Source organism: Pistacia vera, unplaced genomic scaffold, assembly GCF_008641045.1.
Source record: "Pistacia vera cultivar Batoury unplaced genomic scaffold, PisVer_v2 Contig204, whole genome shotgun sequence".
NCBI classification, from domain to species: Eukaryota; Viridiplantae; Streptophyta; class Magnoliopsida; order Sapindales; family Anacardiaceae; genus Pistacia; species Pistacia vera.
Window position 1 is genome coordinate 1,438,297 of NW_022196007.1, and position 144,179 is coordinate 1,582,475.

Here is a 144,179-nt window from a genome sequence, read left to right on the forward strand (position 1 = left end):
CCCCGTATTGGAAGCATTCTCATTTCTCACCCAGCTGCATCAGTCAAATCAATTTCAGTTGAGCTCAGGGAAATGAATTAAATTAAAAGAATTATTTGTTTTTTTTATTTCTTTTCTTGTTTTGTTAAAATGAATTAAATTAAAAGAATTATTTGTTTTTGGGATTTGAAGCTTAGTTAATTGATTGTGAGGATTGTCGGAGAAGTTCGATTTGTGTGTTGGTTGTATGTTGATGGTGAGGGTGTGACTGTAAGAATTTAAAACTTGAGTCAACAGTGCAGGCGCCCACGAGTCCACCTGCATAATGCAGGATATGGTCTAATATTTTAGACCCATTTAGGGCCTGTACCCGTAGGACCTGCACCCACCTGTCCCATACCCGGCCCACATGCCCGTTTTGTCGGGTCTAGGCATGACCTTTGTTTATATGGTGAGTCTAAGTACTTGAATCCTAATAGAACTTTGAGTTCATAATGGTAGAGTTTGAGTAAATAGAAAAATCCTTATTTACTTGCATTTGTTGGAGTAAGAATCCTAGTTCATGTAAGATTCAAGATCTTAGATGAATTATGATGTAGATGAAACCCTTGTAAGGATTAGGATAAAGATGGAGGCAATAGATGAATTAGGATATTGATAGGACTCTGGGTCTTGTGGAGCAGTCATGGGTCGGTGGGCTTGAGTCCAAATGGGCTTGTAACAAGGCCAACATCGTAGAATGACCTTAACTATTGAATCGTCTATTTTTTAAGTAACCTAATTTATGAAGTAGGTCCAATCGGAGTTGGCTCATGGCATTGGGCCATTCGGCTTTTGTTTTGTGTTTGGGCATGACAATACCCGTTACGAATTTTAGCCCCTACAGGAACCAAGGTCGAAAAGATTGAGAAAAATCAATCATTCACTATCAGTATAATTTTTCGAAATGTAATGGAATTTCAAATTTATCTCGACTAGATGGATCTCAGCAACACCACTGTTTGTACCACTGCTTTTTCAATAGAATTTGATCAATCCTTTTTTTAGTCGCTGAGATTGAGAACAGGACCAAGATTTCTCTTTCACACGGAATTCCATGTGCTCCATGCTACTCAGGTCAGACCAATTTAGAAGTTCACAACTTCACATACAATTCTCAAGTGCATATTTATGGAATTGGATCAAATTAAATGTTCAATTTATTTTTGTTCACAAATCTAAATCAAGTAAGACTAGAAGAAGAGGGAAAGTCCATTAACTTCTTAACTTTTGATTGATGAATTCATTGAATAGATAGCAAAATCTACCTAACGACCAAGAGATATAATTGCCATTTTCATCTTTTTGTGTCTAGGGCTGCTCAAAATTACACGCTACCTAATCAATCCGAACTGAAAAATTCGGTATCTGGATATTCGATGTGGATCCAGGTAGAGGTGGGCAGGGACCGGTCCCTTGCGGGACCAGTCACTCATGGGCCTAGGACCGGTCCTAGGCCCATGAGAAAAACAAGGACCTGGACCAGGCCTTAGGCCTGGTCGGTATTGGTCCCATGGGGCTTGGATAATTTTTTTCCCCCCTCAATTTTTTTTTTATATTTTGGGGGCAAAACAAAATTTTATAGGGGGTTTAGTATTTTTTAGGGGTAAAATTTATAAATTTTATAAATTTTTTAGACTTGGAAGATTTTTTTTTTTTATAAATTTTGTAAAATTTTTTTTAGCCCTCATAATTTATATTTATTTTAAAATTAACAGGGGGTTTTACGTAATTTAACAGGGGACTATATTAAAAAAATACAAAAATTTTTGGTCCCAGGCCCGGGCCTTGGAGGAGGGCCCAGTGGAGAGCCTGGGCCCTCCTTCTTAGGCCTGGTCCCGTTTTGGATCGGGTTTTGGAGCTGGGCATTTGGGACCGGCTCTAGATCCAGGTAGTATTATAAGAAGAAGTGCTCTTTGAAACTTAGAAAGTATTTCTACAGGTTTAGATCTCTTGTCCTGAGAATTGAGAAATTGGGTATCATTTTTGGTGCAAATGCCACGATAAGATATCATTTTTGGTGCGGAACTACAAATGCCTGTATTATTGATTGCCACATTAAGATATCGTTTCTTATCTACTTAAATTAAAAATTGAGGAAGTCTGGAAGAAATTCTACAATGTAAAAGTTGAAGCTGCAAATTCAGTTCAAAATTCGGGTACTCGGTAACCGAATCAAAAATTTGGTTCATAACATGGTAATTCAAAAACCGATTCGGTTACCAGATACTGTTAGAGCATGACCCGAATATTCGATTCAGGTCAGCCAAATGCAAAACCGGTTTGGGTACCCTATTTTGAACACCACAGGTAGTACCAACCAAATGCCCACACCTTCCAAACTTTTACCTAATTTAATCAAATTAAATCAACCCCATTTACATATGAGTAATATTAACCTTACAACGAGGCATACAAAGAGAGGGTTGGATTCGTCTCTTTGTAAAGCTAGTATTACTCTTTACATATTCTATCATGAATATGTGAAGTATATATAGATATAGATATATTATATATATATATATATATCTATATATATATATATATATATATATACATACAAGAGAGGGTTGGATTCGTCTCTTTGTAAGCTAGTATTACTCTTTACATATTCTATCATGAATGATGTAATATATATATATATACAAGAGAGGGTTGGATTCGTCTCTTTGTAAAGCTAGTATTACTCTTTACTATTCTATCATGAGATGTGATATATATATATAATAATATATATATATATATTATATATATATATTCTACAATTAAACTAGTGGATTTGGCTATTAATATATAATGAATGATCCATCTAAATTCCTACACCAACACTCTGTTGTCTTGTTATTTTGTTCTTGATCCATAGAACGGTATATTCTCACTCGAGATTTAGCGAAATTTCAAATTGATACATTTGATTGTATTTATTCTAGATTTCCATCCTTATAGTAACGCTGTTTTATTTTTTTTTTATTTAATAGATTCTTAACTTTTTACTGTAACGTGACGCACGTTAGCACACTAAAATGTGTCTACACTTTCTTTGGTAGAAGATGGGTTCATTTTAGCAAAAAAGGGCTCACGTTAATAGCATCAAAGCGGGTGGTTTTTAACTTTTTTTGATAGATTACAAAGAAAATCACTTTCGAGATCACTATTAAACTCCTCACAACGTCCTTTACAAATTATACATTTACTTGTTGGCTTCACTTACTATTTTTTACCATCTTCAATAGTCATTAACAATATTAGTTTAGGATAAAAATCTAAAATAAATATATACAGATATATCAACTTGAGATTTTGCTGAACCTCGATAGAAATGCGTTACTCTTAGGGCATACGAGGTTTGCTCAAGCTTTCAAAAGGTTACAATTTTGATTATATTATTGACAAATCTGCAATTAAACTAGTGAGTTAGGCGATTTTTATTTTTGTTTTTGTTTTTTTGTTTTTTATAAAGAATAATAGATTAATTATATAATCAATGACCTATCTAAATTTCTACACCGACACCTGTTGCCTTGTCATTTTGTTCTTGATCTATAATCACCAGGCCTCGGGACATGTATACAGTTGGCAATTGTGGCCTTGAGAGTTGGGTACACCAAGAAAAAATTCATGATTATTATTAATTTTAATTAATTAATATGGTGGCTGCGTCAATCATGCAAAGCCGAATATGTGAAGAGCCTGTAGAGACAATTAATATTTTTGTTAGTGTGTTAGCTGAGCTGGCAGGATTCTTAGCCGCCTTGTTATTGTATAAAAAGTTAAAAAAAAATAATGTCACACTCATAATTTTTTTTTAATTATATAATAGTTTGTAATTAGTTATCAATTGAGTTCCATTGGAAAATGGTCAATTAATTAAGAATTATATGTGAGAGAGTTGTATGAGAAATTTTATAAGAAGGGGATATTGGATATAACATGTCATAAGAGCATCTACAAATAATTTTTTAATAATCTAAATTTTTATTATAAAAAAATTTATCCACAAAAATAAGAGTTTAATAGACTTTTTATCTTTAAAATATAAATTAGAGAATGAGTTTAACTCTTATATTTAGAGAATCAAATTTTACTCTTATTGTAATTTTAATTAATAAATTATAAGTTTTATGTATTTTATTTATTAATTATTTATTAAGTTTTTTTAAAAATAAAGAATATCTTCATTAAATTTAAAAAATTTAAATAAAAATTATATTTTATATTTTAAATTAATAAAAAATACTATTTATTTATCGAAAATGCTATCAAGAGCAGATGCTGCAACAAATTTTTCCTCTTGCTTTCTTCTTTACGAAACAGTATATCATTATTTAACAGTTCAATATTTCTTTGTAGGGTCAGCAGCCAGAAATGGAAGAAGCTAGTGGACAATCTTGATTAGAGTATGAAATTCAGCGTCAATATCAATCTCCTCTCTCTCTCACTCTACTTATCATTCTCTTCCTCATCACTTAATCAATCAAACTCGACTCAATAATATTCTGAGAACGAGGTTCAGACTCAGATCTGAGCAACCCTACCAGCCGCCATGGGGAGAAGGTTTGCAAAATCTTATCTTTCTTATAATTTAACCATGTCCATCTCATTTATTTGTTGTTAATATAATACAATGATTGTTAATGTTGCAGAAAGTCACGAGAATGGTGTTGAAGGTTGACCTTCAGTGTGAGAAGTGCTACAGGAAAGTGAAGAAAGTGCTGTGTAAATTCCCTCGTGAGTATCTTTAATTCTGTTCATTAATTCTCTTGTTAATGAATTTGAAGTATGCGTTTAACGTAGAAGGAATGTTGATTTTGTAAACGAGATCAGAAATACAAGACCAGGTATTTGACGAGAAGCAGAACACAGTGACGATCAAAGTGGTGTGTGTAGTCCTGAGAAGATGAAGCAAAAGATTCGCTGCAAAGGTGGTGAACCATTAAGAGTATTGAAATTGTACCTCCACCTCCACCTGCACCCAAGCTTGACTAACCTAAAAAAACCTGAGCGACCGCCACCACAGAAACAGGAACCAATCCAAGCAGAACCCGCACCACCCATAACCACGATCACCAGCAACCACCAGGACAAGCGAAAGCAGAGCCGCCAAAACAAGAGAAGCTATGGTTACTTTTGTTGACTCACAGCCAAAACCGGCACCGGGCTTCCCACCACCGGCTATCCGAACACCGGTTGGAATGTGCTGCAGGGAATGCTACAAGGGGCGTAGAGGGGGCCATCGTACCAGCTAGGTTACTATGGACCGCCGAGATGTAATTGCGGATATACGGGAAGCCGGAGTATGATAGCTGGGGTGGCGGTGACGATGTTACAAGTTAATAGACTGAGTACTTTTGCGAAGAGAATCCTAATGCAGCTTGCAGAATCATGTGAAAATAATGGCGGTGCACTGCATGCATAAGAAGTTAGCTGGTTTCAATAAAGTTAACGTTGTTTGGTGGCCTTTGGGTAGTTTTTGTTTTGGTTCTTGTTACGTTGTTCGGTGGTTTCAAATTTCAATAAAGTTTTTGTTTTGGTTTCGTTAAAGAAAGTTATCGGTTATCTAATTACGTAATACTTGATGAATGGTTACCTCCATTAATACTTTTCAGTAGTGCATGTCCTTTTCCTCCACTTTCTAAATATTTTTCCCCAGTAAACCACTTCTTCCCACCCAAGGTATGCGACACTTTCCCACTAACCGGCTAGATTCACTGGTAAATTTCGTTAACTGTTGTGTATATTTATTATAAAAACAAAGATACTGTTTATTATTTGACTTAATAATTTTTATTATTATTTTATATCCGGTCAACAAATTCAATTACTTATGAAATTACTGATATATCCTCAATTATATATAGGAATTTAAATTACCAATTAATTCCTCCAGTTTTTTTTATTAAAATAAAGTTTTAAATCAATGAAATTACTTTTAAAATTTGAAAGCTTTAAAATTATCATTTTGTCCCTGTATTTGCTGCATCCTAAACTAGCATCTGTATTTAAGAAATTTTGTCAATTTAAACCCAAGAAAAGTAAGTGTTAGCAACTGATTTGCTTAAATAAGAATCCAGGTTGCAAAATTACAGTGTATATATGTTTAAGAAATTTTGTTAATTCAAACCTAATAAAAATAGGGAATTCAATAAAAAAAAAAAAGCAAAAGCATTTCAGGTGATGTTCTTATAAGACAGTTTTTCATTCATTTCTTAAAATCCAAAAAGTTTTGCTTTCCCCATCCTACTTTCTAGTTCCTTGAAGCTTGCTTTTCCTTTGCTTTCTAGATCTTCAAAAACTTTTTCACAATCTTTTGTTCTTCCACTGAGGAAGCTCGAATTATCCTATCAAATGTTTCTGACAACAAAGAAAAATCAATTAAATTTGCTATTTATCACATCTAACCAATGGATAGAAAACAATAAAAGCTCAAACTTAAGTATTCACAGCAATAAACCTCTCCCTAACAACAGCTCCAAAACAAGTTTCACTTTTCACGGCAGTACCTCTCCCTAACAGCAGCTCCAGTACCTCTCCCTAGTTATTGAGCAAAGAGCAAGGAGTCTTCATGTCTCCAATGACTACCCCACAACTGAAACTTGTTCTTCGACTTAGCAGAATTGTATGCACATTGATAATAACAAATACAGAGTCATTAAAGCCTTGATTCCCGAAACTCGAAATAGGTGATATATGATATAAAAGCTGCAAGTGGGTAGGTGACATGCAAATCCTTTCTTTGCGTCCCACTGGTCACCTGCCCGTGGGATTTCCTAGACTAAAGCAGGGCTTTGACACATGAGCGATCTCCAGCCGCTTGCTGGCCTGTCACTCACCTGCTGCACTGACAGGAGCCATGCCACTTGTGCTAGGCGCGACGTGGCTACACCTGGACGGCACAGATCCCTTCTAAGCTTTGACCATCCTTTATTGAGGAGGCTCCACGTTAGCCCTACCTTTTCAGGCATAACAGAAATCCCCCAATTTTCAAGGTTTAAGGATCGAACCTTGAGAACTTCATAATTATGCCATGATTTGACATATCCCAAATGACATCTGGTTGAGCTGACTTGGCTACAAAGAGGTTGCAGAACATTTTTCTACGAGCGACCTGAGATTGTTTTCTTCAGCAAAGTCGACGACTTGGATTAGACCCTATTCAGTGCCGTATCGATGCACCTCTTATCTTAACCGAGGTCCGCGACCTAATTACACTTAGCATATTTCTACTGGAGGCAAGGAATCACATCGCTCTACAACCGACATGCGACGAAGAGTGTTCTATTCCAACGACCTCTTCAGATATTATTTGTTGCGCTTGACAGCTAATCCATTAATGAAATATCCTTTATTCTGACAAACGTGCCCTTTGCGCAATAAGTGCCAGCCATGCACATTAAATGCAAGCCATACTGAAATGACATTTGTTATCAGGGCCTTAAATGCAAATGAGAGTGCATTTAATGTGGAGGAGAGAATTGAGTCGTCATTCGATTATTTCAGTAGAGAGAAATGACGATTGAATTTCTCGAAGCGTGGCGGTTACTCCTTCTAGCCGATTGATGACATGTGGTCGCGATCAACGGCGAGAAACACATTTCGCCCAAACGTCGCTTGGCTTCGGGAAGACCAATCGCCATTTCCTCCACTATAAAACCCTAGGCTCGCCTTAAGCAATGTCACAACACTCATACTTTCAGAAAAAGGAAAAAGCTCTCCTGAGACCAGATTTTCAATCCTTCAAGTTGGTGCGCACTTTCCGTTCATAGTAAGAAGTTCACCCTCCATAGCCAAGAGGTAAGGAAGATCGTTCCGTTACATATCATTTTTTTATTTTATTTTTTTGCTTTGAATGTAGTTTATTTAGGCGATAATGGTGGGTGTTTATGGCTAGTCTTCTATAAGGAATAGGTTTTTAGGGTATGAACCATTGGGGGTGGTCCTCAAGGATTTTTTAGGGTTTTTGGAAGATATATTAGGCTTTTGTTCTTCCACGTCGTCATACAGAATTCTATACGGAGACTGAGTAATCTCTGCGTGTCTCCCTTTTTTAGACCATAGAAGAGATGGGCCTTACAGCAACCAGAACAAATGAGGGGACGAGCTCACAGGCGCAGGACGCCCCAGTGGGTTCTTTGCAGGAGATTCTATCAGTGGCCATCCCAGAGGAGATGCAGAGGGTGGTAGACTAGTACGCACTTAGCGTATACGTATTCTGGTACAGGTCATACACAACTCGAAATCCCTTAGAGGGAATGGCCACAGTCTTTGAGTCCATTTTCAAGTGTGGGGCATTAATTCCTTTCCACCCCTTTATCAGGTTGATCCTCGATTACTTCGAGGTCGCACCTCTACAATTGATGTCGAACGCATATATGATAGCCGTGGCTATGTATATCATGTGCGCTGAGAATGGCCTCGGCCAACTGACTGTGCTGGAGCTTGCTTGCTCGTATTACTTGAAGAAGAGCAAGGATAAAGATTCTTATTACCTCTCGAAGCGATCTTCGATCGAGGGAGGAATCTTTAATTACCCCAATACTATCGGGGCGTATGAGACTAAGTTTTTCTTTTTTCGTTACGACGACGTCTATCAATTCAAGGAACCAAGTAGGTCTTCCCTTCTTGTACTTAGTGAATTTTTTCTTTTCTTTTCTTTTTGGATTTGCTTTCTAATGATCTTTCTTGTCTCTACGCAAGAAACAAGTTGACCAGATTGACATATCTCACTGACTTTAATTGAATAGTATCATTCGGTAACTTGCCAGATTATTGTCGCGACGTGAAACTACTTGTAACAACTACAAATATGAGGAAGTACAGCTTCTTCAATTCGAAAGTGACATTGGAAACCTTAACTCGTAAGTGTCTGCAGTCTTAGAAAATTTTTGCTTTTGCATGTAGCGAACTTTTTTACTAACAGTACCTGCATGCAGCGAATATGCCACCCAAAGTGTCGAGGTCGTTGAGAGAGAGGGGGTGTGTTTTTCCCGGGGTAGGCGCCATGGAACTATCCAAGGCGGGCCCTAGCGACACCTCTATCGGAGGAGTGCAAGTGGGGGCACAGCCACCCACCGAACAATCAGCAGAACCTTTTTAGCCTACGACTGCTTGCCAAAAGCAGAAGACCATGGGCCAAAAGTCTAAGAAAAGAAAGGTTTGCAGCCTGAGGAGTCAGAGTTAGAGTCCGAGCCGGAGGGCTTGGGGGTGCAGCTTGGGAGGTCGTAGCCTTATCAGGCTTTTTGCTTAGGAGGGAGCTCGAGGCGCCCGACCGGGGTTACATTGGTCCCGAGCTATCCGCGCAGAGGATAAAAGGAGACTACGACTCTCGGGAAGAGAGAAGGCAAAGGGCCGGTTGGCAAGATGCCCTCTACTTCAAGAGCTGGCACACCGGTGTTGGACTCTATGGGTCAACTTTTAGAGCACCTGCAGCTGGTGGTGTTAACCCTTTTGGAGTGCTAACTTGCCAAAGTCTTTGAAGAGTTCGTGGCCTCCCACCCTGCGGACCTAATGATCAAGGCGATTCAAATGCAAAGCCAGGTAAGACAGTTTGTCCTTGTCGAGGGCTTTCCAATACTTCCTTTACTCTTTTCAAGGAGACAGAGTCTAACGCTTGTTTATTTCACTATGCAGTCTTTGCTCGCTATGCACCTGACCCAACAAAAGATCCAACTGGAAGCTACCGGGGGACTCTTCGAGCTGAAGGAAGAGAACACGTAGCTGAAGCATGACTTAGCAGCTGTGGAAAAAGAGCTGAGCCTGTTTACCGTTCAGACGAACCAGTATATGTCAAAGAGGAACCCTGCTCTTCGTATAGTGGACTTCCAGAAGGCTAAGCTGGAGAAGAGGGGAGATGAGCTTAAAGAGCTTCAGAAGGCAGTGGCCAGGCTCACTAAAGAGTGTGGCGAGAAAGAGCTAGAGCTTTGGGCTAACTTCGAACGGGCCTTGCGGGTAAAGGAAGAGAGAACTCGGTTGTGGGAGACGATCAAGAAGCAGAAGAAGGCACTTGAAGTAGATCTGTAAATGTTCTAGGGGCGGGTCGCTTCTTTAACTGAATAGATGAAGCGATAAGAGCGGGAAATTGAGAGGAAAGCCGCTAACTGGTTGATTTAGTCCATTTATGCCCTTCGGCCAAAGAACCCGACCATGGACCTCACCGATCTTTCGGATGATTACCATTGGATCCTTGCCTCCATGGCGAGAGCTGATGATGAGGAGGAAGGTCTAGAGCCTTATCCGGAAGAGGATCAGCCAGAGGAGTATGTCCTAGAGGACCTGACAGCTGACCAGGCGGTTGGTGACCAGCCTGGAGATACCGAGGTCACACCTTTAGGGCCTGGGAATGAAGGCCAGTGATTGTTTCTGCTTTTCTTTTTCATAAATTGTTTCTGCTTTTCTTTTTCATAACCTTGTTTGACTGTCCTTGCACATTCCTTTGTACTTAGAAATGTATGAATGAAATGATCATTTTTAAATTATTTGTAAGCACTTATAATTTTTTGTACTTCACAAACATTACATATGTGAACAGAAGGATAAAAACAATGTGAGGAACAAGATCATACAAGATAAATTTTGCTTAGGAGCGATCTCATTTACAAAGTTTATAAGGAAATTTTTACAAGGAAATTAAAAGAGCGAGTTTGGAATTACTGATAATAGGGGCAAAAATGCTCAACATTCCAAGCTCACGGTACTTCAGAACCATTAAGCCTTTTGAGGTGATAAGTCCCCGGTTGTATCACCTTAGCGATGTAGTGTGGGCCCTCCCAGTTCGGCCTTAATACGCCCCATCTCGATTCCCTTGTACCAAGAAGGACTTCTTTTAGGACCAGGTGGTCGACCTGAAAGTCCTTTCTCTTGACTTTGGAGTCAAAAAATCTTTTCGCGCATTGCTGGTAGGCTGCCACTCTTAATTGAGCCTTGCCGCTATTTTCTTCAACTAAGTCTAGACTTGCACGCAAAAGTGCTTCATTGTCTGTTTCATTGAATAAGTCTCTTCGAAGTAAACCAATCCCTACCTCCGCTAGGATCATTGCCCCACAGCCATATGCTAGCGAGAATGGTGTTTTTGAAGTAGAGGTTTTCAAAGTTATCCTGTATGCCCATAGGACTTCTGGGAGGTCGTCAACCCAATTACCCTTGGAAGTGCCAAGCTTAGGTTTCAAAGTATGCTTGATGGTCATGTTGATAGCTTCAACCTGGCCATTGGCTTGCGGTCTTGCGACTAAGGCGAACTTTTTATGGATCCTCAGCTCATCGTAAAACTGCTTGAATTCTTCGTTGTTGAATTGTTTCCCATTATTAGAGATGAGGGTATGAGGAATTCCATAGTGACACACTATATTTTTGAAAATGAAGTCTTTAAACTTCTTGGTAGTGATCGCGGCCAATGGTTCAGTTTCGACCTACTTGGTGAAATAATCCATAGTGACCATAGCATACTTGACCCCTCCCTTTCCGGCTGGCATGGGTCCAATAAAATTAATTCCCCACATGGAGAATGACCATGGGCTGGTCATAGTTATCAGCTGCTGGGAAGGAGCTCGCGGTATTTTTGCGAACCACTAGCAATTATCACACTTTTTTACAAAGTTGAAGATGTCTTCTTATAGCAAGGGCCAGTAGTACCTTGATGAACAACTTTGTTGGCAATGGATCACGCGGTAATGTGATTACCACAGATCCCTTCATGTATCTCTCTCATGATATAGTCTACTTCCTCGTCGGTTACACATCGGAGAAGGGGGGCACTAAATCCTCGCCTGTACAACTTATCTCATATGAGTGTGTAACGAGTAGCTCTGGTGCACAAGATTCTTGCCTCAGTCTTGTCATTGGGCAAGGTCCCATCTTGAAGATACTGAATAACTGGGGTCATCCAAGAAAATACTGAATAACTAGGGTCATCCAAGAAACTAACTCTGCCATAGCTACGGCCTGTTCGGGCAAGCTGATGCTTGGGATCTCTATGTACCGAACAGGAATGCTTTCTGGTGCATCTGAGTCCAGCGACGAGGTTGTTTTTGCCAAGGCATTTGCGATAGAATTAATGTCTCTAGGAATTTGTGTGATTGTGAAGTGCTTGAAAGACTCGAGTGCGGCCTTAGCTTTCTTCATGTACTGATCATGTTTTCTTCCTTGGCTTGATATTATTCCAAAATCTGATAACAACCAGCATAGAGTCACTGTGAATCCTGATCGCGATTGACCCTATTTCTTTTGCTAACCGCAAACCAACAAGCAATGCTTCGTACTTGGCCTCGTTATTCGTAGCTTTGAACCCGAACCAAAGAATACAGTGGATGCGAGTCCCTTCGGGACTAAAGAGGAGAAGGCCTGCCCCGACCCTTTTCCTGTTTGAGGAACCATCGACATAAAGGTTCAAGGTCGATAAATTCTGAATAGTTTCCTAGGTCACTTCGCTAGCCTACTGCTCGGATTCCTGAATTGGTTGGTTTGAAAACTCCAAAATGAAATTAGCAACAACTTGCCCTTTAATGGCTGCTTTTGGTCTGTACTGCAAATTGAACTGACTCAGTTCCATCGCCCACTTGAGCAATTTACCCGAGGCCTCCGATTTTTGAAGGACTTGCTTGAGCGGGTAGTTGGTTAATACATGGATTGTGTGGACATAAAAATAAGGTCGCAATTTTCTAGAGGCGATTAGCAGGGTATAAGCTAATCGCTCCATTTCTGGATACCACATTTCAACGTCCACTAGTTACCTGCTCGCATAATATACTAGCCATTGGACTCTGTTTTCTTCACGAATTAGAGTTATACTGACTGCATGCTGAGAGACAGATAGATATAGGAGAAGAATTTCTTGAGGGAGCAGTTTGGATAGGAGAGGTGGCTTTCCGAGGTATATTTTATGCTTTGGAAAGCTTGTTCGCAATCCGGAGTCCACTTGAACTTCTTATTGGTCCTGAGTATATTGAAAAATGGCAAGCAGTGATCTATTGCCCTTGAGAGCCACTATTCTCCCATTGAGACTTTGAACCTGTTTTGGGTTGGTCGGGCTTATCATATCAAGGAGAGCTTGAATCTTTTCAGGGTTTATTTCTATTCCCCTCTAGCTAACGATATACCCCAAGAATTTTCCTGAGGATACTCCGAACGAGCACTTTAGGGGATTGAACTTTATTCTGTACCTTTGGAGTATACTGAACATCTCAGCCAGATGTGTTATGTGATCTAAAGCGACATGCGATTTGACCAACAAGTCGTCAACATAGACTTCCATTGATTTTTTCGATTTTCTTAGAAAATATTCAGTTAACCAGCCGCTGGTAAGTCACCCCAACATTTTTCAGGCCGAAGGGCATAACCTTATAGCAATACAGCCCCCAATCTGTAACAAAGGAGGTATGCTCTTCGTTTGACACGTACATCAAAATCTGATTATATCCCAAGTAGGTGTCCATAAAACTCAGCAGCTCGTCCCTGAGGCAGCATCGATGAGTTGGTCGATTCTCGGCAAGGGAAAGTTGTCCTTCGGACATGTTTTGTTAAGGTTGGTGAAGTCAACGTAGGTCCGTCATTTGCCGTTAGGCTTTTTTACTAAGACCGGGTTGACAACCCAACTCGGGTAAAGTGCCTCTTGGATGGATCCGTTTAAGAGCAGATTATCTACCTCAACTTTCAAGGCGGCATATCGCTCGAGGTCCATTGCTCTTTTCTTTTGACGAACCAGCGTGACCGCACTATCAATATTCAGGGCATGACCTATAATATCCGGGTTGATCCCAACCATGTCAACATGAGTCCATGTGAATACATCAACATTTTTCCTGAGGAAGCTTGTTAGGTTGTTGGCGAGCTGAGGGCTGAGATTACTCTCGATCCTCAACACTCGGGTTGACTAGCTTTGATCGATCGATATCTCGGATAGGTCCTCGACTCGCCCACTGTGAAGGCATTCTTGGATGCGAGGATCCATGTTATCCTTAACCGGGCTGGGCTGGGCTGTGGCTCGATCGTGCTGATCGTCATTGCCTACTCGCGGATGCCAACCGATATTCCTTTTCCCTTGCACGTCATCTGCACTGTCCTTACATAGCAGTCGCGAGATACGCATTGAGATCCACTTACTTTCCCTGTCCCTGTCGGGGTGAGGAACTTCATCCTCAGATGGTATATTAAGGTGACTACCTTGAAGCTTCGTAGTAGAGGTCGTCCCAAGATGCCATTGAAAGCGGACGGACAGTCTACTACTAAAAACTCAATCATTTTGGTCAGCTCGTTGGTTTCTCCCAATGTGACCTCGAGCGAGATCGTCCCCTTGGGAATCAAATGATCCCCAGTGAAACCGTAAAAAGGGATAGAGGCAGGCTTCAAATTTGTCTCGTCCAATTTCATCTTCTCAAAGGCTCGCTGAAATAAGATATTCACGGCGCTTCCATTGTCCACCAACATCCTGTGGACCTCGTACCGACCTATTTCAGGCGCGATGATAAGAGCATCCTCATGGGGATGATGCAATCGCATCTCGTCTTTTTCGGAGAAGGTGATTTCCTCCTCTCTATGAATCTTAGCGGGTCGCAGCGCCATGCTCATTACACTTATGGGGTCATGACGGGCTTCCCGAGCATACCTTTCCTAGGCACCTCGAGAATTCCTGGCGAGGTGTGGTCCTTCAAAGATGATCCCCACATAGTAGAGGCCTTTGTGACCACGACGCTTGGTTCTTCTTGATTTTTCTCTCAAACGAGAGATGAGTCATCAACATATTCTTTGAAGTGCCCCTGCTTAATGAGTAGGGTTGTAAACGAGCTGAGCCAGCTTGATAAAAGCTCGTTTAGAGCTCGGCTCAATAAGGCTCGACTCGAATCGACTCGACTCGAACTCGGTTCGTTAACCGAGTCGAGTTCGAACACAGTGAAGCTCGGCTCGTGGGCTTGCGAGCCTGATCTGACTCGAGTAAGCACTGTACACTTACACAGGGTGCTTTGGTGATTTTTTAAACGTTAGGTATTAAACTGATATTTTCCAGTAAAAAAAGTTTAAAAAAATGACAGTTCCCCCCGCCCCAAAGTGCGAATTCTTAAACACGATACACCAAAATCTCAAATCAATTTCATCCCAATCCTACTTGCCCTAAATCCCAAATCGCAAACAAAGCAATCCTCGAAGGCGTCAGTAGTGCCACCGTTGACAGAGGTGGTGCCACTCCAAGAAAGCGGCGTGTTAGGGCTGGCACGTGTGGCGTCAACCTTTTTTCTTGGGAGCTACTTGGAGTGATGCTAACGCGCACTCCACTCGAGCTGAAGTGGCGGCACAGACTTCCTAGCCGTCGGCGGTGGTTCGGCTTGATGGAGACGAAGTAGCATCTCGACGACGAGGGAGTCGTCGGACATGGCGATGTTTACCCACTCTTCTTCAGTTATGGTGTGTTGTGATTGTGTTAAATCCGAGAAAAGTCGTGAATCACAGCGAAAAGTTGACAGCGATTGGGAGGTGTGTTGGTGCTGCCGACAACCCGTGGTGGAGAATGTGGAGATCAATAAAATTTTGGGGATTATGGCGACTGGGAGGTGTGGTTTACTGGTTTTAGGGATTAAAAAATTAGGGGGTGTTTTGTCATATTTTAAAATTTAGGGATCAGGCTCACGAGCCGACTCGAGCTTGAGTCTCAATTCTGAGGCTCGCGAGGCTCGAGCTCGAGCTCGAGCTCGATACTGTTGTAAACGAGTCGAGCTCGATAAGCCAAAAGCTCGGCTCGGCTCGGCTCGTTTACCGCCCTATTAATGAGGTCCTCAATTGCCTGCTTGAGGGCCCAACACTCATCGGTGTGGTGCTCATTATCCCGATGATAACGACAGTATTTTTTATTGTTTCTAGCTGAGGAGGGATTCTTCATAGGCTCGGGCTCTCCAAGCAAACTGGCCTCCTATGATTTATCCAGAATAGCCGATCCCGAGGCATTCAGAGGAGTATATTGATTCTTGTCGCGATCGCAATGAGGAACTATGGCATAAGATTTCTTGGGCTTGTACCGCTGCTTTTTTCCTTTTCGCTGATCGTCATTAGCTTATCTGCTATCAGCCCTCCTATTCTCCCTCCGGTTGGGAGCACTTCCCGAAGGATCGAGGTCGTGGCGATTGAGAGCGGCCACAAAATTTTCAATGCGAAGGTACTTTTCATTAAGGTTGTAGAAGCAAGTAAGGGAAACATCATCCTCAGATTACAGTTCCTTCCACAAGTCTGTCTGCGGGCAAACTCTTGCAATGATGAGAGTCTAAACGGACTCTTCGGGAGTATGAACCACTTTGTGGAGCTCTCTGTGGAACCTGTCTATATAAGATTGGAGGGATTCATCCCTCTCCTATCGTATATTGCTCAGGTAGCTTAGTGGCATTGAGAACTTCCTGTTCGCTTGGAAGTGTCTCAGGAATGTCGAGCTCATTTGAGGCCATGAGCTGACTGAACCTACTGGAAGTGACTTGAACTAACGCTTGGCATGGGCTGTTAGGGTTACTGCCAAGCAATGACATGTTGTCAAGTCAGAGACTTGGTGGAGTTCCATGAGGTCAGTGAACTCGTATAAATGATCCTATAGATCGGAATTCCCATCGAATGCTCGCATGTCGGGCATTCTGAATCTTGATGGGAGAGGGGCAGCTAACACCACTGGAGAAAAGGGAGACGTCTCTGTGACCTGCCCTTGCTCATTCTGCTGAGCCTTAAGCTGATCCAAAGCTCGTTGTAATTCCTCAATCTGAGGCAGCGGAGCTACCTGGAGATCGCTTTCTGAATGTGGGTTCGACCCTCACGATTGCAGTTAGGGAAATACCGCAAATCAGACTCTTCCTCACCTCGGCTGGAAGCTCTAGCCAATCTCGACACACACTGGCTAGAGCCATGTGATTGCATCGTGTGATTCGGGCGCAGTGGTACAAACCAACCAGCAGACAATGGGAATCCCATGCACGACGACGATCGAAGTCGCCATTCTGGCGATATTAGGAATCTCCCTGCCTTGCACTTTTATAGGAGTACCCGTGCGATGTGGCATGAGATGGCTCATGCTGCGACATATTGCCGAGTCACAATGCCACGGGTATTCTACCTGGGGCGCGATCGGTGTTCGCTAGTCCCTCGAAACCTTTGGGTCCGTTATGCGCCACTTGCTTTCCCTTTCTCTAACACGCTACAGTGTGCACGATATGGGCTTTCACCCTTTTCCGCACTTTCACACAACCTGCAGGCCTTTTTGGCGGTGGCACCGCCTCACTGGATTCGGGTGGCATGACCTAATCCAATCGGTCTAGCCTTTGACTGATCATTTGAAGAGTATTATTGAACCTTTTTAGGTAACTCATGACGGTTGGGTCGAGCCGTGGGCTTGAAGGAGTATCCCCCATGATATTCTACTGGACTAGTGGCATATTGGGAGAAGTCCACCTGTACCTAGGGGATTTCTTCATTGTCATAATTGGTTCGCTCAGATTCAAAACCGCGAGCCATTTGCTGTTGTGGGACCGATTAGTCAGAGATTTTTCTGATGAACAGTAGGTACTAAATCAGGTCCTCCTTCTAGCGTCAAACTGTTGATGTTGGATTTTGACACCAACTACTCGCACGTATAAAATATTAAATATACTTAAAAGTCTCACGTGATATGGGGGTATTAAGTTAAATAATAGGTGAGAAGCAATGTTTAAAGTGGTTCGGATGCTCAAAAGCGAATCCTACGTCCATTAATATTGAATTAATAAGAGAGTAAAGGTCAGGTCATGTTCAGCGAGCTGAGCTACAGTTTAAAGAGAATACAAAAGGAGAGTCAGGGAGTAAGCTATTTCAGAGTAAAACTAGCCAATCTCCCCCAAATGAGAGGGAAGTCCTCTATTTATAGTGGAAGAGTTCAAGGTAATGATTATAAAAGCTACAAGTGGGTAGGTGCCATGCAAATCCTTTCTTTGCGTCCCAGTGGTCACCTGCCCGAGGGATTTCCTCGACTAAAGCACAGCTTTGACATGTGGGCGATCTCCAACCGCTTGCTGGCCTAGTACTCACCTACTGCACTGACAGGAACCTTTCTGAGCTTTGACCATCCTTCAAGACTCCACGTCAGCTCTACCTTTTCAAGCATAACAAGGATGATTGAAAATTAAGACAAATCGTTGATTGATTGATAATGAACACACAATTTAGCATAATAATATTGGTAAAATTTATTATAACCCAAGTTGAAAGATTCTGTGCTCCATCTTTAACTTTTACTTCAGTTCTGAATTTTTAACTAGATAAAAGAGATTAATTAACTAGTGAATATAAACAAAATTCACTTTACAATTCCCTATGAAATACTGGAAAAGCCAATGCCAGAAAATGAAGCAAACCCAGATTCAAAACTGTCTTAATATAGACAACAAAAAGCTTAAAAATAAATCTAAAGAAGGAAAAGAAAACACTTTTCAAGAAAACTCAGTTCACAGATCTCAAATCAAAGAAACATAAAATCCCATTTGAATTCACATATTGAAAACAAGAAAAATAAAAAATAAATCACCTGGAAACCTCTTCCCACAATGGACCTTTAACACTGGCATCTCGAAAGGCGACGCCCATGTCTGACATTATTTTGAGAACTGCAACAGTCCCTTGTCTCGGCCACTCGTTTTCGCCGAAACTCTGGTCACTTTCATCAAAATTTTGTTGAAGGTCAAATTCAACTATTTTTGAATCCATTTGTTTCCTTACAAATTTAATATGTTAGCTTTTGAATGAGAAAAAATGGGCGACCTTTTAGTCAGTGTTGTAATTAGCAATGAGAGTCGGCGGGTGCATGTTTCTTTGCTTTTTTTTTTCTTTTTTGTTTTATTCTTTTGGACCTTTGGTATTCAGTTTTCAACTTGTTTAGGAGTTGATGGACGATTGGGAGTCAACAAGTAATTAATCTCTAATTTCTTCATGTTATCTGACGAGGGATTCTTCCAAAACCAAAACCCCTCTTCAAATCAACCACTCCAAATCTCTCTGTAACTAATTGGAATATTTAAATTTAAATTTCTCCCCAACTCATTTCCCTACAAAAACTTGAAACTGAAAATAAAAAGAAACCCAAAAACATGAAAACCTATAAACCCCACATCTTAGTAAATCCACAAAACTCATTGTTCACATTCGTATTCACACGAGGAATATGCAGAGCCAAAAAAAAAAAAAAAAAAAAGTAAACCCTAATCACAAATCAATTATACACGGATCATATAATTATTATTAAAGTGAAAACTCAACAACCCAGATGAATATTTAGAAAAATGGATCCATTTTATGCAATGTATCTGTTTATGAGGAACCGGTGGCTCCTTTAACTTGTCTCTCAGATTTGAGGTATGATATGATTTGATCAAGTAGATAAGAAAGGAGGAATAATCTAATCATAGTAGATAAGATGATGAGATTAGGATAATTAAGCTCGGTGTCGACCACCTGTTTTAGTGAACAGCTGCTGGTGGTTCACCGAGGTGAAGCTTTCGAGGGAGAAACGACAAATGCCTTTTCTTTCTCCTTTTTTTAAGAGTAATAATAAATCTACAACATTTGTTACAAACTTTTTCTCACAATCTCGTAGTTCGTAATTGGTCAACTCATAATAAGTCTCACTTGGATCCCATTTGATAAATTACGATTGACCAATTGTGAGCTGTCATGTCGAGGTTGTAAAAAGAAGTTTGTGAAAAGAGGTTCTGAGTGTAGTATTTGCTCTTTGTTAACCCTATGTCAAGGACACGTGGCAACCATTCAACCAAGATTTCGAATTTTGGGGCATGTTTGGTAGATTATTTGAAAAATGTTATTCTAAACAACTATTTTAAGTTGAGTTGAGTTGCATTAAATCGAATTAGATCACATTCTGAAAATGTATTTGGTAAAATATTTGAAAAATATATTCCAAGTTTGATAAAATGTTGGATAGTTGTTTGGTACATTTTTGAAAATATTTTGATTCTATTTTTAAGATTATGTTTTAACTCCCTATATTTGTTAATTTAGCTAAACACCCCTCACAATAAAAGTTTAAAAATTAACTAAAGCACCATAGCCACACAAGAGGACAGCCGACCGTGGGCCACCACCATCGAACGACAGCCGACAGTCGTCACAACGGTGCACGACCGGCTGGATCAACCGATCGTACGCCGATATGACTGTTTCTGGCAAAATCCACCGTGAATCTAGTAGAAAATGACCAGATAGATTTGGCCGTTAACAGTTGGATCTGGCAAGAATCTAGCCAATAACAACTAGATCTCTAGTCGTTTTTGACCAAATTGTTGTATAATCGACCAAATCTGATCGGTCGTGCATCGTTCTGGACACGACGAGCGGCGACAGGCAGTGATGGTCTTGGATGGATTAATATTCAGATTGGAAGAAGTGAAATTTAATTTGTTTTTAGTTGAATAAAGTTGGAAAAATGTTTTGAGTTGAATAGAATATGATAATCTGAAAACAAGTCCCACCCACTTTTCATTTTTAGAAAAAAAATCCTATTAGAGTTGAATTAATTATCTGAAGGAATTGACCCAATAAGTAAACAAACACATATTCATTTTTTAAATTCAAATAGGGTACCAGATAATGATCCAGAACAATGTAACAAACAAGAGCTTAAATTTTGATTTTTGTGGCTTCATGTAAATTGACCATTTTGCCCTTCTCAGAACCAAGATTGGAAGGTGTTGTCTATGCTGATTTAAATTTGAAATTGAATTAGGAAAGATTTTAGGGCTCAAATGACTTAGGGGTTGGAGAGATTTTTAGTTTTACAGATTTCAATTTTTGGGGAAAATGGATTATGGGTTTTGAAGCTATGTTAAAAGTGAGATTTTTGGGTTGATAATTTCTATTTATTTATTTTGTTTAATTTTCCTGCTTGCTGATGTAGCCTAGGAGTGTGGTGGCGGCTGAATTGTCAACTGCCACATCATCTGCCATGTTAATTTGTGAGAGATGGTTGTCAGCATAATATTATTAATAGAAATAAGATAATATTTTATTAGATAATTTTACAGTAAAGCTCTTAGTGAAACGACATTGTAGTGTTGAAAAATCATACTTTTGACTCTTAGCTCTTTGCTTGGCAATAATTGGGGCGGGTAAGCAAATGTTATATTAATCGGAAGATAAATTATCTTGAAGATTACTATGAATGTTCTATTAAATGTGTTTGGTTAGATTAGTATAAATTGGTGGATATGTTATATTGATATGTTTGGTTGGGAGAAATAAATTGGTGGGTATTTTATATGGATTATTGAATTGCCTTTCTTTTTTAATATTATAATAATAATAATATTATTATTATTATTTGGATTATTTTTTTAACCCCTTACATTTGAGATTTTGCTAAAACACCCTAGCCATAATAAAAGTTTAAATTTTAACAAAAACACCCCTACCCATCCAAGTCACAGCTAGTTGCGGCGACCGGTCAGATAAGTATCTGGCCGGATACAACCATATCCATTATAACCAATTTTGGCTAGATTCATCCGGGCCATTTTCGGCCAGTTCCATGTCAATGAATGATCATAATAGGTTTGGTCTTTTTCGGTCAAATCCACCTCCATCTGGCCATTTTCGAACACTAATCTAGTTGAAAACGGTCAGGTTGGCACGACCAACTAGATTCTGTCGGTCGTGCACCGTTCTATCGACGTCGATCGGCAATCGGCGGTGGTGGGCCAGTTGTGCATTGTTCTGTCGACATTGGTCGGCGACTAGCGATGGTGGCCTAATCCGGCCATCCGTTTTGGGTAATTTGGTTCAATTTTAAGGGTAATAATTTCCTAAAAATCTTGTGTATAAGGATAAAATAGTCCACGAATATTTTTGTAAATTGTGTTAAGAACAAGGGCATATTATCCAACAATTTTAATAATTAGGTTGTGTTTGGATCGGGGGCATATAAGATAATAGATGTAATCTTCGTTAATTTTGCAAGATTCTGGTGTTTGGATTGCAAGTAATAAAATATTACGGGAATCTTTTATTGCAAATAGTGATTACTGTTGGTAATATTGGGGGTAATTCGATAGTCTCCCCCCACCTCCCCTTTCCCCGGATTAAAACATTACCGGCCACATCTTTGGTCGTGAAATGACTATGGATTTGTGATCCATGGCCAAAAATGGCTTTGTCGATGCACAGTCGGCCATATACAACTAGTCATGTGCCACTTCGTCGACTGTCGGCAGCGGCCAGGGGTGGTGGTTGATTGCTGGCAATGGCTGGGGGTGGATGGGGTGATTTTACTACAAATTAAAGCTTTATATATATGACTCGGGTATTTTAGCAAAAATTCAAATGTAGGGGGTTAAAAGAAATGATTCAAAATAATAATAATAATAATAATAATAATAATAATAATAATAATAATAAATACCAATGTTCTGAAAATCGAACTAGACTATGACCTGTTCAAGGGTGCAGTTTTTGGTTTGACCGGTTGATCGGTCGATTGGACCGTATCCTATAAAATTTTTTTAGTCCCTAAATGTTTGAAATTTATCAAAAACACCCATATAATACTCCCTTAAGGTTTGAAATCTATCCAAAACACCTCTGTCGCGTGAAGAGACTGTGAGTGGTGGCGGCAGCAAAGATCGACAGCCAATCGGAGTTTGGAATCATGGGGCTTTTGATATATAGGTGCTGGCGAATATTATGGTGGTGTTAGAGAGTTCTATCGGACTATAGGTGGACAGTGAGCGATGAAAGGCTAGACGACGGCCACTGAAAATGGATGGGTTTTGTTGTGGAGATGTCTTCAAGTCTAATGATGGTGTTTTCTCCCTCGAACAATGCTGAAATCTGGAGGGATTGAGTTGCGATTGGACTGCGATTTGGCACTATTCCGACAGTCCAACTGTGGCTCAATCTAGTTTGATTGAAAATGCCAATTTTTAGAGGACACCAGACCGGAGATGCCACCGGCTCCAGGTCAAACCAGTCCAACTGGATGGTCCGGTCCAGTTTTCAGAACACTGATAAATACTATTATATTAATATTTAAAAAAGAAGGCAATTTAGTAATCTATAAAACATACCCACCCAATTATCCGCCCAATTAAACATATTATTCACTAATTTATTCGAACCAACCAAATACATTTTCTAAACATTCTAGTAATCTTCAAGGTGATCTATCTTTCCGTTAATATAATATCCCCCTATAATAAAACTTTATATGATCCAAATGCCTCCTTAGGGGTAAAATTGTAACAAAATTAAGATTAACATGTAATCTTAGAATACCTAAAAAAATTGTCGTATTTAGATTACCACTTATATAATCAATAGTAATTATTATTGGTTTTGAAAGATTATCAGAATTTTTTATTACTTGACAACTAAACATGATACTAAGTCATTTGTATGAATAATTATAAATATTCGTCTAAATTGGAAGCCCTTTGAAAGGTTGCCAAGTGTTGAGTGTCTAGATGACTACGAAATTAAAAATAGAAAAGAGAAGATAAGGCCCTCAGGACTCTTGTAATATCAATATTTATAGGATTATTATCCCTTACCTCCTTAGGGCCATTTGGATTAGGGGTAAATAAGATAATGGGAGTAAGCTTCGTTTATTTTGCAAGATTCCTATGTTTGGCTTGCAAGTAATAAAGTATTACGAGAATCTTTTATTGTAAATAGTGTTTATTGTTGGTAATGTGGGGGGTAATCTTATTACTTTGGTAGGGGTTGTTATTACAACATTACTGGGGTAATATGATTTTTCTACTCATTTTGCCCTTAATTAAAAACCATTTCGGACACAATTGCTCTCAAATGTCTACCAAATAACAATACCCAGCCCCCATACATTTAATAATAATAATAATAAATATGTTTAGTTGAGAGGATAAATGGGTGGGTATGTTATATAGATTACTAAATTAGCCTCCTTTTTAAATATTAATATAACAATATTTATTATTATTATTATTATTAATTTGAACCATTTCTTTTAACCCCCTACATTTGAAATTTTTCCAAAACACCCCAGCCATATAAATTTTTAATTTATAACAAAATCTCCCCCACCTACCCCAAGCCGCAGTCGATAGTCGACGGAATGGCCCACGACTGGCCGTTTATGGCTGACCGTGTGCCAAAAAAGTCAGAAATGGCCATAGATCACAAATCCATGGTCGAAAAACGGCCAGATCTATGGCCATTTCACAGCCAAAGATGTGGTCGTGGCCACAGATATGGCCGTGAAAAGACTAGATTCTTGGCCGTGAAACAAGCATAGAAACACTAGAGCTGGCCTTTTCCAGTAGATCCATGGTCGGAAAAGGCCGTATTGGTACACGACCGGCCATATCTCATCGGTTATGCACCATTACGACGATTGATGTCGGTTGTCAGTGGTGGTGAGTCACGGTCGGCGGTGGTCTTGGGTGGCTGAGGGTCTTTTGTTAACTTTTAAACTTTTTTGTGGCTGGGGTGTTTTAGCTAATCTTCAAGGTGATCTTTCTTTCCGTTAATATAATATACCCCTATAATAAAACATTATATGATCCAAACGCCTCCCTTGAGGTTTGAGATATAGTAGTGTCACCTTATGTTTATATATAACAAAGCAACAAATATTATTTTTAGGTTCTGCTTGGGAGTTTTATGGTAGCGGTTTTGAGGGTAAACCACCGTAGCGGTTTTGAGAGACTTTTAGTAACGGTTTTTAAAACCCCCAACCTGTGCTTGGGAGTTTATTTTCTAACGGTTCTGACAGTTTTTTTAAATGATAAATTTACATATATGCCCATAAAGTTAAAACACTCTCTCTTTTGCTGAATTAACTTTGATAAATACAGATAATGTCTACATTATTTGTTTTTATTTTCTTTCTCTCCAATCAAACAAGAGGCTCTCTTTGACAGTTATGATTGCTTCAACAAGTTCCGTTATTGGAGGTCATTAGTTTCAGTTTGCAGTTGTATTTGGTTTGATGGAATATATTTTTGTTTCTTTCTATTAAGATTTGTAATGAAGCTCTTAAGAATAGAAGTTTGTTGTGTTGATTTCCATTACCATCATAATAATGGAGGAGTTGACGTCAAATTCACCACGCATTTTACTTACAATTGCTCTGGTGCCTAGCCAACTCCATAAAATGACATAGGTGGTGTTTAAAGCCCTAACTTGACAAAATGAATGACTCTATAGGTTTGGGTTACGCACACCTCCATTAAAAATCTGACAAGTAATGGTTTTTAAACACCTTAAAACCAGTCTAATTAAAAACTCCCCAAAACCAGTGAAAAAAAAACTCCCAAGCAGACCCTTAGGGTGCGTTTGGTTGGGGATAATGAGAGATTACTAAGGTAATGTCATCTTATACTACTTGATTACCACATTTGGTTGTCAAGTAATATAAGATCTCAATAATCTTTTAAAATCAATAGTAATTATTATTGGTAATATAAGAATTAATCTAATTACCTCTATTTTCTTAGGTATTTTAAGATTACTTGGTAATCTTATTTTTTTTACAATTTTACCCCTTCACCCGAAGGGGGAGGGGGAGGGAGGGGCGTTGGATCATATAATATTTTATTACAAGGGGTATTTTAAGGTCCCACTAGTGGCTTGTGGTGGGTGGGGGTGTGTTTGTTAAGTTTTAAACTTTTTTAGTTGTTGGGCTGTTTTAGCTAAATTTGAAATGTAGGGGGTTAACAAAATTATTCAAAAAATAATAATAAAAATAAACTGTATTTATATTTAAAAGTCGGCAATTTAATAATTTATAAAATATACCTACCAATTTATTCCTCTCAACCAAATATATTAGTATAATATACCCACTAATTTATTCTTATCAACCGAATATATTTTTCTAAACATTCCTGTATTAATCTTAAAGGTAATCTATCTTTCTATTAATATAATATTTTCAATAATATAATATTTCCTGAATTAAACGCACCCTAATCATTAAATTTTATGTTTAGCTTAACTAAAAAAGTTAGGCTTCGTTTGGTTGCCAATTGGGAATACTACTTTTAGTATTCCCAAAAAAGTTAAATAGTAAAATACCCAAAAACTTACAATATTATTCAATATTATTCAACTTTTTTTAAACCCCCTAAATTTGTTAATTTAATTAATACCCCTAAATATTATTTAAAAAATTACAAAAACATCCCAATAATCCACATTTACCAGATTCTGGCCACCACTGCCGGAAAATAGCTAGAATCTGGTAGGATGACGCACTACTGGCTGAATCTGGCCGGTAGTGCACCGATCTAGTGTGGATCTGGCCGTAACCAGTCGGTAACAACGGCCAACAAACGGTGACTTCGGCCATCCTCCGACGGTGGTGGCCAGCTGTCTGTATTTAAGGGTGGGTTGAGGGTATTTTTGTTAACTTTTAATATTTTATTATATGGGGTATTTTATTAATTTATAAATCTTACATCGTAATATCTGTCTAATTAAACTTTTTTCAAAAACTTTTCTCAAAAACATAAAATTGTGAACCAAACGGGCCTTACTGTTTTCATTTCCTATTTTACAAAGGCCTATACAAATTTATTGGAGCGCTCCCTTGCATTTACGTAAGCCAAAAACAGTGTCCCTGTGCCCGTCTCTAAAAAATTGACATGAACCCTTATAACAGTCAATTGTTGACTACACAGACATCATGTTAACATAGACCCTTGGATCATGGTCAAATGTTGACTTAACCTCGATCTAATAGTCTAGATTTTTTTTAATGAAGCCATACAAGTGGGCATTGTATCTTTAGAATCTCATTCATAAAGTAGTTTTGTTGATTTGATATATGGGACCCATTTCCACCTTGCGTTGCGGAGGGTGGGTGAACTACTACAGCTTTTTCACATAATGTATGTTTAAAGAATTAATTAACGCAAAGGTGGGTGAACCACTACAGCTTTTTCACATAATATATGTTTAAAAAATTAATTAATTAATTATTAATTATGAATTATGTGGAGAGACATAATTAATAAGTCCAGCCGTTTACAACAAAGTTATACGGACCCCCCAAAAGTTTCACTAGTCAACGAAAGCGTCTAAATACTTGTGTTCACACTTTTGTCGGACCCACTGGTTTCTTAACACGACAATCAAACATTGTATAGTATACAATCTTATCAATTAAGATGGAGTGAACAAGAAAAAGCTTATGAGATATGGCAGAGTTTCCAGTGGAATTTGCTATAGAAACCTTGTCCTCCTTACTTGTCCAAGAAACCAAGTTGTTGGGAAGTGTAAAGAAAGAAGTTGAAAGCATTAAAAGGGAATTGGAGTTCATCAGATCTTTCCTCAGGGACGCAGATACAAGGGCATCAGCCGCAGAAGAAGGAGAAAGAGAAAGCAATGGAGGTGTTGTAAGTACTTGGGTAAAACATGTAAGGGAAGAAGCTTATCACATTGAAGACATCATAGATGAGTACATACTTAACAAGGCGAAGCATGGGGGCAAAGGTCTCACTGGTTTCCTTCATAAAATGTGTTGCTTCATGAATGAACTTACGGTGCGCCATGGAATTTCATCTGAGATTAAAGATATCAAATCATCAGTTGCTGAGATAAAGGAAAGAGTGGAACGCTATAACTTGAGGCCCATAGATCAGGGATATGTTATACCTCACGACTCTCGAGTTCAATTCTTTTTCATCCAAGACGCTGAACTTGTGGGCATCGAATCTGATAGAGACCAATTGATTGGTTTGTTAGTAAGTGGAACATCTGACCGTTTAGTGGTTGCAGTTGTGGGCGAAGGAGGACTTGGCAAGACCACTCTTGTCGGGAAAATTTATGAGAATGATAAGAGTGAAGAAGCATTTCGATTGCCAGGCTCGGATCACGGTTGGGAAAGAATGCACCAAAATGGATATACTAAGAAAAACTATACAAGCATTTGAGGGTGTGACAGGGTCTACTCATGGAGAGATGGACAAAATGGAAGAGAACGATCTGCTTGCCACACTGCAGGGAAAATTAAAAGACAAGTGTTACATGGTTGTGTTCGATGACGTGTGGAAACCTGATTTTTGGGGATATATAGAGTACGCTTTAATTGAGAACAACAAAAGCAGTAGAATTATGCTCACAACCAGAAACAAGGACGTTGTTGAGCGGATTCCTCATGTTAAAATCCACAGGCTACAACCCTTGCCTTCAGATAAGGCTTTTGAACTTTTTTGTAGAAAGGCTTTTGGTCCTCAGAGGTGTTGTCCCCCCGAGTTGGAGAAACTGTCTTTTGACATCCTTCGGAAATGTGGAGGTTTACCACTAGCAATTGTTACCGTAGGTGGTCTTCTCTCAAACAAGAACAAGGTTGCCTTTGAATGGAAAAAATTACTTGAAAACTTGGGGTCACAGTTGGGAAGCGATTCCCATCTCAAAAGAGTTTTATTAGAAGGTTATTATGGTCTACCTTACCATCTCAAACCTTGTCTCTTGTATTTCGGTTTTTTTCCAGAAAGCTACGAAATCAATTGTGCAAGACTGATTCGCCTATGGATTGCTGAGGGCTTTGTCCCTTATTCCCAATGTCCCACATCTGAACATTGTGCTGAAAAATTCTTGAATGATCTCATTAACAGAAGCTTGGTTCAAGTGGTAGAGACGGATTTCAGTGGAAGATCACCCAGATATTGTCGAGTCCATGATCTGATGCATGAGGTTATCCGTGGAAAGGCCAAATATTGGGGCTTCTCTCATTTTATGAACAGAGAACACTCAAATCTCCCTAGCAAAATTCGACGCATTTCAATACAAGGAAGTATCAATAGTGTTCTTGAGAGCATCAGAGACTCAAAGATACGTTCTGTTTCTCTTTTCAATGTTGATAATATGTCTAACTCCTTCATGACTACACTTATTGTGGATTTCAAACTTATAAAAGTACTTGATTTTGAAGATAGTCCTATAGAGTATCTTCCTAAAGAAGTGGGAAACCTCTTCCATTTGCACTACTTAAGTGTGAAAAATACAAGAGTAAGTGTACTTCCCAGGTCCATTGGTAAGCTTCTCAACTTGGAGACATTGAATTTGAAGCGATCTCTTGTGAGTATGCTCCCAGTTGAAATCAAGAATCTGAAAAAATTGCGCTATCTGGTGGCATACATTTCGGGCGAGTATTGTACTTATGGAAGAGTAGTGAAAATACCCGAGGGCGTTGGTTCTTTAATGGAGCTGCAGAAGCTATTTTTGGTGGAAGTTAACTTTAAGGAACTCAAAGAGCTTACGAAGCTAAGGAATCTGAGAAAGTTGGGAATTAGGGTCACAAATGGAAATGAAACGGATCCATATGCTTGCATTGGAAATTTGGAAAAACTTGTATGTCTGTCTATAGAGGTGACAAGTAGAGAAGAAATTCTTGATATAGAATCGATGACTTCTCCTCCGGTAGGTCTTGAACGCCTCTACTTAAAAGGAAATATGAAGAAACTGCCAGATTGGATTTTTAAACTTGAATATATTGTCAGAATTGGTTTGGAATTGTCAGGATTAACTGATGACCCCTTAAAAGTCCTTCAAACCCTGCCTAATTTATTGGAGCTTATGTTGTGGGACACATGCCATGATGAGCAATTACATTTCAAAGAAGATTGGTTTCCAAAGCTAAAAATTTTGGACCTCATTGACTTAAAAGGAGTGGAATCGATGATTATAGACAAAGGTGCAATGCCTAACCTTGAAGACTTACGTATTGGACCGTGCCCTCGGTTGAAAGAGATTCCAATTGGAATTGAACATCTAAGAAATCTAAGGATTCTTGTGTTTCGTCGTATGTTGAAAGAAATTTATTACATGATAAAAGACGGGAAATGGAAGGAAGTTACTCAACATATACCGGAAATCCGTGTCACTTTCATAATGAATGGAAAAATGTTTTATCACACTACTAAGCATCTCTCGTCTGTTTTGCCTGAGGATTTTGAGAATTATATGAAAGAAGTGAAATAACAAGTCATCTCATCTATTAATCGCAGGTATTTCATTTAAATTATATAAGACTTAGTGTGGTCTTGATTTTATATCTCCTGTCCAACTTTAAAAGTTTTTTTTTTAGCTATATTAGGTAACGATATTGGTATCAAAATAATTCAATTTTAACAGTCTATCTAAATCTACAATTATTTTTAGCGATATATGCGACATTTGGCGGGGATCGTACTGAGAAAGTTTGGGTGGTCGCACTTTCTTGATCAGATCTCGGCCAAATGCAATCATTTTTTTCAGTTTAAAATTATATAGATAGATAGATTGTTTAGAGACAATCATTTTATTATCAATGTTGTTACTGTGACTAGTTGATGAATTTCTAATGCATATTAATGCTTTAAAATCGAATATTAAGTGAGGTATGAGTCTTTTTGTTATCCTGTAAATAACTAAGGTTTGTGTTTCTTCTATTATCATGAACAGAAGAAGTGTCTTGGATTGTAAGAATATCGTGATTGAATCGTCCTCCACATGAATAAACCAGGTAATTCCAGGATTTTATGTACTTCTTTCTTGTGAAGGGTGTAGTATTGCTGGCAATATCTGGCAATGTGTGATTGTTGTGTTGTCTGGGTAATGGTAGTAGAGATGAAGTATTACTTTCAGCTGTTCATCAATTTTCTTGTGTAATATGTAAAATACATTTGATTTGGCATGTTTCTTCAACTTTTGATTGGCTGATGTTATTGTAATGGTTGTTTTGTTTGTTAATTTACGTAAACCATGTTGTTTTATTTCTTATCTTGGGATTTTTCTCTTTCAACGGAAGTTTATTGGTGGCTATTTCCATTTGAAGTTCAAGAAAGTATGACCCCTCTGCCAATAGTAAACAACTCTCCTGATTCACCATGTTTCCATTTATTGGGTCTGTTTTATTCTATGAATCTGCATGTACTTGATTTAATTGTTTTATATCATGAGCTATGCGTATTCCATTTTCTTTTTGTTGGCTTAAAGATATTTTCTTTCTAAATCGGATTGTACATTTTTAATATCAAGAATTTTCAACGAAATAGAAATTTAAGTACTTAGTTTGGCAGCTGAGAAATTGTGGGACAAGTTAAAGAAAGTATAACTGTTCTACTAGTTTTGGATTTTTTTTGCAAGTTTGTATTTTAAAATGACTTCGCCAATAAAAAACAAGAGTCCCCTGTTAACAAAATCCTCACAAATTTCTCCCATCCAGAACATCTTCTGGTTTGAGATGGCTTGCCAGACGTGTGCCTGGTGTTATTTTTCTCAAGAAGTAAATGCCAATTTTTTTTTTTTTTTTTAAAAAAAAAAAAGTTCTGAAGGTAATGTTATGAGACTTTTGAACCACAAAATTGTGCAACTTGTGTGAAGAAACTTGTCATATCTCTTGTGATTATGAGCTGTTAGCCTGTTACTTGCTCAATGATTAAAATAGCTCTTCTAATTTAACTTTTGTCTTAAAGAAATATTCTTCTGCAATAAAAGGTCTAACCACAATGACATTATAGAAGGTCTAACCACAATGACATTATAGAAGACTATATATCCCCTGCACTAAATCAAATATATTAATTCATTATTAATCAAAAAATAGGGTGCCTTGTTTTTCAAATTAATGGTCTCTAACTATTCTTCAGTCAGCATGTTTTCATAAAGATAAGATAAAGTCGCTTGCACTTAACGAATTTTATTTGTTAACAAAAGCGCTTAAAATAAAATTACCCCTAATTTGTATCTGCACATACCCACTGGTTTCCTGAAACAAAATTTTAATGTACACACAACAATGTATCCATGAGCAAACATCTTAACATGGAGTGATCAAGAAAAAGGTTATCAGATATGGCAGACTTTACAGTGAACTTTGCTTAGAAACCTTGGGTACTTTTCTTGTCCAAGAAACCAAGTTGTTGGGAAGTTCAAAGAAAGAAGTTGAAAGCACCAAAAGTGAATTGGAGAGCAGCAGCCGAAGAAGAAGGAGAAAGCAATGAAGGAGTCTTGACTTGGGTAAAGTAAAACAAGTGAGGGAAGAAGCTTATCCCATTGAATATGTCATTGGTGACATGTTGAAGGATGCAAAACTTCCTCATGGCAGTGGTCTCATTCGTTTCCTTCAGAAAAATGTGTTGTTTCGTCAATGAACTGAAACTATACCGTATTTTCCTTTGGGTGTAAGGACGTCCAGTATTAGAATAAATTATTTGAGTTTCCTGGAGATGCTGTAAAAGCTAGCCTTTGTCTGAGTGTTCATTGACCAACCTTTCAGACATTTAATGCTCAATGTTGGACTGGGTTCAATGAAATAAGATGAAAATTTTGGGATACTGTTTAATTGTGTTGCGATGGTGGAGTAATCCCTAAATAGATTCGACCCATTGAAATTAACAACTACCATTGGGCAAGTCCATATGGTATACAAAAGAGGGCCCGTATTGGAAGCATTCTACATCAGTCAAATTGATTCCAGTTTAGTTAAGGGAATACGTTACTTTATTTAATAGTCCAAACTTTCCCAACATAATACCATATCCATTATTATAGATTTATTTGTTTAAATATATATGTGTTTTCAAAGTTTGCATATACGATAGGATGTTGGCGTGTCACTTTTGAAAATTGACCTCCACAGATTTATTTCTATGGGCTAGTTGAATAATTTAAAAAAAAAAAAAAGTTTCTTACAACGATTATTCTCTTTTAAACCTTTGAATTATGGTTTAAAATTGATTGGTCGAAACCAATTAAGAGTTAAAAAGAAACGTAAATGATTGAATTATGGTTAAGAAAAGAACGTAAATAAACTCAACAATATTTATTATTAATATTTGATCTATATATAAAATAATATTAATAGCATCTTCTACATTTATAATAAGAAGGAAAGAGCAATAACTAAGTTAAGAAAAAATGACTGTAAGGGGGCGTTTGGTTAGAGGTTATGTGGGATTAATGGGGTTAAGTTATCTTATATTACTTGATTACTATGTTTGGTTTTCAAGTAATATAAGATACCAGTAATCTTCAAATACCAATAGTGGTTACTATTAGTAATATTAGAGATAATCTAATTATCTCAATTTTCTTAGGCATTCTAAGATTACTAAGGTTATCTTTTTTTGTTACAATTTTATCCCTTATTAATAAAAATTTTGGACAATAATGCCCCTATTTTAAAATAAATTTACATTAATATCCTATTTCAATTTTACCCTTGTTTAATTAAAATTTTGGATAATAATGCCCTTATATTTAAAACAATTTACAGACCACTACTGCCATCCAGCCACCATCACCGACAGTGGGCCAACCACCATGGATCGCTGCTGGAGAGTCGTCGGAGTCCCTAAAAAAGAACGAGATTCGGTGGGAGGCTCCGGAGGCTTCGATATGGCTGTTTCTGGCCATATCAGGCCTGATCTGGCCGGAAACGGGCAGATCTATTTTGGCCATTCCCAGCTGTTTCCAGCCAGAATAGATCTGGCCATTTTCGGCAAGATCTGATCTAATATGGCCGTTTACAGCCATTAATATGGCCAGAAACGGCCATATCGGAGCCTCTTGGTCACGGTGAGCTACTCATGGAGACTTTCGGCGGTGGTTTGCGGTGGCGGCAGGCGGCGGCCAGAGGTGGGGGTGATTTCATCGTAAATTAAAGTTTTATATAAGCAGGGGTGTTTTAGCTAAATCTGAAATATTGGGAGTTAAAAAATCATTCAAAAATTAATAATAAAAATAATATTATATTAATATTTAAAAAGGGAACAATTTAGTAATTTAAATAACATACCCACCAATTTATTCCCCATAACCAAACATATTAATATAATATACGCACCAACTAACCAAACACATTTTCCTAAAGATTTCCAGTAATCTTCAAGGTAATCTATCTTTCTAGTAATCCAACATTCCCTGAACCAAACGCCCTTTAAATATTAGACATATTTATTGTGTAGTATCATTCATTGTATTGTAGACTACTTTATGATTTCGATTCTTCTAAACTATCTCATCAATACTATTATGCTAATTGAATTTGCTATAGTGTATAAAACATGAAAAGCTCAATCATGTCATCAATGAAACGTGAAAAATTACTCGATCTTATAGTAACATGAAAAATAAAATGCAAGCATAATTCATATTTATTTCTACACCTATATATTCATTTGAGATGTGGAAGGCAATTAAAATCAATAGTAAAAAATTTACGATCAACAGTCAATAATTTACGAGGTTGTATCTTCACTATACCATGACTAGCAACGACAATCTCCACATGTTTGTGTTGAGTCTCTTGGCCAAAAGATCATTAACATACTAGGTTTTGTTGATGATACTCCTAATCAAGAACTACAAGAAGTTTAGAGCGAATGATTTAAAAAAGACTATGAAATTGTGGGTTCTTGCAATGGGTTAGTATGTCTTTATTATGATGTGGATTATTCTTTGTACTGTTTTCTTGGTCTTTATATCAGTTTTTGTCTTTATATCAGGTTTTGTTGACTGGTTTTTCAATAATAAGGTTAGAAGATTGCTTTCTTGACCTATATATTTTGTTTTTGGCTTTTGTTTTTGAAGGTTGTAAGTAGGGATGGCAACAGGGCAGGGCAAGGCTGGGGATCCCGTTCCCCCTCCTTGCTTTGTCCTTGCTACAGGAATGATGGGGAACCCTGTCCTCGCTCTGCAAGGAAGGGGTGATCCCCTTGCCTTGCCTCGCCCTACGGGGAATTAAAATTCACACCAACCGGATTAAAATTCACGTTTGAGTGGTAACTTTTTGGGAACTAAGGCAATGGTTTGCCACTTGAGATTAAATTTGTGGATAGACTTTAAAAATTTCCCTTTCAGTGGGTCTAATTTTCAGAGGAATGGATGTTTTCTAAATGGTGCTTTTGTTGATTTACATGAAATGAAACAGAGAAGAGTGTATTTGGGAAAGAATAATGATCCACACGTTTATTGATGAGTAAGGTTTCTTTATATACAACAAGATAACCATAGTTAACTACTAACTTGAGTTAACTAAATTGACTAAGTTAAATAACTGACTAACAACTTTACTAACAGACTAAACTGAATGTATTAATAAAACTAAAACAAACTAAACAGTTAATACATATTTAATACTTCCAATACCCCCCATCAAGTTGGAGGGTCGTAAAGATCCAACACTCCCAACCTGTGTAGCAAATGATGATGAGGATGCTTCCTGAGAGCCTTGGTAAAGATGTCATCTGGCTGCTCAGATGTTGGGATATAGGCAATACAAATGAGGCCAATTTTAAGCTGCTCTCTGACTATGTGGTAATCAATATCAATATGTTTGGTCCTCTCATGAAACATGAGATTGGAAGCAATGTAAGTGGCTGCTTGATTATCACAGTGAAGGGGAATAGGAACCAAGTTAGAAAACCCAAGTTCTTTAAGAAGCTGGACTACCCAAATGATCTCACAAACTGTAGAGGCCATAGCTTTATACTCAGCTTCAAAGGAAGACTTAGAAATGGTCGCCTGTCGTTTTGATTTCCAGGAAATCAAGGAAGAGCCAAGGAAAATGCAGTAACCATAAACTGATTTCCTAGTCATGAGGCGAGAGTCCCAATCAGAGTCACTATAGGCAGACAAAATTAGGGAGTTAGTTGTAGGGAAAAACAAACCCAATCCTGGAGCTAATTTTACATACTTCACTACTTTGAGAGCTACTGTCATATGGGATTGCTTAGGCTGATGCATGAATTAGCTCAGCAAGTTGACTGAGAAACTAATATGAGGTTTGGTGATGCACAAATACAACAATTTCCCAGCTAACCTCTGATAAACTGAAGGATCTGGAAGGAGAGGATCAGGACCAATAGAAAACTGACTATCATAGGCTGTAGAAGTGAGCTTCAAATTGGATTCCATAGGAACAGTAGAAGGCTTAGAAGCTGCCAAACCAGAATCTGAAACAAGCTCCAAGGCATACTTCGTTGACATAAACTGATGCCCTTGTAGGATCTTACAACTTCTAATCCCAAGAAATATCTTAGTAGCCCTCAGTCTTTGAGTTTTAAATTAGAATGTAGCAAGTCCTTAGTCTACTGTATCAGGTCCAAACTAGTACCAGTGATAACAATGTCATCTACATAAACTAACAAGAGAACAATGTGAGAATTTTGGTGCTTAACAAACAAAATATAGTCTGATTTTGATTACTTAAAACCACCATCTAAGAGAGTTGAAGTGAGTTTTTAGTTCCAAGCCTTAGATGCCTGTTTCAAGCCATAGAGAGACTTGTGCAACCTGCAAATAAGATCCTTCCCCCCTTGCTTTGAAAAACCTTGAGGAAGACTCATATAAATTTCTTCCTGCAAATCTCTTTGCAAGAAAGCATTATCAACATCTAGTTGATAAAGAGGCCAATTGTGCATAGAAGCCAAGGCCAAGATTATCTGGACAGTAACCATCTTTACAATAGGGGAAAAAGTTTCTGCATAATCGATACCCACTTGTTGTGTGTAGCCTTTAGCTACCAAACGTGCCTTATATCTGTCAAGAGTACCATCTGCCTTATATTTCAGTTTGTAAACCCATTTGCATCCAATGGGAAATTTTCCAGGAGGTAAGGGTGCCAATGACTAGGTGTGATTAAGTTCCAAAGCTTGGATTTCTTTGTTCATAGCATCAATCCAATGTTGGTCTTTAGATGCTTGAGCAAAAGAGCTAGGTTCAACTAGGGAAAGATTGGGGAGAAAGGCTTTATATGAGGGTGAGATAATGGAATAAGAATTAGAATTGGAAATGGGGTACTGAATATGGTTGGCTGAAGAAGAATGGGAGACAGTGGGACAAATAAAGTCTTGAGTCCAAATAAGGGGACAAGTATGTCTTTTGGATCTCCTCAAAATAGGAGGAGAAACAGTAGAGGGAATAGGAGAAGAATTAGTAGAGTTTGGAACCTGGACAGATGGTAAAACATTATCTGAAGAGGGTAAATATGAAGAAAAATCTGATTCTGAAACAAGAAAGTCAGACTCAGGGGAAAAAATAGGCTGGAAAGGCTTGGACAAAGCAAAAGGGAAAATGTTTTCATAAAAAACAGCATCCCTAGTGACAGTCACAAAATGGGTGGACAAATTGTAAAGTAGGTAACCTTTTTGGGTTAGAGAATAGCCCAAGAAAATGGAAGGAATAGCTCTTGGAGATGGTTTATCTTTGGCAAAGAGGATTGTTGTATAAGTCAATGATCCAAAAACTTTCCAATGATGCAATGCAAGAGGTTTATCAAAAAACATTTCAAAGGGTGACAATCCATTAAGAACAGAAGTAGGAATTCTATTAATGAGGTAAACAACAATTTGTACACAGTAGCCCTAGCTAGAAATGATTTGGAACATGGGACTGAATTTTTAAAGCCCTAGCAACCTCTAAAATATGCCTATGCTTCCTCTCTACAATGCCATTTTGTTAAGGGGAGTAGGCACACGAACTTTGGTGAATAATCCCTTTGCTATGCAACATATCATGAAGGTTTTTCTTAAAAAAATTTGTGCCATTATCTGACCTAATGCATTTTGGTTGTAAGTGATATTGTGTGTGAACCATTTGAAGAAATTGTTTGATGGTGGAAAAAATGTCCTAACAGTTAATACATTTTATACTTCCAATACCACTAACAACTTTACTAACAGACTAAACTGAATGTATTAATAAAACTAAAACAAACTAAACAGTTAATACATATTTAATACTTCCAATACCCCAAATCAAGTTGGAGGGTCGTAAAGATCCAACACTCCCAACTTGTGTAGCAAATGATGATGAGGATGCTTCCTAAGAGCCTTGGTAAGGATGTCAACTAGCTGCTCAGATGTTGGGATATAGGCAATATGAATGAGGCCAGTTTTAAGCTGCTCTCTGACTATGTGGTAATCAATATCAATATGTTTGGTCCTCTCATGAAACATGGGATTGAAAGCAATGTAGGTGGCCGCTTGATTATCACAATGAAGGGGAATAGGAACCAAGTTAGAAAACCCAAGTTCTTTAAGAAGCTGGACTACCCAAATGATCTCACAAACTGTAGAGGCCATAGCCCTATACTCAGCTTCAAAGGAAGACTTAGAAATGGTTGCCTGTCGTTTTGATTTCCAGGAAATCAAGGAAGAGCCAAGGAAAATGCAGTAACCATAGACTGATTTCCTAGTCATGAGGCAAGAGCCCCAATCAGAGTCACTATAGGCAGACAAAATTAGGGAGTTAGTTGCAGGGAAAAACAAACCCAATCCTGGAGCTGATTTTACATACTTCACTACTTTGAGAGCTACTGTCATATGGGATTGCTTGGGCTGATACATGAATTAGCTCAGCAAGTTGACTGAGAAACTAATATCAGGTTTGGTGATGCACAAATACAACAATTTCCCAGCTAACCTCTAATAAACTGAAGCATCTGGAAGGAGAGGATTAGGACCAATAGAAAACTAACTATCATAGGCTGTAGAAGTGAGCTTCAAATTGGATTCCATAGGAACAGTAGAAGGCTTAGAAACTGCCAAACCAGAATCTGAAACAAGCTCCAAGGCATACTTCGTTGACATAAACTGATGCCCTTGGAGGATCTTACAACTTCTAATCCCAAGAAATATCTTAGTAGCCCTAAGTCTTTGAGTTTGAAATTAGAATGTAGCAAGTCCTTAGTCTACTGTATCAGGTCCAAACTAGTACTAGTGATAACAATGTCATCTACATAAACTAACAAGAGAACAATGTGAGAATTTTGGTGCTTAACAAACAAAATATAGTCTGATTTCGATTACTTAAATCCACCATCTAAGAGAGTTGAAGTGAGTTTTTAGTTCCAGGCCCTAGATGCCTGTTTCAAGCCATAGAGAGACTTGTGCAACCTGCAAACAAGATCCTTCCCCCCTTGCTTTGAAAAACCTTGAGGAAGACTCATATAAATTTCTTCCTGCAAATCTCTTTGCAAGAAAGCATTATCAACATCTAGTTGATAAAGATGCCATTTGTGCATAGAAGCCAAGGCCAAGATTGTCCGGACAGTAACCATCTTTACAATAGGGGAAAAAGTTTCTGCATAATCGATACCCACTTGTTGTATGTAGCCTTTAGCTACCAAACGTGCCTTATATCTGTCAAGAGTACCATCTGCCTTATATTTTAGTTTGTAAACCCATTTGCATCCAATGGGAGATTTTCCAGGAGGTAAGGGTACCAATGACTAGGTGTGATTAAGTTCCAAAGCTTGGATTTCTTTGTTCATAGCATCAATCCAATGTTGGTCTTTATATGCTTGAGCAAAGGAGCTGGGTTCAACTAGGGAAAGATTGGAAAGAAAGGCTTTATATGAGGGTGAGATAATGGAATAAGAATTAGAATTGGAAATGGGGTACTGAATATGGTTGGCTTAAGAAGAATGGGAGACAGTGGGACAAATAAAGTCTTGAGTCCAAATAAGGGGACAAGTATGTCTTTTGGATCTCCTCAAAATAGAAGGAGAAACAGTAGAGGGAATAGACAGATGGTAAAACATTATCTGAAGAGGGTAAATATGAAGAAAAATCTAATTTTGAAACAAGAAAGTCAGACTCAGGGGAAAAAATAGGATGGGAAGGCTTGGACGAAGCAAAAGGGAAAATGTTTTCATAAAAAACAGTATCCCTAGTGACAGTCACAAAATGGGTGGACAAATTGTAAAGTAGGTAACCTTTTTGGGTTAGAGAATAGCCCAAGAAAATGGAAGGAATAGCTCTTGGAGATGCTTTATCTTTGGCAGAGAGGATTGTTGCATAAGTCAATGATCCAAAAACTTTCAAATGATGCAATGCAAGAGGTTTATCAAAAAAAATTTCAAAGAGTGACAATCCATTAAGAACAGAAGTAGGAATTCTATTAATGAGGTAAACAGCAATTTGTACACAGTAGCCCTAGAAATGATTTGGAACATGGGACTGAATTTTTAAAGCCCTAGCAACCTCTAAAATGTGCCTATGCTTCCTCTCTACAATGCCATTTTGTTGAGGGGAGTAGGCACACAAACTTTGGTGAATAATCCCCTTGCTATGCAACATATCATGAAGGTTTTTGTTAAAAAAATTTGTGCCATTATCTGACCTAATGCATTTTGGTTGTAAGTGATATTGTGTGTGAACCATTTGAAGAAATTGTTTGATGGTGGAAAAAATGTCGGATTTAAATTGCATAAGGAATAACCATGTGACCCTAGAATGGTCATCAACTATGGTAAGAAAGTACCTAGCATTGCCATGGGTAGGTGTCCTATATGGACCCCAAATATCCATGTGCAAGAGGTCAAAAATGTGGGCAGATTTTGATTCACTATGAGGGAAATGTAGTCTAGTCTGCTTGGCTAATGGACAAACAGAACAGTGAGGATGATCTGATGAATTTGATTGATGCAATTTAGGGTGTATAAGTGGTAAAGTGGTATAGGACACATGTCTTAGCCGTTGGTGCCACAATGCAAAATCATGATTCAAAGATTTTGACATAAAAGTTGCAAGAAAACCAAACATTTTATTTAATTGTGAAACAGAGATACAACATTTGATGAATGTAAGGTATTACACACATTTTTACTCATATGCCCTATGTTTGATATAAAAAAAGAAATTTTCAGATTTTGATCAAAGTAATATAGACCTTGACTATGCTTACCAAGCCCTTTCAATTTGCCATTGGAGTGATCCTGAATTAAACAAAAATCAGGATAAAAAGTAACAAAACAATTATTAGAGGTTGTTAGTTTGGAAATAGAAAGTAAATTGTGGTGAAAGTTAGAGATATGTAAGACATTAGATAAATGCAAACAATTGTCCAGATCAACCGACCTTACATTTTTAACATAAGTTTTAGTACCATTTGGTAGACCTACAAGATACTTGGTGGAAGATCCTATGACAGTATGTGATTTTAGGAGTGAAAAATTGAAGGTCATATGATCGGTTGCTCCTGTATCAATTATCCATTTATTGTTATCAAAACAAGAAATTAAGGCAACAGAGGTACCTGCGAGATTGGCTGTAGGAGGTTAGACATTTTCTTTGTTAAGCAATTGTAACTTTGTAAGATTAGATTGTATTGTTTAGTGGTCAGAACTGGTCTAACCAATGCTGTAGAATTACCATCTTCCGAAGGATCAACGGCCAAATTCTGCACATTCGCTTGGTTGGCAAAGACTTTTGCGTTGGAATTACTTTTTCCTTTTGTAAACTGATAATCAGCTGGATAACCAATTAGCTTGTAGCAATTCTCTCGTTTGTGTCCAGGCATGTGACAAAAGTCACATTCAATATATGGTTTTTTTCCTTTGTATTTCTGCCCCTGGTTTTGTCCTTTGCCATTATTGTGTGTATACAAATCAGTACTTACTTCAAAAATTTTATTCATCCTAGCCAAATTTTTTTGGCTTTCGTCCTAATGAACTATTGCTGTCATATGGGTGGTAAAAGATAGGTTCCTCACTTTCTTAGTAACCAAATGACAATTTCTCACTTATTTTTGTTAAACTTCTAGTCCATCGCTTTCAATCTAACCACACAGATTTCATTCTATAAAATTTCAAGATATGTTATATCATTCAATGTATTTTGTTCTCTGAAATAATACATCTTCAAGTAATTAATTAGCTGTGAATTATGAAAGAAATTAACTAAGATATTATTCATTGTTCATCACGATTATTTGAATGGAATTTTAATAAGATATTACTTTCTTTTAAATTATAACGTGCATGTTACGTGTTAATATTGTGCTAATTTTGTGTTATACAAAAAATTTATATAAACATAAGTTGGTATAAAATCCTTTATCAATAGTAGTTTTTCACTAATTCGATATGCTAAAAGTGTGGCATGCAATAGTATGTGTGAATTGAATGGGAATTTTTCTACTACTATCTTATGGGTGGTGAAAAATAGAGAACCCTAGGCTGGATTAAACAACATTTAGTTATGCTAGAAGACTCTGACGAAGCTGTACTGCAATATAAGACTTTCGCATATACAATAAGGGTAAAATTTTCTCTGTCTATTGTTTCAAGACTTTTGTTCGGTATGATTTGTAGGATATGCAGACAACTTATTTCTAGGTTTTGTCTGGTATGATTTGAAGGACAATGCAGACAAATTATTTCCATTACTCGTTACACTATTGGTTCAGATGTTTTATGTGCATTGAAAGTTTGGTTTCAATTGGATCAACAGCAGAATTGATGTGTGAAAGGTAGAGATATAAAATCATGCTTGGAAGTAATACATTTTCAGTTCTGTGCTTCTCTGAAGTTGGGTTTTTTGCATTCTTAGTTCTAATGTATGATATGCAAGGATAAGACATGAATGAACTTGTGTGTTGACATAAATTTCGCTGACCACACAGCTTTGTCTATGTCGCTCCACATCAAATTCCTTAATTGACCAAATGTTTGTGCTTAATTTCATATTTGTGCATATGAAACTTGGAAAACAACCTTTTAGGATAGTCACTTGAATCTAACAGATGACCTGGATTATCCTTAAATATTTAGCTAACATATAAAAATAAATTAATAATTACTTGTTGTTTGCAATATTGGTTTACTATTTGTATTTGTTAGCAAGTGGAGTAAAATTTTAGTTTGTATGGCATGTTTGTTTCTATATGCATGAAATGGAGGTAGGGTTGAGGAATTCCATTTTTGTTTATTAGAAAACTATTGTTATCAAGCATAAGTTTGTGTTAGGATTTAATGAGAGACATAAAAAGAATGAGAAGTTGAGAACTAATGTTTGTTCAGTTATATGGTTCTAATATTGTTGAGGTGTTGATGATGAACAATACGAAGAGAGGGAGTCCTTGTCTAACTTCCATTGCTTGAACTCTCCTAATGAGCAAAGAAGCTCATGGTATGAACTAAGAAGAAGCCGACATATATTTAGACTGCTATCTTTTGTCTTTTTCCCTATTAATCATTAATGCAAGTTTCTTAATAAACTTGAAATCCATACAATTCATTTGTAAGCCGGATAACACAGTGAAAACAACAAACCCTATAAATCTAAGGTAAGATACCACAGGGAACGCAAATCCAAACCCTAATATGTATAGGCGCTAATCAAATGCCTAACCATTGCAAATAGATAATATAATGTCAAATGAAAAAATACCATAAAAGAAATGTTAAGAGTTGTGTATCAAATAATACGTTCAATCTATATATAAAGTTTGTATTATCTCTATTATATTTACTTTTCTTCTGTAAGAAATTTCAAATAAACATCTTAAGTTGTATTTGAAAATTTGGGATATGTTAATGAGTAGGGATGGTGGAGTAATCCCTAAATGGCTCGACCCATTGAAATTAACAACAACTATTGGGCTTCAGCAGAATCAGGTATTGGCAAGTCCGTATGGTATACAGTATAGGACCCCTGTTGGAAGCATTCTCACCAGCTGTCAGTCAAATTGATTCGTTTAGCCCAGCGAATACGCTACTTCAGCGATACATAATAACATCCACACCATAATACCACACTTCAGCTGCATTGGGGAATTTTTTTTTTTTTTTTTTTTTTTTTTTTTAATATGACCAGAGGTGTTAAACTTATTTACATACACTCAAACAATTTCTAAGATCTTAAAACTCTTGATCGAGTACGAGATGTGATGACCACTTTTATTGGAAGACCATGTGACTCGAACCGGAATACGTGAAAGATAACTTGGATTAATTTAACCTACCTTAATTCACTCACATAAAAACACATTATCATCTTAATTCCTACACCGGCACTTGTTGTCTTGTGATTGAGTTCTTGATCCATAGCACCAGGCCTCGGGACACGTGTATGGTTGGCAATCGTACGGAAATCAAACTCTTATGTCTTCTTTAGACTAAAGATGAGTTTATATAATATATGTCTCTCTCTCACTCTCCAACTGTCATTCTCTTCTTCCTCACTTCAGTTAATCAAACCCTACATTAATATATGCTGAGAACGAGGTTCAGACTCAGATCTGAGCAACCTCACCCGCCAGTCATGGGGGGGAAGGTTTGCAAATCTTATCTTCTACATTTAACCATGCCCATCATTTATTGTTGGTTATATATATACACTTGATTGTTTAATGTTGCAGAAAGTTGCGAGAATGAGGTTGAAGGTTGACCTTCAGTGTGAGAAGTGCTACAGGAAAGTGAAGAAGTGCTGTGTAAATTCCCCCGTGAGTGTCTCTAATTCTGTTCATCAATTATCTTTGTTAATGAATTTAAAGTGTGTGTTAATGTAGAAGGAATGTTTGATTTTTGTGAACAAGATCGAAATACAAGACCAGGTGTATGACGAGAAGAGAACACAGTGACGATCAAAGTGGTGTGCTGTAGTCCTGAGAAGATCAAGCAAAAGATTTGCTTCACAGGTGGCGATTTCATCAAGGTGTTGAAATTATACCTCACCCAAGCCTAAAGAACCTGAAAAGCCTAAAGGAAAACGGCAGCGCCAGCACCAGCCAGCGCCAGCGCCAGCACCTGCACCAGCGCCAGCGCCAGCACAGCGCCAGCGCCAGCGCAGCATGACCTGCACAGCGCCAGGCCAGCGCCAGCACCAGCACCGCACCAGCGCCAGCGCCAGCGCTAGCACCAGCACCAGCGCCACCAGAGCCGCCAAAACAGAAACCAATCGAACCAATACAGGCAACACCCATACCCACGACCACGACCGAGCCACGACCCGCACCAGCGACACCTGAGCGCCCCAAAACAAGACAAGCCGAAGGTTACTTTTGTGGACCCACCGCCAAACCGGCACCGTACTTCCCACACCGGCTTATCAGAACCCGGGTGCAACGTGTTGCAGGAATGCTACGAGGGGCGTGGAGGAGGGCCATGTTACCAACTAGATTACTATGGACCGCCAAGATGTTATTGCGGATAAACGGGAAGTCGGTGGATGATAGCTGGGGTGACGGTGGCGGGGCGATTGTTACAGAGTTAATAGATGTGATTACTTAAGCGAAGAGAAGCTATGCAGTTTTGCAGAATCATGTAAAAGTAATGGTGGTGCACTTCATGCATGAGAAGCCAGGTGGTTTCACTATAGTTACGTTGTTTGTTGACATTTGGGTAGTTTCTGTTTTGGTTTTTGTTAGAGAGAGTGTTGTCAGTTAGGTAGTAGTGTCGTATCCATACTCCTTTCAATAATACTATATTTACAAATAAATCTTACAAAGATTTCTATACAAAGTGAGGTGACAAAAAATGAATAAAAGAGTGAAACAAAAAGTCAAACTCATTAAATTCACTCTTCCATTCATTTTTTGTCACATCATTTTATATGAAGATCTTTATAAAATTTATTTGTAAGTGTAGTATTACTCCTTTATGTATATAATTAAGTAATTCTTGATGAATGGCTGCCTCCACTTTATGTATATAATTTTGTATTACTTTAGTGATGTGTAGTAGTTTAAAGAGACATATATATACTTTTTCTATATATGTATATGTAATAAAGGTTATATAGATTTATCTTTTCTAATTTAAATTTACGATAATCAATCATATTGTTAATTAAAGAAAATTATTTTTAAAAGTAAATATATGTATCGAAAAGAAAGCATGAAGAAGGAACAGGATTGAACCAGACACAACTCTCCTCTCACCATGTGGAAAGGAAGATAAGGATTTGATTATTTTGGTTTGGTTTGGTTGATTCATCAAATTACAGAAAGTGATGTGTTTTATTACTATCAGGATTGAATTGATTGGTAACGGCTCAATGCACTACAACCGGCAAATATTTATCCGAATTTAAAAGAAATAAATGTAACCCAATAATTTCCATACTAGCTATCAATGTTACAGTAATTGTGAGTATGGAGTTGGATGGATATCTCATTGTTGCTTTAAGGAACAAATTAAAAATTACAAATATTTTAATAAATAACGCTTTGTATTATTTTAGACAATTGGACGCTAGCGATATTATGTTGTTAGTAAGAGTTTCAAATCCCCTTTGCATGCTTAAGATAGATAAATAAGAGGAGATTAGGTTTTTAGTCTTTTATGATCGGTATTTTTGTGATCTATTTTTATATTCTTTATATTTTCTAATGATATTGAAACTCAATGTTACAGTTTTTTCTCACAATCCCTGATGTGAAATTCATCATTAGTTAGATTGTAAATAGATAGGCGAGAGAAAAGATTATAAACCTAACATTATTGGCTTCGTTTGTTTTATTATTTCAAACCCTATTCCCTATCTTATTTCTAAAATACATGTTTGTTTAATTATTTGGGAAATACTATTATATTTTTTAATTACTTTTAGACCCCTTAAGTTTATTAATTTAATAAACACCCCTAGAAAAAAAAGTTTAAAAATTAACAAAAACACCCCCACCCACCCATAGTTGCCAGATTCTGGCAACCACCATCGGTGGTTGTCGGAATCTGTCACAACGGCGTAGAAACGATCGAAACTGGCTGGTAATTCACTGATCTGGCATTTTCCGGTCAAATCCACAGTGGATCTTGCCAAAAAAAGCCAGATCTGACCGTCAGCGACGACCAAAGAAATGGCCGTTGTTGACGGTCAATGACAACCAAATCTTGGCCATCGTTGACTGACAACGATGGCCATATCTGGCCTTTTGCAGCTGTCGACGGCCAAATCTGGCCGTAAATCTGGTTGGAAAAGGTCATATCGACGCACAACTGACCAGTTCCTATCCGTCTGTATCGTAACTTCATTTTCTGGCTAGATTCTGACAGTGGTGGTCGGAATCTGGCACTGTGGTTGGGTGAGAGTGTTTTTGTTATTTTATAAAAATTTTATATATCGGGGAATTTAGTTAAATTAGCAAACTTAGGGAGTTATTTTTGTTAATATTTAAATTTTACCTTGTAATACTCACCTTATTCAATTATCTAATATTATTCTTAAAATTCTATCTAAAATAATAAATCGCAGCCATTAATATTGTATACATATTGATCATGTGCATAATTAAAAGTTCGATAATTTCGGGAGCCATTTGGAGGTCATTAAGCCTACGTAGGTAAGAGAAGTGAGAACATCACCTGACAGCTGGGCTTTAATTTTGGAATGCACTCGTCTTGTAAAGTTGACAAAGAATAGAAATAAGACAATATTTTATTGGATAATTTGGCAATGAAAGTCTTAATGAGACGGCATTGTAGTGTTGAAAAATCAGACTTACTTTTGACTCTTTGGAGCGTTTGCTTGGGGTTCCTGGAGAATATTGGGGTTATATCATATTATATTACTTAATTATAATATTTAGCTATCAAATAATATAAGATATCGGTAATCTTTAAATACTAATAGTGGTTACTGTTGGTAATATCAGAGGTAATATGATTATTTTTATTTTTTTAGGTATTCTAAGATTATCAGAATTATCTTTGTTTGTTACAATTTTATCTTTTATTAATAAAAGTTTTGGATAACAATACCCCTACTTTAAAACAAATTTACACTAATATTCTATTTCAATTTTATTTTTGTTTAATTAAAATTTTGGACAATAATATCCTTATATTTAAAATAATTTACAGACCACCACTATCACCCAACCACCACCACCACTGCCACCTAGCCACTACCACCACTGCCACCCAGCCACTACCGCCGATAGCGGGCCAACCACCATGGACCGCCACCAAAAAATCGCTAGAGTCCCTAAAAAAGAACGAAATTCGATGGGAGACTCCTGGAGGCTTCGATATGGCCATATCAGGCCAGATTGATGGAACTGGCCGCAGCCATATCGGAGCCTCTTGGTCACGGTGAAGTTCTCACTAGGACTTTCAGAGACATCCAGCGGTGGTTAGCGGTGGCGGCAGGAGGTGAGGGTGATTTCGCCATGAATTAAAGTTTTATATAAGCGGGGTGTTTTAACTAAATCTGAAATATTAGGGGTTAAAAAAAATGTTGAAAAATTAATAATAAAAATAATATTATATTAACATTTAAAAGAGGGACAATTTAGTAATTTAAATAACATACCCACCAATTTATTTCTCATAACCAAACATATTAATATAACATACCCATCAATTAACTAAACACATTTTCCTAAAGATTTTCAGTAATCTTCCAAGATAATATATCTTTCTAGTAATCTAATATTTCCAGTAATCTAATATTTTTGAACCAAACGCCCCATTAGCACTTTGCTTGGTAATAATTGAAGTCATTTGAATGTCTAATTATAAATATTATTAGATATTAACTGATAATTAGTTTAAAAAAAGGAAGCCCATTAAAAGGTTGCCAAGTGTTGGGCGTCTAGACTCTGGAAGACTATAAAATTAAAAATAGAAAAGAGAAGATAAGCCCTTCAGGACTCTTGTAATATCAAATATTTACAGGATTATTATCCCTGAGGTAGTGTCAAGTTTGTAATTTTTATTTTAAAGAGTATCTTTTACATAAATAAAATTTTTTTTTTATTAATTTTAAATATAAAAAATAAAATTTTTATTCAATTCATTAAGTTTAATGAAAATATTCTTTATTTAAAAAAAAGAGACTTAATAGGAGAAATAATTAATAAATAAAATATATAAAAATTTGTAGTTTATTAATTAAAATTAAGATAGAAAGTAAAATTTAACCCTCTAACTATGAAGAGCTAAAATTACTTTTTAATTTATATTTAAAAAATAAAAAATTTATTATTTTTATATTTAAAGAATAAAGAGTTTATTACTCCTAATTTTATGAATAAATTTTTTATAATTAAGAGTTTGTTGAATCGCCCCATTGCATTTACATCAGCCAAAAACAGTGTCCCTGTTTTCCTCAGTTTTGTAAGCAGAATGAATTATAGCGCCCCTGTTTCCATTGTTTTATGTCATGAGTTTTGCCTATTCCATTTTCTTTTTGTTGGCTTAAAGATATTTTCTTTCTAAATCGGATTGTACATTTTTAATATCAAGAAATTTCAACGAAATAGAAATTTAAATACTTAGTTTGGCAGCTGAGAAATTGTGGGACAAGTTAAAGAAAGTATATAACTGTTCTACTAGTTTTGGATTTTTTCTGCAAGTTTGTATTGTAAAATGACTTCGCCAAGAAAAAACAGAGTCCCCTGTTTTCCTCTGTTCCCTGTTAACAAAACCCTCACAAATTTCTCCCATCCAGAACATCTTCTGGTTTGAGATGGCTTGCCAGATGTGAGAGACGTGTACCTGGTGTTATTTTTCTCAAGCAGTAAATGCCAAGTTAAAAAAAATAAAAATAAAATAAAATAAAAATAAAAGCTCTGATGGTAATGTTATGAGACTTTGAACAACAAAATTAAATTTGTTAACAAAAGCACCTAAAACAATATATAGCTTCATCAGGTCCACAGATCATGGACCAAGCACTGGAAAAAGAAATGTCATTCCACGACTCTCGAGTGAATTGGAGAGCAGCAGATCTTTTCTCAAGGATGCAGACGGGAAAGCGATGAAGGAGTCTTGACATTGAAGATGTCATCGGTGACATGTTGAAGGATGCAAAACTTCCTCATGGAAGTGGTCTCATTCGTTTCCTTCACAAACTGCGCCATGGGGTTGCCACTGAGATTGAAGATATGAAATAATCACTTGATAAGATACACCAAAGTGGACAAATATATAGCTTCATCAGGTCCACATTTCATGGACCAAGCACTGGAACAAGAAATGTCATTCCACATGACTCTCGAGTTGATTCGTTTTTCATTGAAGACACTGAAGTTGTGGGTATTGAATCAACTAGAGACAAACTGGTTGATCGGTTAGGGAATGGAAGATCTGAACGCTCAGTGATTACAGTGGTGGGTCAAGGAGGACTAGGCAAGACCACTCTTGCCAGTAAAGTTTTCCAAAGCGAAGTTGTGAAAAGAACTTTGAATACAAGGTTTGGATCAATGTTGGAAAGTAATACACAAGAAAAGATACACTGAGATCTTCCTTATGCAATAATCAAATACATTTGGTTTGGCATTTTTTCTTCAACTTTAGTATAATTTACCAAGTTCTCACTTGTAAAATCTACTGAGATTATATGTTTGCTTATGTTATTGTAATAGTTGTTTTGTTTGGTAACTTATATCCATTATGTTGTTCAACAGATATTAATCTCTTTGTCTGTTTGAGTTTCCTGGAGATGCTGTAAAAGCTAGCCTTTGTCTGAGTGTTCATTGACCAACCTTTCAGACATTTAATGCTCAATGTTGGACTGGTTCAATGAAATAAGAAGAAAATTTTGGAATACTGTTTAATTGTGTAGCGATGGTGGAGTAATCCCTAAATGGATTCGACCCATTGAAATTAACAACTACCATTGGGCAAGTCCATATGGTATACAGAAGAGGGCCCGTATTGGAAGCATTCTACAACAGTCAAATTGATTCCAGTTTAGCTATGGGAATACGTTACTTTATTTAATAGTCCAAACTTTCCCAACATAATACCATATCCATTATTATAGATATATTTGTTTAAATATATATGTATTTTCAAAGTTTGCATATACGATAGGATGTTGGCGTGTCACTTTTGAAAATTGACCTCCACACATTTATTTTATTTCTATGGGCTGATCGAATAATTTCAAAAAAAAAGGTTCTTATAACGATTATTCTCTTTTTAACCTTTGAATTATGGTTTAAGAATTGATTGGTCGAAACCAATTAAGAGTTAAAAAAAAACGTAAATGATTGAATTATGGTTAAGAAAAGAACGTAAATAAACTCAACAATATTTATTATTAATATTTGATCTATATATAAAATAATATTAATAGCATCTTCTACATTTATAATAAGAAGGAAAGAGCAATAACTAAGTTAACAAACAATGAGTGTAAATATTAGACATATTTATTGTGTAGTATCATTCATTGTATTGTAGACTTAAAATTTAAATGTTATTTAAACTTTATGATTTCGATTCTTCTAAACAATCTTATCAATACTATCATGCTAATTGAATTTTGCTATGAAAAGCTCAATCATGTCATCAATGAAACGTGAAAAATTACCCGATCTTGATAATATTTATATTAACATGAAAAATAAAATGCAAGCATAATTCATATTTATTTCTACACCTAAATATTCATTTGAGATGTTGAAGGCAATTAAAATCAATAGTAAAAAATTTACGATCAACAGTCAATAATTTATGAGGTTGTATCTTCACTATAACATACAACATTATGCATTTTTAGCCATGACGTTTATTGTAGCTAAAAATATGAATTTACGTTGCTAAATGGTTTAGTTACAAATGCAATGTTTTGTAGCTTGTCGTAGCTACAAGCGGTGCAACTAAAAGTTAACCATGTAACTTTTTACTTGCGTAACTAACAATTTATATTTTTTTGCTATGGATGATATTAATATGTAACTAAAAACGTAAATGTTTTTGCCATAACAATAGTAAACTTGTATCAAAAGCTTTGCCTTTATAGCCATTAAAAATAGTCTGTATAGCTATATTTGCATTTTGGCTACACAAATATAAATTTGTATCTTCACTATACCATGACTAGCAATGACAATCTCCATGTGTTTGTGTTGAGTCTCTTGGCCAAAAGATCATTAACATACTAGGTTTTGTTGATGATACTCCTAATCAAGAACTACAACAAGTTCAGAGCGATTTAAAAGAGACTATGAAATTATGGGTTCTTGCAATGGGTTAATACGTTTTTATTATGATGTGGATTATTCTTTGTACTATTTTCTTGGTCTTTATATCAGTTTTTGTCTTTATATCAGGTTTTGTTGACTAGTTTTTCAATAATAAGGTCAAAAGATTGCTTTCTTGACCTATATATTTTGTTTTTGGCTTTTGTTTCTGAAGGTTGTAATTAGGGATGGCAACAGGGCGGGGCAAGGCTGGGGATCCCATTCCTCGTCCTTGCTCTGTCCTCGCTACGGGGATGATGAGGAACCCTGTCCCCACTCCGCGGGGAAAGGGTGATCCCCATCCTCGCCTTGCCTCGCCTTACGGGGAATTAAAATTCACACCAACCAGATTACAATTCATGTTTGAGTGGTAACCTGTTGGGAACTAAAGTAATGGTTTGCCACTTGAGATTAAATTTGTGAACAAACGTTAAAAATTTCCCTTTCAATGGGTCTAATTTTTGCAAGAATGAGTATTTTCTAAATGGTGCTTTTCACTGGTTGACGCCTAAACTGAATAAATCAACTGTAAAACCCTTACTTGTTAGGTTTAAACTAAGGGTGGAAATGTTTGATCAGCTGCAAGTTCCTAATGTTGATATTAGTGTTGAACTTCATTTGAGGGTTTTAGGAGGTTGCTTAAGTATGTGTGAATCAAATGAGGACTTTTCTACTGCTATCATATGGGTGGTAAAAGATAGGTTCCTCACTTTCTTAGTAACCAAACGACAATTTCTCATTTATTTTTGTTAAACTTCTAGTCCGACACTTTCAATCTAACCACACATATTTTTTCCTATAAAATCAAGATATGTTCATAATAATACATCTTCAAGTAATTAATTAGCTGTGAATTATGAAAGAAATTTAACTAAGATATTATTCATTGTTCATCACGATTATTTGAATGGAATTTTAATAAAGATAGTTGCTATCTTTTACATTATAATGTGCATGTTACGTGTTAATATTGTGCTAATTTTGTGTTACTACAAAAATGTATATTAATTATCATGTTAATCAATTCAACCCATTTAACATAGTTGGTATAAAATCCTTTATCAATAGTAGTTTTTCACTATTATTCGAATATGCTAAAAGCGTGGCATTGCAATAAGTATATGTGAATTGAATAAGGATTTTCTACTACTATCATATGGGTGGTGAAAAACAGAGAACTCTAGGCCTGGATTAAACAACATTTAGTTATGATATAAGACTCTGATGAAGCCTTGTACTGCAGTATTATGACTTTGGCATGTATGAATAAGGGTAAAAAATTTCTCCGGTCTATTACTTTCAAGACTTTTGTCTAGTATGATTTGAAGGATAATGCAAACAACTTATTTTCGAGTTTTGTATGGTATGATTTGAAGGACAATGCAAACAACTTATTTCCATTATCTCGTTACACTATTGGTTCCAATGCTATTATGTGCATTGAAAGTTTGGTTTCAATTGGATCAACAGCAGAGTTGATGTGTGAAAGGTAGAGATATAAAATCATGCTTGGAAGTAATACATTTTCAGTTCTGTGCTTCTCTAGAAGTTGGGTTTTTTGCATTCTTAGTTTTAATCTACGATATGCAAGGATAAGACATGAATGAACTTGTGTGTTGACATAAGCCGACCACACAGCTTTGTCCATGTCACATCCACATCAAATTCCTTAATTGACCAAATGTTTGTGCTTAATTTCATATTTTGTGCATATGAAAACTTGGAAAACAACCTTTTAGGATAGTCACTTGAATATAACATATGATTGACATGGATTATCCTTAAATATTTAGCTAACATTATAAAAATTAATTTAATAATTACTCTGTTGTTTGCAATATTGGTTTGCTATTTGTATTTGTTAGCTAAGTGGAGTAAAATTTCTAGTTTTGTATGGCATGTTTGTTTCTATATGCATGAAATGGAGGTAGGGTTGAGGAATTCCATTTTTGTTTAGAGTAATGCTACAGTTACCGAAATGAGTGCACCGAATTTATGCACCAAATGACGAGGTGCAATCCTGTCCGTTGATTAATATCAATTTATAATTAGTCGACGGTTAGGATTGCGCCATGTCATTCAGTGTATGAATTCGGTGCGCTCCTTTTGGTAACTGTATTATTTTCCTTTTGTTTATTAGAAAACTATTGTTATCAAGCTATAAGTTTGTGTTAGGATTTAATGAGAGACATAAAAAGAATGAGAACTAATAATGTTCTGTTCAGTTTTATGGTTCTAATATTGTTGAGGTGTTGATGATCGAACAATACGAAGAGAGGGAGTCCTTGTCTAACTTGCATTTGCTTGAACTTATCCTAGAAATATAGCTCATGGTATGACCTGAAGAAGAAGCCGCACATATATTCTAAATCTGCTATTCTTTTTTCCATTTTCACCTCCCTATTAATCATTAATGCAAAGTTTCTTAATAAACTTGAAATCCTTACAATTTATTTTGTAAGCGTGGATAATACAGTGAAAATCCAATCAAACCCTATAATATCTAAGAAGTAAGATACCAAGAGGGAACTCAAACCCCAAACCCTAATATCGTATAGGCGCTAATCAAATGTCTAACTGTTGACATGTGAATGACTGAACAGTCCATATTTAGAAGATTTGTAGTAATCTCCAAATATGTAGTTTAGGTAATTACCTTGTATGTATTGATCTACATTTATTTCCTTTATTTGGTTACCTTACATGTTACATTTACAAGTGTATAAATTGTAACTTCTGTACATGAAAAGTAATATACAGAAAACTATTCTCCTTCTCTTCTTTCTTGGTTGCTGGTACTTTCTAGGCATACTCAGCAACTTGGGTAGCTTCTTTTGCCTCTCTCGCACTCTTTGGTAACTTAGTTACCTCCTCGTGCTCACTGCCACACCAGCTTCTTACATGGTATCAGAGCAGGTTGTCCTGCTAGAAACTCTACCTGTTACGCACCAATAGTTCACTCTTTCCTGCAAAACAAATTCAAAAGTTAGTCTTCCAAACCAAATGGCTACAAACCATTCTAATCCAGTTGGGCCCGATCCAGCAAACAACCAAGCCAACCCACACACACAAATGGACCCAAATAAAGAGCCCAACCCCAACCCCAACCCAAACCCAAACCCCGACCCGAACACTTTTTCCTTCAGATTTTCGAGTCAAACTAGCCCGAACCCGTTTCCCTACCAATTCCAGCTTTTACAGCCTTAATCTCGCTGACTGGAGCCCGACGACCCTCTGTATTCCTCCCCATCCGATGGCCCCGAATTAGTACTGGTTAAACACGTTCTTACCGGCATCAAAAATTACGCGACCTGGGCTCGTGATTTCCGACGAGCGTTAATCGCAAAAGATAAAGATGGGTTTATTGATGGCACCGCCACACCACCGGAAGATCCACATCTACACAAATTTTGGACCCGATGCAACATGTTAGTCCGCTCGTGGATCAGCAACTCCCTGACCGAGGGGATTGCCGCCGGTTTACCTCCAATTGAAATCGTCGAGGAACTCTAGTGATTCATTAAAGAAATGTACGGCCAGTTGGATCTGGCCAAACTCTTCACCTTATGGAAAAATCTTGCCGATGTTAAGCAACAAAACCAGACCGTTATAGCCTATTACAATCGCCTTTCAGCCCTGTGGAACGAACTCGATGCTATCACCGATCCTCTCCGTGGCCCACTGGAAACCCTGCAACAATACCAACAAATCAAAGAACAAGATCGTTTAATCCATTTTCTCCTTGGATTAAACGAAAAAATTTTAGCCTTTAGAACCCAGATGTTGGCCACCACCTCACCACCGTCCCTCCGCCGGGCTTACCAACTTGCTGTCCAAGACGAGAGCCAACGCCTCGCCTCCACGGAATCACCACAGTTGGGTGATTCCATGGCCTTCGCTGCAGATCGAGAGAAGCAAGGTGAAGGCATGCTGTGGCTAGGGTTTGCGAATGAGAAACAGCTTGTTTTATATAAAGCCGTGAACGGCCAAGATTCAATCCAGCCATCTAACGGCTCACACGCGGTCAACCAGGTCAACGGTCAACCTGATCAAAATTTTGGCAATTCATCTAATGGCCAAAATTTTTTCACCCCTCAATATGGTTCAAATGGTTCTAGATCATCCCGATCGAGTAAAAAAATGTATTGTGACTATTGCAAAAGGCGAAATCACAATCGGGACAGATGTTGGAAATTAAATGGTTACCCTAAGAATAGAATGGGCCATCCGACTGCAAACAATGTGACTGTCACTACCACTTCTGGCTCTGAGACACCATCCTCCTTGATCAAACCAGAACAAATCACTCAACTCATCCAGATGTTGAATCAACTCCCAACAAACAACGCTTCCGCAAGTTATGCAGGTACATCTTTTTGTTTTAGTAATTCAATTTCCCGTGATTTATGGATTATTGATTCAGGTGCTAGTGATCACATAATTTGTGACCCTAAATATTTCCACTCACACACAAACATTGTTACACAATTATCTGTTCGTATGCCAAATGGCAATATTGCCAATGCAACCCACACAGGTATAGTCAACCTCACTAACAGCATTACTGTCCGAAATGTCCTTTTGGTTCCTGCTTTTAATTTTAATCTCATATCTGTATCCAAATTTTGCACTGACAATAAATGCACACTGCAATTCTTTTCGGATATGTGTACCTTTCAGGACCCTTTGACTGACAAACAATAGGCTTGGGTAAAACCCACCAGGGACTCTACTACTGGGAGCCATTTTCTTTTCTTAGTAATAAAAATTATTGTAATGTCAATTTCAATAATAAATCTCTTATTTTTCACCAAAGAATGGGTCACAGTGCATCTATCCCTCACTCTCATTGTCCAATTTGTCCCATTGCCAAACAACCACGGACGAGTTTTCCCATTAGCACATCATCCACTGACCACCCTTTTGCCCTTATCCATCTTGATATCTGGGGCCCATACTCTGTCTCTAATTATGATGGATCCAGGCATTTTCTTACCGTCATAGATGATTTTTCTCACGAAACCTGGATATTCTTAATGCAATCCAAAGCTCAGGTTTTTTCCCATATTCTCAACTTTCTATCCATGGTCCAAACACAATTCCAAACACGAGTTCAAAGGGTTAGGACTGACAATGCTTTAGAATTTTTTAACCAGCAATGCTCTTCCTTGTTCCTCTCCCACAGGATTCTCCACGAGAGTTCCTGCACTTATACTCCTCAGCAAAATGGGATTGTTGAACGAAAACACTGTCACCTCTTAGAAGTAGCACGAGCCCTCAAACACCAAACCAATATCCCCGCCAAATTTTGGGGCGAATGTGTACTCACTGCTACCTATCTCATTAATCGCATGCCTTCACGGGTTATTGGAGGTAAAACTCCTTTTGAATTACTATTTGGAAAGATACCTGATAACTCTCACTTACGTGTTTTTGGTTGTTTATGTTATTCCACAATAGTGGGTTCCCGTGACAAGTTTGCTCCTCGTGCCAGGAAATGTGTTTTCATGGGCTATCCTATGCTCCAAAAAGGATATCGCCTTTATGATCCTCAACTTAATAAATTCTTTGTTAGCAGAGATGTTGTCTTTCATGAGAGTGTTTTTCCCTTCTCAGCAACTGACACAGAATCAGCTCCACCTGCTCCTACCTCACTGGATTATCAACCAGAATCTCCTATCACTATGATTCCCATTCCATTTACTCAGTTACAATCTAATCATCCCACTGCTTTGGATCCTGACTCCACAGTTTCTGATCCAGCTCCAGACTCTCCCCACACCACGGATCCTTTCCAGGATACTCCCTCACGTACAGATATGGGCCTTACTACTCCTTCACCAGCTACTATTCCTTTACGCCAGTCTTCCAGAATTACCCAACCACCTGTCTGGACAGTTGACTACATTTGCTCCACGTACCACTTATCCTATATCCAATTATGTCAGTTTTGATCGATTATCTCCTGAACACAGATTTTGTGTGAACAATATTTCTGCTGCTCGAGAACCAGCCACATTTTCTAATGCCGTCCAGCATACTTGTTGGCGTCAGGCCATGGAGACAGAATTGACTGCTCTAGTTAGCAACCATACATGGGACCTTGTTCCTCGACCCTCACATAGGAAACCCATTGGTTGTAAGTGGGTCTACAAAATAAAGTATCGTGCTGATGGTTCCATCGAAAGGTATAAAGCTCGTCTGGTTGCCAAAGGCTTCACTCAACGGGAAGGATTTGACTATCAGGAAACATTCTCTGCAGTAGCCAAACATGTCACTGTCCGTACATTCCTTTCTGTCGCTTCTCACCATGATTGGCCACTTCATCAGATGGACGTCCATAATGCCTTCCTGCATGGGGATCTTGATGAGGAGATTTATATGGATATTCCTCCCGATCTTCGCAATTAGGGGGAGAATCTTGTATGTCGATTACGGAAGTCTTTATATTGGCTAAAACAAGCATCACGGCAGTGGAATGCAAAATTTACAGAAGCTCTCACAGCCATTGGATTCAACCAATCCAAACATGATTATGCCTTATTTTCCAGACAACAGGGTGAGTCTTTCATCAGTCTCGTAGTTTATGTGGATGACATTCTCATTACAGGAAATGACGAGAAAGCAATCATAGAATTTAAAGAGTATCTTCATAGTACATTCCACATTAAAGATTTAGGGACACCAAAATATTTTCTGGGTATTGAGATTGCTCGTTCCTCAGAAGGAATATCCCTCAGCCAACGGAAATATGTACTTGAACTCATTGCTGACTCAGGACTAGTTGCATGCAAACCAAGCGTCATTCCCGTAGAACAAAATGTAAAGCTCACCACACAAGAATATGATGAGAAAAGCCAAAACCCTAAGATTGATCCATTATTAGAAGATAGTTCCAACTATCAACGGCTTGTTGGAAGGCTCATCTATCTTACCATGACTCGACCAGATATCAACTATGCAGTACAAATCCTCAGCCAATTCATGCATGCCCCTAAGCAATCCCACATGGATGCAGCAGTGAAGGTACTAAAATATTTGAAGGGATGTCCAGGGCTAGGACTTCTTTTGCCAAGGAAAGGAGACCTCAACATCACTGCGTATTGCGACTCAGATTGGGGTTCATGTCCAATGACAAGAAGATCCCTCACTGGTTTCTGTGTTAAACTTGGGAAATCCCTCATTTCATGGAAAACAAAGAAGCAATCCACTGTATCACTTTCATCAGCAGAAGCAGAATACAGAGCTATGGCCAAAACTACATGTGAAGTGACATGGATTCTTGGATTATTACGAGACTTGAATCTTCAAGTGGAAACACCAATTAAGCTTTATTGTGACAACAAAGCGGCCAATGATATTGCTGCCAATCTAGTCTTCCATGAGAGAATGAAGCACATAGAAATTGATTGCCACTTTATCAGAGATAAGATACAGAAAGGTATGATTAAAACAGAGCACATCCGAACCTTAGATCAGCCAGCTGACATATTCACAAAACCATTGTGTCAGAGACAACATTCACATTTATTGAGCAAGCTCAAAGTTTATGACATTTATAAACCATGAGCTTGAGGGGGAGTGTTGACATGTGAATGACTGAACATTCCATATTTAGAAGATTTGTAGTAATCTCCAAATATGTAGTTTAGGTAATTACCTTGTATGTATTGATCTACATTTATTTCCTTTATTTGGTTACCTTACATGTTACATTTACAAGTGTATAAATTGTAACTTCTGTACATGAAAAGTAATATACAAAAAACTATTCTCATTCTCTTCTTTCTTAGTTACTGGTACTTTCTAGGCATACTCAGCAACTTGGATAGCTTCTTTTGCCTCTCTTGCACTCTTTGGTAACTTAGTTACCTCCTCGTGCTCACTGCCACACCGGCCTCTTACACTAACCATTTGCAAATAGATAATATAATGTCAAATGAAAAAAATACTATAAAAAGAAATGTTAAGAGTTGTGTATCAAATAATACGTTTAATCTATATATAAAGTTTGTATTCATCTCTCTATTTATATTTACTTTTCTTCTGTAAGAAATTTCAAATACACATCTTAAGTTGTATTTGAAACTTTTTATTCTAAATGATATGTCATCACATTATGAGTAATTTGTCTGTGACCCATTTTTTTAAGATGAAAATTTTGGGTTATGTTTAATTGAGTGGGGATGGTGGAGTAATCCCTAAATGGGCTCGACCCATTGAAATTAACAACAACTATTGGGCTTCAGCAGAATCAGGCTATTGGCAAGTCCGTATGGTATACAGTATAGGACCCCTGTTGGAAGCATTCTCACCCAGCTGCATCAGTCAAATTGATTCCAGTTTAGCCCAGCGAATACGTTACTTCAGCTTTATTTAATAGTTCAAACTTTCCAAACATAATACCATACCATAATACCATATCATACCATACCATAATACAACACTTCAGCTGCATCGGGGATTTTTTTTTTTTTTTTTAATATGATAAGAGGTGTTTAAACTTATTTACGCACGTCTTAACTTAATTCTTTTATATCTTAAAACTATTGATTTAGTACGAATTCTGATAACCATTTTTATTGGAAGACCAACCGAAATATCTGAAGATAACTTAGGATTTAATTTAACCTACCTTAATTCACTCACATAAAAACACATTATCCATCTTAATTCCTACACCGACACTATGTTGTCTTGTGATTGAGTTCTTGATCCATAGCACCAGGCCTCGGGACACGTGTATGGTTGGCAATCGTACGGAAATCAAACTCTTATGTCTTCTTTAGACTAAAGATGAGTTTATATAATTTATATGTCTCTCTCTCACTCTCAACTGTCATTCTCTTCTTCATCACTTCAGTTAATCAAACCCTACTTAATAATATTCTGAGAACGAGGTTCAGACTCAGATCTGAGCAACCTCACCAGCCAGTCATGGGGGAGAAGGTTTGCAAAATCTTATCTTTCTTATCATTTAACCATGCCCATCTCATTTATTTGTTGGTTAATATATATACATCTTGATTGTTTAATGTTGCAGAAAGTTGCGAGAATGAGGTTGAAGGTTGACCTTCAGTGTGAGAAGTGCTACAGGAAAGTGCTGTGTAAATTCCCCCGTGAGTGTCTTTAATTCTGTTCATCTATTCTCTTTGTTAATGAATTTAAAGTATGTGTTTAATGTAGAAGGAATGTTTGATTTTTGTGAACAAGATCAGAAATACAAGACCAGGTGTATGACGAGAAGCAGAACACAGTGACGATCAAAGTGGTGTGCTGTAGTCCTGAGAAGATCAAGCAAAAGATTTGCTTCAAAGGTGGCGATTCCATCAAGAGTGTTGAAATTATACCTCCACCCAAGCCTAAAGAACCTGAAAAGCCTAAAGAGAAACCGGCAGCGCCAGCACCAGCGCCAGCGCCAGCGCCAGCACCTGCACCAGCGCCAGCGCCAGCACCAGCAGCAGCGCCAGCATCAGCGCCAGCGCCAGCGCCAGCACCAGCGCCACCAGAGCCGCCAAAACAGAAACCAATCGAACCAATACAGGCAACACCCATACCCACGACCACGACCGAGCCACGACCAGCACCAGCGACACCTGAGCCGCCAAAACAAGACAAGCCGAAGGTTACTTTTGTGGACCCACCGCCAAACCCGGCACCGTACTTCCCACCACCGGCTTATCAGAACCCGGGTGCAACGTGTTGCAGGGAATGCTACGAGGGGCATGGAGGAGGGCCATGTTACCAACTAGATTACTATGGACCGCCAAGATGTTATTGCGGATATAACGGGAAGTCGGTGGATGATAGCTGGGGTGACGGTGGCAGTGGCGATTGTTACAGAGTTAATAGATGTGATTACTTAAGCGAAGAGAATTCTAATGCAGTTTGCAGAATCATGTAAAAGTAATGGTGGTGCACTTCATGCATGAGAAGCCAGGTGGTTTCACTATAGTTACGTTGTTTGTTGACATTTGGGTAGTTTCTGTTTTGGTTTTTGTTAGAGAGAGTGTTGTCAGTTAGGTAGTAGTGTCGTATCCATACTCCTTTATGTATATAATTAAGTAATTCTTGATGAATGGCTGCCTCCACTTTATGTATATAATTTTGTATTACTTTAGTGATGTGTAGTAGGTTAAAGAGACATCTATATACTTTTTCTATATATGTATAGGTAATAAAGGTTATATAGATTTATCTTTTCTAATTTAAATTTACGATAATCAATCATATTGTTAATTAAAGAAAATTATTTTTTAAAGTAAATATATGTATCGAAAAGAAAGCATGAAGAAGGAACAGGATTGAACCAGGCACAAACTCTCCTCTCACCATGTGGAAAGGAAGATAAGGATTTGATTATTTTGGTTTGGTTGATTCATCAAATTACAGAAAGTGATGTGTTTTATTACTATCAGGATTGAATTGATTGGTAACGGCTAAATGCACTACAACCGGCAAATATTTATCCGAATTTAAAAGAAATAAATGTAACCCAATAATTTCCATACTAGCTATCAATGTTACAGTAATTGTGAGTATGGAGTTGGATGGATATCTCATTGTTGCTTTAAGGAACAAATTAAAAATTACAAATATTTTAATAAATAACGCTTTGTATTATTTTAGGCAATTGGACGCTAGCGATATTATGTTGTTAGTAAGAGTTTCAAATCCCCTTTGCATGCTTAAGATAGATAAATAAGAGGAGATTAGGTTTTTAGTCTTTTATGATTGGTATTTTTGTGATCTATTTTTATATTCTTTATATTTTCTAATGATATTGAAACTCAATGTTACAGTTTTTTCTCACAATCCCTGATGTGAAATTCATCATTAGTTAGATTGTAAATAGATAGGCGAGAGAAAAGATTATAAACCTAACATTATTGGCTTCGTTTGTTTTATTATTTCAAACCCTATTCCCTATCCTATTCCTAAAATACATGTTTGTTTAATTATTTGGGAAATACTATTATATTTTTTAATTACTATTAGACCCCTTAAGTTTATTAATTTAATAAACACCCCTAGAAAAAAAAGTTTAAAAATTAACAAAAACACCCCCACCCACCCATAGTTGCCAGATTCCGACAACCACCATCGGTGATTGTCGGAATCTGTCACAACGATGTAGAAACGATCGGAACTGGCTGGTAATTCACCGATCTGGCATTTTCTGATCAAATCCACAGTGGATCTTGTAAAAAAAAGCCAGATCTGACCGTCAGCGACGACCAAAGAAATGGTAGTTGTTGACGGTCAACGACGACCAAATCTTGACCATCGTTGACTGACAACGATGGCCATATCTGGTCTTTTGCAGCTGTCGACGGTCAAATCTGACCGTAAATCTGGTTGGAAAAGGTCATATCGACGCACAACTGACCAGTTCCTATCGGTTTGTATCGTAACTTCATTTTCTGGCTAGATTCTGACAGTGGTGGCTGGAATCTGGCACTGTGAGTGGGTGAGGGTGTTTTTGTTATTTTATAAAAATTTTATATATTGGGGTATTTAGTTTAATTAGTAAACTTAAGGAGTTATTTTTGTTAATATTTAAATTTTACCTTGTAATACTCACCTTATTCAATTATCTAATATTATTTTTAAAATTCTATCCAAAATAACAAATCGCAGCCATTAATATTGTATACATATTGATCATGTGCATAATTAAAAGTTCGATAATTTCGGGAGCCATTTGGAGGTCATTAAGCCTACGTAGGTAAGAGAAGTGAGAACATCACCTGACAGCTGGGCTTTAATTTTGGAATGCACTCGTCTTGTAAAGTTGACAAAGAATAGAAATAAGACAATATTTTATTGGCTAATTTGGCAATGAAAGTCTTAATGAGACGGCATTGTAGTGTTGAAAAATCAGACTTACTTTTGACTCTTTGGAGCGTTTGGTTGGGGTTACTTAAAAAGATTATTGGGTTATATCATATTATATTACTTGATTATAATATTTGGTTATCAAGTAATATAAGATATCGATAATCTTTAAATACTAATAGTGGTTATTATTGGTAATATCAGAGGTAATATGATTACCTCTATTTTTTTAAGGTATTCTAAGATTACCAAAATTATCTTTGTTTGTTACAATTTTATCTTTTATTAATAACAGTTTTAGACAATAATACCCCTACTTTAAAACAAATTTACACTAATATTCTATTTCAATTTTACTTTTGTTTAATTAAAATTTTGGACAATAATGTCCTTATATTTAAAATAATTTACAGACCACCACTGTCACCCAACCACCACCACCATTGCCACCCAGCCACCACCGCCAACAGCGGGCCAACCACCACGGACCGCTGCCAAAAAATAGCCAGAGTCCCTAAAAAAGAACGAAATTCGGTGGGAGACTCCTGGAGGCTTCGATATGGCCATTTCTGGCCATATCAGGCCAGATCGATGGAACTGGCCGCAGCCATATCGGAGCCTCTTGGTCACGGTGAAGTTCTCACTAGGACTTTCAGAGACATCCAGCGGTGGTTCGCGGTGGCGGCAGGAGGTGGGGGTGATTTTGCCATGAATTAAAGTTTTATATAAGCGGGGTGTTTTAGCTAAATCTGAAATATTGGGGGTTAAAAAAATGTTGAAAAATTAATAATAAAAATAATATTATATTAACATTTAAAAGAGAGACAATTTAGTAATTTAAATAACATACCCACCAATTTATTTCTCATAACCAAACATATTAATATAACATACCCACCAATTAACCAAACGTATTTTCCTAAAGATTTTCAGTAATCTTTCAAGGTAATCTATCTTTCTAGTAATTTAATATTTTCAGTAATCTAATATTTTTGAACCAATCGCCCCATTAGCACTTTGCTTGGTAATAATTGAAGTCATTTGAATGTCTAATTATAAATATTATTAGATATTAACCGATAATTAGTTTAAAAAAAGGAAGCCCATAGTAAGGTTGCCAAGTGTTGAGCGTCTAGACTCTGGAAGACTATAAAATTAAAAATAGAAAAGAGAAGATAAGCCCTTCAGGACTCTTGTAATATCAAATCTTTATAGGATTATTATCCCTGAGGTAGTGGCAAGTTCGTAATTTTCATTTTAAAAGGTATCTTTTACATAAATAAAAATGATTTTTTATTAATTTTTAAATATAAAAAATAAAATTTTTATTCAATTCATTAAATTTAACAAAAATGTTCTTTATTTTAAAAAAATAGACTTAATAAGAGAAATAATTAATAAATAAAATATATAAAAATTTGTAATTTATTAATTAAAATTAAGATAGAAGATGAAATTTAACTCTCTAAGTATGAAGAGCTAAAATTACTCTGTAATTTATATTTAAAGAATAAAAAGTCTATTATTCTTACTTTCATAAATAAATTTTTTATAATAAAAAATTTAAATGATATAATATAAAAAATAGTAACCCTCTAAAGATACTTAAGGGTTATTGGATCGCTCCATTGCATTTACATCAGCCAAAAACAGTGTCCCTGTTTTCCTCAGTTTTGTAAGCAGAATGAATTATAGCGCCCCTGTTTCCATTGATTTGGTCAGTTTTATTCTATGAACTTGCATCTGCATGTACTTGATTTAATTGTTTTATGTCATGAGTTTTGCCTATTCCATTTTCTTTTTGTTGGCTTAAAGATATTTTCTTTCTAAATCGGATTGTACAGTTTTAATATCAAGAGTTTTCAACGAAATAGAAATTTAAATACTTAGTTTGGCAGCTGAGAAATTGTGGGACAAGTTAAAGAATGTGTATAACTGTTCTACTAGTTTTGGATTTTTTTTGCAAGTTTGTACTGTAAAATGACTTCGCCAATACAATGCAGATTACTATGGACCGCCAAGATGTTATTGCGGATATAACGGGAAGCCGGTGGATGATAGCTGGGGTGGCGGTGGCGGTGGCGATTGTTACGGAGTTAATAGATGTGATTACTTAAGCGAAGAGAATCCTAATGCAGTTTGCAGAATCATGTAAAAGTAATGGTGGTGCACTGCATGCATGAGAAGCTAGGTGGTTTCCTATAATAATACTAGATGATAGATTTTTTGTATTACTTCTAGTAGATTAAAGAGACATATACATATACTTTCTATATATGTAAAGGTAATAAAGATTATATAGATTTGTCGTTTCTCATTAAAAATATTTACGATAATCATTAATTAAACAAAATCATTTTTAAAATTAAATTCGTGTAGAACAAAGATGTATTGAAAACATGAAGAAGGAAAAGGATTGATAGCGATAGGGATCGATTATTTTGGCTTCGTTGATTCGTCAAATTACGGAAAGTGATGCGTTTGGTTGCTATCAGGATTGAATTTGATTGGTAAAGGTTCAATGCACTACAGCCAGCAAATATTTATCCGAATTTAAAAGAAATTAATGCTATGAAATTGGATCAAATTAAACTAAGAGATATAATTGCCATTTCAATCTCTTTGTACCACCCAAATGCCGATACCTTCCAAACTTTTACCTAATTTAAATCAAACCAACCCCATTTTCATATTCTATCATGGATTCTATGGGGAAGCTTTAAAAAGGTTGCATTGGGTTAGGCTATTAATTTTATAATCCATGACCTAAATTCCTACACCGACACTGTTTCTGATTGAGTTCTTGATCCATAGCACCAGGCCTCGGGACACTTGTATGGTTGGCAATTGTGGGTACCCCAGAGATTATTATTATTGTTATAGATTTATATATAATTAAGCTGCTTCAATCATTCAAAGCCAGCCCATGAATACGTAATGAGCCAGTTACCAGAAATGGAGGAAGCTAGTGGACAATCTTTGGTCGCATGAAATTCAATTTCTGTTACACGTGTCAGCATCATAGTGACTATTGTTGTACAGAGATCAAACTCTTACGTCTTCTTGATATTAAAGACAATTTTATATAATTTTACAAAGGACCATAAAACCTCACGGGTGCTATATTAGTTGTCTTACTCTTACTGTCCTTTTAATTCATCGAACTCGACTCAATAATATTCTGAGAACGAGGTCCAGAGTTCAGAATCAGTTCTGAGCAACCCCACTAGCCAGCCATGGGAGAGACGGTTTGCACAATCTTATCTTTCTTATAATGTAACCATGCCCATCTCATTTATTTGTTTGTTAATATATATCTTGATTGTTTAATGTTGCAGAAAGTTGCGATGATGAGGTTGAAGGTTGACCTTCAATGTGAGAAGTGCTACAGGAAAGTGAAGAGAGTGCTGTGTAAATTCCCTCGTGAGTTATCTTTAATTCTGTTCATCTATTCTCTTTTTTGATGAATTTGAAGTAGGTGTTTAATGTAGAAGGAATGTTTGATTTTTGTGAACAAGATCAGAAATACAAGACCAGGTGTATGACGAGAAGCAGAACACGGTGACGATCAAAGTGGTGTGCTGTAGTCCTGAGAAGATTAAGCAAAAGATTTGCTGCAAAGGTGGTGATTCCATCAAGAGTATTGAAATTCTACCTCCACCCAAGCCTAAAGAACCTGAAAAGCCTAAAGAGAAACCAGCGCCGCCAAAACAGAGACCAATCGAACCAATTCAGGCACCACCCATAGGCAAGCCCCCGACTGAGCCACCGCCAGAGAGAGAGAGGCCAATCAATGCAGAACCCGGACCACGCATACCCCCGACCACGACCGAGCCACCACCAGCACGAGCAAAAGCAGAGCCGCCAAAACAAGGCAAGCCTATTGTTACTTTTGTTGACCCACCGGCACCGGGCTTCCCCCCACCGGCTTATCAGAACACGGGTGCAACGTGTTGCAGGGAATGCTACGAGGGGCGTGGAGGAGGGCCATGTTACCAACTAGATTACTATGGAAGGCCAAGATGTTATTGCGGATATAACGGGAGGCCGGTGTATGATAGCTGGGGTAGCGACAGTTACAGAGTAAATAGATGTGATTACTTCAGCGAAGAGAATCCTAATGCAGCTTGCAGAATCATGTAAAAATAACGGTGGTGCACCGCATGCATCAGAAGCTAGTTGCTTTCAATATGTTATGTTGTCTGGTGGCATTTGGGTATTTTCTGTTTTGTTTTTGTTAAAGAGAGTGTTATCAATTATCTAATTAAGTACTTGATGAATGATTGCCTCCATTAATACTTTTCCATAGTGCATTTCCTTTTCCTCCACTTTCTAAATATTTTTCCTCTTTTGTATTACTTTAGTGATGTGTACCATGATTAAAGAGATGTATACTTTCTTGTAAAGTTGACAAAGTATAGAAATAAGATAATATTTTATTGGATCTTAAATCTTAGTGAAACGACTATGAAATTAAATACAGAAAAGAGAAGATAAGGCCTTCACGACTCTTGTAATATCAATATTTATAGGATTATTATCCCTAAGGTCTGAGATATAGTGGTGTCACCTTAGATGTACAAAAAATTGTCCTTTACCCCTACATTTAATGATCGGAAAACCAGGAAACGAAAAGCTAAAATTTATTCACTATTTGGTGTGTGGTGGGATGGCAAAGAGTGAGTTACTGAGAGGTCCTATCATATTTGTTACTTATCTGACCTATTAGATTTATAGAGTATTTAATAGACCTTAAAGATTAATTGAGGTACGCGTATACTAGATTGCATCTTGATTATCCAAAAAAAAAAAAGCTAAAAAAAAGATACAGTAATGTCACCTTAGATGTACAAAAAATTATCCTTGACCTCCACCTACATTTAGTTATCGGAAAACCAATAAAGGAAAAGCTAAAATTTATTAACTATTTGATGTGTAGTCGGATGACAAGACTTTAGAGTCAGTTATCTAAAGTTCTTATCACATTTGTTACTTATCTGACTCATTAGGTTTGTAAGCTATTTAATAGACTCTGAAAATTAATCGAGGTGTACGTATGTTGGGCCGTATCTTGATTACTAAAAAAAAAAAAAAAAACTAAAATTGCTCTTTTATCATTAGACCACCCAGTGGTGGTTTTTATTTTCTTTTTCTACTTTTGTGCCACTTGAATAATCTAAGGAATGGGTTAAATTAGAAGACAATGTGGGTTTGTAACAATGGTGTTGTTGAAGAGAAAACGCCAAATATGGTTGGTATATTGTGTAGTCAATCACGTGTTGAAAATGAATTGTAAGTGCCACTATGCCTGTGTAGTTTTTCCACAAAATTTGGCGTGAACCCTTATAATGGTCAAATGTTGACTACATTAGCATCAAATTAATATAGACCCTTGGATCATGGTTGATTGTTGACTTGACCTCGATTTAATGGTCTAGATATTTTTTTATGTAGCCAACAAGTGGACTCTGTCTCTTTAGAATATCATTCATAAAGTAGCTTTATTGATTTGATATATGGGACCCATTTCTCTATCATCGTTCAATTTGGACTCCCAAAAGTTTTGCTAGTCAACAAAGGCGTCTGTGTTCACACTTCTGTCCGACCCACTGGTTTCTTAACACGACAATCAAACATTGTATACATGATTATAAATCTTATCAATTAAGATGGAGTGAACAAGAAAAAGCTTTTGAGATATGGCAGAGATTCCAGTGAACTTTGCTATAGAAACCTTGTCTTCCTTGCTTATCCGAGAAACCAAGTTGTTGAGAAGTGTAAAGAAAGAAGTTGAAAGCATCAAAAGAGAATTGGAGTTCATCGGATCTTTCCTCAGGGATGCAGATACAAGGGCATCAGCCGAAGAAGAAGGAGAAAGCAATGGAGGTGTTGTAAGTACTTGGGTAAAACATGTAAGGGAAGAAGCTTATCACATTGAAGACGTCATACTGCCTCCAGGGGTTGTTTTTTGTTACTTTATGTATATAATTTTGTATTACTTTAGTGATGTGTAGTAGGTTAAGAGACATCTATATACTTTTCTATATATGTATAGGTAATAAGTTATATAGATTTATCTTTTCTAATTAAAATTTACGATAATCAATCATATTGTTAATTAAAGAAAATTATTTTTAAAGTAAATATATGTATCGAAAAGAAAGCATGAAGAAGGAACAGGATTGAACCAGCACAAACTCTCCTCTCACCATGTGGAAGGAGATAAGGATTTGATTTTTGGTTTGGTTGATTCTCAAATTCAGAAAGTGATGTGTTTTTATTACTATCAGGAATTGAATTGATTGGTAACGGCTAAATGCACTACAACCGCAAATATTTATCCGAATTTAAAAGAATAAATGTAACCCAATAATTTCCATACTAGCTATCAATGTTACAGTAATTGTGAGTAGGAGTTGGATGGATATCTCATTGTTGCTTTAAGGAACAAATTAAAAATTACAAATATTTTAATAAATAACGCTTTGTATTATTTTAGGCATTGACGCTAGCGATATTAGTTGTTAGTAAGAGTTTCAAATCCCCTTTGCATGCTTGATAGATAAATAGAGAGATTAGGTTTTTAGTCTTTTATGATTGGTATTTGTGATCTATTTTTATATCTATATTTCTAATGATATTGAAACTCAATGTTACAGTTTTTTCTCACAATCCCTGATGTGAATTCATCATTAGTTAGATTGTAAATAGATAGGCGAGAGAAAGATAAAACCTAACATTATTGCTTCGTTTGTTTTATTATTTCAAACCCTATTCCCTATCCTATTCCTAAATACATGTTTGTTAATTATTTGGGAAATACTATTATATTTTTAATTACTATTAGACCCCTTAAGTTTATTAATTTAATAAACACCCTAGAAAAAAAGTTTAAAAATTAACAAAAACACCCCACCCACCCATAGTTGCCAGATTCCACAACCACCATCGTGATTGTCGGAATCTGTCACAACGATGTAGAAACGATCGGACTGGCTGGTAATCACCGATCTGGCATTTCTGATCAAATCCACAGTGGATCTTGTAAAAAAAGCCAGATCTGACCGTCAGCGACGACCAAAGAAATGGTAGTTGTTGACGGTCAACGACGACCAAATCTTGACCATCGTTGACTGACAAAGTGGCCATATCTGGTCTTTTGCAGCTGTCGACGGTCAAATCTGACCGTAAATCTGGTTGGAAAAGGTCATATCGACGCACAACTGACCAGTTCCTATCGGTTTGTATCGTAACTTCATTTTCTGGCTAGATTCTGACAGTGGTGGCTGGAATCTGGCACTGTGAGTGGGTGAGGGTGTTTTGTATTTTATAAAATTTTATATATTGGGGTATTTAGTTTAATTAGTAACTTAAGAGTTATTTTTTGTAATATTTAAATTTTACTTGTAATACTTATCCTATTCAATTATCTAATATTATTTTTAAAATTCTATCCAAAATAACAAATCGCAGCCATTAATATTGTATACATTTGATCATGTGTCATAATTAAAAGTTCGATAATTTCGGGAGCCTTTGGAGGTCATTAAGCCTACGTAGGTAAGAGAAGTGAGAACATCACCTGACGCTGGGCTTTAATTTTGGAATGCACTCGTCTTGTAAAGTTACAAAGATAGAAATAAGACAATATTTTATTGGCTAATTTGGCAATGAAGTCTTAATGAGACGGCTTGTAGTGTTGAAAAATCAGACTTACTTTTGACTCTTTGGAGCGTTTGGTTGGGGTTACTTAAAAGATTATTGGTTATATCATATTATATTACTTGATTAAATATTTGGTTACAAGTAATATAAGATATCGATAATCTTTAAATACTAATAGTGGTTATTATTGGTAATATCAGAGGTAATATGATTACCTCTATTTTTTTAAGGTATTCTAAGATTACCAAAATTATCTTTGTTTGTTACAATTTATCTTTTATTAATACAGTTTTAGACATTAATCCCCCTACTTAAAACAAATTTACACTAATATTCTATTTCAATTTTACTTTTGTTTAATTAAATTTTGGACATAATGTCCTTATATTTAAAATAATTTACAGACCACCACTGTCCCCAACACCACCACCACCATTGCCACCCAGCCCCACCGCCAACAGCGGGCCAACCACCACGGACCGCTGCCAAAATAGCCAGAGTCCCTAAAAAAGAACGAAATTCGGTGGGAGACTCCTGGAGGCTTCGATATGGCCATTTCTGGCCATATCAGGCCAGATCGATGGAACTGGCCGCAGCCATATCGGAGCCTCTTGGTCACGGTGAAGTTCTCACTAGGACTTTCAGAGACATCCAGCGGGGGTTCGCGTGTCGCGAGGTGGGGGTGATTTTGCCATGAATTAAAGTTTTATATAAGCGGGGGTGTTTTAGCTAAATCTAAATATTGGGGGTTAAAAAAATGTTGAAAAATTAATAATAAAAATAATATATATTACATTTAAAAGACACATTTAGTAATTTAAATAACATACCCACCAATTTTTTCTCATAACCAAACATATTAATATAACATACCCCCCAATTAACCAAACTATTTTCCTAAGATTTTCAGTAATCTTTCAAGGTAATCTATCTTTCTAGTAATTTAATATTTCAGTAATCTAATATTTTGAACCAATCGCCCCATTAGCACTTGCTTGTAATAATTGAAGTCATTTGAATGTCATATTAAATATTATTGATATTAACCGAATATTAGTTTAAAAAAAGGAAGCCCATAGTAAGGTTGCCAAGTGTTAGCGTCTAGACTCTGGAAGACTATAAAATTAAAAATAGAAGAGAAGATAAGCCCTTCAGACTCTTGTAATATCAAATCTTTATAGGATTATTATCCCTGAGGTAGTGGCAAGTTCGTAATTTTCATTTTAAAAGGTATTTTTACATAAATAAAAATGATTTTTTATAATTTTTAATATAAAAAATAAATTTTTATTCAATTCATTAAATTTAACAAAAATGTTCTTTATTTTAAAAATAGACTTAATAGAGAATAATTATAATAAAATTATAAAAATTGTAATTATTAATAATAAGATAGAAGATGAAATTTAACTCTAAGTATGAAGAGCTAAAATTACTCTGTAATTTATATTTAAAAATAAAAGTCTATTATTCTTACTTTCATAAATAAATTTTTTATAATAAAAAATTTAAATGATATAATATAAAAAAAGTAACCCTCTAAAGATCTTAAGGGTTATTGGATCGCTCCATTGCATTTCATCAGCCAAAAACAGTGTCCCTGTTTTCCTCAGTTTTGTAAGCAGAATGAATTATAGCGCCCCTGTTTCCATTGATTTGGTCAGTTTTATTCTATGAACTTGCATCTGCATGTACTTGATTAATTGTTTTATGTCATAGTTTTGCCTATTCCATTTTCTTTTTGTTGGCTTAAAGATATTTTCTTTCTAAATCGGATTGTACAGTTTTAATATCAAGAGTTTTCAACGAAATAGAAATTTAAATACTTAGTTTGGCAGCTGAGAAATTGTGGGACAAGTTAAAAAATGTGTATACGTTCTACTAGTTTTGGATTTTTTTTGCAAGTTTGTACTGTAAAATGACTTCGCCAATACAATGCAGATTACTATGGACCGCCAAGATGTTATTGCGGATATAACGGGAAGCCGGTGTGATAGCTGGGGTGGCGGTGGCGGTGGCGATGTTACGGAGTTAATAGATGTGATTACTTAAGCGAAGAGAATCCTAATGCAGTTTGCAGAATCATGTAAAAGTAATGTGGTGCACTGCATGCATGAGAAGCTAGGTGGTTTCCTATAATAATACTAGATGATAGATTTTTTGTATTACTTCTAGAGATTAAAGAGACATATACATATACTTTCTATTATGTAAAGGTAATAAAGATTATATAGATTTGTCGTTTCTCATTAATTAAAGAATTATTTTTTAAATTAAATTCGTGTAGAAAAAGATTTATCGAAAACATGAAGAAGGAAAAGGATTGCTAGCGATAGGATCGATTAGTTTGGCTTCGTTGATTCGTCAAATTACGGAAAGTGATGCGTTTGGTTGCTATCAGGATTGAATTTGATTGTAAAGGTTCAATGCACTACAGCCAGCAAATTTATCCAATTTAAAAAATTAATGCTATGAAATGGATCAAATTAAACTAAGAGATATAATTGCCACTTCAATCTCTTTGTACCACCCAAATGCCGATACCTTCCAAACTTTTACCTAATTTAAATCAAACCAACCCCATTTTCATATTCTATCATGGATTCTATGGGGAAGCTTTAAAAAGGTTGCATTGGGTTAGGCTATTAATTTTATATCCATGACCTAATTCCTACCCGACACTGTTTCTGATTGAGTTCTTGATCCAAGCACCAGCCTCGGGACACTTGTATGGTTGGCAATTGGGGTACCCCAGAGATTATTATTATTGTTTATGATATATATAATTAAGCTGCTTCAATCATTCAAAGCCAGCCCATGAATACGTAATGAGCCAGTTACCAGAAATGGGGAAGCTAGTGGACAATCTTTGGTCGCATGAAATTCAATTTCTGTTACACGTGTCACATCATAGTGACTATGATGTACAGAGATCAAACTCTTACGTCTTCTTGAATTAAAACAATTTTATATAATTTTACAAAGGACCATAAAACCCACGGGTGCTATATTAGTTGTCTTCCTCTTACTGTCCTTTTAATTCATCGAACTCGACTCAATAATATTCTGAGAACGAGGTCCAGATTCAGAATCATTCTGAGCAACCCCACTAGCCAGCCTGGGAGAGACGGTTTGCACAATCTTATCTTTCTTATAATGTAACCATGCCCATCTCATTTATTTGTTTTGTAATATATATCTTGATTGTTTAATGTTGCAGAAGTTGCGATGATGAGGTTAAGGTTGACCTTCAATGTGAGAAGTGCTACAGGAAAGTGAGAGAGTGCTGTGTAAATTCCCTCGTGAGTTATCTTTAATTCTGTTCATTATTTCTGATCTGAGCAACCTCACCAGCCAGTCATGGGGGAGAAGGTTTGCAAAATCTTATCTTTCTTATCATTTAACCATGCCCATCTCATTTATTTGTTGGTTAATATATATACATCTTGATTGTTTAATGTTGCAGAAAGTTGCGAGAATGAGGTTGAAGGTTGACCTTCAGTGTGAGAAGTGCTACAGGAAAGTGAAGAAAGTGCTGTGTAAATTCCCCCGTGAGTGTCTTTAATTTTGCTCATCAATTCTCTTTGTTGATGAATTTGAAGTATGTGTTTAATGTAGAAGGAATGTTTGATTTTTGTGAACAAGATCAGAAATACAAGACCAGGTGTATGACGAGAAGCAGAACACAGTGACGATCAAAGTGGTATGCTGTAGTCCTGAGAAGATCAAGCAAAAGATTTGCTGCAAAGGTGGTGATTCCATCAAGAGTATTGAAATTATACCTCCACCCAAGCCTAAAGAACCTAAAAAGCCTGAAGAGAAAAAGAAAGAGCCAGCAGAGCTGCCAAAACAGAGACCAATCGAACCAATACAGGCACCACCCATAGGCAAACCCCCGACCGAGCCACCACCAGCACGAGCAAAAGCAGAGCCGCCAAAACAAGACAAGCCTATGGTTACTTTTGTTGACCCACCGGCACCGGGCTTCCCACCACCGGCTTATCCGAACCCGGTTGGAATGTGTTGCAGGGAATGCTACGAGGGGCGTGGAAGGGGGCCATGTTACCAACTAGATTACTATGGACGGCCAAGATGCTATTGCGGATATAACGGGAGGCCGGTGTGTGATAGCTGGGGTACCGATAGTTACGGAGTAAATAGATGTGATTACTTTAGCGAAGAGAATCCTAATGCGGCTTGCAGAATCATGTAAAAATAATGGTGGTGCACTGCATGCATCAGAAGCTAGTTGGTTTCAACATAGTTATGTTGTCTAGTGACTAGTGGCATTTGGGTATTTTCTGTTTTGGTTTTTGTTAAAGAGAGTGTTGTCAATTATCTAATTAAGTACTTGATGAATGGTTGTCTCCATTAATACTTTTCCACAGTGCATTTCCTTTTCCTCCACTTTCTAAATATTTTTCCTCGTATGCATTACTTTAGTGATGTGTACTAAGATTAAAGAATATAAATAATATAATAGGCCGAACGACATGCATTCTCCTATAGTTTGTCATAAAGATATTTGGTCTTTATGACAAATAGAAGAGAGAAGATAAGGCCTTCAGGACTCTTGTAATATCAATATTTATAGGATTATTATCCCTATGGTCTGAATATAGTATTGTCACCTTAGATGTACAAAAAAAATTGTCCTTAGACCTCCCCCTACATTTAATTATCGGAAAACCAATAAAGGAAAAGCTAAAATTTATTGACTATTTGATATGTAGGGGATGGCAAGACTTTAGAGTCAGTTATCTAGAGGTTCTACACATTTGTTACTTTTCCAACTAATTGAGTTTGTAGGGTATTTAATAGATCCTACATATTAATCGAGGTGTGTGTATGTTGGGCCGTATCTTGGTTATCCAAAAAAAAAAAAAAAGGCTCAAATTACTCTTTTATCATTAGGCCACCCAGTGGTGGTTTTAATGTTACCCCTGGTTAATAGTCGAGTAAATTCTCTCAGTGGTCACTACTATTACTGTTTGGGATAACTCGAACTCAAGATCTCATATTAAACTCTTTTACTCTTTTACCATCAAGCCACCAGTGATGGTTTTAATATTGCCTTTCGTTTGTGTATTCCTTTTCTTTTTCTTGATTGTTCTTCTCTCCTAGAATATAGAATTTAATTTTCTTACAACCATTGTGCCACTTGAATAATCTAAAGAATGGTGTTGTTGAAGAGAAAACGCCAAATATGGTTGGTATATTGTGTAGTCAATGACGTGTTGAACATGAACCGTTGAATGGAGTGTAACATTGGGTTTTGCATATTGGAATTAAAGTTGGTGGAAAGAATTGTTTGTAGACCCTTGGATCATGGTTGATTGTTGACTTGACCTCGATCTAATGGTCTAGATATTTTTTTATGTAGCCATAAAAGTGGACTCTGTCTCTTTAGAATATCATTCATAAAGCAGCTTTGTTGATTTGATATATGGGACCCATTTCTCTATCATCCTTCAATTCTTATCGTGGACTCCCAAAAGTTTTGCTAGTCAACAAAAGTGTCTAAATACTTGTGTTCACACTTCTGTCCGACCCACTGGTTTCTTAACACGACAATCAAACATTGTATACATGATCATAAATCTTATCAAATGAGATGGAGTGAACAAGAAAAAGCTTATGAGATATGGCAGAGATTCCAGTGAACTTTGCCATAGAAACCTTGTCTTCCTTGCTTCTCCAAGAAACCAAGTTGTTGAGAAGAGTAAAGAGAGAAGTTGAAAGCATCAAAAGAGAATTGGAGTTCATCAGATCCTTCCTCAGGGATGCAGATACAAGGGCATCAACCGAAGAAGAAGGGGAAAGCAATGGAGGTGTCGTAAGTACTTGGGTAAAACAAGTAAGGGAAGAAGCTTATGACATTGAAGACGTCATAGATGACTACATACTTAACGAGGCGAAGCAAGGTGGCAAAGGTCTCGCTGGTTTCCTTCATAAAATGTGTTGCTTCATGAATGAACTTAAGGTGCGTCATGGAATTTCATCTGAGATTAAAGATATCAAATCATCAGTTGCTGCTATAAAGGAAAGAGCAGAACGCTATAACTTGAGGCCCATAGATCAGGGAGATTTTATACCGCACGACTCTCGAGTTGAATCCTTTTTCATCCAAGACGCTGAACTTGTGGGCATCGAATCTGATAGAGACCAATTGATTGGTTTGTTAGTAAGTGGAACATCCGACCGTTTAGTGGTTGCAGTTGTGGGCGAAGGAGGACTTGGCAAGACCACTCTTGTCGGGAAAATTTATGAGAATGATAGAGTGAAGAAGCATTTCGATTGCGGGGCTCGGATCACGGTTGGGAAAGAATGCACCAAAATGGATGTACTAAGAAAAACTATACAAGCATTTGAGGGTGTGACAGGTTCTACTCATGGAGAGATGGACAAAATGGAAGAGAATGATCTGCTCGCCGCACTGCAAAGAGAATTAAAGGACAAGTGTTACTTGGTTGTGTTCGATGACGTATGGAAACTTGAATTTTGGGAATATATAGAGTATGCTTTAATTGAGAACAACAAAAGCAGTAGGATTATGCTCACAACCAGGAACAGGGACGTTGCTGAGCGGATTCCTCATGTTAAAATCCACAGGCTACAACCCTTACCTTCAGATAAGGCGTTTGAACTTTTTCGCAGAAAGGTTTTTGGTCCTCAGGGCTGTTGTCCCCTCGAGTTGGAGAAACTGTCTCATGACATCCTTCGGAAATGTGGAGGTTTACCACTAGCAATTGTTACCGTAGGTGGTCTTCTCTCAAACAAGAGCAAGGTTGCCTCTGAGTGGAAAAACTTACTTGATAACTTGGGGTCACAGTTGGGAAGCAATTCCCATCTCAAAAAAGTTTTATTAGAAGGTTATTATGGTCTACCTCACCATCTCAAACCTTGTCTCTTGTATTTTGGTTTTTTTCCAGAAAGTTACGAAATCAATTGTGCAAGACTGATTCGCCTATGGATTGCTGAGGGCTTTGTCCCTTATTCCCAATGTCCCACATCTGAACATTGTGCTAAACAATTCTTGAATGATCTCATTAACAGAAGCTTGGTTCAAGTGGTAGAGACGGATTTCAGTGGAAGATCACCTAGATATTGTCGGGTCCATGATCTGATGCATGAGGTTATCCGTGGAAAGGCCAAATATTGGGGCTTCTCTCATTTTGTGAACAGAGAACACTCAAATCTCTCTAGCAAAATTCGGCGCATTTCAATACAAGGAAGTATCGATAGTGTTCTTGAGAGCAACAAGGACTCAAAGATACGTTCTGTTTCTCTTTTCAATGTTGGTAAGATGCCTAACTCCTTCGTGACTACACTTATCATGGATTTCAAACTTATAAAAGTACTTGATTTTGAAGATAGTCCTATAGAGTATCTTCCTAAAGAAGTGGGGAACCTCTTTCATTTGCACTACTTAAGTGTGAAAAATACAAGAGTAAATGTACTTCCCAGGTCCATTGGTAAGCTTCTCAACTTGGAGACATTGAATTTGAAGCGATCTCTTGTGAGTATGCTCCCAGCTGAAATCAAGAATCTGAAAAAGTTGCGATATCTAGTGGCATACATTTCGGGCGAGTATTGTAATTATGGAAGAGTAGTGAAGATACCTGAGGGCTTTGGTTCTTTAATGGAGCTGCAGAAGCTATTTCTGGTGGAAGTTAACTTTAAGGAACTCAAAGAGCTTTCGAAGCTAAGGAATCTGAGAAAATTGGGAATTAGGGTCACAAATGGAAACGAGAAGGATCCATATGCTTGCATTGGAAATTTGGAAAAACTTGTATGTTTGTCTATACAGGTGACTAGCAGAGAAGAAATTCTTGATATAGAATCGATGACTTCTCCTCCTCCTTGTCTTGAGCGATTGCACTTAAAAGGAAATATGAAGAAGTTGCCCGATTGGATTCTTAAACTTGACCATATTGAAAGAATTAGTTTGGAATTGTCAGGATTAACTGATGATCCCCTTAGAGTCCTTAAAGACCTGCCTAATTTATTAGATCTTATGCTATGGGACACATGCCATGATGAGCGATTACATTTCAAAGAAGGTTGGTTTCCAAAACTAAAAATTTTGGAACTCGTTGACTTTAAAGGAGTGGAATTGATGATTATAGAGAAAGGTGCAATGCCTAACCTTGAAGACTTACGTATTGGATCATGCCCTCGATTGAAAGAGATTCCAATTGGAATTGAACATCTAAGAAACCTGAAGATTCTTGTGTTTCGTCTTATGTTGAAAGAAATTTATTATATGATAAAAGACGAGAAGTGGAAGGAAGTTACTCAACATATACCAAAAATCAGTGTCACTTTCATAATGAAAGGAAAAATATATTATCACACTACTAAGTATCTCTCGTCTGTCTTGCCTGTGGATTTTGAGAAATATATTAAAGAAGTGGAGCAAAGTACCTAGTCCTCTCATCTGTGAACAACAGGTATTCTATTTAAATTATATAAGACTTAGTGTGATCTTGATTTTATATCTCTTGTCCAACTTTAAAAGTCTTATAATTTTTTCATGGCAATGACTTGAGAGTGTTTTGATTGTTTGTTTTTTTTATTTTTTCAACACTTTCATTTAATAGAAAAAGTATAATTTTGTAATTTACTTCTAAAATCTGATTTTTTTTAAAAAAATTTTTTTATAAATAAACAAGTCTAATTATCTTTATAAATGTAAACTTAAATAAAAATATTAAAAGAACTCTACTAATTTATTTTATTTAAAACATTTTTTAAAATGAGTAATATTACACATACATCATTTTCATACAACATTTCTCATACAACATTATGTGGCAAGATATGATTGGCTAATTTAAAGTTAAAATTAAACTTTCATCCAATCACATCTTGCCACATAATGTTGTATGAGAAATGTTGTATGGAAATGATGTATGTGTAATATTATTGTTTTAAAATTGCCTTAATTATTTGATTAAGTTTCGATTGCTTGAATCTGGTACCGACAGATGCGTATCCCGTCGCCGATTTTTTTGGTGATATTAGGCAACTATATTGGTATTAAAATAATTCAAATTTAATGATCCATCTATATCTACAATTATTTTTTGCAATATATGCAACCTTTGGCTGAGATCGGACAGAGAAAGTTCCAGTGGTTGCACTTTCTCAATCAGATCCCAGGCAAACGCAATCAATTTTCCAGATTAAAATTAGATAGATAGATAGATTGTTAGAGACAATCATTTTAATATCAATTAAGTTGCCATAAACTGCTTGCTGCCACTGGATATTGATGACTAGTTGTTGAATTTCTAACGCATATTAACACTTTAGAACCGAATATCATGTGAACTATGATTTTTTGTTATCTTATAAATAACTAAGGTTTCTGTTTTTTCTATTATCATGAACAGAAGATGTATCTTGGATTGTGAGAAAAATCGTCCTCCACATGAATAAACCAGGTAATTTCAAGATTTTATGTACTTCTTTCTTGTGAATGGTGTGGTATTGGTGGCGATATCTGGCAGTGTGTGATTGTTGTATTGTCGGGGTAATGGTAGTAGAGACTAAGTATTACTTGCAGTTGTTCATGTAATATGTAAAATACGTTTGATTTAGCATGTTTCTTCAACTTTTGATTTGCTGATGTTATTGTAATGGTTGTTTCGTTTGTTAATTTACATCTACCATGTTGGGATTTTTCTCGTTCAATGAAAGTTTATCGGTGGCTACTTCCATTCGAAAGTATGCCACCTTTGCCAGTAGTAAATAGCTCTCCTGATTCACCATGTTTCCATTTATTCGGTCAGTTTTATTCCATGAACTTGCATCTGCATATACTTGATTTAATTATTTTATGTCATGAGTTTTGCCTATTCCATTTTCTTTTTGTTGGCTTAAAGATATTTTCTAAATCTTTAATATCAAGAATTTTCGACGAAATAGAAATTTAAATACTTAGTTTGGCAGCTGAGAAATTGTGGGACAAGTTAAAGAAAGTATATATCTGCTCTACTAGTTTTGGATTTTTTTTGCAAGTTTGTATTGTATATAGAAAAACAGAGTCCCCTGTTTTCCTCTGTTCCCTGTTAACCAAACCCTCACAAATTTCTCCCATCCAGAACATCTTCTAGTTTGAGATGGCTTGCCAGATGTGAGAGACCTGTACCTGGTGTTACTCACTCAACGATTAAAAATTTTGTCTTAAAGAAACATTCTTCTACAATAAAAGGTCTAACCGCAATGACATTATAGGAGACTATATATCCCCTGCACTAAATCAGATATATTAATTCATTATTAATCAAAAAGTAAGGTGCCTTGTTAAGACCACACTTGCCGATAAAGTTTTCCAAAGCGAAGCTGTGAAAAGGAACTTTGAATGCAAGGCTTGGATCAATGTTGGAAAATAATACACTAGAAAAGATAAATTAAAGACAATTATACAAGAATTTTACCGTCTAACAGGGTCCACTCCGGGGGGATAGAAAAAATGAATGAGAAGGATCTAATCATCACATTATGCTCATAAAACGGAACAGGGGCAGTGCTGGTTTCGTACCATTTTTAATCTGTCATGTTTGCATGCTTGAACCTTTACCTCATTACAAGGCATGGCAACTTTTTTGCACAAAGGCATTTGGCAGTGAGGTGGGTTCTCCCCCAGAATTTGAAAAATTGTCCCAAGACATCCTTGCAAAATGTGAAGGTCCACCACCAGCCGTGGTTGCGGTAGGTGGTCTTCTGTAAAACAAGATCTAGTTTGTCTCTGAATGGCAAAATTTATTTAATGTACTCGGATCAAAGTTGGGAGGCGATCCCATCTAAAAGATTGTAATAGAGTTTTATATGAAGGTTATTATGATGAGTAATACTGCACTCACTAATACTTCTCACTAACCATCTTACTAACCTTTGTTAAAATCACATATGGTATCTGAATTATGCATATAGTACCCATACTATACTTTAGGTTAGTATGCTAATTAGTAAAATTCGTTAAAATCACATATGGTATCTGTACTATACGTATGATACTCATATTATACTTTTAAGTTAATATACTAATTAGTAAAATGCGTTAGTAATTATAGTGTTACTCTAGTATGATCTACCTCATTGTCTCAAATCATGTCTCCTGTACTTTGGTTTGTTTCCAGGAAGCTACTCAATTAATTGTGCGAGACTAGTTCGCCTATGGATAGCTAAGGTCTTTGTCCCATACTCCAAAGGCTGCCATTCTGAGCAGGTTGCGGAAGATTTACTGAACAATCTCATCAACAGAAGCATGGTTCAAGATAATCTGTCAAGTCCATGATTTGATGCATGAGATCATACTTAAGAAAGACTGACTATTGAAATTTTCAGCAGATTATTATCTGTTGAACGACATAATGGATATAAGTTAGCTCAAGAAACTTAACTTTTCAACAGATAATAATCTACTGAAATTTTCTGTTTGCTTATGTTATTGTAATAGTTGTTTTGTTTGGTAACAGATACTGATATCTTTTCTTTCTCTTCGGATTGTTTTGCACTCTCTACGGAATCTTGTTAGTGGCTACTTTAATTGAAAGCTCAACGAAGTATGCACGTTCTTGTATGGAGTCGGGGTCAGATTATAATAGTTGGAATTGTCCTAGAGACACTATACAGTTTCTGCAATACGATTGTCCTTTGGGTGTAAGCCAGTGAATTGTTGGAGTTTCCTGAAGATGTAAAAGCTAGCCTTTGTCCGAGTGTTTATTGACCAACCCTTCAGAGTTCAGACATTTAATGGTCAATGTTGGACTGTGTTCAATGAAATAAGATGAAAATTTTGGGATATTGTGTGGGATGGTGGAGTAATCCCTAAATGGGTTCAACCCATTGATATTAACAACTACCATTAAGGCTTCAGCAGAATCTGGCTGTCGGCAAGTCCATATGGTGTACAGTATAGGGCCCGTATTGGAAGCATTCTCATTTCTCACCCAGCTGCATATCAGTCAAATTGATTCCAGATCCAGTTGAGCTCAAGGAATACGTTACTTCAACTTTATTTAATAGTTCAAACTTTCCCAACATAATACCATATCCATTGTTATATATTTATTTGGTTAGATATGTATGTGTTTTCAAAGTTGGCATATAAGATAGGGTCTCTTTTGAAAATTGATCTCCACACATTTATTTAATTATTTTTATGGGCTGGTTGAATAAATAACGTTATTCTTTTTTTAAACTTTGAATTATGGTTTAAGAATTGATTGGCTAAAACCAATTAAGAATCAGAACGGAAAGAATGTAATATATATGAACTCATATGTGGTACGGCGAATGGGGTATAGTATGGTTAGACGTATAGTCTCAAGTTCAATTCCTTATTTGAGCATTCACGATTTAAATGAGGAGTCGTTGTGGTGGGTTGTTACGCTAGTTTCCCTTGAAGATTAGTCAAGATGAGCATAAACTGATCCGGGTAAATTCAAAATGAAACGGGTATTTATAAAGAACAAATTATTGTGCAAGCTATACATCATTAGAAAGCTCTTCCAGTTAACTTTCTAATGTATTCTAGGATGTTGAATTTGAAGAGTTTTCTAGAGGGAAAATAATACAGTTATCGAAGAATGTGAATCGAATTCATGTACCGAATGACGTGACGTCATCCTAATTGTCGATTAATTATGAATTTCTTTTTTTAAGAAAATAGGATGGTACCACTTTATTCGGTGTATAAATTCGATGTGTATTCTTCGATAACTATAACATTGCTCTTTCTAGAAAAACTTATGGCCGGATATCACTACTCTAAGTCAGATAACAACTATAAGAAGGTGGAATTCCTTTAACTTTTTGAAGTTTTGATGGATGAATTGATTGAATGGATAGATAATTTCACCTAACAACCAAGTGATATAATGGCCATTTTCATCTCTTTGTACCAACCAAACACCAAAACCTTCCAAACGTTTACCTAATGGAATCAAAATCAAATCAACCTTCCAAACGTTTTCTCATATTCTATCATTACCATGGATTGTGTGAACATAACTTGCGATGTAACCTACCCTAATTCACTCACTATTTCCATATAAAAACACCTTTAATAATATATATATATAGAGGTTAGGTTAGGACATATGGGGTTTGCTTAAGCTTTCAAAAGGTTACATTGGGACATTGGGTTAGGCTATTAATTATGTAATCCATGTGGCCTTCCGATTGAGTTCTTGATCCATAGCATCAGGATCCGGACACGTGTACGATTATTATTATTATTATTTATAGATTTATATGTAATTAATTAATAAGGTGGGCTGTGTCAATCAATCAAAGCCAGCACATTCAATATGTACAGAATCAGCAATCATAAATGGAAGAAGCTAGTGGACAATCTTGATGATCGCATGAAATTCAACATCTATTACACGTGTCAAATCATAGCGGTTATTGATGTACGAAAATCAAACTCTTGCGTCTTCTTGAGATCAAAAATAAGTTTATATAATTACAAGATGTGTGCATCTCTCACTCTCACTTGTCATTCTCTTCCTCATCGCTTTAATTAATCAAACTCAATAATATTCTGAGAGCGAGGTTCAGAGTTCAGAGTTAGATCTGAGCAACCCCACCAGCCAGCCATGGGGGAGAAGGTTTGGGAAATCTTATCTTTCTTATAATTTAAACATACCCATCTCATTTATTTGTTTGTTAATATATATCTTGATTGTTTAATGTTGCAGAAAGTTGTGATGATGAGGTTGAAGGTTGACCTTCACTGTGAGAAGTGCTACAGGAAAGTGAAGAGAGTGCTGTGTAAATTCCCTCGTGAGTTGTCTTTAATTCTGTTCATCAAAACTTTTTGTTGATGAATTTGAAGTAGGAGTTTAATGTAGAAGGAATGTTTGATTTTTGTGAACAAGATCAGAAATACAAGACCAGGTGTATGACGAGAAGCAGAACACAGTGACGATCAAAGTGGTGTGTTGTAGTCCTGAGAAGATCAAGCAAAAGATTTGCTGCAAAGGTGGTGATTCCATCAAGAGTATTGAAATTCTACCTCCACCCAAGCCTCCTGAAAAACCTAAACAACCCGAGAAGCCAAAGGAACCTCCAAAGCCGAAAGAACCTCCAAAGCCTGCACCCCCACCCCCACCCCCACCGGCACCGGCACCCCCACCGGCACCGGCACCGGCACCGGCACCCCCACCCCCACCGGCACCGGCACCGGCACCCCCACCCCCACCGGCACCGGCACCGGCACCAGCGCCCGCACCCCCACCCCCACCAGCACCAGCGCCCGCACCCCCACCAGCACCGTGCTTCCCACCGCACCCGGCACCGTGCTTCCCACCAAACCCGGGTGCAACGTGTTGCAGGGAATGCTACGAGGGGCGTGGAGGGGGGCCATGTTACCAACTAGGTAACTATGGACCGCCAAGATATTATGACGGATATTGCGGGAGGCCGGTGTATGATAGCTGGGGTGGAGGTCGCGGTGGCGGTGGCTATTGTTACAAAATTAATAGATGTGATTACTTTTGCGAAGAGAATCCTAATGCAGCTTGCACAATCATGTAAAAGCAATGGTAGTGCATGCATCATTTGTCGTTGTCTTTGAGCTAGCTGGTTTCATTATAGTTACGTTGTTTGGTGGGTTTTGGGTTTGGTTTTTAATACAAATGTTGTATAGGACAATAAAGATAAAAATAAGGTTGGAGATGTTATTATACTTCAATTATCGACTAATAAAAAGTTAATCCATTATTAATTTCATTTTAATTGCTTCAAATTTCATATCATGTATCTCTTTTTGTTAAAGAGTGTGGTCGGTTATGTAGTGGTGTCATATTCTTACTCCTTTGTATAACATTCATGTATCAAATTTATTGTATATACAATTTACCTAATTAAGTAATACTTGTTGAGTGATTGTATTTGTCCTGTCTCCCTCGACAAGAAGAATTGGAATACTAACCGACTTTTGTTGCAGGGTACTGAGGAATTGGAATTGTTTGGATATCGTACAGTAGAAAAACCAGACATAATATTTGCACGTCGTTTAACATAACTCATCTATTATAGTTTCAAAAACGATATACAATATATAATACTATAAATCCTGTATATAATTAATAGAACAGAAAAAATTATAATTTCTAGTCCTACATTTGGTGTTTAAAAACCTTATGATCATATACTTTTGCTATATTTACAAGTTGTATATGAGACATTTTATTTTTAATATGATTCATATTTTAATTCTTAATAGGATTCTCATAATTTTATTTCTATTTACAATTATATTATTTATTCAATAGTTTTTTAAGAGATGTATAATTTTACATGAATAAATAGAAAAACGAATCACATATCCAAATAATATTTCGACAAATTCTATGCTGAAATGATCCATATCTTTCTTTGGTGTTGGGTATGTACCTTTTCATGATCAGTATCTACTTTGTCAGATTCACAAAAGGGTTTTTGGATTATTAAAACATTTCACTTCACAGATCATTTTTTTTTAAATTCTAACTTGCGTCCGAAGGATAGTTGGTACAACATGTTCTCCATTAATACTTTTTCCATAGTGCATTTCCTTTTCCTCCACTTTCTAACTATTTTCCCCCTTTTGTATTACTTTAGTGATGTGTACTAAGATTGAAGAGGTGTATACTTTCTATACCTAGATAGATATGTCACGTGCGTTTACATTATGTAATGTTTTATTATAAGAAGATGTTATATTAATAGAAAGATAGATTATCTTAAAAATTATTGGGAATGTTTAGAAAAATATGTTCAGTGTCGTCTTAAGAACATTTGTAACCATAGACAAGAATTACTTTGGGACCTTTTTAATAATATAAGCATATGTTTAAAAATTATTTCAAATTTATTTTTCTTACCTTTTGAGATGCAAAATCACTAATTAAATTTTTATATTCAAGTTTAAAAACCAAATCTTTTTCAATCGACAATATAGCCAAATTATATAATCTTTCATGTGAGGGCGAGAGGTGGACGGCGACCTACCGAGGTCAGGTAAGTGAGGGGTTTTAGGGAGGAGGCTGAGGGGACGAAGATGGTGGTGTTGAAGAAGGTCAATGACAGCGAATACTTGCCGGAAATGGCTATTGCACACGGTGAAGAATTAAAATGGGTTGCGAAAATTGGCCAAATTGGGGGTTGTCAAGGCTGGGAAAACGTTTCAGAAATGATTAAGTGATGAATCTGGTCGATTTTGGTGAGAAAATTGACCGGAATTATCACTTTAACGCCGACAATGACACTATGGCGGTGTAGAGGGGTGGAGATGCAATGTTTTCATCATTTTAGGGATTGAATGGGTGTTTTGAAATTTTAGACATTTAAATAATTAGTTTAGTTAATTTAGGGGTGTGAATGGAAAATATGAAACATGGTTTTATTTTTTTGTAAATTTATGTAAAAAAATTATAATGAATTTGGGCCTTTTTGGCTTTTTTAGGCCCTTTGGACAAAAAATTATAAACTTTTTTAAGCCCAATGGTATTTTTATAAATCTATTTAAAAAAATTTTAAAATAATTTTTGGCCCCTTTTTGCGGCTTTTTTTTTTGAGGGCCTTGGGCAGGTGCCTCACCTGTCTACCCCTTGGGCCGGCTTTGAATGTGTTTGGTTGGTTTGAATAAATTGGTGAGTATGTTATATAAATTACTAAATTGCTCTTCTTTTTTAATATTAATATAATATATTTTTATTATTGTTTCTTGAATATTTTTTTTAATCCCCCACCTTTGAAATTTTGTACTAAGATTCACAAAACTTTAATTTGTAGAAATTTTTAGCAACGTTTAATTTGTAATAAAGGTTATATAGACTTGTCTTTTCTAATTAAACTTTACGATAATTTTATATTGATTCTTGTATCAATCATATTGTTAATTAATTTTTAAAATGAAATACATGTATTAAATTAGTGTAGAAAAATCGAAAACAAATCATCGAGAGAACATGAAGGCAAAAGGATTGAACCAGACAATTCTCCCTCTCACCATGTGGAAAGAAGCCAGGGATCGATTAATTTGGTTTGGTGATTCATCAATTTACAGAAAGTGATGTTTTTGGTTGCTATCAGGATTGATTGGTAAAGGTCAAGCACTCCACCAGCAAATATTTATCCGAATTAAAAGACAAAATAAATAAACAAATAAATGTAACCCAATAATTCCATCTAGCTATAAATGTATTCTTCCCACTAATTGAAATAAGTCAGTAATTGTGAATGGAGTTGGGTGGATATCTCATTGTTGCTTTAAGGGACAAATTTCCACATCAATTGTAATGGTCCTCACAATAGTACATGAAATTACTGGTGAGAATAAAGAGGATGTGGGGACGAGTAAGTGAAGTCGATTGAAAGGTTTCTTTTTTCTAATATACAATTTCTTGATGACAATTCCAATTAGTTGACGCCATTATAAAGTAGCATAACCATACAGCAGCCTCCCTCAAAGTTATTATTTTGCAGGTCCACACCATGTGAACCATGTGCATTTACAAGTTTTCTGATAAAAGTCGCTATCCTTGGTTTGAATATCGGTTGATTGTCGAGTGCATCGAATAAGGCATGGAAAGATCGGTGGCATAACTTACTATTACTTTTAATGATGATTAAGGAGGAATGGATTATAATATTATATATAGTTACGTGAACAACATTACGTTTCTTATAGTTATAAATATTTTAGGTGAATTAGAGAAGAAGGTGGAAAAGGTTGATGGAAAAGACCTGGTGGTATAAGAGTACGATTGTGATTATTATATAGATACTTGACATTTAATGTTTTTTTGCTTATTAAAAAGTTTCAGGCAAGATTACTTAAACCGTGAACCTTCAATGATTTTTGAAGGCATTTGGAGGGAACAGTAAGCCCTAGTCAGTTGGAGAACGTCACAGTGGATTAATTTGTAATGTATAACTCGCTTAAATTGCAGGTTGGCTTATATTAAATGATAACCAGTCTTGATCTTTATGCTTTGAGGTTCAGATCTTAGCAACACTCTCAAAGATGGCGGAGGTTGCTAATAATCTCACCTTCCAATTCCTCTCTGTCATTTAATTTTCTTCTAAGTATTACATTTCGATTGATAATAGCAGGGGTACGATAATGGTGACAAAGCTGATCTCAAAGTGCTGCAAAAAGCTACCAGAAAGTCAAGAAAATACTGTGTAAAAACCCCTGAGTCTCTTTCTCTGTGTTATGTTTATATTGTGCATGAAATGCAAGATTAGGATTGATTAATTCTCTTGAACTTTGATATATAGAAATACAAGATCAAGTTTATGATGAGAAGAAAAACACAGTTACATAAAAGTGGGCTTGGTGCTGCTGCCCTCAGAAAATGTGAGCACAACAAAAGTCGCTGCAAAGGCGGTAAGTCAATTAAGTATCGAAATTAATAACCACCTGAGAAGAAACAACACGCAAGAAAACACTGATGAGAAAAAAAAACCAGATCCCGAACCTAAAGACAAGCATCCTACTAAAGTTGTTATTGAACTACCACCAATAAGCCACCCAAAACGCCTTTACTGCTGTCGCCGGGCTACGCCTACCTGGTCCCGTTTTGTGGATGTGTACAGGAGTGCTTGAGGGGCGGAGGGGGGCCATGTGAACAGCCTGCTCATGTGGAGACCTCCATGTTATGGTAGTTAATGGAAGGCCATGTTTGTGATGTTGGCTGGTGGATGTGATGTGGTTGCAGAGGTTTGGTAATTGCAGGAATCGTTGGTTTTACTTTAGGAGAAAACCTTCACCTTGCTCGATTATGTAATCCACATGCTTCATTGATGCATATGTCATCGATCATCTTCTAGTGTTTATTGTTCTTGGTGGATTGTAATTACGTGGAATATTCATAGATAAGTTTTTGCGGTGTGGGGCTGTGGGCTAGTGTCTTTCTTCTTGATTAAGCTATTGTGGGCGGGATATATATATTCATCTTGCTCGAATGTAATCAACTTTTGCTTCATCGATGAACAGATCAATCTTCTAGTTTGTATTATTCTTGGTGGGATTGTAATTTGTGGAATATTCATAGATAAGTTTTTTCGGTCGTGTGGGTGGGGGGTGTCTTCTCTTTGATATAGTTTTAGTGGCGTGGAAATATATAATTTGTTTAATGTTGCGAAATGTTGTTTATATTCATTTCACAGAAATTATATGACAGGGTCAGGAAAGTCAGTGATGAGGTGGAAATTCCCTCGTGAGTGTCTTTAATTCTGTTCATCAATTCCTTTGTTGATGAATTTGAAAGGGTGGTTAATGTAGAAGGACAAGTTTGATTTTTGTGAACGAGATCAGAAGTACAAGACAGGTATTTGACGAGAAGCAGAAAACACAGTGAAGATCAAAGTACGTGGGTGTAGTCCTGAGAAGATCAAGCAAAAGATTTGCTTCAAAGGTGGTGATTCCATCAAGAGTACTGAAATTCTACCTCAACCGAAGCCTAAAGAACTGAAAAGCCTAAAGAAACGCCAAGCCGAAAGAACCTGAAAAGCGAAAGAACCTGAAAAAACAAAAAGACACTCCAAGCCGAAAGAACCTGAAAAACCAAAAGAACCTCCAAAGCCGAAAGAGCCTGAAAAACCAAAAGAACCTGAAAAGCCTAAACCCCACCGCCACCGGCACCCACACCAGCACCAGCACCAGCACAGCACACGTGCTTCCACCAAAACCCGGTGCAACGTGTTGCAGGGAATGCTAGCCATGTAACCAACTAGATAACTATGGACCGCCAAGATTATGACGGATATTGCGCTAGGCCGGTGTATGATAGCTGGGGTGGAGGTCGCGGGGGCTATGTTACAAGTGATTACTTTTGCGAAGAAGAATCCTAATGCAGCTTGCACAGTCATGTAAAAGCAATGATGGTGCATGCATCATTTGTCGTTGTCTTGAAGCTAGCTGGTTTCACTATGTTGCGTTGCTTGGTGGGATTTAGGTTTGGTTTTTAATACAAATGTTGTATAGGACAATAAAGATAAAAATAAGGTTGGAGATGTTATTATATCTTTATCGACTAATAAAAAGTTAATCCTTATTAATTTCATTTTAATTGCTTCACATGTCAGATTATATACTCTTTTTGTTAAAAAGACTGTGGTCGGTTATGTAGTGGTGTCATTTCATACTCCCTTATATAACATCCATAATAATTTATTGTATACTATTTATTAATACTTGTAAGTGATTGTGTTATACTGTCTCCCTCGAGCAAGAGACGACTCGAATAGTACGTCCGATATTTACCCTCAGGAGACCTACGCACATAAAAAACAACCATTCAAGATCTTATCTGGTTTAGGTAACTAGGCAACCTGCAGCAAATTTGTGTAGGGAGACACGATGTTGACAACACGCGAGAATCACCCCTTATTCATAACAGAATATTATTATATCCAAATTATAACTTAACCCCTGATCTAATTAAGTTAAGGATTTTCGCACGTTTCTAACGTGTCGACAATGCTGCCCTGGTCAGAGTGAAGTATATCTATGCCCCTATGATGCTAATGGTTTCGCGTTCCGCCCATATGTATCTGAATGGTAGTATATAGTGAGACTACCCCTGTGTTACCGGGTTTGCTATCATAGATTATAGTGTGCAATTTTTCAGTTAGACCGTCTAACGGGTGGTTATGTCTAGGTACAAGGAGTGGTTTAGGAGTATTATTCTATCCCTGGACACTCCGCCCACACGAAAAAGCTCTTGCGAGTGAGTTAGATTGTGCGTGTCAGGGTGTTGCTGGAGCGGGCTTTTGCAGAGACACTGACACGATTATCCGGAAGATGCGCTCATTTGCGGGAGTTTGCTGTTACTGCCTTTCTTCGCTGGCTTCCGGCTAGACCGTGCGTCGGCTTGTGACTCTTTTTTATGGCCGGGGCAGTGTAGGCGGGGTAGCGCGATGTCTGGTAGCGGATAGGTTCCTCTGTGGCTCGCTCTTGGATTCGCTGTTGCTCGTTTTCGCGTTGAGTCTTGTAATCGAAATGGGTCGACTTGGCTTGAAGTCCGTGTGAAGGACTCCGTCCGTTCCCTCTTTTGCCTCCGTAAGGGAGGTTTGACTTTTGGCGGCCGAGGTCTTGGCTACCATGTTGTGACTTCGTCGCCCTATATTGCTACGCTCTTAATTCCGCTTTCCACTGTTGCGACTTGGCTATTATTGGGTATCTATTTTCGTTGGCACCTCTTCTATGTTTGCTCTGGTTCAGGGGGCTTATCTCGGTCTTCGAACGAAATCCTGGCCTTTCGTCTCCCTAGGTAAGGTATTATATGAGGGTTGAAGCCTTTTCAAGGTTTTTTAAACGACATTGAGGGTATTGAAGGGCGGCTCGTTACTGTGTGTGTGTTCTAATGTCGGGTTGAAGAATTACCAGGTAAATCTGTGGCCAAAAGTGGAATATAGGATCCTTCCTAGTTGTGTGGGGGACAGCATAGTACCACTGCCCCAGCTGCTACCGGACCTTTTCTCCGTTTGAACCGGGTTGAACGTTTCTTCATCACCTTCTGCTACCTGTTACCGTCTGTATGATTAAGAGGGGTACTGTGCCGTGGCCCGTTCAAGCCGTTGTTGTTAAGCTGGGTGCTTGCTACACCACCGGACAGTAGAGTTGCCCACCCTGTCGGGGCTAAGTTAAACGGATGTGCAGATTTGAGACAAAATTTGGCTTTGCCAGGTATTGCCTCTCTCCTTCAGCGGTGGGGAGTGTCCTGCTATGGTGGGGGAGGATGTGCCTTGGCTCGACCCGGTCGGACCGGAATGGGTTCCTGTGCGCGTATAGTTTTCTGTTGTTTCGCCTGTATTGATCTCCGTCTTAATGATGATTTGGGTCGAGTGTTGCTCCCTTTTATCTATCGATTAGATGCTTTCGGGGTGAAAGTTTTGTCCTGTTTCTGACTTCCTCTCCCCGTTCCCTTGTTCCCCCCCCCCTCTGTGTTAGATAAACGATCCGTTGGGTATGATGCTCTTTCGATTTCGGTTTTTCATCTCTGGGTTTCGCCGTTTTTTCATTCCCCCCCCCCCCTTTTTCTTGTGTCCGCCCCCCCCCCTCCCTCTCCCTTTCTCGCTTGTCCGTTTTTCCCGGCCAGCGTCCCCCTCGCTGTTTTTTTTTTTTTTTTTTTTTTTTCTCTTTTTGGGTGCTAGGGTATCTTTCTTTTTATTTTCCCATCCTACTGTCCCCCCCCCTATTTCTCCGTTCATCTCAGTTACTTTTCAAACAGAATTTTTTAGGTTGTTATTGTATGATTATTGACTCTTTCCTAAACATTTTCACCCCCCTTCCTTTTTTTTTTTGTTCTCGACCCGAATATATTTATGTTTTTGCACTTTTATTAGAACATTATTTTTAATGCGTCCCGAAGTGATAGTGGTACAACATGTTGATTCTCCATAAGACTTTTACATGTGATTTCCTTTTCCGTACCACTTTTGTAATATTTTTCACCTGTTGATTCGTTAGTGATGTGTACTAAGATTACAGAGAATACTTTCACCTAGACATGTAAAGGTTAATAAAGTTACATAGATTTTGCCTTTTCTTATTAAAATTTTAAGATAATTTTATATTGATTCTTGTATCAATCATCTTGTCAATTAAAGAAAATTATTGTTAAAATTAAATAGATGTGTTGAAAACAAATCATTGAGAGAACATGAAGAAGGAAAAGGATTGAAACCATGTGGAAATGAAGATAGGGATGGATTATTTTGGTTTGGTTGATTTGTCAAATTACAGAAAGTGATGCGTTTGGTTGATAAAGGCTCAATGCACTACCACCATCAAATATTTATTCGAATTTAAAATAAATAAATGCTATAAATTTTATCTTCTCTTTCTTACATAATTGTGAGTACGGAGTTGGATGGATATTTATCTCATTTTTGCTTTAAGGAACAAATTAAAATTGCAAATATTTTACTCTTCTTAACTTAATTTAATTTAGTATTGTTGATGAGATATCCACATCAATCATAATGTTCCTCACAATAATACATGAAATTGCTGGTGATGAGGCCAGAGAGAATTGACAAACAGTTCCAATTAGTTGACGCCATTAACAAAGAAACATTACCACTACCAGCAGCCTCAATCAAAGTTAATGTATCTGCAGGTCCATCAACCATGTGCACTTACAAGTTTTCTGATTAGTTAAGTCGCTATCCTTCGTTTAAATGTCGGTTGATTTAGGTAATTGATCACATGTTTATGCTTCATCTTCAATAACCACTAACTTACTATTATAAGATGGATTAAGGAGGTAATGGCTTAATTAATATATATAGACGAAATCAACTAATCCCTTATAGCATGATGCTGATTGATGCGTGGAATAATTAAAAGTATAAGAGCACGATTGTGATTATACATATACACATAATACTTTGTAATATTTGATAACGTGCATAATTAAAAGTTTAAAGTAAGATTACTTAACCTTGAATCCTTCAATGATTTTTTGGAGTCATTTGGAGGTCAATAAGCGTACGTCAGTTGGAGAACGTCACCTCAGTGGGGCTTTAATTTTGTAATTGACTCTCCTTTAACTGCAATTTGGCTTAATTAATGTATACATAAGAGAAGTTACTCAGGTGCATATATATATGATAACCAGTCTTAATCTTTAAGCATTGAGGTTGAGATCTTATCAACACTCTCAAAGATGGCGGAGGTTTGCAGATTAATCTCATCTTCCTTAACTCTCCTCTCTTGTCATTTAATTTTCTTGTAAGTATTTACTTTTTTGATTGATAATCGCAGGGTACGATAATCGTGATCAAAGTTGATCTAAAGTGCTGCAAATGCTACAAGAAAATCAAGAAAATACTGTGTAAAATCCCCCGTGAGTCACTCTCTCTGTGTTTTGATTTGTGCATGAATATGTAAGCTATTGGATTTGATTAATTCTCTTGAACTTTGATATATAGAAATACAAGATCAAGTTTATGATGAGAAGAAAAATACAGTTACAATAAAAGTGGCGTGTTGCGGCTGCCCTCAGAAAATGATGCAAAAGATCCGCTGCAAGGGCGGTAAGTCAATCATAAGTATAGAAATCAAACCGCCTGAGAAGAAAAAAGAGAAACCACCCCCACCTCCACCTCCACCTCCACCTCCACCTCCACCCCCACCCCCACCTCCACCTCCACCTCCACCCCCACCCCCACCCCCACCCCCACCCCCACCCCGATGTAAAGACGAGCCACCACATAAGCTACCCAAGACACCGATACTGGTCTGTACGCCGGGCTACGCCTACCCAGTCCCGTTTGAGGAGTGTTGCAGGGAGTGCTCTGAGGGGCGGAGAGGGGGGCCATGTGAACAGCTTGCTTATGGGAGACCTCCATGTTATGGTGGCTATTATGGAAGGCCAGTTTGTGATAGTTGGGGTGGTGGCTGTGATTGTGGTTGCAACAGGGGTTATTATTGCAGAAATCGTTGTGGCTATTACTATTATTGTGAAGAAAACCCTTCATCTTGCTCGATTATGTAATCACATTATGCTTCATCGATGCATATGGTCATCGATCAATCTCCTAGTTTGATTATTCATAGATAAGTTTTTGTGGGTGTGGGCATGTGTCTTTCCCTTCTTTGATAAGTTGTTGTGGGAGTGGAAATATTGTGATCCTATTATTGTAAAAGGTGCCATTTTTTATTGGATTCTTTTTTCCTTTTTCTCTCAATTTCTCATCGTTATCTTTTTTTTTTTTTTTTTAACCAATGGTACCTAAGCTAGCTTATATGAATCTCAACCAATCTCTCAAAATCTTAAAACTATCAGTTAGATAAGAATTTTAGTGATCACCCTTATTAGCAATCGATGAGAGACTCGAATTTAAAAATTCTTGAATAATACATCTAAAAGTCTCTATAGTTCTCATCTGTTATCTTTCTATAAGAAAATATTAGCACGACCGTTGCGGGAACCAACTTTAGAAGCTAGTCGCATATAGTTTGTGACTATAAGAGATACTAAAATCAATAATTGTTTCAACGCATATAAAATGCTTGTTTTGATGCAGTAACTGAGCAGGTTGACAGCAACTTCTCCTTTGTAAGTGTAGTCTTACAAAGTGATGTAATATTACTTTTTAAATGATTCTTTGAACTCAGCCTACAAAGAGATGAATACAAGGTGTTACAAAGTCTTTCTACAAAGAAATGTACACAAAGAGATGAAAAAATCCAAATTGCTTGAGCTCGTTCCTCTCTATCGATCGCTAAGAAATGCATATTATATTGTTCCATAATATGGACAAACTTAAACTGTCATCAGTATGATAAATTGATAATTAAGTTACTTAATTAACATATTTAACCCAGAAAATATGGGTTTTGCGGTCACAGGGGCTAGTACAAAATCTGTTGAATATTAATAAAATCCCAACCAAAGGTGGGTAACGGTAGCATTTCCATATCAACCGACGAAACCTAACAAAAACCAAGACATTAATTCATGAAAACAACTTGGATCTGTGATTAGAAATATAGGTAAATATTGGAAAGTGATTATGACAGATAAACTTACAACAAAGGGCAGATCAGATGGCCCATTAATTTGTAGATTGCACGAAATCAATCAGTCTGAACTATAATTACATGAAATTCAAAGTTAACTCAACAAAACTTGAAAATTATATATTTGAGAATGTGGCTCAATTCCATCGTCTTCAATATCATATATATAAAAAGCGTTCACAATGTCACAGTCTAATTAATTAAACCTTAATTGAATGAAGATTTTTAGAGTAATTTGGAGAGTTCAAATATGTCTACGTAATATGGGAGATCCTCACCTCACAAGTGTACCTTGTTTATTCGTCAATGTTTCTCCAATCATCATCAATCACCTACAACTTTGACTTCAATATTGTAATGTTTATTGAAAAATGATATACTGTTTTAACTTCTTCTTCTTAACACGCAATTTGGCTTAATTAATTCATGTACGTAAGATTCTTGAGCTCTCTCTCCTGTCAACCACTCCATAATAAATAAAAATCGATCACTCTTCTTCGTGATCCGAGGTTCAGATCTGAGCACTCACAGAAATGGCAGAGGTATTTATTCTTCTCTCTTATATTTCTCATTAAGCATAGTTTATCTTTCTAAAACCGTTGTTTTTCCAAAGATAATCCATGACATGTCATCACCATTAACTGTTTTCTTATTTGTACAAATGGTACTTCGAATTTGGAACGAGCATCAAGGAATTAACGAAATCGGCAATCTTTGCAGGTTACGATAATGCTGCTGAAAGTTGACCTCCAGTGCTCAAATTGTTATAAGAAAGTGAAGAAAGTGCTTTGTAAATATCCTGGTAAGTTTCTCTCCTTTGTTTCTTTCTTTATGTTTCCTTGTGCATTTGATTCTGAACTTTCGGGACGTGCTATTGGCAGAGATACGAGACCAAGTTTACGACGAGAAGCAAAACACAGTGACGATAAAAGTGGTGACCTGCTGTCCTGAAAGATTGATGCAAAAGATATGCCGCAAAGGCGGTAAAGCAATCAAGAGTATCGAAATAAAAAAACCCGAGAAGAAGACAGAGAAGCCAAAAGTTGTTATTATCGACCCACCACCGAAACAGAAGCCACAACCACCAAAGGCGTCTGATCCGGCACCAACTTCCAAGGCTATTGTACAAGCACCAACTCTCCAGGCTCCTGTACTGGCACCGGGCTATCCTAGTTACCCAATTGGGGTGTCCTGCAGGGAGTGTTATGGCGGGCATGGAGGGGGGCCATGTCAACAGCTTGGTTATGGAAGACCTATATGTTATGATGGTTATTACGGACGGCCGGTTTATGACAGTTGGGGCGGCCGTGGCGGTGGTTGGAGTAGAAGTAATTACAGGAGTGGCGGGGATTATTTCTGTGATGAAAATCCTTCAACTTGCTCAATTATGTAATTGGATTAATGGTTGATATATGCATTTTAGTCAATGTCATGCGTTTCATGATCGATCATGCTGTGGTTTGCTCTTAATTAGTTTAATTATGTCGAATGCGGTCAAAACCAACTCAGAGTTGGAATGATGGTTAAGAGAAGAACGTAATATATATTACTTTTACAACTTCATAAAACTGTCTCATATATATTTTTCTATTCTATCTCTCCAATTTAGAAGTTCACATACAATTCTCAAGTACATATCTATGGAATTCGATCAAACCAAGTGTTCAATTGATTTTTGTTCACAACTCTAAATCAAATAAGAACTAGAAGAAGATGGAAGTGCTTTAACTTTTTTAAGTTTTGATTGTTGAATTCATTGAATGGATAGCAATATTCCACCTAACAACCAAGAGATATGATTGCCATTTTCATCTCTTTGTGCCAACCAAATGCCGACACCTTCCAAACTTTTACCTAATTTAATCACACTTCCCTATGAATGTCGAATCAACCCCTTTTTCATATTTTATAGTAGATTATGTGAAGATACCTTTTGATGTAACCTACCTTAATTCACTTACTATTTTCATATAAAAACACCTTTGAATAATATACACATATATATAGCTAGGTTAGGACATATGGGGTTCGCTTAAGCTTTCAAAAGGTTACATTCACGGGACCTTCATTTTATAAATAATTTTGATTATATTACCGGTAAATTTTGCAATTAAACTAGTGAGTTAGGCTATTAATTATATAATCCATGACCCATCCAAATTCCTACACCAACACTCTGTTGCCTTCTGATCAATGTTTTAAAAACTGGACTGCTTCTTGACCCTCCTAGGTTGACCAATTCAACTGATTAGACTGGTAAAGCTGACCGGTGTACAACAGTCGCATCTCTAAATAATTATTATAATTCCTTATAGGTTTAAAAACTAGCAAATGCACCCCTACAATTCACCCGTAAGTCCCTATAGATTTGAAATAAAAAACGCACCCTGTAGCTTTTATTATTAATTATTTGTTTCTCTCTCCCCATCACTTTCTTCTTTTTTCTCTCCCCCTGTCACCTTCTTTTCTTCTTTCTTCTATCACTCTCCGTTCTCTCTATGTACTGTAACTATTTTCTCTCCTTCCTCTTTCTCTTCGTCTCTTTTCTTTCTTCCAATCTTCTTCCTTCCTCTTTCTCTTCATCTCCTCTCCTCTTCTCTTCCATTGTCGCCGCAAGTAGAGCCGACCTATAACAACTCTAATGTTTTTCCCTTTGAAATTGTTTGCAGGCCAAGTAATAATATTATCCTAGCCAGTCACAGGAGTGAAGAATTTGCATTTGATCTGGGCAGTCCTCCAAATGGCCTGGGAAAATGGGCAATCGAAGAAAAGATGGTCGTGTCTATCCATGACATTGCCATATAAAACACAAGCAAGATCCTCAGATCTACTCCAAGCCTGCATCCTGTCTTGGGTCAACAATTTCTTTCTGATGGCAAGCCATAAAATGAAAAGAGTGTTGTGGAATATAGGTGCTATTCCATGCAATAGGACACCCGCAATATTCTTAGTTGAAAAATCCCTACATGTCTAGCACAAGGAAAATCTAGATCTTTTTCCATCCATGGTCTTCCAAAAAGTTTTATCCATCTACAAGGCCCCTCAAATAGAAGGGGCTTGTCCACAATATGGGAAAGTCTTTCCCTAAAATTATTAGGCCATCTCCATTGCTCATGTTCAAGCACGTCATTTAAAGTGGCCCTATGTCCCAGGCTCAAATCATAGAATATCCTTTGAGGGGTGATGGGATTAAGCGGGCCTAAATTGTGTCTTTAAGTTGGACTTGCATGATCATGTGTCTTCATGTAGACTTGCATGGGTCATATGTCTTCAAATGGACTTGCATGGGCCATGTATTAAATTGGTGGAAGTCCACTACTTACAATACTCCCCTTTGGACATCCACCATTTATAGATAATTGCATTTAACCTTACTCAGGAAAAACCTAGTGGAAAAAAAAATATAAGTAAAGAAATTCAACTCTATAATGAAACTGTAATATGGCATTGGACGTGCTTCATACTGCCTAATTAAAAACCTTGCTAGGGAAATCCAATGGGACAAAACCTGGTTATGAGAAAAAAGGTACAATGCACAGATGTCTAGTACATCAGTCCCGTCCAAAACTCCTCCTAATTGATGTTCCCCCTTATAATGACAAAATTAACTTAGTTACTTGTTAAATCACCGCGTACTGATGCCAGACACTAATGTTGATGTTGGTAAGATTTTAGTGAATAAATCTGCAAGATTATCACTAAGGCGTATTTGTTTGACATCAATCTCTTGATTTTGCTAAAGTTTATGAGTGTAAAAGAACTTCGGTGAAATATGCTTAGCTTTGTCTCCTCTGATATATCTGCCTCTGACTTGAGCAATACATGTTGCATTGTCTCCATTTATAATTGTAAGAGTATTTGAGGTACATGGAAAGTTGCATGTATTCTCAATATGATGGATAACGAATCTTAACAATACGCATTCTTAGTTGGATTCATGAAACGTAAGAATCTAAGAATGATTGAAAGAAGTGGCAACCAACGTTTTTTTGTGGAGCATCATGATATTGCAGTGCTATTGTAAGTAAAAACATATCCAGTCTGCAAGCAAGATTTGTCGGGATTAGAAAGGTACCTTGTATCTGCATAGTTAACTATTTAGGATCATTAACATCTTTTATTTTTGGAAAAAATAATCCCAAGTCTTTTGTTCCACTAAGGTAATGAAAGATACGTTTGATCCCATTCTAATGTTGGCGAGTTGGTGTTGAGCTAAATCTTGTCAAAAGATTTACTGCAAATGATATGTCAGGTCCTGTACATTGTGACCAAATATAATAATACACATATTGCAATTCAAATATTGTATTTCATGACCAAGTATTTTTTGTCGTCTTCCTTATAATGAAACATATCATTCTTAGGATCAAGAGACCAAACTACCATTCAGGTATTCAAAGGGTGAGCTTTATCCATATTAAAGTACTTTAGGATCTTTTCTATAAAATTTGACTGATGGAGCAATATTACATTTAAACAATGCTTAATCCTCGGCCGAGACAATATTTTGTTTTCCCTAGATCCTTCAGTTCGAATTCTGTTTTTAAGTACTCAGTAACTTTTGTGAGTTCTTCAAGAGTTCTAATTAAGTTCATGTCGTCGACATATACTACCACAATGACAAATCTTGGTTCTGACCTTTTTATGAAAACACAATGTTCACTAAGACGATTATAACACATTCGTTCTGATTGTTTCAACCCATATAACGATCTTTGCAATTTTATTGACTACATGTTCCTTTGACTTGGTTTATTGCGTCTGGCTTTTTTAATCATTCAGGGATTTTCATGTAGATATTAGTATCCAGTGTACCATACGATATGCAGTGACAATGTCCATGAGATGCATATCTAGTACTTTTGAGACTGATAAACTAATTAACTAAATATGATCGCATTCATCACTGGTGCATACTTCTCATCAAAGTCAATTCCTGGTCTCTGTAGGAAACCTTGAACCACGAGTCTGACTTATATCTAGCAATCTCATTTTTCTCATTTCGTTTTCTTGTGAATACACATTTGTATCCTATAGGTTTAAGGTTTTCAGAAGTTTGGACTACAGGTACAAATACATTACATTTTGCTGGAGAAGTTAATTTTGCTTGAATTGTTTCCCCCACTTCAGCGAATCGTGTCTCTTTCGACACTCATCGACATAATTAATGTGGCCCAAAATCATTATTCATAATTTCAGTAGCAGCTACTTCAAATGACAATATGTCATCGACGATAATTGTCTCACGATTCTACATTTCTTTTGTATGAGGATAATTTATATATATTTCTTCATTTCTATGTTCTTGTCACTACAAGAAAAATGGCTTTTGGCATCTAGCAAAATTAGATGCTGAAAGTAAAATTTAGATGCTAAGTCTCTTGTGCGTCTAAATTTTGTAGTCGCCACGTAGTTGCAAAATCGCTGTCGCAGAAAGTATGGGCGTCTAAATTGTTGGTTAGATGCGGAAAATTTTTTTTAGCGACTAGCAAATTAGTCGCTAATTGCTGGTTGAAATAGTACCCTCACTTAGACGCTAATTATTCAAGGGTAATTTGGTAAAATGGTATCACGACTAATCAATTAGCTGCAAAATGTACCTATTAATGTCTAATAATTTGTCGCGAATGCCACAAAAAATAGACGCTGAAGGTGTAAGGGTACTTTTGTAAAAGGATTTCATAACTGTTTATTTAGTGGACGAATGTATCTTTTGGTGACCAAAATTTGGCTGGTTAGATTCTAATACTTTTAGACGCTAAATGTGGAATCACAAGGTTTTTGCGACTTTTTATTAGTGGACGAATGTATCTTTTGGTGACCAAAATTTGGTAGTTAATTCTAATACTTTAGACCTGAATGTGAATCTAAAAGGTTTTCGCGTCTATTTTATTAGTGACGAATGTATCTTTTGGTGACAAAATTTGGTGGTTAATCTAATCATTTTAAATGCTGAATGTAGAATCCAAAGGGTTTCGCAACTATTTATTAGTGGACGAATGTAGTTTTTGTGACCAAATTTGGTGGTTAATTATAATAATTTTAACGCTAAATGTGAAATCCAATTATGATAAATTACTTTTGCTACAAAAATTAGTTGCAGAATGTGTTTTTTTTTAAGAAAATAATTAGTGGCAAAAGCATTTCGTATTGACCTATTTTATACATTAACATCACAAATAATTGACACATATAAAATCTGATCACTACATCAAATATCATATTTCATATATATAGTCCATATATGGATTTTTATGCATGATGATCAATAAAAATCCAAAATGCACTATCACTGTGGCATAACAAAAAAAAAAAAAAAAAAAAAAAAAAAAAAAAAAAAGCTGCATCTACATTTTCATCACTAGCTATTTTTTGGGCATAACAACAAAAAAATGCCCAACCCATGTACACCATCTAACAGATATATGCAAACAATCCTAAAAAGATGGTCATACCCCCATGTGAAAATATCTAATGCCCATACAACAAAAACAACCATCAATATTGTTAGCATCTCAAGTGTCACCAGTTGAGGTTGTGAAATAGCTGTAGCTGATGAGACAAGTCTTCATCAGTTGGAGATGGCAATGGCTATTGAGTTGGAGCTTTACCAGATTGTTGTAGTTCAAGGGCTAGTTAGCTGCTTCATCATCTCCAATAGGACAATTGTTGTTGTTCAAGGCTTTTATTTTCTATTTTTGTTGATTAAATAATGATGCTGCTCCTCACTGTTTAATCTTATTTTTCTTGTTGTTGCACTATGCACATTAACTCTGCTTCTGTTGCAGTATCATGATGCTCAGTTTGTGAAAATACAAAATTTGGTTAAATTCGAAAGCTTTACCCAGAACTTCCTCACATATTTTTACTTCTGTTTTTTCACTTTCCCTTGCTTGTGTTTCATCTTGCAGCTATATCATTTCAATGCATAATCAATAAGTCAACCAAGAAACTAAATAATTACAAATAATTATAATTATTTTGGGGTATGTTATGTGACAAAAACTTATGAAATAGCAACATAAAAGAAAGACTACTCAAAGTTCACAGAGTATACTGCAACACCAAACAAAAATAATTGATGGAGTAGAAAAGCAAGTATCTCACAGATTATCAATCTAAACTTCAATTCCTAGTTTTAATTTTAAAGTTAAATATTTACATAAGTTTAAAAACAAGCTAACATAAATTAAACAGTTATAAAAAACTAACCTTTCCATACATAAACTCTTAATGAGAATGAAATTCCATCAAAGGGATAAGGTTTCACTCTCTTTATCACATCTTTATAGTGGAACTACCCAAAAAATAAACAAAAGGCTGGTTTTTGACATAAACAGATAGGCTGGCACCAATGACCATTTTCATTCAAAAATCCATTAATGTATACATAATCTAAGAAAACCTTCTAAAGTGTCATCAAATCAGCTTGTGGCAGGTGTTGTTCTCAAATATGTAGGCCATGATTTAGAGGAAGTGATTATAGCAAAAAAAAGATGAAAAGACTGACGTTCAAAAAGAAAAAAAAATGTGTAGTTCAATGTATCTATACTCCTTATGGACTAACCTTCTCATCTATATGCAATATACTACAATTTTCACACTAGCTTCATACTACCAGAGATTCCTCTCATCAGCATATACACAAAGCAGAAGCATATTTATGTTTAGGAAAAAACTACTCATTTTCACTACTCCCGATCACAACACATAACTATAACAGAAGAGACCTTATATCGATAATTGAAAGATGATCAACTTACTATAGCTCTCTTGCTTTTCATTAATCCACCATTTCTCAAGCTCCAACAGTATCATGAAATAATTTTATAGGACTGATAGACCCAAGTTGTTTGCCTTAACATCATGGTCATTGACCATAATTGAAATAAAATTAGTAAACAGGAAAACAAAGTTGTATATTTGCATAGGTAATGATATTAAATAACTTTTGGTTTTTGTGCCGAATAAAATTCTTGGACCCCACCGCGGTGGTTACACCTCATCTTCGATCGGTTCTCAGAATAAGTTTTTGACCGTGGCCTAACACCACAAGATTTAATATTAAATACAATACATATATAATAACATTAAAAGCAATGTGACCTTACTTGAAACTTTTCACTAGAAAAAAAGTCAAAAATATATCCAATCACGCATCTTTATTTCTTCTGGTCTATTCTGTAATGTTCCTCCTAATTAGTAGCATATGCTTTGAATTTCTGTGCAGGCACTCTGAAAGCTGTTTATCTCTACACATTTTGTGCTTCAGCCTTTGAGTACATGGGCTCCGTGACATCAATATCAAACTTGTCTAAATCAGCAATAATGTACATGCATTAAACTTATAAGGTATTATATTATTATTTTCATAAGGAAGATATACAATATGGATAACGTGGAACACATCGTGATACGAGCAATCATTTGTTTTTCCACATCGTATGGAACTTTCTTCCAAGTAAGCACTCTATGGGGGCATGTTCCTCGCAGCTATTCTACCTTAGTACTAACTTTGATGCATTTACTCTAATAGGTACTCCATCTTCTTTTGAAAGTCTACATACAACTTTGACTTCACTGTTTGTATGAGTCTTTCACATCCAACTCCTCTAGTCTTCCCTCTCACGTTCTTTGCCATAATATGCCCACCATCAAAATAATGCATCATTAATAATAATATGTTTCACAAGATTGTTTACATGTTGGTAAAGTAAAATTTCTTAAATTTTAAACAAACTGGAGACAATAACTAAAATCCAAGTATATATTTCAGTATGCTTATGTTAACTATATTATAACTTTACCAGTGTTTGCAGCAATTTCAGGAGTCGGTATAACACTCTGATTCATTCGACAACATTTGCACGTCTAGCTAAGTCCTTATTGTACCAGGACCATCTTCGATCCTTCTTGGTTTAGTGTTCATCGTAGAAGATATTTAAGAATAAAATTGGCATTATTTTATAAAAAAAGATGAACACAAGTGAGGAAACATTCAGTGCTGAAGGCTAATGATTTGAGTGTAATGTGGCAAAGGCAATTACTGATAAAAAAAAAAAAAAAAAAAAACTCACTTACTCTAGAAAGGGCATAGCTGAAATGAGATAATGAGCAGATAAAATAATCTGAGATTGACATCTTTTGATGATGACTTAAAGTCCTTTACATATGTTAGCTTGTGTGCCACTGCCACATGTGGCAATATATGAATAAGCAAGCAATGGCTAAAACTGAAGTTAAAGCAGCCTGAAAACAAGCAACAGGGCTAAAAGATAAGGAAGATAAATTTATAATTCAGACGATATGGCCTTGGATTAACTCGACAGACACAACCACAAAAAACAAGAAAAAAAAGGACTTGGTGGTCTTGCAGCTAAACCAAGAATTCATACAAGGCTTCTATGAGGTGGGCCGATAAATGGAGTAATAAGGTTGTAAGATACAAGGATAGCAGAAAATAATCTAAATGTGAAGTACATATTCAACTATAACGTATATTTCTTGTATATTATAAAGAGCCAGGAATGCCTAAAAATCAAGGAAAGCAAAGCCAATATCACTAAATTAAAGTCCTCTCAATCAATCCACATTCTCTGTTCCCATGCTGCTAACAAAGCATGATGCCTTGGAATATATGTTCCATGCTATATGAATGTGATTCATTTAAAAGAGTTAAAACATAGCTCCATAACAGAAAACATGATGGGACCCTGTGCCTCACTCCATTTTGCTGACCACCCACCTGTCCTCATTGAGTGTGTGACAAAATTTGGTATAAAACTCTTTTGTGCAAGAGGGAAACAATTCCCCTTGACCGCCCCATGCCTTTAAATTAATGGCTAGCGAGTGCATGTGTGCTTTTGAGAGACATACCGAGATCAACAATAGTATGACTAGCCTTCAACCAAAAGGAAATTAACTATAAAGTTGCAGGATGTCAACCAACTTAGTAGCGCATAGACCAACCCAAATTGTTCTAAAGTTGACACAATTGGAGGAAAAACCTTAATCAAATTTAATATCAAATTAGTTTAGGAGCCCCATAATTCTACTCAGAAAATAGCAAAAGTGCCCCATCATTCACATAACGGGAAACTCAACATTGATATTACCGAAAAAATTAAAAAAACTAACAACTACACAAATTACTGTAAACAAGAAAACGATATGAAAAGCACATCATCTTTCTCAAAATCACCTATAATGCACATATACAGTTTCCTACACAATAAATACCAAGCCTGACGTGGTCCTCAATCCATCAAATGCACCAACTCAAACTTTTCTATTGGGAAATAGCTAGGGATTTACGTGGAGAAGAGAGAGCTAGGTAAGATTATGAGATTGGGAATTGGGAAACATCTATTGATTTGCATGGAGAAGAGATTGGGAATTTGGGAAAGGCTGGCTTTATATAGTTGGGTTTTCTATAATAACTTTAAAAGTAAGGCTTTTAATTAGTTGTTTAATTTTTAAATATAATCATATTTTGCAAAAATCAATTTGTAACTAAATATTTAGTCAGGAAAGAATTAGTCATAGTTGCCTATATTGAAGTTTGGCGGGAACTAATAATTTAGGGGGAACATAATTTTTGAACTTAAATTGGTAAACTAAACCGAATTTAGTTGCTATAAATATTTTTGCAACTATTGTTATATGAACACAACATTTGTTGCTAAAAATACCTTGGGTCCTTGTAATTATTGTCCAAATATGGGAATTTTGGTAATTTCATTTTTCTGTAACTAATCATATAATTACTATAAATTCCTAATTATTCCAACTAATTTAGCTACTAAGGGTAGTTGCAAAAATTGGTTTTTGCAACCATAATGTAGATGCAAAATATAATATTTTAGATGCAAATTGTCAAATTATGGAGGCAAAATCACCCGCAAAAGTTGCAACTAATTTATTAGTCACTAACACACTTGTTCTATAGTAGTAGAACATTAACTTTAGACGCCAAAAGTTGAACATGTGACCTCGAAATTATCCTCTTTGCCCACCCTTGACAATTTAGTTGGTAAATGTAGCCTTTCTACAACTAATTCTGGTAGTTGCTAAAAAATTGTTGCAAATATAGTTTTCTTGTAGTGTGTATTTCTTCAGGGATTTGTTCCTCTTTAGGGGCTTCCTCTTTCAAGGACTATAACTCTTCTATATTTAGAAGATGTGGAATTGTCTATTATCCTAGTATTGTCAATATTGATATGTATTTGACTCTTTCCTTTTCGTTCTTAGGAACATATCTTTGGCTTCAATAGGTCTACCACACCTTTGGCATGCAACAATGGATTGATCGCTACCTGAATGATGTTCATTAGTAACATCAATTCTTGCTGGTGTATTAATAGTAGGAATGATAATATTGTTACTTTCGCTGCATCTGTAAATGCACAGCATTTGATTGGCAATATTTTGCAAATGTATTATTCTTTGTACTTTGATTTCAAATTGGGATGTGCAAGGATCTAAATGGAAAATAGAATTTACTTTCCAAAAAGTGTAGCCTTTACTTCAAAGGCTTCCTTTTTCCCTAAAGATAGAATATTGTCTCATCAAATATTCCCATAAAACGTGCGATAAACAGATCACCTGTTAGCGGCTCATATATCTGTGATGGATGGTGGTTATAGTCGACATATATTTTGAAACAATGTTGGGGTCCAACATTGATGCGCTGAGGGGTGCAATGGAACTTCCAAATTTTTTTAAATGGGATATATTAGCTTATGTTCAATAAATTTTGCATTTGGGATACTGATGATATGCAATGGGTCTTACTGAATTAACGACAATCTATAAAACAGCATAGCCTAGGCAAAAGCCGGTAATTGCTTACGTAATAGCAAAATTCTTACAATTAAGTGATATGCTTTGTAAATGATTTTGCCAACACATTGTGGGCATGTACATGTGGTACTAGGTGCTCAATATCAATCCCATTGATGTGCCAACAAAAGTCTTTGGAGGTAAACTCACTGGCATTGTCCAAACAAATTCTTAATTGGTAATATGGAAAGAGTACCTGTTATATGTATTTGCCAACAATCAGCAAAGGCAACATTACAGGGTGATATAAACAAACATGTGACCATCATGTCATGTCAATTAATACCATAAAGTAGAATGGTCCACTTGGTGGATGAATAGGTCCACATATGTCCCCTGAGTTTTTTGTAAAAATGATGGAAATTCTAGACCAACTTTAGAGAGGGATGGCTTAATTACCAATTTACCTTGTGAGCAAACAATAAAAGTACTCTCATTAGGCAACAGAATTTTTGGTTCTTTAAGGATGCCAAAGTTTAAAAGTTTAGGATCAGTGAACTTTTGGTCATAACTACATAGGTTTCAATATTTTTATGATGTGTAATATAACCCAGATGAAAAGCAGGAAGCCTTTGTAGTATATGCTTCTAGACTGAACATTGGAAGTGATGCATTAAATTTTGTTCATTTCACTTAAAGTTTCAATATGGTATCCATTGATTCGTATATCATTGAAACTAAGAAATTTTTTCTGGATTTGATAGAATATAAAGGATCATAGATACTTAACTTAGTTCTAATTGCTAAAAAGATGTTGCTCTTCCAAAGCCCTCAATTATGTTTATAGACCCTGATATAGTACATATTTACTTTAGCATTAATAATATCAAATTGAGAAATAGTTTTTATCCCGAAGGATTGTGTCGTCGTTGCACTATCTACCAAACAAATGTCTCTACCATTCTTTTTGAGAGCCACAATTCATCTGATTTCATATCCTTTTCATTAAAGAATATTTACATTAGAAATGAAGAAGGAAGACCATGATGAATATGCATTACAATATATTAAAAAGTAATATAATGCTTAGTAATAAAATGATATAATCATACTTCCTTTCAGTTTCATAGGGGCTGAAAGTACATTTTTCAAAATATTTTTTATGTCACGCCTATGAAATGTCTTTTCATAGTTCAGACCTTGGTTTCTTTTGGTTTATAAATATCCCACTTCTAGTGAGTGTCTTAACGAGATTATATGACTATTAACATTCGCTTCAAGGAATGGTGAAGGACACTTTCAGGTGATTCATAATCAATTTCTAAATATTTTGTAAGTTGTTCTTATTACACCACTACTATAAGGAAGGTTGATATATATACTACTACAATAGGAGCGTATCTTGAGTTTTAGGGTACATCTCCTTTCAATGATCATTCTATTCTGTTATAAGATGAACAAGTCCTATATCCTGAGAAATTTAGGGCCCTTTGGTACAACATTTTGACCTATCTTATTCCACAATCCTATTCAATCCTATCCATACATATTTGTTTCATATTCAAAATTCTCTTCAAAATACAATATTATTTTATTCAACTCAAAATATTTAGATTATTTTTAACCCTTAGGTTTGTTAATTTAACTAAACACCCAATAATAAAAATTTATAATTGACAAAAACACCCTCATCCACCCACATTTGCCAGATTTCACCACCATTACCAAAGGTAACTAGAATCTATCATAAGGTGCACTTAGCTGAATAGGGCTGGTAGTGCATTGATCTGGCTATTGATGATGGCCATATCTTGGTCGTCAAATGGACCAAGATGTGACCATCATCACCGACCAAATCTGGTGGCGGAAAAAGCCAATCGACACACTACCGGCTATATCTGTCTGTAGTGTGCCATAAGCAGATTTCGGCTACCTTCGGTGGTGTGGCCGAAATCTGGCAAATGTGGGTGGATGAGGGTGTTTTTATCATTTATAAACTTTTATTGTTAGGGGTGTTTAGTTAAATTACACAACCCTGGGGGTTAAAATAATCTAAATATTTTCAGAAAATGCCATTAAAATGTACAAAAAACTTCTCAATACTACTCAACTCAACTTTTTCCAAAGACTATTATAAAAACTCCCAAATACAAATTCATTTTAGGTTTTAGAATAAATTTAGGATTTTGATTATCCTACAGATAAGTAATTTTCTTTCCTGAATTCTCATCTTTTGGATGCATGTCAAAGATGCATTCTGGCATCCAAAACATTATATATATATATATATATAAGAAACAATTATTGCATAAAAAGTAAAGAATAATAAATGACAATTAGCAATAAATTGGGTATAATAAAAAGAAGCATGCAATAATTAGAGTCAGAACTTCAGTTTCTGATCTCAGAATCTTGAAACTTAGAACTCCAAATTCTAAATTTTGAGTTCTTTAGACTTCAGACCTTTAAGAACATAACTTCGGTATTTAGAACTTTAGGTTTTTAGTCATATATCAAAATCGCGCAACTTAGGACTTCAAGTCCTGACTTTGAAACTTCATTCTAATATCAAATTTTAAATTCAAAACTTTAAGTTCATGACTGAAGACTGATTCTAGAACTCTGGTTTCATTTATCATTTCTATTTACAAACTTAGGTTGCCATAATTTCTGGTGTCTCCAATAATATAATAACCTCGAAAAATAAATATGTAATGTAATTAAATCATTAATAGCATGATGTAACAACATTAGCAATACGTGTAAATAAAGTCATTGTTAATTCAGGAAACGATTATAACAAATATATTATTGTTAGGAACTAACCATGTTTTTTTTATATAAAGATCCATTTTATGGCAACCTAGAGTATAATCATAACAATTGTTGCATCATATAATGTATAATAAAATGAATGAATAAACCATTACACTTACTAAGCTTTTCGTGCTGATAACATGTGCACTAAAATAAACTAACGAGACAAAAAGTAAAAAAGCAAATAAAGAGGACTAAAATGAGAAGTTTTTATTAACTTTTTCATTCAATTGAGTTGTGTATAAAATGAAAGAACTAGGCCAATTTATAGTCTTTCCTAAATCCTAAACTAACAGAGACTAAAAGTAAAAGAGCAAATAAAGAGGACTAAATGAGAAGTTTTTATTACCTTTTTCATTCAATTGATGTGTTAAAATGGAAGAAATAGGCTCAATTTTAGTCTTCCCTTACCTACCCACCTTCAATTATCCAATAACAAATCATAAAGTTATATGTTTTCAAATTGGGTTTGTTAAACAATGTATTTCATGTAGACTTGTATGGGCCAGGCGTCTTCAAATGTACTTACATAAGCCATGCATTAACTTGGTAGAAGTCTACCACTTAAAACAATATAAATTTATATATTATAACGTGGGCTGCGTCAATCATTCAAAGCCAAAAGCTAGTGGACGATCTTGATGATCGCATGCAATTCAACATCCATTACACGTGTCAACATCATAGTGGTTATGATTTACAGAAATCGAACTCTTATGTCTTCTTGAGATTAAAGATAGTTTATATAATTTATAAAGGTGTCTCTCTACTCTCACTGATCATTCTCTTCCTCATTATTTTAATTAATCAAACCTACTTATATTATTGAAATGAGGTTCAGACTCAGATCATCTGAGCAACCCCACCACCCACCATGGGGAGGAGGATTGCAAAATCTTATCTTTCTTATAATTTAACCATGCCCATCTCATATGTTTTGGTTAATACATATATCTTGATTGTTTATGTTGCAGAAAGTTGTGATAATGGTGTTGAATGTTGACCTTCAGAGTGAAGTGCTACAGGAAAGTGAAGAAAGTGCTGTGTAAATTCCCTCGTGACTGTCTTTAATTCTGTTCGTCAATTCTCTTTGTTAATGAATTTGAAGCAGGTGTTTAATGTGAGGTTGTTTGAACAAGATCAAAAATACAAGAGAGGTGTATGACGAGAAGCAGAACACAGTAAGGATCAAAGTGTGTATTGTAATCCTGAGAAGATCAAGCAAAAGACTTGCTGCAAAGGTGGTGATTCCATCAAGATTATTGAATTTTACCTCCACCCAACCTAAATAACCTCCAAAGACGAAAGAACCTGAAAAACCAAAAGAACCAGAAGGCCTACACAGAAACCAATCGATCCACTACCGGCACCACCCATACCCAGCGACCAGCTGCACCCCCGACCACGCCCAGCCACCACTACCACCACACCACCGAAGCAGAGAGCGCCAAAACAAGACAAGCCTTTGGTTAGTTTTGTTGACCCACTGCCAAACCAGCACCAGGCTTCCCACCACCGGCTTATCCGACCCCGGTTGGAATGTGTTGCAGGAATGGTACGAGGGCGTGGAGGGGGGCCATGTTACCAACTAGGTTGCTATGGACCGCCAAGATGTTTTGCGGATATTACTGAGGCCGGTGTATTGTACTAGGGTGGCGTGGGTGATTGTTACAGAGTTAATAGATGTGATTACTTTTGGCGAAGAGTCCTAATGAAGTTTGTAGAATCATGTAAAAGTAATGGTGGTGCATGCATGAGAGCTGGTGGTTTCACTATAGTTACGTTGTTTGGGGCATCTGGGTAGTTTTGTTTTGGTTTTTGTTAAAGAGAGTTGTCGGTTAGGTAGTAAGGTCATATTCATACTCTTTTGTATAACATCCACATACCAAATTTATGTATACACAGTATATTAATTATCTAATTAAGTAATACTTAATGAATGATTGCCTCCACTTTCTAAATTATATATTGTTGGTAAGATTTCCATATCATTATAATGGTCCTCACGAATTTACTGGTGATTTAATAAACATATGCATATAGACTCGGTGAATAAAGAGGATGCGGGGATGAGGCCAGAGAAAAGTGAAGTCGATTGAATGATATCCTTTTTACTTTTATATACAATTTCTTGACGACAATTCCAATCATTTGACGCATTAATAAAGTAACATTACCACTACCAGCGCCTCACTCAAAGTTAATTTATTTGCAGGTCCATCACCAGGTGCACTAACAAGTTTTCCGATTAGTGAAGTCGCTACCTTCATTTGAATAATCTTAATTAATCTTAAGTAAGTGTTATTGAAGTCATCGATCAGATCTTAATGCTTCAATTTTGCCAAATTTTGTTAGTTAAATGATCTTAAATATATGTACCACACAGTCTTTATGTATTATATTGAATTCATTCCGATAAGGCATGGGAAGATCGATAGCCACAACTTATTATTATAAGATGGATTAAGGAGGTAATGGGTTAATTAACATACATAGACGAAATCAACTAATCCCCCTTATAGTTAAAATAATATTTAAGTGAATTAGAGAAGATGAAATGCATGATCCTGATTGATGGTGGAAATTCGAAGGTATATATATAAGAGCCGATTGTGATATGGTCATAATTAAAGTCTAAAGTAAGATTAATTAACCTTTAATCCTTCAATAATTCTGAAGTCATTGGAGGTCATAAGCCTACCTCAGTTGAGAACGTCACCTGACAGCTGGGCTTTAATTTTGTAATTAACTCTCCTTTATATGCAGTTTGGCTTAATTAATTTTTACATAGAGAAGTTGTTCAAGTCTATTTAAATATAACCACCTTGATCCTTTATGCTTTGAGGCTCAGATCTATCAACACTCTCAAAGATGGCGGAGGTTTGCAAACTAATCTCACCTTCCTTAACTCTCCTCTCTTGCCATTTAATTTTCTTCTTAATTATTTAATTTTTCTGATTAATAATCGCAGCTAAGACATGGTGATCAAAGTTGACCTAAGTTGCAGCAAATGCTACAAGAAAGTCAAGAAAATACTTTGTGAAATCCCCCGTGAGTCTTCTGTCTGTGTGTTTATATATGTGCATGAATATGTAGCTATTGTTTTTGATTAATTCTCTTGAACTTTGATATATAGAATACAAGATCAAGTTACGATGAGAAGCAAAACACAGTTACTATAAAGTGGCGTGTTGCTGCGCCCTGAAAAATCATGCAAAAGATCCGCTGCAAGGGGGTAGGTCAATCATAGTATAGAAATCAAACCGCCTAAGAAAAGAATAAAGAGAAAAAAGATGGAGATAACCAAATCCATCTGATGGAGAGAAGAAACGGAGATAAACCAAATCCACTGATGGAGAGAAAAAGACGGAGATAAACAAAACCACCTGATGAGCAACCAGCTGATCCCAATCCTAAAGTATTATTAAACTACCAACACATCCGCCACCCAAGATACCGGTACTGGCTATCCGCAGGGCTACGCCTACCCGGTCCCATTTGGGGTGTGTTGCAGGCAGTGCTCCGAGGGTCGGAGAGGGGGGCCATGTGAACAGCTTGCTTATGGGATACCTCCATGTTATGGTGGTTCTTATGTAATTCCAGTTTGTGATAGTTTGGGTTGCCGTTGTGATTGTGGTTGCAACAGGGGTTATTATTGCAGGAATCGTTGTGGTTATTACTATTATTGTGAAGAACCTTGCTCGATTATGTAACCAAATTATGCTTCATCGATGGTTATGGTCATCGATCAATCAATCTTCTAGTTTGATTATTATTCTTGATGGTTTGTTAATTATGTGAAATATTCATAGATAAGCTTTTCTGGGTGTGGGAATGTGTCTTTCTCTTCTTTGTAGAGAGGTTTCATTAATTTTCGTAGAAGGAATGTTACTATATAGTAACATTTTTTTTATTGGCTTTTGCGTTGGAAATATTGTAATCTTAATATAGTAAAAGGTACCACTTTTTTATTAGCTTTTGCGCGGAAATACTGTAACACTAATATAATAAAAGGTGGAAAATAATAATACCACAGACGATAGTGTACCAAATTTATATACCAAATGACGTGATAAAATCATGATCGTTGATTAATTTTAACTTAATATTAATTAACGGTCAAGATTTTGTCACGTCATTTGGTGCATAAATTCGGTACACTACCATTAGTGGCTGTACCATTACTCATAAAAGGTAGACCTGGCAAATGGATGGGTCGGACAGCTACGAGTCTAACAGGTGCTTGATCCACGAGTCAAAAATTTGAACTTGTAAGAGAATAGTCCACGCGTACCCGATCATGTGAAAACAGGTGAACCCACTGGTCACCCATTACTCAAAACTAAAATTTCATATTGGACCTTAGGGCTTCCATCACGTAATATTACATTTACATCACTCTTTTATACAATTTTCATTACATCATGATGTGACATATGTTATAACCACACAAAATTTTAATTATTTTGAATTTTTAATATTATAATAGAATTTATGTGACTGTGGCTTATACCACACCATAATGTAATGAAAATAGTATAGAAGAATAGTGTAAATATAGTATTACTCTTCCATCAGATCTTGGGCTAATGTTTTAGAGTGGATTGGGCCTTGGGGCTTCATGCAGATCTTGGACTAGCTCAGAAAACAATGTTAACTAATGTTCTGAAAACCGGGTCGGGCCTTGACCCGATCAAAGATCCAATTTCGAGTTAATCGATCCAATCGTTCTCACCAGTCTGTCGAACCGATGACATCATCATAAAGAAAATTTTAATTTATTAAATATATAAGAATCAGCTCTGTTTTCCACAACTCTTTTCGTCGTCTTCTTCTTTCTCCTTTTCTCCACCACTCCCTCTTCTCTCCATTAATTATTCTTCTTTTCCCAGCACTATTAAATTTTAAATCTCCAACCGTCTCTTTTATCAGTTTATAAATAAATAAAAGAAGCATCTTCTCCCTTCTCTCTCCTTTTCTCCACCACTCCTTCTCTCTCATTAATTATCTTCTTTTCATTACATATCTCCAACGCTTTTCATTAAATATCCAAGCTTCTCTTAAATTGGCCTGAAACCTGTTTCCAGAAACAAATCTATCATGGATAACTTGAGGCACCTCTTGATCCACCAGATGCAATGAGCCACATTGCTCGGATGAAAACCGCCAAGAAAACTACGGGCAAATGGAAACCCCCTGTTCGTCTTCGAAGAGCTGAATTTGAAGAAACTACGGGCAAATGAAAGAATTGAAGGGTTTTCTTGGGGGGTTTTGGATGAAAAAATTCGGACTTTGGAGCGCAGATTTGATGAGAGTTGGCCAAATGTGNTGAACGAATGTATCTTTTGGTGACCAAAATTTGGTGGTTAATTCTAATCATTTTAAATGCTGAATGTAGAATCCAAAAGGTTTTCGCAACTATTTTATTAGTGGACGAATGTAGTTTTTGGTGACCAAAATTTGGTGGTTAATTATAATAATTTTAGACGCTAAATGTGAAATCCAATTATGATAAATTACTTTTTGCTACTAAAAATTAGTTGCAGAATGTGTTTTTTTTTTAAGAAAATAATTAGTGGCAAAAGCATTTCGTATTGACCTATTTTATACATTTAACATCAACAAAATAATTGACACAATATAAAAATCTGATCACTAACATCAAATATCATATTTTCATATATATAGTCCATATATGGATTTTTATGCATGATGATCAATAAAAATCCAAAATGCACTATCACGTGTGCATAACAAAAAAAAAAAAAAAAAAAAAAAAAAAAAAAAAAAAAAAAAAAAAAAAAAAAAAAAAAAAAAAAAAAAAAAGCATGCATCTACATTTTCATCACTAGCTATTTATTTGGGCATAACTAACAAAAAAATGCCCAACCCATGTACACCATCTAACAGATATATGCAAACAATCCTAAAAAGATGGTCATACCCCCATGTGAAAATATCTAATGCCCATACAACAAAAAACTAACCATCAATATTGTTAGCATCTCAAGTGTCACCAGTTGAGGTTTTTGAAATAGCTGTAGCTGATGAGGACAAGTCTTCATCAGTTGGAGATGGCAATGGCTATTGAGTTGGAGCTTTACCAGATTGTTGTAGTTCAAGGGCTATAGTTAGCTGCTTCATCATCTCCAATAGGACAAATTGTTGTTGTTCAAGGCTTTTTATTTTCTATTTTTGTTGATTAAATAAGATGAGCTGCTCCTCTAACTGTTTAATCTTATTTTCTTGTTGTTGCACTATGCACATTAACTCTGCTTCTGTTGCAGTATCATGATGCTCAGTTTGTGAAAATACAAAATTTTGGTTAAATTCGAAAGCTTTACCCAGAACTTCCTCACATATTTTTACTTCTGTTTTTTCACTTTCCCTTGCTTGTGTTTCATCTTGCAGCTATATCATTTCAATGCATAATCAATAAGTCAACCAAGAAACTAAATAATTACAAATAAATTATAATTATTTTGGGGTATGTAATATGTGACAAAAACTTATGAAATAGCAACATAAAAGAAAGACTACTCAAAGTTCACAGAGTATACTGCAACACCAAACAAAAATAAAATTGATGGAGTAGAAAAGCAAGTATCTCACAGATTATCAATCTAAACTTCAATTCCCTAGTTTTAAATTTTAAAGTTAAATATTTACATAAGTTTAAAAACAAGCTAACATAAATTAAACAGTTATAAAAAACTAACCTTTCCATACATAAACTCTTAATGAGAATGAAATTCCATCAAAGGGATAAGGTTTCACTCTTTTATCACATCTTTATAGTGGAACTACCCAAAATAAATAAAACAAAAGGTTGGTTTTTGACTACATAAACAGATAGGCGTGGCAACAATGACCATTTTCATTCCAAAATCCATTAATGTATACATCATCATATAAGGAAAACCTTCTAAAGTGTCATCAAATCAGCTTGTGGCAGGGTGTGTTCTCAAATATAGTAGGCCATGATTTAGAGGAAGTGATTATAGCAAAAAAAAAGATGAAAAGACTGACGTTCAAAAAGAAAAAAAAATGTGTAGTTCAATGTATCTATACTCCTTATGGACTAACCTTCTCATCTATATGCAATATACTACAATTTTCACACTAGTCTTCATACTAACAGAGATTCCTCTCATCAGAGCATATAACACAAAGCAGAAGCATATTTATGTTTAGGAAAAAACTACTCTTTTTCACTACTCCCGATCACAACACATAACATATAACAGAAGAGACCTTATATATCGATAATTGAAAGATGATCAACTTATATATAGCTCTCTTGCTTGTTCATTAATCCAACCTTCCTTGGAGCTCCAACGAGTATCATGAAATAATTTTATAGGACTGATAGATTCCCCAAGTTGGTTTGCCTTAACAGTTCATATGGTCATTGACCATAAATTGAAATAAAATTGGTAAACAGGAAAACAAAGTTGTATATTTGCATAGGTGAATGACATTAAATAACTTTTGGTTTTTGTGCCGAATAAAGTTCTTGGACCCACCGCGGTGGTTACACCTCATCTTCGATCGGTTCTCAGAATAAGTTTTTGACCGTGCCTAACACCACAAGATTTAATATTAAAATACAATACATATTTAATAACATTAAAAGCCATGTTGACCTTACTTGAAACTTTTCACTAGAAAAAAAGTCAAAAAGATATATCCAATCATCAGCATCTTTAATTTCTTCTGGTCTATTCTGTAATGTTTCCTCCTAATTAGTAGCATATGCTTTGAATTTCTTGTGCAGGGCACTCTGAAAGCTGTTGAATCTCTTACACAGTTTGTGCTTCAGCCATTTGAGTACATGGGCTCCGTGACATCAATATCAAACTTGGTCTAAATTCAGCAATAAGTTACATCATAAACTTATATAGGTATTATATATTATTTCATAAGGAAGTATGACAATATGGATAACGATATGAAAGACACTATCGTGATACGAGCATCATTTGTTTTCCACATCGGATGGAACTTTCTTCCAAGTAAGCACTCTAATGGGGGCATAGTCTGCAGCTATTCCTACCTTAGTACTAAACTTTGATGCATTTACTCTAATAGGTACTCCATCTTCTTGAAAGTCTACATACAACTGACTTCACTGTTTGTATGAGTCTTTCACATCCAACTCCTTAGTCTTCCCTCTCACGTCTTTTGCCATAATATTGCCACAAATCAAATAATGCATCATTAGTAAATAATGTTATCACAAGGATTGTTTACATGTTGGTAAAGTAAAATGGATTCTTAAATTTAAACAAACATTGGAGACAATAACTAAAATCAAGTATATTTCAGTATGCTTATGTTAACTAATATTAAACTTTACCAGTGTTTGCAGCAATTTCAGGAGGTCGGATAACACCTCTGATTCATTCGAACAACATTTGCACGTCTAGCTAAGGTCCTTATTGTACCAGGAGCCATCTTCGGAATCCTTCTTGGTTTAGTGTTCATGTAGAGATATATTTAAGATAAAATTGGCATATTTTATAAAAATAAAGATGAACACAAGTGAAGGAAACATTCAGTGCTGAAGGCTAATGATTTGAGGTAAATGTGGCAATAGGCAATTAATGATAAAAAAAAAAAAAAAAAAAAAAACTCACTTACTCTAGAGAAGGGCATAGCTGAAATGAGTAATGAGCAGATAAAATAATCTGAGATATGACATCTTTTGATGATGACTTAAAGTCCTTTACATATGTTAGCTTGTGTGCCACTGCCACATGTGGCAATATATGAATAAGCAAGCAATGGCTAAAACTGAAGTTAAAGGCAGCCTGAAAACAAGCAACAGGGCTAAAAGATAAGGAAGTAAATTTAAATTCAGACCTATGGCCTTGGATTAACCGACAGACACAACCACAAAAAACAAGAAAAAAGAAAGGACTTGGGGTCTTGCAGCTAAACCAAGAATTCAATACAAGGCTTCTATGAGGTGGGCCGATAAAGGAGTAATAAGGGTGTAAAGATGACAAGGATAGCAGAAAAAATCAAAATGTGAAGTACATATTCAACTATAAACGTATATTTCTTTTTGTATTAAAAGAGACAGGAATGCCTAAAAATCAAGGAAAGCAAGAAGCCAATATCACTAAATTAAAGTCTAGATCAGATCCAACATTCATCTTGTTCTCCATGCTGCTAACAAAGCATGATGGAATGGTATATGTTCCATGCTATATGAATGTGATTCATTTAAAAGAGTTAAAACATAGCTCCATAACAGAAAACATGATGGGACCCTGTGCCTCACATCCATTTTGCTGCAAACCATCTCCGCATTGAGGTGTGACAAAATTTGGTATAAAACTCTTTTGTGCAAGTAGGGAAACAATTTCCCTTGACCGCCCCATGCCTTTAAATTAATGGCTAGCGAGTGCATGTGTGCTTTTGAGAGAGACATAGCCGAGATCAACAATGAGTTGACTAGCCTTCAAAAACAAAGGAAATTAACTATAAAGTTGCAGGATTCAACCAACTTAGTAGCGCATAGACCAAACCCAAAATGTTGCAAAGTTGACCCAATTGGAGGAAAAACCTTAACAAATTTAAACAAATTTTAGTTTAGGAGCCCCAATATTCTACTCAGAAAAATAGCAAAAGTGCCCATTCATTCACATAACGGGAACTCAACATTGTATTACCGAAAAAATTAAAAAAAACTAATCAACTACACCAAATTACTGTAAACAAGAAAACGATATGAAAAGCACATCATCTTTCTCAAAATCACCTATAATTGCACTTACCAGTTTCCTAACACAAAATACAGCCTGACGTGGTCCATCAATCCATCATGAGCACCAACTCAAACTTTTTCTATTGGGGAAATAGCTAGGGATTTACGTGGAGAGAGAAGGAAGGTAAGATTATGAGATGGAATTTGGGGAAACATCTATTGATTGCATGGAGAAGAGATGGGAATTTGGGGAAAGGCTTGCTTTATATAGGTTAGGGTTTCTATAAATAACTTTAAAAAGTAAGGCTTTTAATTAGTTGTTTAATTTTTAAATATAATCATATTTTGCAAACAAATCAATTTGTAACTAAATATTTAGTCAGGAAAGAATTAGTCATAGTTGCCTATAATTGAAGTTTGGCGGGAACTAATAATTTAGGGGGAACATGAATTTTTGAACTTAAATTGTAACTAAACCGAATTTAGTTGCTATAATAATTTTTTGCAACTATTGTTAATATGAACACAAACATTTGTTGCTAAAAATACCTTGGGTCCTTGTAATTATTGTCCAATATGGGATATTTTGGTAATTTCATTTTTCTGTAACTAATCATAATAATCTAATATTCCTATATTCGCAACTAATTTAGCTACTAAGGGGTAGTTGCAAAAAATTGGTTTTTGCAACCAATAATGTAGATGCAAATATAAATATTTAGATGCAAATTGTCAAATTATGGAGGCAAAATCACCCGCCAAAGTTGCAACTAATTTATTGTCACTAAACAACACTTGTTTCTAGTAGTTAGAACATTAACTTTAGACGCCAAAAGTTGGAACATGTGACCTCGAAATTATATCCTCTTGCCCAACCATGACAATTTAGTTGGTAAAGTAGCCTTCTACAACTAATTCTGGTAGTTGCTAAAAAATTGGTTGCAGAATATAGTTTTTCTTGTAGTGTGTATTTCTTCAGGATTTGTTCCTCTTTAGGGGCTTCTCTCTTTCAGGACTATTAACTTTCTATAGTTTAGAAGATGGGAATTGTCTATTATCTAGTATTGTGTAATATTGATATGTATTGACTCTTTCCTTTTCGTTTTAGGAACAATATCTTTGGCTTCAATAGGTCTACCACACCTTTGGCATGCAAACATGGATTGATCGCTACCTGAATGAATAGTTCATTGTAACATCAATTTTGCTGGTGTATTAATAGTAGGAATGTATAATTGTTACTTTCGCTGCATCTGTAAATGCAAGACATTTGATTGGCAATATTTGCAAATGTATTTTCTGTACTTTGATTTCAAATTGGGATGTGCAAGGATTAATGGAAAATAGAATTTACTTTCCAAGAAAGTGTAGCCTTTACTTCAAAAGGCTTTACTTTTCCTAAAGATAGAAATATTGTCTCATCAAAATAGTCGCCATAACGTGCGATAAACAGATCACTGTTAGCGGCTCAATATATCTGATGATGGATGGTGGTTATAGTCGACATATATTTTGAAACATGTTGGGGTCCAACATGATGCGCGAGGGGGTGCAATTGGAACTTCCAAATTTTTTTAAATGGGTATATTAGGCTTATGTTCAAATAAATTTTGCATTTGGTACTGATGATATGCAATGGGTCTTACATGAATTAACGACATATCATATAAAACAGCATGAGCCTAGGCAGAAGCGGTAATGCTTACGTAATAGCAAAATTCTTACAATTAAGTGGATATGCTTTGTAAATGATTTTTCCAAACCATTGGGGCATGTACATGTGGTACATAGGTGCTCAATATCAATTCCCATTGATGTGCCAACAAAAGTCTTTGAGGTAAACTCACTGGCATTGTCCAAACAAATGCTTTAATTGGGTAATATGGAAAAGAGTACCTGTATATGATGATTTGTGCCAACAATCAAGCCAAGGCAACATACAGGGTGATATAAACAAACATGTGACCATCATGTCGATGTGTCATAATACCATAAAGTAGAATGGTCCACTTGGTGGATGAATAGGTCCACATATGTCCCCTGAGTTTTTGTAAAAATGTGGAAATTCTAGACCAACTTAGAGAGGGATGGTTAATTACCAATTTACCTTGTGAGCAAACAATAAAAGTACTCTCATTAGGCAACAGAACTTTTGGTTCTTTAAGGATGCAAAGTTTAAAAAGTTTAGGACAGTGAACTTTTGGTCATAACTACATAGGTTTCAATATTCTTTATGAATGTGTAATATAACCCCGATGAAAAAGAGGAAGCCTTTGTTAGTATAGCTTCTAGCATGAAACATTGGAAGTGATGCATTAAAATTTGTATCATTTTCACTTAAAGTTTCAATATGGTATCCATTGATTCGTATATCATTGAAACTAAGAAATTTTTTTCTGGATTGTAGAATAAAGGATCATAGATACTAACTTAGTTCTAATTGCTAAAAAGAGTGTGCTCTTCCAAAGCCCTCAATTATGTTTATAGACCCTGATATAGTACATATTACTTTAGCATTAATTAATATCAAATATGAGAAATGTTTTTATCCCGAAGGATGGTGTGCGTCGTGCACTATCTACCAAACAAATCTACCATTCTTTTTAGAGCGCACAATTCAATCTATGATTTCATATCCTTTTCATAAGAATATTTACATTAGAAATGAAGAAGGAAGAACACATGTAAGAATATGCATTACAATATATAAAAAGTAATATAATGCTTAGTAATAAAATGATATAATCATACTTCCTTTCAGTTTCATAGGGGTTGAAAGTACATTTTTTTAAAATATATTTTATGTCACGCCTAGAAATGTTTTTCATAGTTCAGGACCTTGGTTTCTTGGTTTATAATATCCCACTTCTAGTGAGTGTCTTAACGAAGATTATATGACTATTAACATTCGCTTCAAGGAATGGTGAAGGAATCACTTTCAGGTGATCATAATCAATTTCTAAATATTTGTAAGTTGGTTCTTATTACACCACTACTATAAGGAAGGTTGTTATATATACTACTACAATAGGAGCGTATCTTGAGTTTTAGGGATACATCTCCTTTCAATGATCTTCTATTCTGTTATAAGATGAACAAGTCCTATATCCTGAGAAATTTAGGGCCCCTTGGTAACACATTTTGACCTTATTTATTCCACAATCCTATTCAATCCTATCCAAATACATATTTGTTTCAATATTCAAAATTCTCTTCAATACAATATTATTTTATTCAACTCAATATTTAGATTATTTTTAACCCTTAGGTTTGTTAATTAACTAAACACCCCATAATAAAATTTATAAATTGACAAAAACACCCATCCCCCCATTTGCCAGATTTCGACCACCTTACCAAAGGTAACTACATACATAATGTGCACTTAAGCTAAATGGCTGGTAGTGCATGATCTGGCTATTGATGATGGCCATATCTTGGGTCAATGATGACCAGATGTGACCATCCAACGACCAAATCTGGTGGCGGAAAAGCAGATCGACACACTACCGGCTATATCGTCTGTAGTGTGCCCTAAGGAGATTTCGGCTACCTTCGGTGGTGGTGGCGAACCAAATGGCAAATGTGGGTGGATGAGGTGTTTGTTTTTCTTTTTTGTGGGTGTTTAGTTATTAAATTAACAAACCCTGGGGGTTAAAAATAATCTAAATATTTTCAGAAAATGCCATTAAAAATGTACAAAAAACTCTCAATACTACTCAACTAACTTTTTCCAAAAGACATTATAAAAAATCCCAAATACAAAATTCATTTTAGGTTTTAGAAATAAATTTAGGATTTGATTATCTACAGGATAAGTAATTTTCTTTCCTGAATTCTCATCTTTTGGATGCATGTCATAAGATGCCTTCTGCATCCAAAAACAATTATATATATATATAATAATAAAGAAACAATTAATTGCATAAAAAGTAAAGATATAAATGACAATAATAGCAATAAATTGGGTATAATAAAAAGAAAGCATGCAATAATTAGAGTCAGAACTAGTTTCTGATCTCAGAATCTTGAAACTTAGAACTCCAAATTCTAAATTTTGAGTTCTTTAGACTCAGACCTTTAAGAACATAACTTCGGTATTTAGAACTTTAGGTTTTAGTCATATATCAAATCGCGCAAATTAGGACTTCAAGTCCTGACGTTTGAAACTTCAGATCTAATATCAATTTTTAATTCAAAACTTAAGTCATGACTGAAGACTGATTCTTAGAACTCTGGTTTCATTTCATTCTATTTACAAACTTAGGTTGCCATAATTTCTGGTGTCTCCAATAATATATAAAACCTCGAAAAAATAATAGTAATGTAATTAAATCATTAAGCATGATGTAACAACATTAGCAATACGTGAAATAAACATTGTTAATTCAGGAAACGATTATAACAAATATTTTGTTAGGAACTAACATGTTTTTTTATATAAAGATCCATTTTATGGCAACCATAGGGATAATCATAACAATTGTTGCATCATATAATGTATAATAAAGAATGAATAAAAACCATTAACTTACTAAGCTTTTCGTGCTGATAACATGTGCACTAAAAAAAAAAGAGACTAAAAAGTAAAAGCAAAATAAAGAGGACAAAATGAGAAGTTTTATTAACTTTTTCATTCAATTGAGTTGTGTATAAAGAAAAGAACTAGGCTCAATTTATAGTCTTTCCTAAATCCTAAACTAACAGAGACTAAAGTAAAAGAGCAAAATAAAGAGGACTAAAATGAGAAGTTTTTATTAACTTTTTCATTCATTGAGTTGTGTATAAAATGGAAGAAATAGGCTCAATTTATGTCTTCCCTTACCTACCCACCTTCATTATCCAATAACAAATCATAAGTTATATGTTTTCAAATTGGGTTTGTATAAACAATGTATTTCATGTAGACTTGTATGGGCCAGGCGTCTTCAAATGTACTTACATAAGCCATGCATTAACTTGGTAGAGTCTACACTTAAAACAATTATAAATTATTAATTATAAACGTGGGCTGCGTCAATCATTCAAAGCCAAAAGCTAGTGGACGATCTTGATGATCGCATGCAATTCAACATCATTACACGTGTCAACATCTAGTGGTTATTGATGTACAGAAATCGAACTCTTAGTGCTTCTGAGATTAAAGATAGTTATATAATTTATAATATGCGTGTCTCTCTTACTCACTGATCATTCTCTTCCTCATTATTTAATTAATCAAACTCTACTTAATATTATTCTGAATGAGGTTCAGACTCAGATCATCTGAGCAACCACACCCAGCCATGGGGAAGGAGGAGGATTGCAAAATCTTATCTTATAATTTAACCATGCCATCTCATATGTTGTTGGTTAATACATATATTGATGTTAATGTGCAGAAAGTTGTGATAATGGTGTTGAAGGTTGACCTTCAGAGTGGAAGTGCTACAGGAAAGTGAAGAAAGTGCTGTGTAAATCCTCGTGACGTCTTTAATTCTGTTCGTCAATTCTCTTGTTATGAATTTGGAGCAGGTGTTTAATGTAGAGGGAATGTTTGAACAAGATCAAAAATACAAGATGAGGTGTATGACGAGAAGCAGAACACAGTAGGATCAAAGTGGTGTATTGTAATCCTGAGAAGATCAAGCAAAAGACTTGCTGCAAGGTGGTGTTCCATCAAGAGTATTGAAATTTTACCCCACCAAGCCTAAATAACCTCCAAAGACGAAAGAACTGAAAAACCAAAAGAACCGAAAGGCCCACACAGAAACAATCGATCCACTACCGCACCCCCTACCGAGCGACCAGCTGCAACCCGACCACGCCCCAGCCACCACTACCACCAGCCACAGCGAAAGCAGAGCGCCAAAACAGACAAGCCTTTGGTTAGTTTTGTTGACACTGCCAAAACCGAGCACAGGTTCCCACCACCGGCTATCCGACCCCGGTTGGAATGTGTTGCAGGATGGTACGAGGGGCGTGGAGGGGCCCGTTACCAACTAGGTTGCTATGGACCGCCAAGATGTTATTGCGGATATTATGGGGCCGGTGTATTGTAGCTAGGGTGGCGGTGGTGATTGTACAGATTTATAGATGTGATTACTTTTGCGAAGAGAGTCCTAATGAAGTTTGTAGAATCATGTAAAGTAATGGTGGTGCATGCATGAGAAGCTGGGGTTTCACTATAGTTACGTTTTTGGGGCATCTGGGTAGTTTTTGTTGGTTTTTGTTAAAGAGAGTGTTGTCGGTTAGGAGTAATGTCATATCATACTCTTTGTATAACATCCACATACCAAATTTATTGTATACACAGTATATATAATTATCTAATAAGTAATAATAATGAGATGTGCTCCACTTTCTAATATTATATATTGTTGGTAAGATTTCCATATCAATTATAATGGTCCTCACGAATTACTGGTGATTTAATAAACATATGCAATAGACTCGGTGAATAAAGAGGATGCGGGGATGAGGCCAGAGAAAAGTGAAGTCGATTGAAGATCCTTTTTACATTTTAATAATTCTTGACGACAATTCAATTTGAGCATTATAAAGTAACATAACACTACCAGCAGCCTCACTCAAAGTTAATTTATTTGCAGGTCCATCAACCATGGCACTAACAAGTTTTCCGATTAGTGAAGTCGCTATCCTTCATTTGAATAATCTAATTAATCTTAAGAAGTGTGATTGAAGTCATCGATCAGATCTTAATGCTTCATTTTGCCATTTTGTTAGTTAAATGATCTTAATATATTACCACACAGTCTTTATGTAATTATAAAATTGAATTCATTCGAATAAGGCAGGGAAGATCGATAGCAACACTTATTTATTATAGATGGATTAAGGAGGTAATGGGTAATTAACATACATAGACGAAATCAACTAATCCCCCTTAGTTAAATAATATTTAAGGAATTAGAGAAGATGAAATGCATGATCCTGATTGATGTGTGGAATATTCGAAGGTAATATATAAGAGCACGATTGTGATAATGTGCATAATTAAAAGTCTAAAGTAAGATTAATTAACCTTTAATCCTTCAATAATATCTGAAGTCATTGGAGGTATAAGCCTACCTCAGTTGGAGAAAGTCACCTGACAGCTGGGCTTAATTTTGTAATTAACTCTCCTTTATATGCAGTTTGGCTTAATTAATTTTTTATAAGAGAGTTGTTAAGTCTATATATAAATAATAACCAGCCTTGATCCTTTATGCTTTGAGGCTAGATCTTATCAACACTCTCAAAGATGGCGGAGGTTTGCAAACACTAATCTCACCTTCCTTAACTCTCCTCTCTTGCCATTTAATTTTCTTCTTAATTATTTATTTTCTGATTAATAATCGCCGGCTAAGACAATGGTGATCAAAGTTGACTAAGTTGCAGCAAATGCTACAAGAAAGTCAAGAAAATACTTGTTGAAATCCCCGTGGTCTCTCTGTCGTGTGTGTATATATGTGCATGAATATGTAAGCTATGTTTTGATTATTCTCTTGAACTTTGATATATAGAAATACAAGATCAAGTTTACGATGAGAAGCAAAACACAGTTACAAAAGTGGCGGTGTTGCTGCAGCCCTGAAAAATCATGCAAAAGATCCGCTGCAAGGGCGGTAGTCAATCAAAGTATAGAAATCAAACCGCCTAAGAAGAAGAATAAAGAGAAAAAAGATGGAGAAACCAACATCGATGGAGAGAAGAAGACGGAGATAAACCAAATCATCTGATGGGAGGAAAAAGACGGAGATAACAAAAACCACCTGATGAGCAACCAGCTGATCCCAATCTAAATTTATTAAACTACCAACACATCCGCCACAAGATACGGTACTGGGCTATCCGCAGGCTACGCCTACCGGTCCATTTGGGGTGTGTTGCAGGCAGTGCTCCGAGGGTCGGAGAGGGGGGCCAGTGAACAGCTTGCTTATGGGAACCTCCATGTTATGGTGGTTCTTATGGAAGGCCGTTGTGATAGTTTGGGTGCCGTTGTGATTGTGGTTGCAACAGGGTTATTATGCAGGAATCGTTGTGGTTATTACTATATTGGGAAGAACCTGCTCGATTATGTAACCAAATTATGCTTCATCGATGGTTATGGTCATCGATCCATCAATCTTCTAGTTTGATTATTATTCTGATGGTTTGTTAATTATGTGAAATATTCAATAAGCTTTTCTGGGGTGGGAATGTTCTTTCTCTTCTTTGTAGAGAGGTTCATTAATTTTCGTGAGATGTTATTAATTTTTTATGGCTTTTGCGGGAAATATTGTAATCTTAATATAGTAAAGGTACACTTTTTTATTAGCTTTGCGCGGAAATACTGTAACACTAAATAATAAAAGGTGGAAATATAATACCCAGACGATAGTGTACAAATTTATATACCAAATGACGTGATAAAATAGATCGTGATTAATTAATTAATATTAATTAACGGTAAAGATTTTGTCAGTCATTGGTGCAAAATTCGTACACTACCATTAGTGGTGTACCATTACTCATAAAGTAACTGGCAATAGGATGGAATTCGGAAGCTACGAGTCTACAAGGTGCTTGATCCACGAGTCAAAAATTGAAATGTAAGAGAATAGTCCACGCGTACCCGATCATTGTGAAAAAAGGTGAACCACTGGTAACCATACTCAAACTAAATTTCATATTGGACCTTAGGGCTTCCATCACGTAATATACAATTTACATCACTCTTTATACAATTTTATTACATCATGATGCTGACATTTGTTATAACACACAAAATTTTAATTATTTTGAATTTTTAATATTATAATAAATTATGTACTGTTGGCTTATACCAACCATAATGTAATGAAAATAGTATAGAAGAATAGTGTAAATATAGTATTACTCTTCCAATCTTGGGCTATGTTTTAGAGTGGATTGGCCTTGGGGCTTCATGCAGATCTTGGACTAGCCAAAAACAATGTAACTAATGTCTGAAACGGGTCGGGCCTGACCCGATCAAAGATCCAATTTCGAGTTAATCGATCCAATCGTTCTCACCAGTCTGTCGAAACGATGACACATCATAAAGAAAATTTTAATTTATTAAATATATAAGAATCAGCTCTGTTTTCCACAACTCTTTTCGTCGTCTTCTTCTTTCCTTTTCTCCACCACTCCTCTTCTCTCTTAATTATTCTTCTTTTCCCAGCACTTTAAATTTTAAATCCAACCGTCTCTTTTATCAGTTTATAAATAAATAAAAGAAGCATCTTCTCCCTCTCTCTCTTTTCTCCACCACTCCTTTCTCTCATTAATACTTCTTTTCATTACATATCTCCAACGTTTTCATTAAATATCCAAGCTTCTCTAAATTGGCCTGAAACCTGTTCCAGAAACAATCTATCATGGATAACTTGAGGCACCTCTTGATCCACCGATGCAATGAGCCATTGTCGGATGAAAACCGCCAAGAAAACTACGGGCAAATGGAAACCCCTGTTCGCTTCGAAGAGTGAATTTGAAGAAACTACGGGAAATGAAAGAATTGAAGGGTTTTCTTGGGGGGTTTTGGATGAAAAAATTCGGACTTGGAGCGCAGATTTGATGAGAGTTGGCCAATGTGGGGTTGGCTATGGTGGAAGAAATGGGATATGGGAAGTGAAAGGAAAGGGAAGTGAGGAAGAGATGAAAATAGATCATGGGAGAGAAGCTAGGGGAGGGCTGGATAAAAAGGTAGGGGAGTTGGGGGTCATTTTACAGACTTGGTGAAATTTTTCAGGGAGGACTGAAATGGAGAAGTTATGAGAATTAGAGAGTGTAGGATGAAGATGAGATTGAATTTTTTCTAGGTGATCCGGCTTTTTCACCGGTACGATGGATGGTGGTTGCTAGGTGCTACTATTCTAGGTCCAAATCCAACCAATCGAGGTCAAAGGGTATTTGGTTTAAACATGCTCGGACTAGACAAGAGGCCCATCCCATGGTCGAACCAATTCAATGACGGTCCGATTCAGTTTTCAAAACTTTATGTAACCCTTTCAAAATTTGATTTATCTATTAATCTTTAATTTTACAGAGATAAATGTCTATTACTGTGTGCTTGAAGAATTAGCTACAAACATCTCGCCTGATTATTGTTATTATTGTTGTGTGTATAGATGGAAATAGGAAAAACATAACATAACAAATGAAATCAGACCTAGAATTAAAAGTTGAATCTTGCGTCATAAGTGTGTTAAAACAAAAACAAATCAATTAAGAAAAAAAACAGAAAATGTTCTAGTGACAAACTAATATCTTTCTTCAAAATAGAATGACATAATAAAATTCATCATCAATTTCACCAACCCATGTGAATCAATACAAATTCATCATCAATTTCACCAATCTACAAGCAAATATGAAATTCAATACAAAACCAAAAATCAACCTCAAACTACATTAACAAACATACCAAACAAACTAATGGATTACTTCAAGAATAGCCACAATTGTTCAAGTGAATTCTATTTCACAAACATGGTGTTAGTGGACTCCCTTGATTCTATAATCTCTGATTGGGGTAATGCATGCACTACAAGAAAACCCTGATTTTATTAGTTATTAATTGTCAAGAAGGGGGTTCCTTTACTTTTTTAACTGTCAAGGAATGGTCTTGACAATTTCAAACTGTCAAGAATCTCTTGGCAGTTCCTAACTATCAAGAATAAGTTTAATTTTAATCAAATCTTTGACAGTTTTCGAACTATAAAGGATTTGGTTTTATTTTTTGAATTTTAACCAAATGAATTTATTTCTTTATAATTAGTTTATTTTCCTGATTATTACCAATTAAATTATGGAATAGTGATATGAAATTATTCATAATATTCCTCAACCAACAACAATTATCACAATTCATAATGGCCAAAGTCTAAAACAAAGAGAAACGAGGGGTATTCAAATATAAAAATATATAAAAATTGGGTTGCAACAATCATCATTAGGCTCTCAACCAACATCATACAAGCAAACAATAAAGACATGAAATATTAAGTAGTGTTGGTATCCTTTAGAAAGTCCTGGAAGGTAGTACACTATGGCTCCTGGAATCACTGAAATGAGTACAAAGTATGGTAGCGCTGAGAATGTGTTGCCAACAGCAAATGAGATGACACTGTAGTGCCCGTTTAGTCTTTCTCGTTCAAATACCTGGATCAATTAATTCATGAGGAGAGAGATTTTTACAACACTACTAGCATTAGTGTGATATATGAAATTTAAAAAATGGAAGCATCTTATGCGATAAGAAATACCTTCATGTCCTCCACAAAAGAAGGGAATCCACCAATGGTCATGAACGTTAAAAATGATCGAAGCTACAAACATGAGTACGTGAACCCCTCGCCCTGAAAGAACCACATACTCAATAAAAGTTTGCAAAACATAGTAATTAATTAACACTGATAAATTAAAATATATATAATCTGCTTCTCTTACTTGAATTGAACTATCACTTGTGCCTAGATTTTTAAACACAGTAGCAAGACCTATAGCCAATGCCACATACACAGCTAGGCGTAACCAATAGTAGCCTAGATCACGATACATGTCCACAAAAGATCTTCTTGTGAGTACGTTGCACTGAGTTAGGAAGCTAGCATGCCTTCTCTTTTCCTCCAATGTACCACAATCCTAATAATGTCCATGTCAATCGCTAATATTTTCTAAATAAATATACAACCTGTGAAATTAATATTCTTGATTTCTCGCTCATGTACCTGATTACATATTTGGGCAACCTGGCATCGAACTTGCTCATAACTACCAGATGGTTTATAAGACTTTATAAGAATATGATCAATTGCTTCTTCTGTGGGTAATATTCCATCATCTAAACCTTCTTCAATATCCTGTTGATAGTGAAACTATATTAGAAACCGAGGCTCACAAACAAAAGTAACTTCATTTCAAATCTAACCCATTGCTAAATATAATCAAGACCTGTAAAATTATCGGTATTAGTATGAAACTTTTATATTAAACGATCCGAATATTAGTAATTTTACTGACGTAATAATAGAGTGACAAGAAAAATACCTTACCTTTTGGAAATCCTGGTTAATGGTTTTCAAAAAATGGTCAGATGGATTTTGGAGCGTTGGGCAAGGGAAACCATTTAAAGCAAAAAACTACATCGAAATTGAAAGTGAGAACAATTAGTTTGGAGCGTTGGGCAAGGGAAACCATTTAAAGCAAAAAACTACATCGAAATTGAAAGTGAGAACAATTAGTTAGCTCAATGAAAGTTGAAGAGAAAGAACATCCAATTAAGCTCTTAATAATAACCTCATTTGCCATTGAAGCAAGACCAAAATACACTGTTCTAGCCGAAGACAGAAGGCAAAGATTATGGAAAAGCTGAAACACTTCAGTTCTAGGCTAGTATATAGAAGCTATAATGGTTCTTCCAACTCCATCTCTTTGATCAAGTTTCGCAATCCTACTCATAACATAATATGAACCTGCACTGTCGAGTCGACTGGTTGGTTCATCAAGAAAAAGAAGCTTGGGACGAGTTAAAATCTCAATTTAAATGCTAACTCTTCTCTTTTGGCCACCACTGAGTCCTTTAGCACCCCACTCTCCGATCCTTGTGTTAATGGCATCTTGCAGTGCCATTTATTGTCATTTCTGCTGTTTCTTTCTTCTCCGAAATTGGCATTGTGTCCGGCAATTGAAGCTGTGCTCAGTAGTATACGGCTTCTCTTACTATTAGAGTTGTCATCAAAGTATCGTCTTGTGTCACATAAGCCTAATTACATAATTTACAGGAAAAAATAAAAAAGAACTATTAGAACGTAAATGACGAAAATATTATCCTCTATATAGAATGGATATACACTAAGAAAATTCGATTCATTTCTGGAAAAATAATTTCGATAATTTAAATTTCAAAAAATTCTTGAGAAATACAAATAATGCGTTTATATATTGGAATGAGAATTTATGGCAGGTGAGGATATCAAAAGGAAATTTAGTAAAAAAAAATGATTTATATATGTCGGATACCATTAGTTTGACGATTTAATGTTACAAATTTCGCTATATACATTAATAATATAAGCAACATTCAAGTAAAATTAAAATCTTTGTAAGTTATATATAACTAATAACCAGTCTTGATCATTATGCTTTGAGGTTCAATTCTTATCAACACTCTCAAAGATGGCGGAGGCTTGCAAATTAATCTCACCTTCCTCAACAATTTTCTACTTAATTATTTAAATTTTCTGATTGATAATCACAGGCTACACGGGCCATCTCAAAAACATTTGTAACCTTAGACAATAGTTACTTTGTGGGCCTTTTAATAATATAAGCAAATCTTAAAAAAATTATTTCAAATTTATTTTTTTTGCTTTTGGAGATGCAAAATCACTAGGAGAGAAGGACGACGATTGGCAGACTAACGGGGTTAGGTTGGTGGGGGGTTTTGGAGAGCAGATGTTGGAGAAGCAATGGGTGGTGAAATGGGTGATTTCCAATGCCAGGATTGGCCTGAAAAGACTTGAGAAGCCATGGCCCAAAATGTATCGGTGGCCAGCGATTGGCGAAGTGAACGAATGAGGTATGATAGGAGTTTTGGTGAGAGGGCTGAAAGAAGGAAGATGGTGGTGTCGAGGAAGGCCAATGACGCCGGGCACATGCTGAAAAGGCTAGAAATGGCTATCGTGTGTGGTGGAGCTAGCTTGCGAGATTCGTAAAAAATCAGTCAAATCAAGGGCTATCAAGGCTGGGAAAACACTTTGGGAATTGATAAAGTGAATATTCCGATGGATTTTTGTGAGAAAATCGACCCGATTCCACTCCAAACAGCGGGTGGAGGAAGAGGGGTGGAAATAATTTATATGATTGTTGAATTTTGGGATTGAATTGGGGGTGAGTAATTTGAGACATGCAAATGACCATTTCAGCCTTTCATTGTTAATAGAAATTCAATGTGTTAATTTAGTGGTGTAAATTGGAATAAATAAAACTAGAGGTATAAACTTACTATTTCGTCAAACTTTGGGTGAGAATATACGTAAAAAGTTTATAATAAATTTGGGTCCTTTTTTTTTTTTTTTTTTTTTGGGACCCCTTAAGCCAGTCTAGTTAAAAAATTATACACTATTTTTATTTTGTAATATATTAAAAAAATTATGAAAATTTGAATCCTTTTTTACCTTATTTTTTGGGAGCCCTAAGCAGGTGCCTCACCTGGCCTTTGGGCCGGCCCTGAGGCTACGATAATGGTGGTCAAAGTTGACCAGAAATGCAGCAAATGCTACAAGAAAGTCAAGAAAATACTGTGTAAAGTCCCACGTGAGTCTCTCCGTGTGTGTATTTGTGCATGAATATGTAAGGCCGTGTTTGCTTCATTATTTATTTTCATAAAACCGATTATTTGAATAGTATTTGGCTTATTATTCTCGTAACAAATCCTGAAAAAACGATTCTGACATATATTTGACCCTTAAGAATTTTTTCAGCTTCTGCTCCACTTTTTTTTTTTTTTTTTCATTTTCTTATCTTCTTCACTGCATCACGTATTTGACCGTTTGACTTTTTGCAGTTTTTTTTTTTCTCTCTCTCATTTTTTTTCCATTTTTTCATCTTTTTCACTGCATCATACTTTACCACGTTTACAAACTTCTTCTTCTTCCACCCAACTTCTTATCCACCTGCAAATACCTTTCTCATCTTCTTCATTGCATCATGTATTTGACTGTTTGACTTTTTGCAGCTTTTTTGCTCTCTCTCTCTTTTTTTTTTTTTTTTTTCATTATCTCATCTTCTTCACTGCATCAGTGCTTCACCACATTTGCAAACTTCTTCTTCTTCCACCCAACTTCTTCTCCACCTGCAATTACCAAACATAACATATCCAACTTCTGCTCCACTCGCAAATACCAAACAAAGCACATCCAACTTCTTCTCTACCTGCACCACCCAAACAATATCACCGTAAACCACCCACAGCAGCAGATCTATCCCACACTAATATTCACCGTCAACCACCCACCATTAGATCTGTCCCACACTAAAAGCCACCATGAACCACCCACCATCAAGATCTGTCCCACACTAATATCCAACGTGAACCACCAAGATAAGTTATATATATAATAATACATTATTTTAACAAAATTAAATAAAATATTATATTAATAAATCATTTATAAAAAAAATATATTAATCAAATATTCAACACAAATACAAGATTAAAATATTCTACCAAACACATATTCTGTAAATCCTATCTCGTAATCATAACTTTATTCAACTATTTAATACTATTTCTAATATTTTATCTAAAATAATAAATCAAAAACACCCTAAGCTATTGGATTTGATTAATTCTCTTGAACTTTGATATAGAAATAAAAGATCAAGTTTACGACGAGAAGTGGCGTGTTGCTTACATAAGCCATGTATTAAATTGGTTGAAGCCTACAATAATTATAGATTTACATGATTAATAATGTGGGCTGCTTCAATCATTCAAAGCAAAAAGCTACAATCTTGATGATAGCATTCAACGCCGTAACACGTTTCAAAATCGTAGTGGTTATTGATGTACGGAAATCAAACTCGTACGCCTTCTTAAGATTAAAGATAAGTTTATATAATTTTATAATGGCCGAACGACTTATGAATATCTAAGGTTTGTTGAAACGACAAGTTGGTACTTAAAAGGTTTTGAAATAATAAATAGGTACCTTCCGTCATGTTCTGTTAGTAATTTTCGTTAGATAATAGTGAAAAGACTAAAATGCCCTTGAAAGTTTAATTTTTAGTTTTTTATAAATTTAAAAATTTCTAAAAAATCCCCTAGATTTGCTAATTTGACTAAACACCCCAATATATAAAAGTTTTATAAAATAACAAAAACACCCTTGCCACCTGCAGTGCCAGATTCCGGCGGTGGTGGCCGGAATCTGGCACTGTGGTGGCGGGGGTGTATTTGTTATTTTATAAAATTTTTATATATTGGGGTATTTAGTCAAATTAGCAAACATAGGGGGTTTTTTAGAGATTTTTAAAAAACTAAAAATTAAACTTTTAAGGGCATTTTAGTCTTTTCACTATTATCTAAAGAAAAACACTAACAGAACATGACGGAAGGTACCCATTTGTCGTTTCAAAACCTTTTGGGTACCAACTTGTCGTTTCGACAAACATTAGGTATGTATAAGTCGTTCTCCCTTTTATAATATGTGTGTCTCTCTCTCACTCTCACTGGTCATTCTCTTCCTCGTTACGTTAACTAATCGAACTCAACTCAATAATATTCTGAGAACGAGGTTCAGACTCAATAATGAATGATTGCCTCCACTTTCTAAAATTTTTTCCCCTCTGGTATTACTTTAGTGATGTGTAGTAAATTAACGAGATATATATGCAGTAAAATCTTTTTATAGTAATACTTTATATAAGAATAATTTGTATGTAATCATAAAAAAGGTTCGATCTCAATTTAAATTAGTTATAAATGATAATAAATTTCACATTATAATAAATTATAGTTTTTCTAAGTCCCGAAGGAACTTGTCTCTATATAATAATAATTGTATATATATTATAAAAAAATATATCTTATGTTACATTAAATGTTTAAAATGAAATAACATATTTATCTAAAGTTATTTGAGATAATGATTTATTTATGTTTTAGAGTTATTATCATATCTTTTATCTTGCGAGTATGTAATAAGTTGTCAATATAGGCACCTTCTTGTTGAATTCAAAATATTTCTAACTGCATGTTTGGAGCTTCTTAGCACAAAAATTTTGGTATTTCCTAACTATATTCATCCTCAGGATTGTTTCCTTCCTCTTCTTGTTTAATTCCAGTAATAATTTCTTCTTCACTTAAAGCATACATATCTTGTTGCTTATTTGAATAATTAATAAAGATATTAATAACCATTTGATTAGTATAATGAAGTTTTCGTATTGATCACTCAATTTTGTGATGACTCTTTGATATTCATTTTCATACTATCCTAATACTATTAAAACAATGAATTGAAATTCTAATACTACTAAAACATGAATTATAAAATAAGAAATCAAAACAATAATTTTTTAATCTTGTAACTATACCTCTATTAAGTTATAACCTCCTCATATTTATAAATTTAGTTAGTCCCAACATTATGACTATAGAAAGGTTTTACTATATATATATATACTTTTTATATATTTATAGGTAATAACGGTTATATAGATTTGTCTTTCCTAATTAAAATTTACGATAATCAATCATATTGTTAATTAGAGAAAACTATTTTTAAAAGTAAATACAATTATCGAAAAACTGAACCAGACACAACTCTGTTCTCATCATGTGGAAAGGAAGATAAGGATTTGATTATTTTGGTCTGGTTGGTTCATTAAATTACAGAAAGTGATTTGTTTGATTGCTATCAGGATTGAATTGATTGGTAAAGGCACAATAATTTCCATACAAGCTATAAATGTTACAGCAATTGTGAGTGTGGAATTGGATGGATATCTCATTGTTGCTTTAAGGAATATCAGAAAAATAGCAAAAGTGCCCCATTCATTCACATAACGGAAACTCAAATTGATATTACCAAAAAAAATTAAAAAAAACTAATCAACTACACAAATTACTGAAACAAGAAAACGGTATGAAAGCACATCATCTTTCTCAAATCACCAATAATTGCACATTACCAGTTTCTAAACACATACATACCAAGCCTGAGTGGTCCATTAATCATCAAATGAGCACCAACTCAACTTTCTATTTGGAAATAGCTAAGGATTTACGTGGAGAGAGAAGAGCTAGGTAAGATTATGAGATGGGAATTTGGGGAAACATCTATGATTTGCATGGGAAGAGATTGGGAATTTGGGGAAAGGCTTGCTTATATAGGTGTTAGGTTTTCTGTAAATAACTTTAAAAGTAAGGCTTTTAATTAGTTGTTTAATTTTTAAATAATCATATTTTGCAAACAAATCAATTTGTACTAAATATTTAGTCAGGAAAGAATTGTCATGTTGCTATAATTGAAGTTTGGCGGGAACTAATAATTTAGGGGGAACATGAATTTTTGAACTTAAATTGAACTAAACCGAATTTAGTTGCTATATATAATTTTTGCAACATTGTTAATATGACACAAAAACATTTGTTGCTAAAAATACCTTGGGGTCCTTGTAATTATTGTCCAAATGGGATATTTTGGTAATTCTCTTTTCTGTAACTAATCATAATAATTACTAATAAATTCCTATTATTCGCAACTAATTTAGCTACTAAAGGGTAGTTGCAAAAAATTGGTTTTGTAACCAATAAGGTAGATGCAAAATATAATATTTAGATGCAAATGTTCAAATTAGAGAGGGCAAAATCGCCCGCCAAAAGTTGCAACTAAATTTATTGTCACTAAACAACCTGTTCTACGACTAACAAAATAGTAGTAGAACAAACTTAGACGCCAAAGTTGGAACATGTGGACCTCGAAATTTTAAACCTCTTTGCCGACCATTGACAATTTAGTTGGTAAATGTGCCTTTCTACAACTAATTCTGGTCTTACTAAAAAATTGGTTGCAGATATAGTTTTTCTTGTAGTGTGTATTTCTTCAGGGATTTGTTCCTCTTTAGGGCTTCTCTCTTCAAGGACTATTAACTCTTCTATAGTTTAGAAGATGTGGAATTGTCTATTATCTAGTTATGTCAATATTGATATGTATTTGACTCTTTCTTTTCGTTTTTAGGAACAATATCTTGGCTTCAATAGGTCTACACACCTTTGGCATGCAACAGATGAATTGATCGCTACCTGAATGATAGTTCATAGTAACATCATTCTGCTGGGTATTAATAGTAGGAATGTATAATATTGTTACTTTCGCTGCATCTGTAAATGCATCAGACATTTGATTGGCAATTTTTGCAAATGTATTATTCTTTGCACTTTGATTTCAAATTGGAATGCAGCAGGATCTAAAGGAAAATGAATTTACTTTCCAAGAAAGTGCAGCCTTTACTCAAAGGCTTTACCTTTTTCCTAAAGATGGAAATATTGTCTCCATCAAAATAGTCGTCCATAAAACGTGCGATAAACAGATCACTGTTAGCGGCTCAATATATCTGATGATGGTGGTGAGTTATAGTCGAGAATATATTTTGAAACAATGTTGGGGTCCAAAATGATGCGCTGAGGGGGTGCAATTGAGATTCCAATTTTTTAAATGGGATATTAGGCTTATGTTCAAAAAATTTTGCATTGGGATACTGATGATAGGAATGGGTCTTACATGAATTAACGGCATATCATATAAAACAGCATGAGCCTAGGCAGAGTCGGTAATTGCTACGTAATAAAAAATTCTTACATTAAGTGGATATGCTTTGTAAATATTTTGCCAAACCATTGTGGGCATGTACCTGTGGTACTAGGTGCTCAATATCAATTCATGATGTGCCAACAAAGTCTGGGTAAATCACACTGGCATTGTCCAAACAAATTGTAATTGGGTAATAAGGAAAGAGTACCTGGAATATGATGATTTGTGCCAACAATCAAGCAGAGGCAACATTACCGGGTGATATAAACAAACATGTGACCATCATGCCGATGTGTCAATTAATACCATAAAGTAGATGGTCCACTTGCGGATGAAGTAGTCCACCATATGCCCCCTGAGTTTTTTGTAAAAAGATGGAAATTCTAGACCAACTTTAGAGAGGGATGGCTAATTACCAATTTCCTGGAAAACAATAAGTACTTCATTAGGCAACATAATCTTTTGGTTCTTTAACGGAGCCAAAGTGTTTAAAAAGTTTAGGATCAGACTTTTGGTCATAACTATGTAGGTTTCAATATTCTTTTGAATGGCATGACAAAACCCATGAGAAAAAGCGGGAAGCCTTTGTAGTATATGTTCTAGCATGAAACATTGGAAGTGATGCATTGAATTTTGTATCATTTTCATTTAAAGTTTCAATATGGTATCATTGATTCGTATATCATGAAACTAAGAAATTTTTTTCTGGATTTGATAGAATATAAAGGATCATAGATACTAACTTAGTTCTAATTGCTAAAAAGAGTGTTGCTCTTCCAAAGCCTCAAATGTTATAGACTGATATATGTACATATTTACTTTAGCATTAATTAATATCAAATATGAGAAATAGTTTTTATCCGATGGATGGTGTGCGTCGTTGCACTATCTACCAAACAAAATGTCTCCACATTCTTTTTTAGGGCGCGCAATTCAATCTATGATTTCAATCCTTTTCATTAAAGAATATTCATTAGAAATGAAGAAGGAAGAACACATGATAAGAATATGCATTACACATATTATAAAAAGTAATATTAATGCTTAGTAAAAAATGTATATCATACTTCCTCAGTTTCATAGGGCTTGAAAGTACATTTTTTCAAAATATATTTTAGTCACGCCTATGAAATGTCTTTCAATGTTCAGGACCTTGGTTTCTTTGGTTTATAAATATCCACATTTAGTGAGTGTCTAACGAAGATTATATGACTATTAACATTCGCTTAAAGGAATGGTGAAGGAATCACTTTCAGGTGATTCATAATCAATTTCTAAATATTTTGTAGTTTCTTATTACACCACTACTATAGGAAGGTTTGATATATATACTACTACAATGAGCGTATCTTGAGTTTTAGGAAAACATCTCCTTCAATGATCATTCTATTCTATTATAAGATGAACGAGTCCTATCTGAGAAATTTAAGGCCCCTTTGGTACAACATTTTGACTATCTTATTCCACAATCCTATTCAATCCTATCCAAATAAATTTGTTTCAATATTCAAATTTCTTCAAAATACAATATTATATTACACTCAAAATATTAGATTATTTTTAACCCCTTAGGTTTGTTAATTTATTAAACACCCCAATAATAAAAGTTATAAATTGACAAAAAACCCCTCATCCCATATTTGCCAGATTTCGACCCCATTACCAAAGGTGGTAGAATCTATCATAATGGTGCACTTATAGCTAAATATGGCTGGTAGTGCATCGATCTGGCTATTGATGATGGCCAAATCTTGTTCGTCAAATGATGACCAAGATGTGACCATCATCAACGACCAAATCTGGCGTTGTAAAATGGCCGAAAAAAAGCCAGATCGACACACTACCGGCTATACTTGTCTGTAGTGTGCCAATAAGGCAGATTTCGACCACCTCGGTTGTAGTGGTCGAAATCTGGCAAATGTGGGTGGATGAGGGTGTTTTTATTAATTATAAACTTTATTGTTAGGGGTGTTTAGTAATTAACAACCCTGGGGGTTAAAATATCTAAATATTTTCAGAAAATGCCATTAAAAAATGTACAAAAAACTTCTCATACTACTCAACTAACTTTTTCCAAAAGACTTTATAAAAACTCCCAAATACAAAATTCATTTTAGGTTTAGAAAAAAATTTAGGATTATAATTTATCCTACAAGGATAAGTAATTTTCTTCCTGAATTCGCATATTGGATGCATGTCATAAGATGCATTCTGGCATCCAAAAACAATAATATATATATATATTGTTAAGAAACAATTAATTGCATAAAAAGTAAAGAATAATAAACGACAATAATAGCAATAAATGGGTATAATAAAAGAAAGATGCAATAATTAGAGTCAGAACTTCGTTTGATCTCAGAATCTTGAAACTTAGAACTCCAAATTCTAAATTTTGAGATCCTTTAGACTTCAGCCAACTTAAGACAAACTTCGGTATTTTAGAACTTCAGGTTTTGATCCTATATCAAAATCGCGCAACTTGGACTTCAAGCCTGACGTTTGAAACTTCAGATTTAATATCAAAATTTTAAATTCAAAACTTTAAGTTCATGACTGAAGACTGATTCTTAGAACTCTGGTTTCATATCATTTCTATTTACAAATTTTAGGTTGCCATAATTTCTGGTGTCTCAATAATATATAAACTCGAAAAAATAAATATGTAATGTAATTAGTCATAATAGCATGAGTAACAACATTAGCAATACGTGAAATAAAGTCAATTGGTTAATTTAGGAAATGATTAAACAAATATATATTGTTAGGAACTAACCATATTTTTGATATAAAAGATCCATTTTATGGCAACCATAGAGTATAATCCAACAATTGTTGCATCTATAATGTATAATAAAATGAATGATAAAACGTTACAATACTAAGCTTTTTGTGCTGATAACGTGTGCACTAAAATAAACTAACAGAGACTAAAAAGTAAAAGAGCAAATAAAGAGGACTAAAATGAGAAGTTTTATTAACTTTTTCATTCAATTGGTTGTGTATAAAATGAAAACTAGGCTCAATTTATGTCTTCCTAAATCCTAGCTAACCGGACTAAAAGTAAAAGAGCAAAAAAAAGAGGACTAAAATGAGAAGTTTTATTAACTTTTTCATTCAATTGAGTGTGTATAAAAGAAAGAACTAGGCTCAATTTAAGTCTTCCCTTACCTACCCACCTTCAATTACAATAACAAATCATAAAGTTTATGTTTCAAATTGGGTTTGTATAACAATGTATTTCATGTAGACTTGTATGGCCAGGCGTCTTCAAAGTATTACTAAGATGTATAAATTGGTGGAAGTCTACCACTTAAAACAATTATAAATTTATATAATAATAACGTGGGCGCGTCAATCATTCAAAGCAAAAGCTAGGACGACCTTGATGATCGCTGCAATCAACTCCATTAACAGTGTCAACACATAGTGGTTATTGATGTACAGAAATCGAATCTTATGTCTTCTTGAGATAAAGATAGTTTATATAATTTTATAATATGGTGTGTCCTCTCTTACTCTCACTGATCATTCTCTTCCTCATTATTTTATAATCAAACTCTACTTAATATATTGAAATGAGATTCAGACTCAGATCATCTGAGCAACCCCACCACCCAGCCATGGGGGAGGAGGATTGCAAAATCTATCTTTCTTATAATTTAACCATGCCCATCTCATTGTTTGTGGTTAATGCACATATCTTGATTGTTTAAGTTGCAGAAAGTTGCGATATGGTTGTTGAGGTTGACTTCAGTGTGAGAAGTGCTACAGGAAAGTGAAGAAAGTCTGTGTAAATTCCCTCGTGAGTGTCTAATTCGTTCGTCAATTCTCTTTG

At 35.9% G+C, this 144,179-nt stretch overlaps 9 protein-coding genes, 1 long non-coding RNA gene and 1 pseudogene across 12 annotated transcripts; 10 read left to right on the forward strand and 1 right to left on the reverse strand.

Annotated features, from left to right (window-relative positions):
* Positions 1-4,485: 4,485 nt before the first annotated feature.
* LOC116128830 (protein PYRICULARIA ORYZAE RESISTANCE 21-like) lies at positions 4,486-61,778 on the forward strand. Of its 2 annotated transcripts, XM_031414593.1 has the most exons (3): positions 4,486-4,572; positions 4,662-4,746; positions 60,897-61,778. In XM_031414593.1, the coding sequence occupies exons 2-3, from the start codon at positions 4,674-4,676 to the stop codon at positions 61,580-61,582; spliced, it is 759 nt and encodes a 252-aa protein (XP_031270453.1). In that variant the 5' UTR covers positions 4,486-4,572; positions 4,662-4,673; the 3' UTR covers positions 61,583-61,778. The 2 variants fall into 2 exon arrangements, 1 of the variants encoding a protein (XP_031270453.1); XR_004127819.1 differs by lacking the exons at positions 4,486-4,572; positions 60,897-61,778 and adding an exon at positions 4,843-5,153 and having other exon boundaries at positions 4,660-4,746.
* LOC116128829 (disease resistance protein RPM1-like) lies at positions 27,190-30,927 on the forward strand. The gene is made up of 2 exons (XM_031414592.1): positions 27,190-30,002; positions 30,439-30,927. Exon 1 carries the CDS (start codon positions 27,820-27,822, stop codon positions 29,974-29,976), a length of 2,157 nt encoding a protein of 718 aa, XP_031270452.1. The 5' UTR covers positions 27,190-27,819; the 3' UTR covers positions 29,977-30,002; positions 30,439-30,927.
* Positions 60,493-60,781, forward strand: LOC116128831. The gene is made up of 2 exons (XR_004127820.1): positions 60,493-60,627; positions 60,722-60,781. It is a non-coding gene; the product is annotated as an uncharacterized LOC116128831 (long non-coding RNA).
* A 4,829-nt stretch (positions 61,779-66,607) lies between the features above and the next one.
* LOC116128837 (protein PYRICULARIA ORYZAE RESISTANCE 21-like) lies at positions 66,608-67,812 on the forward strand. The gene is made up of 3 exons (XM_031414603.1): positions 66,608-66,764; positions 66,855-66,939; positions 67,040-67,812. Exons 1-3 carry the CDS (start codon positions 66,753-66,755, stop codon positions 67,657-67,659), a joined length of 717 nt encoding a protein of 238 aa, XP_031270463.1. The 5' UTR covers positions 66,608-66,752; the 3' UTR covers positions 67,660-67,812.
* Positions 67,813-74,517: 6,705 nt separating this feature from the next.
* Positions 74,518-75,581, forward strand: LOC116128761 (protein PYRICULARIA ORYZAE RESISTANCE 21-like). The gene is made up of 3 exons (XM_031414508.1): positions 74,518-74,553; positions 74,648-74,732; positions 74,832-75,581. The coding sequence occupies exons 1-3, from the start codon at positions 74,542-74,544 to the stop codon at positions 75,392-75,394; spliced, it is 660 nt and encodes a 219-aa protein (XP_031270368.1). The 5' UTR covers positions 74,518-74,541; the 3' UTR covers positions 75,395-75,581.
* Positions 75,582-76,825: 1,244 nt separating this feature from the next.
* On the forward strand, positions 76,826-78,285 carry LOC116128752 (disease resistance protein RPP8-like). Its single transcript, XM_031414499.1, has 2 exons — positions 76,826-78,040; positions 78,238-78,285. The coding sequence occupies exons 1-2, from the start codon at positions 76,826-76,828 to the stop codon at positions 78,283-78,285; spliced, it is 1,263 nt and encodes a 420-aa protein (XP_031270359.1).
* An 18-nt stretch (positions 78,286-78,303) lies between these two features.
* On the forward strand, positions 78,304-83,356 carry LOC116128863 (disease resistance protein RPM1-like). 2 transcript variants are annotated; one of them, XR_004127823.1, is made up of 3 exons: positions 78,304-79,634; positions 80,580-80,630; positions 82,329-83,356. XR_004127823.1 is itself a non-coding variant. In XM_031414635.1 (2 exons), exon 1 carries the CDS (start codon positions 78,308-78,310, stop codon positions 79,610-79,612), a length of 1,305 nt encoding a protein of 434 aa, XP_031270495.1. In that variant the 5' UTR covers positions 78,304-78,307; the 3' UTR covers positions 79,613-79,634; positions 80,580-82,210. The 2 variants fall into 2 exon arrangements, 1 of the variants encoding a protein (XP_031270495.1); XM_031414635.1 differs by lacking the exon at positions 82,329-83,356 and having other exon boundaries at positions 80,580-82,210.
* Positions 83,357-84,641: 1,285 nt separating this feature from the next.
* On the forward strand, positions 84,642-85,929 carry LOC116128824 (leucine-rich repeat extensin-like protein 3). The gene is made up of 3 exons (XM_031414586.1): positions 84,642-84,806; positions 84,897-84,981; positions 85,082-85,929. Exons 1-3 carry the CDS (start codon positions 84,795-84,797, stop codon positions 85,732-85,734), a joined length of 750 nt encoding a protein of 249 aa, XP_031270446.1. The 5' UTR covers positions 84,642-84,794; the 3' UTR covers positions 85,735-85,929.
* An 8,832-nt stretch (positions 85,930-94,761) lies between these two features.
* On the forward strand, positions 94,762-95,886 carry LOC116128858 (chitin-binding lectin 1-like). The gene is made up of 3 exons (XM_031414630.1): positions 94,762-94,871; positions 94,961-95,042; positions 95,128-95,886. The coding sequence occupies exons 1-3, from the start codon at positions 94,863-94,865 to the stop codon at positions 95,691-95,693; spliced, it is 657 nt and encodes a 218-aa protein (XP_031270490.1). The 5' UTR covers positions 94,762-94,862; the 3' UTR covers positions 95,694-95,886.
* Positions 95,887-97,141: 1,255 nt separating this feature from the next.
* On the forward strand, positions 97,142-98,313 carry LOC116128866 (protein PYRICULARIA ORYZAE RESISTANCE 21-like). The gene is made up of 3 exons (XM_031414639.1): positions 97,142-97,263; positions 97,442-97,523; positions 97,603-98,313. Exons 1-3 carry the CDS (start codon positions 97,255-97,257, stop codon positions 98,112-98,114), a joined length of 603 nt encoding a protein of 200 aa, XP_031270499.1. The 5' UTR covers positions 97,142-97,254; the 3' UTR covers positions 98,115-98,313.
* Positions 98,314-131,881: 33,568 nt separating this feature from the next.
* LOC116128753 overlaps positions 131,882-144,179 on the reverse strand; it is a 20,508-nt pseudogene continuing 8,210 nt past the window's right edge.

Coding starts and splice junctions, on each gene's coding strand:
- LOC116128761 (XM_031414508.1), top strand. Junction 74,733..74,831: donor AGTGCTGTGTAAATTCCCCC/GTGAGTGTCTTT, acceptor GAACAAGATCAG/AAATACAAGACCAGGTGTAT.
- LOC116128830 (XM_031414593.1), top strand. CDS start 4,674: ATGGTGTTGAAGGTTGACCTTCAGTGTGAGAAGTGCTACAGGAAAGTG. Junction 4,747..60,896: donor AGTGCTGTGTAAATTCCCTC/GTGAGTATCTTT, acceptor GAACAAGATCAG/AAATACAAGACCAGGTGTAT.
- LOC116128824 (XM_031414586.1), top strand. Junction 84,982..85,081: donor AGTGCTGTGTAAATTCCCTC/GTGAGTTGTCTT, acceptor GAACAAGATCAG/AAATACAAGACCAGGTGTAT.
- LOC116128858 (XM_031414630.1), top strand. Junction 95,043..95,127: donor AATACTGTGTAAAATCCCCC/GTGAGTCACTCT, acceptor TTTGATATATAG/AAATACAAGATCAAGTTTAT.
- LOC116128829 (XM_031414592.1), top strand. CDS start 27,820: ATGAGAATGATAAGAGTGAAGAAGCATTTCGATTGCCAGGCTCGGATC.
- LOC116128837 (XM_031414603.1), top strand. Junction 66,940..67,039: donor AGTGCTGTGTAAATTCCCTC/GTGAGTTATCTT, acceptor GAACAAGATCAG/AAATACAAGACCAGGTGTAT.
- LOC116128863 (XM_031414635.1), top strand. CDS start 78,308: ATGCATGAGGTTATCCGTGGAAAGGCCAAATATTGGGGCTTCTCTCAT.
- LOC116128866 (XM_031414639.1), top strand. Junction 97,524..97,602: donor AGTGCTTTGTAAATATCCTG/GTAAGTTTCTCT, acceptor TGCTATTGGCAG/AGATACGAGACCAAGTTTAC.
- LOC116128752 (XM_031414499.1), top strand. CDS start 76,826: ATGGCAGAGATTCCAGTGAACTTTGCCATAGAAACCTTGTCTTCCTTG. Junction 78,041..78,237: donor GCAATTCCCATCTCAAAAAA/GTTTTATTAGAA, acceptor TCTCATTAACAG/AAGCTTGGTTCAAGTGGTAG.